The sequence below is a fragment of the Talpa europaea genome (assembly GCF_964194135.1).
Source record: "Talpa europaea genome assembly, chromosome: 10".
Taxonomy (NCBI): domain Eukaryota; kingdom Metazoa; phylum Chordata; class Mammalia; order Eulipotyphla; family Talpidae; genus Talpa; species Talpa europaea.
Genome location: NC_140077.1, coordinates 48772235 through 48916413, shown reverse-complemented (window position 1 = coordinate 48916413; position 144179 = coordinate 48772235). Strand labels below are relative to the sequence as shown.

Here is a 144179-nt window from a genome sequence, read left to right as displayed (position 1 = left end):
ATAAAATATCTAAAATAGGCAAATTCATAGTTGATACAGAAGCTGGGGCAAGAAAAATTGGAAGTTACTGCTTTTTTAATTTTTTTTTTTTATTGCTTAGAAGCAATTTTTTATTGCTTTTAACTTGGTAGAATTTCTGGTTTGGAAGAAAAACATTTTGCAAAATGAGAGTGCTATAAATGTGCGATACTCTGAGTGCAATTAATGCCACTAAAGTGTACACTAAAAAATTATTTTATGCTATATATATTTAATTACAATAAAATAAAAAATACCTAGCAACTGAACTAAGTAACACCCACAACCCATTAAAGTAAATGCGCATTTTTTTCAAGTGAAGCTGAAGAACTACCAAAACAAAACATATTGCATGCCATAAAACATCAACATAAATTACTAAACTTAATGCCACACAAAATATGGTTTCTGATCACAATGGAATTAAAACAGAACCCAGTAAAATCTCAAAAAGTCATGAACAGAAAAGTTCTTAACAATCCATGAATCAAAGAAAAACCAAAAAGGAAAGAGAAAATAGCATAAAGTTCAAAGCAAAATTGAGAAGTAGGTGCAGAGATTTCCCATATACTCCACAAGCTCTAAAAATGTATAATGCCCCTCATATCAATATTCTCAACAATTTCTTACTACTGATGACCTACATCACCACTTCACAGTCACCCAAAGTTTATAATTTATATTACTGTTCACTCCTGGTATACATTCTATGGTTTGAACTGTATCCAATATTAATATAACATACAGAGTATTTTTGCTGCCCTAGAAATTCTCTGCATTCTTTTTTTTTTTTTTTAAAGATTTATTTTTTTTATTTATTTATACAAGCACTGGGTACAGTCAGAAGCGCGGGAGGGTGAGAGAATTCACCAGAGGCAGAGCGGGGAGCAGAACAGGCAGAAGGACCGAAGGACACTGCTGAGGGGAGCAGCGGGCGGCAGGAGAGGTCTGCGCGCCATGTGGGACCCTCCTCCGGTGGCCGGGGAGCAGCCGGGGATCGAACTGGCTCTGCAGAGGCTGCGGGCAGCTTCGCAACCCAGTGCTCAACCGCTGTGCCACCGGGGAGGCCCTCTCTGCATTCTTTTAATTCATCACTCCCAAATACTGACTGACCTTTCTGTATGTATACTTTTGCCTATTCTAATAGGCCATATGGTTGAATTCATACTATACATACCCTTTTCAGATTGGTTTCTTTCACAGGTATACATTTAAGTTCCCTCCATGTCTTTTTTTTTTTTTTTTTTTAAATAGAGGCATGCTTTATTTATTTATTTATTTGTTTGTTTGTTTGCACATGCACTGGGTACAGTCAGAAGCATGGGAGGGTGAGAGAATTCACCAGAGCCAGAGTAGGGAGCAGAGCAGGCAGAAGGACCGAAGTACACTGCTGAGGGGAGCAGCGGGCGGCAGGAGAGGTCTGCACACCATGTGGGACCCTCCTCCAGTGGCCGGGGAGCAGCCGGGAATCGAACCAGCGCCTCGGGCGCAGGCAGCTTCACAACCCAGCGTTCAACCGCTGCGCCACCGGGGAGGCCCACCCTCCATGTCTTTTCATGACTGGACAACACATTTCTTTTTAGCACTGAGTAACATTCCATTGTCAAGAAAATTATTCTGAAATGTAAACACAACACAACAAAACCAGTAAACAGCAACTGAAGCAGTATTTAGAACGGAAATTTACACCACTAACTACATACAGAAAAAGGAAACATCATAAACCCGTGACCTTGGCTTCTACCTTTCAAAATAATAATGAAACAGTAGAATATCAATGAAACTACAAGTTGGTACCTGAGGTTAATTAAAGTGATAAAGCTATAACAGACTAATCAGGAAAAAGTGAGAAAACACTCAAATTATCAACATTAGGAATGAATCACTACAGATTCTACAGCTATTAAGTAAAAAGAAAGAATATTATGGTCAATTTTATGACCAAAAAAAACAACAACTAGGATGAAAAGGACAGATTCCTTAAATGACACAAACATCAAAACCCATTTAAAGGGGAAAAATGTAAGTAGCATTAGATTTATTAAAGCAGAATATATTTTAAAGCATCAATACATTAGAGTTAATCAGGTCAGCAATAACTTCTATTCTTAAAATTACATGAAAGGGTAAATCACAGATTGAAAGTAATTGCAAAATACATTCTTATTACAGAAATGTAAAGTCTCAAAATACAGTAAGAAAACTAATAAAAATGGGTAAAGCAGGCATCCCTGGTGACGAAAGGAGTTAAGTCTCAGCACTATGAAGCAATCTGCAGTCACAGCAGCATGAATTCAATCACAACTAACAAGTTGGCCCACATGGTGCAGCAGACCTCTCCTCTCTCACCTGCTGCTCCCCTCAGCAGTGTACTTCAGTAGATCTGCCTGCTCTGCTCCCCACTCTGTCTCTGGTGATTCCCTCTCACCTCCCCACCCCCCACGCCTCTGGCCTGCATCCCAGATCTTGTTTGCATAAATAAATCTTTTTTTAAAAATGTGTAAAGCTTTGACTAGACACTAACCTCCCTCCCCCCCCAAAAAAAAAAAAAAATCCCAAAAAACTACACATACAAATGGCAACTGAGCACATGAAAAGATGTCAGGTATCATTTATCAACAAGGGAAGTGTAAATTAAAATTTCAGAAAAGAATTCTGGGAAAACATCACAGCATGAAACTTTGGGAGTCTGTCTCCCTACATGAACAAATGAATGGGCAGAATTTGTCTGATGTAACTGGAACTGTGGAGTCCTATCAAGGCTTGCAACATACAGGGATGACTATACAATTTCCACCAATTTTGCTTTTACCACAGTAACAGCTACCTATGTATACATCCTCTGAAGCAACCTGCACACAGACTGCGAGAAGTAGGGAAGATTGCACCACAAAGATGGGAAACCTATGTTCTGATAACAGATTAATGCTTCTGAATGATCACACAGATGCAGAAAAAGAGGCAGACAACCACCAATACACTGTGGCAACATTCTACATCCCCATACTACGAAAGTGACCTCCTGGGTATTTGAAAGACAGTGCTTTATTCCATTCCTTCAACTCCCAGCATTTTTCTTTCCCTCTTTTGGGAGCCAGATTAAGACTAGGACAGGAGTCATAGAGCAAGATGGCAGCAGACTGAAGAAGCTGAATTTTCGTACTCCACATTTTCACAACCAAATCCCAGCAAAAGAGAGTCAGCAACCCTTAAAACATAAAAGCATGACTATCCCATATGTCAGGAGCAACAGTACAACAGGAAAGGCTAGGAAAAATTATAATTATACTGTGTTTAGAGTAATAAGGGCAGTACACCAATATAAATTACTATGTTTATACAATAAGAGGGGAGGAAAGCTGCTATCCAGACCCCCCCCCTTTGTTAACTCAAAGGTACACATCCACATGAGGCACTTTAAAAAAATAGGCACTATACTAGAGAAGAACTAGCATGCAAGACAGAGGATGCACAATGGAAAGGTGCTGTAGTGAGCTTACAGTGATAACTGCCTTGAGCCTTAAGTATGTAAACAACTGTTGCAACCTGAATCAGCAGAGACCAGCCAGATGAGATCACATGTGTCTCCTCATAGAAGAGGCCATTATTTTGAGGCTATGATACCTACAAAATTGCCTTACTCCCACCCCTGGCTAAAACTGAAACAACGAATCTTAACACTAACAAAAGATTAAACACCAGCATTTTAGTAACAAGAAGATGCACCCAAGGGTAAGACTCCATTCTCAAAAAAGAACAATCCCTCCCTTGTGGCCTTGTCTCAACAGTAGTCCAGCACACAGAGCTAATTACATAGCTCAACCATCACTTACAAGTTAAAGCACAAAACTATATGAGACATTTTTGCTGAGGAGTTGGTCTAGAGGAACATATTACTGGGGACCCCCATCATACACTGTGGGAAGCTCTAACACTTGATGCTCAGTACCCTTTTGGTGCACAATGCCAGTAATCTTTTCACGCCAAACTGCCCAGGATTCATACTACCTGTTATCCCTTGTAGCTCTAGTGCCTTGGTCATCTGAACAGGTTTAAAAACATTGGCCTGGGCCTCCCTGGTGGCGCAAGGGGTTAAGATGCAGCACTGTGAAGCTATCCACAGCAACTACAGCACAAGTTCAATCCCCAGCCAGGGAGGTGACCCACATGACGCAGCAGATCTCTCCTGACTCGCCTGCTGCTCCCCTCAGCAGTGTATTTCAATCGCCTGTTCTGTTCCCCAGCCTGTCTCCAGTGAATCCTCTCATTTCCCAGACCTCTGGCCTGTACCCTAGTTCTTGTATGCATAAATAATTAAATCTTTAAAAAAAAAATAAAGACATTGGTCTGTGAAGCAAAAGACATCTACAAATTCGGGGGTGGGAGGAAACAGATTATACCCAGTTTCTTATAGGAGAGATAAGATGCCAATTTATTAAGGAAACTTACTACAATCCATAAAAACTAAAAATGAAGAGACAGAACATACTAAAAATGCTGGCAGAAAAAAAAACAACCTGAGAGAAGATTCAACAGAGTTTCACAATATGCCTGATGTTGAATTTAAGGTAGAATCATAAACATCTTTGCCGGATATAAACAATGGATGATGAAAAACAAGAACAAAATAAATTGAGAAAATATGAGGCAGTGACAATTAGAACTAATGGGTTTAAACAACACTATGAGCAAATTAAAAAAAAAAAAAAAAGAGGGCCTGAACAGTAAACAAATACAAGTAATGGAAAGAATAACCTTGAAAGCACAATGGCAAAGAATACACAAATAGAACAGCAAAAAGGAAAAAGAATTTTTAAAAAATGAAAACAGCATAAGAGCTTTTTGGGATCACCAAAAGAGAAATAACATACATATTATGGCGGTCCCAACAGAGAATGAAAAGAGAAAGACATAGAAACTTTAAAGAAATAAATGTTCAGAATCATCTCAACATGAATTTAAAAAAAAAAAAAAAAAACAGATATGCCAACCCAAGAGGCCTAATGAGTTCCAAACAAAATAATACCGGACATACTTCAAGACACATAATTAAACTGTTGAAAGCCAAGGACAAGGAAAAAATAGTAAAAGCATCAACAGAAAGGAGAATTACCTACAATGGAACACCTATTAGACTACCTGCAGACTATTAAGTAGAAACCTTACAAGCAAATATACAACAACATGGTCAGAAATGGTAATGCTGAGTGAAATCAGTCAAAAGAGAAAACATTGTGAATTGTTTCACAGATTTGTAGAACACAGAGAAACAAAACAAAACTAAACCAAGAACAAACCTGTCATATATCACTGCAAAACTGAGGCAACCAAAAGGAGATGGTAACAGAATGGGAGTAAATCAGTCAAGGGTTCCATGGTGGAATTATTGGGGCTTTGGTGGTGGGAATGGTATGGAAACATACGTTAGCAGAGGTTTGCCCCTACAACTCCCCCTAAAATAAATGCAATGATGTAAACCAACTTTACATAACTAAACATAATGGGCGGTGGGAGGGAGAGAAACCTTACAGCCAAGACGAAAATGGCAAAAAAACTTAAAGTGGGACTCCCTGGTGGCGCAGCGGTTGAGCGCTGGGTTGCGAAGCTGCCCACAGCCTCTGCAGCGCCGGTTCGATCCCTGGCTGCTCCCTGGCCATTGGAGGAGGATCCCACATGGAGCGCAGACCTCTCCTGCCGCCCGCTGCTTCCCTCAGCAGTGTACTTCAGTCCTTCTGCCTGCTCTGCCCCCCACTCTGGCTTTGGCGAATTCTCTCACCCTCCGGCGCTTCTGACTGTACCCAGTGCTTGTATGTATGTATCAATCAATCAATAAATCAATAAATCTTAAAAAAAAAAAGCTTAAAGTACTCAAAGAAAAAGATTTCTAGACTAGAATACTTTATTCTTAATGATTATCATTCAAAACAGTAAAGAGCGTCACTGAAAAGCAAATATTAAAAGAAAATATCAACACCACCAAGCCAGATGAGGCTACTATAGAACAATCTATTTTACAAAGATTTATTTATTTACGCATACAAGAACTGGGAGTATAGGCCAGAGGTGCAGAGGGAAGGGGAGTTTGAGAGGATTCACCACAGACAAAGTGGAGAGCAGAACAGGCAGATCTACTGAAATACACTGCTGAGGGGAATAACAGGCAAGACAGGAGAGGTCCTGCTACACCATGTGGGTTAGCATCCCGGTCAGCCGGGGATTGAACTCGTGCTGGTGATAGCGTGACAGTGCTTTATCTTTAATACCCTGTGCCACCAGGGAGGCCCCTAGAAAAATTAAAAAACAAACAAATATGGAGGCAACAGACACGTGAATTATACCACGTGGAAGAAAAGTAAAGCAAAAATAGCTCATCAGAATGAGTTTCAGATCAGACCATCCAACGGTCCACAAAAATAGTTCATTACACACTAACAATAGAACAGCAGAACAGAAGAGATATGTAAGACAACAGGATAGAAATTAAAACAATAATAATGCTATTATTAATTTGACATATTAATGACATCTTTCCTGAAATTTTTTAGGACGTCAGATATTTACATTATATATGCTTTAACTTTTCAAAACTTCAGTATACACCTGAGCAAAATAAAGCAGCCTATCATCCTTCTTAAAAAAAAATCACACTGCAGTTATTCAGAATCAGTATTTAAAAAATCTGATATCTTAACATCAATTAGGCAAGACTCTAGGAGCAAATGCCATATTTCATATGCTTTCAAAAAAATGGAGTGAAATAAAACCACGTATATTAGTTAAGATGCTTTTGGTTCCAAAAAAAGAAAAACCAATAAAAACAGGCAAAGCAAATTTATTCTTCTATAATGAAAATTCCTGTATGTCAAAACCACAGTGTTATTTAGGATTCAGAAAACAATCTTAAACATTTCTTCTGCTGCCTTTTTCAACTCTGTTTTTACTTTAAAGCAGGAAAATGGCTGTAGCAATTCCAGAGTCACAGTACTATCCTTGGTTTCATTCTGACCAGACTTATTTAGGGTATGCAAACCTCAGTGTGGGAAGAAGGGTTCAATTTCCTGATTAGCTTAGGAAAACCATGGCCCACGATTTGTCAACCACACAATGGATAATAGGAAAGTAACCAATAAAGTACACACAATGTAGCAAAAGGGGGAAAAAAAAAGGATATGAAATTAAGAGTAAATAGTAATCAATAACTGAGATATTATGGAATGAAATATTCAAGAAATTTATGATTCAGCATATTCATTTTATTGCTAGCTAGTGAAACACCTGCAAAAATACTTGTTGCTGTACTAAAAAAAGTAAAAGGGAAAGAAAATGAGTATGGGCTTGAGAGTTAAAAACATTCTTTGCACGTAACAAAATTGCCATGGTAAAATTTTTTTAGTCCAGTTACCCTAATGAAAAAAGTCTCCATCTTAAATTAATGAAATAAGTATGTGCCACAATGTACATGTGACAAGTGGGGGGGGGGGAGAGAGAACTACCTCCTTTACTTAATTTTACACAGAAACATAAAATTCCTATCACTGACTGGGTGATTACTTTCTTTTAAATTCAGCTAATGGTTACAACTGCACAAGTTATATGAAACTATAGCTAAAAAATTACTCATTTTTCTGTACCTAAAACTTGAGGAACAATAACTAATTAAAAAAAGGACAGAAAAGCGTTTTCAAATCAGACGTAAAAGTCTTGCTACCTAGCAGCTAACATATTTTTCCCTATGGTTAACTTAACCAGGTCATAGATAGCATGAAGTAACTCATTCATTCATTAAACATTTTGTGAACAGACCAGGCATTACCTTTATTAATACTGCAAGACCATGAAAAAAAAAATTGGACTTATTTAAAAAACTACCTAACAAAACTCATAAGGGAATCAAACGTAACCAAGTCCATATGAAATTAAAATGAAACATCTGAGCAGAAATGTATAGAACTAAAAAAGGAAAAAGGCTTCCCTATAGACGAATCAATCACAAATCACTTTAAATTTTCCAAACATGTTTAACAGGGGTCAGATTTGCAAAATAACTTTTATCCTCAGAAGCTTATTTTAGAAGAGTTTAAAATCTGCATGGGGGCCTCCCCCGTGGCGCAGCAGTTAAGCACTGGGTTGCGAAGCTGCCGGGGGCCTCTGCGGCACCGGTTCAATCCCCAGCAGCTCCCCGGCCACTGGAGGAGGGTCCCACGTGGCGCGCAGACCTCTCCTGCAGCCCGCTGCTCCCCTCAGCAGTGTACTTCGGTCCTTCTGCCTGCTCTGCTCCCCGCTCTGGCTCTGGTGAATTCTCTCTCTCACCCTCCCGCGCTTCTGACTGTACCCAGTGCATGTATTAAAACAAACAAACAAACAAAAAAATAAATAAATACAACATGCCTCTATAAAAAATAAATAAATAAATAAAAATAAAATCTGCATTGCTACTTCTCACTAAGCAATCACCAGAAAATGCCCCCCAAAAGAAGTGAACTTCTATGTTTGGTCTATGAAACACAATATAAATTTCTGTTCCTTTGAGACACTGAAAAAGCACTATACACTTTTAAAAACTCACACTTTAGAGGAGATCAATGTGAAACAATGATGCAGTTACCCTAAGCATCAATGGAAGGGAAAGTACTTAGGTAGATACCTGGATGGATGGATAATAACTTCGTAAGTAAATCTATGACAGGTTGTGGAAAGAAAGTGAAACAAACAAGGAGTAAATTAATTTCTGCTCTTTAAATAGCATAATATTATCCAAGGATAATCATTACCCAACAGTACTTTGCAAGTGCCATCTTTCCTTCCATACAACTATCAATTCTACAAAAGTTCCTCAGAAAGCAGGGTAGTGACAGTAGCATTGAACAACAAGACAAGCACTTCATTAGTAATGAAAAGCACAAATATTTTATGTATTTCACCTTCTTCAATACCTTTTCCTCCTGAAGAAAAAGGACTCAGATAAAGTCTGAACCCTTTGTTAATATAATTCCAATATAGATAACCAAAAAAGCTTTAGCTTTCATGTCATTTTTAAAGTCACCCACAAAATATGTGAAATTATCTAAGCATAATTTAGTAAAAATTCTACCAATTAAGTTCCATTAATTAAGAGATCAAATAGTATCACTAAACTCCTGGCCTAAAAAAATACTATTAATTTCAGCCCAAATTTGTTTATATCAAATCATACATGCTCATAGTATAAAAGAGTATTTTGCTACATGATGTGACAGAACAACGCCACTGCAAAGTGCTCAAATTCTAACCCATGAAACGTGTAACTAAGTTGCATTACATGGCAAAGGAGATGGAAGGTTCTGATGGCATTCGCAGATGTTACTTAACAGATGGGAAGATTATCCTGGATTATACGGGTGAACCCAATAAGAATACTAGAGTATTTAAAAGTGGAAGTGTGTAATTTCCATAAAAAGGGGAGGTTCCATGTTCCCTGTCCCATCTAATGAAGGGTGGAGCTGAATGTCCAGGGGAAGATAGAGAAGATTTAGGAAGAGCCATGGAGGAGACACATGGAGCAGAGAGACATGTAAAGAAAGGCTGGCTGGCTTCTCGATTTTGGACTTGCACCAGGGATTTGGAGGAAATGGAAGGAGATACGTGAAGCCAAGACATGTAGAGACACTTGGAAAAGAGGTGGATAAGAGACCTACAGGGATGTTGACAGTTGCAACTTTTAGCTTGATTTGTATTTTCATTTTGTTCCTTTCATCCCAAACTTGTCTGGCCCCTTCTGTCCCTTTCCTACTGTTCCATGCCAGAAAGTACCAAAGACTTGTGGCACACAAGTCTGGGACTCAGTGGCCCTGTTTTGGGCCAACCCTGTTTGGCTGGGCATTTACCTAGACGGGGATGGGTAACTTTGAGTGTTTTATTAGAAAACTATTACACTTTCTTCTCTTCTCTCTATATGCACACTATCCTACTAAGGTTCTTTCACACTACGTGTATACTTTGTCTCTATGCAGTAGACATCAGAACCCATTTAGTGTTCAGGATCAAGGGTCTCAGCTGACACCTCAGTCTGCCTGCTAACAGGAGAAGCAGCAAAGTCAGAGGTAGGTATGACTAGATTGGTCAGAGATACAGGGTCAGTAACTTTTAAACTGAAGGGAGGCAGCCAAGAGTCAAGGAACTTGAAGAGCTTCTAAAAAGCAGAAAAGGAGAAGAAACAGATTTCCCCTAGAGCTTAGAGAAAAGAACATAAATTTCCTACACTTCAGTTTTGCCCCCTTCCACTCAGGTTTGACTTACACGCTCCAGAAGTGTAAAGTAAACAATTTGTATGGTTAAAACCACCAAGGTTCTGTTAGTTCTACCAATGATAGAAATACTCCACAAGGCAAATCCTCGTGCATAAGACCAAAAATAAGAGTAACCAACTTTAAAGACAAAGTATTTCCTAAACTTATTTCAAGTTTTGATAGCCATCCTTCCCAATTCTGTACCATAAATATGTACAGCCAAGATTTTGAACAAATTAGCAGGTTTTATAAATGAATGTAATTTAAAATTTAAGGAAAGAAAAACTCACAAAACATCCTCTTTGTATGAAATATAATTGATCAACCTCTTTAAAATTTATCCTATAGTAACAAAAGGTCATATATGTGAAACTATAGTCTATTGATGCTATAACATTCCAGTTTAAAAAATATGGTTGCAAGAAAGTTTAGGACTAGTTCTAAATCTACAGGGCTCCAGGCTAAGAAAACAAAATCAGATTGCAAATAACAACATTAATTTTTTCAAATAAAGACTGTTAAAGGAAAGCTGTCAAAGAGTCACAATTACAGTCCAAAACAATTTTTTTCTTTTTAAAGGTAAATTTTGCATACAGTGAAACGTACAGTTGAGTGCAGAGTTCAGTTTTTACATATGTACACAATGTCCTATAACCAACTCAAGATACTCAACATTTCCATCACCTGAGAAAAAGCCTCTTTTCTTTCAATCCCTACCACCCACAATACTTTCCATTTTCTTAAGTACCCGGATTTAATATGCTCCCTTTTATAAGCATGATTATAGGTATACCCCTCCCCCTTTATATTTCTTTCTACATAGGAAAGTAAGTTTTCAATATACTAACAACCTTGACGACCTATTAACAATGATATTCATAATTTAAAATTATATTTCCTAATTCTCACAACACCCCTTGAGTGTTTTGAGGTCATTTAAAATGTCAAATTATAATCCAGCTTCCACATAAAAGCCAAGACAATTTAATTTCACAGTAAAAGAAATAAATTCAGAGTGACTTTTGCACAAAAAAGTAATTAAACTGCCATAATTTGCAAATCCATTAAGATCAGAAATGTTTTTTAATATTTTATTTTATATAATTCTTATATCATTTTTCAAGATCAGAAATGTTTTAAGATGTCTTTTCTTCAACAAGAATAACCAACTAAAATCTCCCAAATCATCTCTATCCTGCTTATTTCCTATTAGAAATGTTAGCAAAACAAGCCTATTTTGCAATATCAACTCAATATAAATATATGCAGCATGAAACCATCACTGACTACAGTAATGAAACATGTTTACAAAACAGAAACACAAACAAACATATTATAATAGTTGTGTATATCACAAATAGATATTAAAGTGAATTTGGAATTGTACACCTGGATACAGACAAAATAATCCCAAAATTGAAAAAATTAAGTCAAAAATTAAATGTTCCCAGGCAGTAGCAATAAATTTTATGGGCTATTTCTTATTAAGTCAACTTTGGGAAGTGCAGTCAGTATCTTGAGCCCACCCAGGGAACAAAACTAACAGCATATATATCCCATCTTGAAATTATGTATAGTCCTCCACTACTGAAACAACACACTGGTAGGGTAATACACAAAGGAAAGAAAACAAAAATGATAATTAAAGGTTACAGAGGGCATTTAACAATTTAATCTGCAACCGCTCTTGCTTCATTTAAAATCACATACAACCCAGGAACATCCTGATTCTAAAATACTATACACATGTCACAAAAACCCGCAAAAACTACGGGAGAGACGGGGCGGGGGGCGTCGGGGGAGTTGAGAGGGGAAGGGAGTAGAGAGAAGATGAAGTTAATTTTTATGGACCGCCACCAAAAATTTTCATTTTCATAGTTTCCGGTGTCGGAACCTGAGCACCTCCTGCAGAAAGCAGTCGACTCAGGGCTCCGCTACGCGCACGGCCTTTGCCGCTAAAACACACGCGATTCCCAGAACGGACTGAAAGAAATCAGAGGTGTCCTTCCTTCGCTCGCCGCCTTTCACCAACCGTAAGGTTAGTCTGAAGTCTGGAGCCACGGAGCCCCGAAGCCCTGAGCGAGGAAATCGGCGCGGGCCAGCAGGCCCCCGCCGCCACCAGGCGCCCGGCCCTCGCCCCCACCTGCGCGCGCGACCCGGGCTCGCAGCCCGCCTGGCAGTGGTCTCCGCGGCCGCCACGCCTCGCGGTCCGGGCTGGGGGGCGGAGGCGGGGGATCCCGCTAGGTGGCCGCCCCCGCCCGAGAAGCTACCCGCGGGGAGGCGGCGGCGGCCCGGCCGGGGAGGTGGGAAAACGCGCCGAGAGCGCGCCAGAGGGGTGTGACCGCCAGCGGGCCTGGCCGAGCCAGGTGCCCGAGGTCACCCCCCCAGGGACGGTTCCGAGAGGCGGGGGCGCGGGAGGGGCCTGGGAGGCAGGCGCGCTCGCCGTCTTACCGACAGGTCCGGGTGGCGGCTGTCCCGGTGAGACACGGCTCTGATGACCCCCGCTCTCCAGCCCCGCCGGCAGCGGCCGCTCTCCCTGCGCTCCGGGCGCGCCTCTTCGCCGACCGCCACGCACAGGAACCGCTTCCCCACCAGCTCCGGCCGCGTCTCCACCGCCAGGGCCATCACTGTCGAAGCGCCCGCGGCCCCCTCCACGGAGAGGAAACCAGCGAAGTCCCGCTCCTACCGGCCGCCCATGCTGAGGAGAACGGACCGGCGGACGGCAGCGGCCCGGGGGACGGGGGGACCCGGGGGGTGGCCGAGGCAGGGGGCGGCGAGGGGCGGGGGAGACGCGGAGAGCCAGAGGGACTCAGGGGCGCACTGGACACTCTGCCCGGGAGGGGACAACGACCTCGGGCTCTCGCGGTCCTCAACACTCCCCAGGACTCGCCGACTCGCGGTCTCAAGAGGCAACTCAGCAGCCACCCTCCGCCTCCCCCCCAAAAAAAGAAACTGACAAATGCCCACACGGCCGTCGGGAGGCCCGAGGCAGCCCCGGCCGCCGCCGCCACCGCGCCGCGGCCAGTACTACTCCGCCTCCCCATCCACCAGGCGAGGAGCGGGCCGCGCGTCTCCTTCCGCCGGCGCGGTTGGGGGGTGGAGGCGGCCGCGGGAGAGGGTCGGAGACACCACCGCAGCCGGAAAGTAGTGCCCGGCGCAGAGGCGCGGCGGCCGCCGGGGGGGCCGGGCGCGCCAAGAAGTGAGGAGATGCGCGGAGGACGCGAACGCTTCCCCTCAGCCTCGCGCCCGAGAGCGTCGGGGGTTCCCCGCGCTCCTCGGCGCTCCCTCAAAAGTGGGGGCGAGGACCCAGTGAAGTGTGCCGGCTCCGCTCGCTCGGGTGCAGGAAGTCAACGCCAGGGTCAGCGCCGCATCTCCGGAGCGACGCGTTTTCAGAACGCGCGGCGCCGCGGGACGTCCGCGTTAGCCCGAGTTTCGTCTCAGCCAACCACCCCGGGGTCCACGCAGCGAGGGAGGGCGGCGCTGCCAACGGAAAGCTGCAGCCGGTAGAATGCTGTCACCGCAGAGCGACAGCCCACGACTTTCAAGGGAAATGAAGAAAACACTCTCCTCCTTTCAGTCTTCCAGTTTGCGGCGATACTAATTACATGTTTGCTCCTCAGAGATTTATATACCTCGCTACTGCTTTGTCGTAAGAATGCCAAAATTTTGTCGGCGTCCTTAAAATTTGCAAGCCTCTCCGCCAATTTGAGTACTTTTAGTAACTAGTACATGCCCTAAAATCACTGGGGGGGGGGGGAGAAAAGGGAGGGGAAAGGCTCGGGATTCAGTTATTAGAAGATATCAGGAAAGAAATGGATTTAGCCAATCACAGTTCAGGAAAATAAATTATGTTTACTTCCCGCCCAATCACAAGAGGACCACTAGTAACCCAACACACAAAGCTCTCCCACTTGGACGGATTACTCCTTGTTAGATCCAATCATTAAATTCTTCTAAATCAAACCTCCTGATAGATCTCAGGGAATAGCTGGATTTCAAACAAATTTGTGCTTTTTTTTTTTTTAGAGGTAGTTTTTAAAATCCTGGTTGTGATTTTTTTCAGGCTCAATAAAAGCTTATTCTAAATTTCAGTTTATTAGAGATTTTCCTAACTTCTAATCAAAGAAAAGTTGAGTAAATGGAGTATGTTTAAAATAAACAAGGCTTGTATCTGCTTTCTTAAAAAAACCAAGCTGAGCTGTTCTATTGAAGAGGAAAAAACATGGCCAATATTAATATATGAAAGACCAAAATTAAAAGAAGATAGATTTTAAGCATCATCTAATTTTGCTAATCTAAAGATCAAATACGTAGCTGTAATAAACAAAGGAAAACTATGTCCAGAAATGCACATTGTCAAATTGAGAGAAAAATTTAATTTTACTAATTATTTCCAAGTTCACTCTTTACAGCATGTACTATATAATACTTAGCAAGTCATCTTGAGAACTACAGCCTAAGATTTCTAACATCTCAACTTGGAACCAGTAAAATAAGCAACATATGGAAAGGAAAAAGGGGAGCTTAGATTCAGATACCAAATTACCAATGATTTGTTTTGTGATCTTGGGCATGACACAATTACTGCACTAGAATACATGCTTGCTAATTCCAGTAATACCTATTCCAGGAGTAAATGAGAAAATACAAATGCAGATGTTCCTCAATTTACAATGAGGTTACATCCCAATAAACCAACCATTAAATTGAAAATATTAAGTCAAAATGCATTTAATACACCTAACCTACCAAATATCATGACTGAAGCTAGTCTACCTTATGCATGGTCACAACACTTAACCAAATATTAGTTGGTCAAAATCATCTAATACAAAGCCTAGTTTACAATAAAAGTGTTGTAGAGCTCATGTAGTTTATTACATACTGTACTGAAAGTGGAGAACAGAATGCTCCAATCCAAAATTCAAAGCACAGTTTCTATAGAATTCATATCACTTTCATTGTAAAGTCAACCATCCTAATTTGGGAACTATCTGTAAAGTCATTTGAGAAAAAAGTTGTAAATAAAAATATTATTACATAAATCATTCACTAAATCTTATTTTTAGATTATAGGTTGTCAGGTTGCCTTACATAAAACTGCCAGCTGATTTCAATATTGGAGGTAAAGTCCTATAAATTGGCCCCTAGGAACATTCACTACATGTTGAATGCCATCCTTTTAAGTGCTCTGCTAACCATGCAAACCCACCAACTCAATCAATCCACCAAATCATGAGCAGAAACAACATCTTTCAGAAGGCCATAGAGCCTTAAAGCATTTTCAATAATCTTATATTCTTAGTACTATATTCCAAATAGTATTGTATGAATCCCTTGATTATAGCCCAGTGCCTGAGGCTTACAAGAAAAAATATCACTAATTCAAGGACATTTTGCTTTTGGATAAACTTCAAGTACATTTTGCTGGCATTTTTTTGTTTTACTTAAGTTACAGGGAGTATTTGTATGATTTTGTTTTTGCCAAGACAATAACTATATATAATGTTGAATTGAAAGAAATTTTTTTCTTTTTATTATTTTTTTTCTTACATCAGTGTAGTCCCATAGTTCTCCCACCACCATATCACCTGTGAACTATCAACATATTCTCTTGTCTTCTTCCCTCCCCTATTTTGACGCCATTTCCTTCCCCTCCCTATGCCTCAGATCTATAGTCGGCTTGCTAGTTTTAACATTTTCTTGACCTTTTGTTTGGTTTCTCTATATTCCACATATAAGTGAGACCAGTCGATATTTATCTTTCTCCTTCTGACTTATTTTGGCTAGTATTACGTAATCCCCTCTAGTCTATCCATGTTGCAGCAAATGGCATGAGTTTGTCTTTTTTGATCGCCAAGTAATATTCCATTGTAAAAGAAATTTTAAAGTCAGACTTGAAGCCTTCAAATATTTTTGTTTAGTCAATTACTTTCCTACATCCCTTATTTTCATAAAGATCCTCAGAAATTGGTGGTATTATTGTGAAGAAAAGTTACAGTATTTTTTACTATGTAAACAAAGAGTAAAGTATTTTAAATGACTAAGATTACAGAAGTTGAAATATAAAAAATAAACACTAGATCTTTTATTTTCATCCCCACATGTAAATACATGCATCAGATATGTATTATACACATATGTCAATACAAGCAAATTTCATATAATACATCAAATATCAATCTATATAAATGATACTGGGGGAGTATTAGGTTTTTTTTTTAAGATCCAGAAAAATTTATTCATAAAAATCATTCACAAAAACATTTTTCATTTATCCATAAAAACAATTCAGTTTTATAAAACTACGTAAGTTGAGTAGTGCAGTGTTAGTGGGACTGTAAAAAACAGTATGGAGATTACTCCCAAAATTAACAATATATATACCATATAACCCAGTTATACAACTTTTTGGTTTTTACCCATAGAAAATGACAACACTAATTCAAGGAGATATGTGCATCAAGGATATAGAGCATCCCTATGTTCACTGCAGTATTAATTTTAACAGCCATCAACTTAAAAGACGTGGTAAAATATACACAATGAAATAAGTACTAAAGATTTTACTATACAATTTTGCTCACATAAGGGAGATAAATAAACATAAATTCTTAGATTAAAAGAACAAAATGGTGGTTATCAGAGAGGATAGAGGTAGGAGATGGCAGATTACATAAAGGGGATCAACTGTGTGGTGGTAGATAGAAACCAGATTTTTGGTGACAATCTATTATAGTTGCTAGAGAAACAGCTCACCCTCTGAGCCAATGGGTGATGCTCATAGCCAACGTGGAGCTTTCTCGACTTAACCCCAACTTCCTGAAAGGAAGCTTTTGGTATCTAAGGGCAGAGATGAGCCATCATGTTGACCTTGAAATGAGGAACACAGGCATGCCCCACCTTTCTGAGGTTGGCTTCCTATTCTACACTTGCCAGGTGCTATATGGGACACAGATGGCATCTTGCCACACACTGCCCAGTAAATTTTCTTTTCCTTTTTCTCTCTTACCTCTCCCTTTTTCTCACTCCCTATGAAATGAATCCTTTTGTTTTTAGTTCTCACTGTGTGTCTTGCAGTCATAAGCTTGAGTAAGAGGACTCTCTAACAAGGATATCCCCAGTCACGAAAGTTTACCCCGTTTCAGTACATACAGATGTTGAATAATAATGCTGAACACATGAACATTAAAAAAAAAAAAGTTACTTCAAAAAATAAGTTATTTTTTAAAAACCTGACTCATAAAGGAAGGAAATATATTCATTGCAATGATAAGGGATATAATTATCCACTTAATTTTCAGTGTTCAGTAGCTCATGATGTCTCAATAAGCAAATAGGTTACTAGTTTTAATTTTTAACTTGGTAATTGATGAAAGGGTCAATTATCTGCTATCATACATACTAGTATTTTGTCATCATAGAGGTCTATTTCAAATATCACAGATAAAATACAAACATTAAAAAAATTAGTGTATGTCTTTTTGCAATAATATTAGTCACCATTTTTGGGACACTTACTATGTGTCAAACTACCCTGCATTATGCTAAAATACCACTTAAAAAAAACATGAAAGTAGGTCACCAAGTCACTTCCCCCTTTTTACACAAATTATCCATAATTGATTTGTTTATTTAGCACTTAATTATATAGTCTCAAATCCTGCAAGGTTTTGGTGATAGGACGTCAGTCCTTGAGAAGCTCCCAGTCTATCTGGAAGATAGACAATAGAAATGCCTTGGTTTGTTATTTTAGGAACTATCAATAGAATGGTATACAAGATAAGTTTAATGCACCTTAACAAGGAATTTTCAAATCTATTACAACTTCTACTATCTTATTGTCAGATGTAAAAACTGGTTTGGGTGTATAAAGTCTTTATTTAAATATATCAGTATACCCAGAAACTACTGAGTCTAACATTAAAATGAAGGAAGCTATGAATTTCAACTGATTTACGCAAATAGAAGACTTAGAATGGAATACTAATCTATCATGTTTACTATTAAATCTTAACTTTTATGTAGATATTACCCTAAGCATTTTTTTTAATTTCTTTTTTTTAAAAAAGATTGATTTATTTATGCATACAAGACCTGGGCTACAGGCCAGAGATGGGGGTGGGGGTGGGGCGGTGAAAGGATTCACCAGAGACAGAGTGGGAAATAGAACAGGCAGACTGACTGAAATACACTGCTGAGGGGAGCAGTGAGCGAGCCAGGAGAGGTCTGCTTCCCCATGTGGGTTTCTCTCTGGCCAGCCACAGAGGCTACGGATTGCTTCACAGTGCAGTGCTTAACCCCTTGCGCCACCAGGGAGGTCCTCCCTAAGCATTTTTTAAAGCTGAATCCATCAATCACATTTATAATAATGATAAAGGAATTCAAATGTCACTTCCTTGAGGAAGCCATCTGATTACCAAATGAGGTCAACTCTCCAATTATGGATTTTCATAACATACCCTATTTGTCCTAGTACTTAATCACAATTGTATTTATACCAGTTATGCAATTGCTTTACACTTGTCTCCCTTGATGGAATATAAAGTTCCACAAGGCAAGACAGGGTATCTTGTTCAAAACTATACTCCCAGCATCTAAGCCTTGTGCAGAGTAGATACCCAATAAATGTCACTAAATTAGTAAATAAATGAATATTGCAAAATGTACCTTTCCCTAAATCTATTGCAACTAAGAGGAACTCAGAATCTCTCTATTAAGAGACATAAATATGAGTTCATGTTCTTCTTACAGGGTTATTCATCACCTTTAAGCCTTCATAAAACTTGAGCTTCACCAGAAAAGCAATGTTGTTCCTGGGGATAATTTCTAAAGAACAGATACAGAAAAAGAGTTATAATTCACAACAAAACATTCATTCATTACCAAACTACCAATTTAATGCAACCCAAAAATGATCCTAAGAGTGTATACACAAAACACCAGTCTAATCTTAGTATTATAAAGAGAAGAGTCTCACATAAAGTCTTTGATGGCACTAATACGCAAATTTATCTTTCAGGGTTGTCTTATGATGTCATGTAAAAGAAGCAAGAAAAAGAAGAAAGGAAGGTAGAAAAGGAGGAGGAAAAAAGCAAACTCTACTGGTTTTCCTCCTAATTGTACATTCATTTGTTACCTGGATTTCAATTTATATTCTGGCTTTTTCCTATTGCTTTTTTCTAACATTCTCAATTAAATGAGGCTTTAAATCTTCTTTTTAATGATTAAAAAAATTTTAATTTAGAAAGAATGCTTACAGCATCAAACTTCCTATGTTCTATGAGAAACTACAAGAAAAAAATATAAAGTTACCATTGAGCACAGCGCAAGGGTGTTCCCAGGGTAATCTCAGCAATTTTTGTTTGTTCATCACCCCTGTTGTAAATGCTTCAACTATTAACTACCACTAAATACATTACGTGGCAATTTGCATTTTACATCTGCGACTGTTACGTGAACTTTTTTAATGAACAGGTTAAGTTCCTAAAGGATTATGTTCTTATAAGCTTTCATTATTGCCACAATTTAGCAGCAGCAAAGCTAAAGTCTTAAAGAATGGCTCTGTTCATATCCATGGAAGTTAATTAAGGAAAAAAGACTCTCTACTTGCATTTAAAGGTATAAATGAGAACAAGTCAAAGTAAAATCTAAAAAAAAAAGTAATTCTGACTCAAAATCCCAGGATGCTAACTATACTCCACTGATGTTCTTCCCTACAGATGAAGCTAGATTCTACATAATGAAGGAACTTTATGATCAAGAACACACAGCTCTGAGGCACATTTCTCAAATTAATAGCATCTGGCTTCAAAGAAACAAAACCAAAACAAAACAAGATCTAGCTGTGAAATATGGGGAATCTTTAGTCATTCTTTTCTTTGGCACATTCTAGAAAAAAATACATGATTATGTATATAATGAAATTTGTAACACGCTACAAAACATAAACATGTAATAAAAATAAATTACCCTATATAAATGAAAGCATTGTCTTCCGGCTCCACATGGGCTTCACTATTATGGATAATTTATTTACTCAATTAAAGACAGTGTATAAAATAGTGCTCTAATTCCAAGGCCTGTATTCACGACAGCAGAGTATTCGGAGGCCCCTAGATTTTTCCTTTAAAAATCAGTTGATACAGATGAAAAATTTTGAAAATTTAAAAAGATTTTAACTACAAATTTAAAATTCAAATTAACATCCCCAAAATGCTCTGCTAGTACAGGTTACATTTTGACATTATCTAAGGTGAAATGACCAAAAAAAAAAAAATACTGAGGAGGCTCACCAACTTCACCTCTCATGAAACACACAAACACTAATGTGAGGTTGGTCAATCCCTATTCCACAGAGTTATTTACAAATGGGTGTTTTAAGAAGCATATCCCAGATTAAGGAATCACATAATGTAGTGTAATGAAAGAATGAGTCAAGAAAATCTAGAGGGCCTCCCCTGGTGGCGCAGCGCTTGAGCGCTGGACTACGAAGCTGCCTGCAACCTTTGCAGCGCCAGTTCAATCCCCGGCCACCGAGCGAGGGTCCCACATGGCGTGCAGACCTCTCCTGCTGCCTGCTGCTCCCCTCAGCAGTGTACTTCAGCAGTCTGCCTGCTCTTCTCTCCTCTCTGGCTCTGGTGAATTCTCTCACCCTCCCGCGCTTCTGACTGTACCCAGTGCTTGTATAAATAAATAAATAAATCTTTAAAAAAAAAAAAAAAGTATGCCATGAACTAGTCACATTTAAGCAAAAAATCTATATTACTTCTACCACTAACTACTAGGAGGACTAGCATTTATCTGGTTCTACACCTTCAGATTTAACTGTGGACAGAAAAGACATTGTATATTTACGTCTATAATAGCTGCTTCTGTTTCTTTCTTGTCATTATTTCCTAAGCAATACAGTCTAACAACTATTAACATAATAAATCTAAAGATGACTTAACCTGAGAAAACAGATTATAGGCAAATACTATGCTATTTTATGTAAGAGCCTTAAACATTTGAAGATTTTGGTATCTTCAGGGGCACTGGAATCAATACCCACAGGTACCAAAGGACAAAATACTACTTTACTCCTCTAAGAATCATATATAAAATATAGAGGCTGACAATCTTTACAGTTCCTGAACTGTAAGGCCTTTACAGTTCCTTCTAAGGCCTCTGAATAATTCAGCAAGAAGCAAAGTATACTCTCTTGGCACATAATAGAATCAAACCTAAAAAATATTACAGGATTAACAAAAGCATGTTAGGGAAACAAATACTTTAGCCAGAAAGATTTCAAAGTTTGTTCTATCGCAAAGGTTTCACAGAATTTATATATATACACATACATATGTGTGTATATCATTCATTAAAACATACATACTAATAATACAAAAGACTTCCCAATTAATCAATTTTAAACACCATTGTAGAATAGCTTCTTTCCTCTTATCCAAATTTGCTTATAAAACTATCATATTAAAATAAATCATCTATCAGAATCAACTTCAAGTGGAGGAATTTTTTTTTAAAGGTTGATTTATTTATTTATACATATAAGAGCTGGGGTACAGGCCAGAGATGTGGGGGATAAGAGGATCCACCAGAGACAGAGCAGGGAACAGAAAAGGTAGATTGACTGAAATACACTGCTGAGGGGAGCAGCAGGCAAGACAGGAGAGGGCTGCCTCGCCATGAGGGTTGCTCCCTGGCTGGCTGAGGATCGAACTCGTGCTGCAGAGACTGTGTGGATTGCTTCGTAGTGCAGTGCTTAACCCCTTGCGCCACCAAGGAGGCCCTCAAGCAGAGGAATTTTTGAGATACTCTGCATTACAAATAATCTTTATATTTGAAGCATTACCTTGCAAGTCTTTATATTCTTCCATCTATACATTTAAAAAATGACTTTTTTGGCTATTCTAATTATCAAAATTATTTTTAAATCAATTGTTTCTTTTGTATCTAAACATACATGGATGCTTCTTCATACTTTCTTGCAACTATTTTTTATAATCACAAGTTTTAAATTCACATACAGTCAAATATGCTACTCTCTCAATGACTCAACTTTGCCATACTTAGAAAATATGTAGATACTATTCTGTATTTTCTTCTAGCAGTTCTAGAATTCAAATTTTTTTATAAATCACTTAAAATTAGATGATAATATCTACCTCAGACAGACAAGAAATCATCCTGGCACCCAAACAATGGAGGTGTACTGAGGTGGAGGGAATGGGAGGGCTACTACTAGAAAGAGAGGGAAACAAAGCCTGTTTATTACTAACTTAGGTCACGAACAAAAGATAAGGCTCCATACCCACCATCACCAGGAAAACCAGCTCTTAGCAAAAAAGTAACAGGAGTCTGCTAATAGAAAAGGGACATAAAAGTATAGAGCCTCTCTGAAGTACAGAGGCACAAGTATAGACAAAAATGGAATAAAAACGCAATTGCGTTAAAACTTTTCAGCAAATCAAATCCACCTTTACAAAGAGGTGATGACAGAGATATTTAAAGTTGATAATGCACTAAAGGTAACCTCACACACACAAAAAACACCCTGATCAAGTCCAGGCACTGACTGATTCAACACCCAAAACTAACAGCTTAGCAGAGTAAGAGTCATGCCCTTTTCTTAGCATAAACACTACATACTGAAAGGTCTACACCAATTATGTTCTTTAGTAATTTAGTTCTTCTCTATCCAAAATTATAAGCCAAGATCTCAAGAGTGAATAAGTCACTATCAGGAGACAAAGCAATTAACAGAAGCAGATTCAGAGATAACTCAAATGTTGAAACTACTGGCCAGGGAATTTAAAATAATTATGAATAATGATGAAGTCTCAAATGGGACAGATAAGCAATGTGCATGCATATCAGATACAAATAGGATAGAAACTACAACAGTTGAAGAGAAATGCTGAAACTGAAATGCTAATAGAGAAACACAGTAACAAAAATGAAAAACCTTTGACAGGCTAATAAACAGACTTGACACACCCAAGGAAAAATTCAGTACCCTAGTTGATAGGTCAAAAGAAATTACCAAAGCTAAAACTATACAGGAAAAAAACAATGAAGAAAAAAATTTTGCAAATAGAGGGGAACAGTTTCGAACTGGTTTTCTGAGGCCAACATTTCTCTAACATCAAAATCAAACAAAGAAATTACAAGTAAACAACAGATTATTATCTTTCATAGATACAAATATCCTCAACAAAAACTTGAAAATCAAATTCAGGAACTTATAAAAAAGGATAATATACCATTACTAATAGGGGTTTATGCCAGGAATCCAAGTTGATTCATTATTAAAAGATCAGTGTAATTCTCCAGATCAACAGATTAAACAAAAAAGATATAATGGCAAAAACATGAAACAAAAAAAAAAATCAAACATTTAAGAAAATACAAACCCATTCATGATATAAATTCTCAGTGTACCAGGAACAGAAAGACAATTATACAACCTTATTGCTAATATCATATTTAATAGTAAGAGACTAAATGTCTTCCCCCAAGATTCAGAACAAGTTAATATAAATAACAACATATTTGAAATCCCAAGAAATACAGTAAGATAAGAAAAATCAAACAAAAGGCATATAGATTGAAAAGGAAGAAATAAACCTTGCCTGTTGACAAATGACATGAGTGCCCACATAGAAAATCACAAAGAATGTTAAAAGCTCCTAGAACTATTATATGAGTTTAGAAAGGTTATAGGATACAAGATGCAAACATCAATCATATCTCTATATACTGGAAATGAAAACATGGAAATCCAAATTTAAAAACAGTACCATTTATAAAAGCACCATAATATTATATATAAATGTAATAAAATATGTGTATGATTTCTATACTGAAAGCTACCAAGAACTGATGAATGAAAGAAGACTTAATAAGTAGAGAGATCATGTGCATGTATTAGAAAATGTACCTCTCCCCAAATTGATCTACAAATTCAAAATAATCTCAGGTAACCAACAAACTTTTTATAGTTGACATCAATGAGTTAATTATAAAATCAGTAAGATAAAGTAGCTGAAATAGCAAAAACAATTTTGAAAAGAAAAACTGGAAGATTTATACTATCATCTTCCAGGACTATGCTATAAAACTACATTAATCAATTCAGCATGACATTAGCAAATGAGTAAATGATGAATAGATAGATGAATAGAATATAAAGGAGAGTCCAGAAATAGACAAATACCTATACGGTCAATTGATTTTTGACAAAGGAACAAATGCAACTCCATTCAAAAAGAATAGCTTCTTTAACAGATGGTGCTGGAACAATTACATATCCTTATACCAAAAAAGGAAATTTGATCCAAACCTTACACTATATACTAAAATTAACTCAAAATGGATCATAGACCTAAATATAATAAATATAAAACTAAAAACTTTTCTGAAGAAACTAGAAAATTTTTGTGACACTGAGTTAGGTAAAGCGTTCTTAAAATCCATAAAATTAAAAATTGAACAATCTGAAATTAAAATTTCTTTTCAAAAGATTATAGACTGGGAGAAAATATTTGCAAAATATACATATGATAAAGGACTGGTACTCAGAATATTCTTTTTTGGAGGTTACATTTTAAATGGACAGGTTTATTAGGAAAAGGAGAAAGAAAAAGAGGCACTAGCATAGTCACAAGGCGGGCAGGAAAGCTGCCAGTTTTATTTCAATTTATTTTTAATTTTTTTTTATTTTTGCATACAAGAACTGGGGTGTGGGCCAGAGGTGTAGGAGGTGGTGGTGGTGAGAGGATTCACCAGAGACATAGTGGGGAGCAGAACAGGCGGATCTACTGAAACACACTGCTGAGGCGAACAGCGGGAGAGACAAGAGAAGTCTGGTGGGCCAAGTGGGTTAGCTTCCTGGCTGGAGAGAAAACTTGTGCTGCAGTGGCTGGAGACAGCTTGATAGTGCTAAGATTTAACCACTTGCAGCACCAGGAAGGCCCAAGAGCTACCAATTTTAAATTATTATTATTATACATGAATAATTATTCATCGCAGCTAGCCGGACACCTATAGGTAGTGGCACCCTTCTCATAAAATAGTACTTCTAACTGAAACATTCCCAATAACATCACTCAAGCACTGTCTCTTTTACCCCTGAGCCATCAGGAAGGTCCCTCAGATACTAAAGTAATCTCGGGGCCTCCCTGGTGGCACAAGGGGTTGGTTACGCACAGCACTATGAAGCTATCCGCAGCCACTGCAACTTTGATACCTGGCCAGGGAGCTAACCCTGACTTGCCCGCTGCTCCCCTCAGCAGTGTATTTCAGTCAGTCTGCCTGTTCTGCTCCCCACTGTCTCTGGTGAATCCTCTCACTCCCAGCACCTCTAACTCATACCCCAGTTCTTGTATGCATAAATAAATAAATGTTAGTTAAAAAATAATCTCCCTAGTTACACTTCCCTGCTCATTCCTCTGTTTCCTTCACAGCATTTAGCACAATCAATAATGACTTATTTACTAGCTAATATTTCTCATTATCAATAAAAACTTTATAAGAAAGAGACCTTTTCTTCTTTAATCAGTCACTTCCAATAAAATAGTTCAGTAAGCATTTGTTCACTATGCAAAAAAGAAATTGTTAATAACAACAGTAATAGCTAACATAGTAATAAAATAGGTAACATTTTGTTGAGTACTTATTACCTGCTAGGCATTCTACTGAGAAGTTTATAAATTGCTAGTTTACCATAAAAATAAGGAAACTGAAGCACTAACTTACTAAATCACCTTGCCCAATGGTGGGTCTCTACAGGGCAGTCCAAGAGTTAGCAGAAAGGAATTGACTCATTAGGTAGAGAAAACTGGAATAATCCTCTTCCTTAACTCTTCTGTTTTCATCTCTCTTAGCTTTCTCAACCTATTTTATTATTACAGTTCTTTTTTCATCACAACCTTTCCTTTTGCTTCTCACAATAAGTTTTAAATTATTGACCCTTTTCTCCTCTCTACTTAATCTAATTCAAAATAATTTCATGGGGTACTTTAATATTTATATGTAATATTATAAGGCAATTAGTATTCACTAAGATATGACGCAAATATGTGCAATTTTATGCTTTAATAAGGAATTTGCACAGCAGTCAGCTTCTTTGGAAGCTGTTTAGAATAAATAGAGAAGAATACAAAAAGGGGTGGTTTCCTTTTCTTCTTTCCTCTTTTTGCTTTTGGTCTCCTAAGAAGGTGGATGTGAATGTAAATACTGCCCTAGCATATCTGTACATAAAAAACTTCTTTACTATACATGAAAAGTTGCTTTGAAATATAAAATTTATTTTTTAAAAGATTTTTTATTTATACAGTAGCTGGGGTACAGGTCAGAGGTGCGGGAGGGTGAGAGGATTCACCAGAGACAGAATGGGGAACAGAACAGGCAGATGGACTGAAATCACTGCTGAGGGAAGCAGCGGGTGCGACAGGAGAGGTCTGCCGCGCCATGTGGTTATCTCTCTGGCCAGCCAGAAATCATACCTGGGTTGCAGAGGCTGCAGACAGCTTCACAGCGCTGCGCTCAACCTGCTGCGCCACCTGGGAGGCCCCTGATGTATAAAATTTAAATTTATGCCTCAGTATTATTCTTTTTACACTGTCACCACAGACTCTCATGGCTTTTCGATCCCACATCAGTTTAGAGCTACAATCTTTGTCAGGGGAAAAAAGAAGTTTTGGGCTCCAGATTCTCTCCAGACAAATAAGGCAACTTTCAGAGAGCTTTCTAAGCAGTTGAATCAGATAGCTGGCACAATACTTCCATGACAGTCCCAAGAGGAAGTTTTCTTGCCAACTACAGAAACAGTTATTTGTCACCATAAAAGAGAACTCATTCTGAACTAAAAAAGAAAAAAAAAAACAACCTAGAATTCCTTGCACTTATAGAGAGCTTTATTTATTTATTCTTGAAAGTTTATTTTTAAATAACTTACAGAGCAATCATTGCTTTCTCTTTAAAAGACACGATGAATCTCCAAATAAAAACATTTCTTCTGATACAAACTAGTAAAATTAATCATGAGAAGGTACGTTTTAATCTTACAATGAAGGTTTAAAAGATTATTTTTAAAGAAGTTAATTACTAAATAAAAATAACCATTAAAAAGGTAAGAAAAGAGAAAAACCACACAATTATATACCAAGCTCAATGTAGTAATTCCAAAATAGGGATTTAGAGAATCAAACCAATTGAAAATAATTCCAGCAAACAACCTAGCACAGTTTTGCATAAATAAACCCAGTATTAACTTGAAGTCTTCACTTTGTTTTAGCTGTGAGATTCTGACTAAAATGTGAGTCTAGATAACAGCTGCATCTTCAGAAGAAGTGTCAGCTACAAGTGTTAACTTTCTATTTAAGCAGGGGAGGATAAAGGAGACTTAAAATTCTCTCGATTTCTTTATTTCATTTTTTTCTCCTTTTTTTTACCTAATTGTTTTCCTTGTTTTTTCCAACAGCATTCATAATTCCAGAAAATTATCTGCATATAGAAAACTAAGTTATGTATTGATAGCAGAAAAATTAAAAGAGACCTAGAACAGTAGGTTTGAGGATGGGACCAACCAGATGGTCTGTATAAGAGACGGTTTATCAACATGCTGTAGTGTCACAACAGTGAACATTCCTCTGCCTTTAATTCCTCATCCTCAAAAAGCAGGAGGATTCAGATAAACTTCAAGAATTTGAAATAAATCCTTTATCTGATTAGGATTAAAATCTGGGTCGCTACATGCAAAAGAATGAAGCTTGACCACTACCTCACACCATACACAAAAATCAACTCAAAATGGATTAAAGAACTAGACATAAGACTTGAAACCATAAAATACATAGAAGGAAATATAGGCAAAACACTACATGATATGCACATCAAAACAAAGACATCTTTACAGACACATTACCCAAAGCAGTAATAGGAAGGCAAAGATAAACAGCTGGGACTACATCAAATTAAAGAGCTTCTGCACAGCAAAAGAGACAATAACAAAAACAAAGAGAAACCCCACCAACTGGGAGAACATTTTTGCACACAACACTAATGATAAAGGACTGATCACAAAAATCTGCAAAGAGCTGATGAGACAAAGAAAATAATAACAAAGAAAATAATCCAGTCAAAAAATGGGCAGAAGAGCTAAAAAGAAACTTCTCTGAAGAGGAAATGCGAATGGCCAACAGGCATATGAAAAAATGTTCAACATCACTTGCAATCAGGGAAATGCAAATCAAAACTACCATGAGATACCATCTTACACCAGTGAGAATGGCACATATTAAAAAAACTAACAACAACAAATGTTGAGGGTGTGGAGAAAAAGGAACTCTTCTGCACTGTTGGTGGGAGTGCAAACTGGTCCAACCACTATGGAGAGCTGTGTGGAGATTTCTGGACCTACTAAAAACGTAGAGCTTCCATATGATCCAGCAATTCCACTCCTAGGTATTTACCCAAAGGACACAGAAACATCAATTCCAAAGAGCACCTGCACCCCTATGTTTATAGCAGCACTGTTTACAATAGCTAAGCTTTGGAAACAACCCAAATGCCCCAAAATAGATGACTGGATCAAGAAGATGTGGTACATATATACCATGGAATATTACTCAGCATTCAAAAAAGATAAACACATGCAATTTGAAGCAACATGGATGGCGCTGGAAGGGATCATGCTCAGCGAAATAAGCCAGAAAGAAAAAGAAAAATACCGGATGGTCTCACTCATAGCAGGAATCGAGAAAACTTAAATAAGGGACCAGGAAAATGAATAACTATAAGAAAGTGAAAATCAAAATCAACAAAAAACTATGAACCAGAGACACTCTATGGGGGGTGGGGTGCAGGGAGGGGAGGGATTGGGGTCAAAATAAGGGGGTTGCAATTGTATGGGGAATATAAAAATAAAATTTATTTTAAAAAAATAAAATAAAATCTGTAAGGAGTAATCAAAGAGGTCTTCCAATTCCAAATTTTTAGTGTCAATGTAAGGAAATTTTAGCTTTCCTCAAAGAATGTAAATTTTATTTAATTTTATGTTGGCTTAATTAACCAAGGTCATCATCACTGTAAACACTGGGCAATGCCCTGGAGAATTACTGAGGTAAAAGTATGGGAAAGTTTCACTCTACACTTGTTTAGGTTCTTTGTTTTCTCCATAAATTTCCACATTCTCCCTAGCTAAAACTTCCAAATTGACATACACAAGTGAGCTTAAGCTTCTATTCTATGTTTTAACAATTGATATACCTTATAACAAAATAGAAATTCTAGATGAGTGAGACATTAACTCTGATTAAAATAAAGATTAGTATATCAAAAATATCCCTAATTAACAATTTGGGATTAGACAACTTTAAAATCTCAAGAAACTAGAATTTTATTATACATTGACATTAATTCAAAACTTGTGATTTTTCTTTTCCAAATTATGTTTACTGAAGTAAAGTAGCTTGTATTTTTCTATCTGCTACGGGAGTTATAGGTTAAAATTTCTACAAATGTATATACTTTCACACCAGGCCCACCACTAGTGCCCCAACAACCCTCCACCTCAATAAGCCATGATGTAGACCAAAAAGCTGCTCCCTGCTATAAAATTTTAAAAACCACTATCTCATCAGTTTTGACTTAAGAAAACTGTTAGAATTTCAATGACTAAAGAACTGATGTTCAAATGTAAAAAAACAACTTTACTTCCATAGTATCTTTCATTACTGCTATCGAGGCAAAAAGTAGGGGTGTTCTGCCTCCAGAGATCAAACATCACCTAAATTTCCCGGAAAGCAAATCCACTGAGAACTCTAAGTAGAATCCCAAAACACCACACAGATAATCAAGCTTCTTTATCTTAGCAGTTTTCAATGACAGTTGCATAGAAGACTACTTTATTTCTGCATTTTATCAATTGTTTCTTCTTTATATTTGTCCTTTTCCTTTCCTACTTGATGAGATTTGGTTTGTGTTCTACAATCTTTTTGTTGTCTTTGAGCAATTTTAGTTTAGTGATATCTACCTTGCTGGGGTGAATGCCTACATAAATGGTTGTGCCAATCACCTTCTTTGCTGTACTCATTCACTGCAGATGATGTATTTCTTCCTGTAACAATTGATACTTTGCCAATCTGCTGCCCTTTATAATGTCCTCAAACAACCTGAACTTCATCATCCTTCCAGGTGGGTAGAAATCAGATATGATACTTCTGACTCAACTTTTTGGAAAGAGGGGAAGACATGATGTAAGGCAACCAACCCATTCCGGGTAGGTTTATGAAGGGTTTTAGCAGCCACATGCTCTTTGCGTTGTTTGTAGTCGCTGTACTCCTCCGTACACTCCACTCCTCCACCCTCGACACCGCACCACCACCACACCGCACTCTGCTGCATCACCCTTGTAAACCAATCTCTTAGCTCAGGTGTACCCACGTACGCATGCCCACACCCTACTCCAGGTGCCCGCCATCAGGCATGCACTCAGGACCGCAAGGTTCCATCATCCATCCTAATGGCGGGAGGGCAGAAAAGCCTGATACCTTTTACCTACACTACACATGATCTTCCTATGAATGTGAAAAGGTGCATCGAAATTCCTTTGACAATTCTTGCTCCCAACAGAAATCATAGACACTGAAATTCATTTTGGCCTCTGGTGCTTCAGCAATGGCCACAAAAGGAAAGAGATTGACTCACTTGTTTTAGATGAAGCGTCATATGATGGTTCCAAATTGCTTTTACTTCTTATAGAGCTATCATTCCAATGAACTCTACTTAATGTTTAATATCTACTTTGTACTTATACCATATAAACATATTCCTGATAAGTAGATCAGCCTACAACTAGTCATATTTTAAGGATTAACTAGGGGTTAACATATATATATATATATATATATATATATATATATATATAAACTAGGGGTAAAATAACTGATAGGTCAGGCATATAATTCAAGTGTTATTCAACACTATCAATAACAAATAAATATTTAGCAATCAAAAGTAGTTTGGTAAAGAATCACCAAACACAGTTAAAATAATGCACTTTAAAAATTAATAATTTGGGACTCCCCTGGTGGCGCAGGCAGTTGAGCACTGTGCTGTGAGGCTGTCTGCAGCCTCTGTAGCACCGGTCCGATCCCAGCCAGCCGGTGAGGGTCCCACATGGCACAGCAGACCTCTCCTGTCTTGCCTGCTGCTCCCCTCAGCAGTGTATTTTGTCAGTCTGCCTGTTCTGCTCCCCGCTCTGTCTCTGGTAATTCCTCTCACCTCCCTGTACCACGGTTCTTGTGTAAATGAATAAATAAATCTTAAAAAAAATTAATAATTTTCCCCTCTCACACTGTAGAATAATAGCATATATGAGCTATTATAGCCCTAAAAGATAGATGTTATAAATACCATTTTAAGGATAAGGATGTAAAAACCCAGAAACTGAATAACTGGCCCACAATCATAGGAAATAAGATATATGGTCAGAATCTGAACACAGGTCTTCATTTCCAGACCTGCTAGAGAATGTGGCTTAATCAGGACACATAACTACCCATATTATCAGCTCACTTCAAGGCCACTTTTTGGGATGCTACCAAGTTGATAAATTCTCAGTTATAAAATCAGAAAGGTGTGAAACTAATTTGTACTTACGAAGCTTACACTAACTACAAAGGAGTTGCAGAAGACAAAGAAGTGAAATAGACTGAATCAAAGGTACTGATGTTAATTGTACTTTTATTTTAAGATTTAAAACTATTACTCCATCACATTTTTCAGCCCTTTCTTCTCTATTTACTCTTTTGGCACTAAATCTAATATTCTTGTTTTGTTTTTGTTTTTTTAAAGATTTATTTATTTATGCATACAAGAGCTGGGGTACAGGCCAGAGGTGTGGGGGGGGGGTGTGTGAGAGGATTCACCAGAGACAGAGTGGGAAACAGAACAGGCAGATTGACTGAACTACACTGCTGAGGGAAGCAACGGGCAAGTCAGGAGAGGTCTGCTGGGCCATGTGGGTAGCTCCCTGGCGGGGGATGGAACTCATGCTGCAGAGGCTGCTGACAGCTTCATAGGTTGCATCTTAACCCTTGCGCCACCAGAGAGGCCCCTAAATCTAATAATCTTTTCAAAATTATTTTACTAAGAATTGTAGTGCTACTTCTACCAGGTAATTATTAATTCTCAAGCAAAATCATTACTGAAAACAAACTGGTGATGGTATGGGGAAGAAAAGGGAGAGAAGGTGGGAAACAGGAAGGGAAAGAATTCATTTTAATATTTAAAATTTATTATTTAATAATCTTTTTTCCTAAAATTAGAAATAAGACTTCAGTATAACTTCTAAGGAAAATATTTTTCTTCCTGTGTTGAAATAATATGCCAGTGGCCAAAGAAATGTACTTTATTCATTTATGTATGTCCAATTTTACATTGACTCCAATTATAAATGTGCTGCAATTAATTAGAAGACAAGAAAGACACTTAAGTTCAGAATCATTTTTACAAATTTCCCCTATTTTCAAAATTCAGCCATCCCATCTTTTTTCTTTGACATAAGGTGACCTGTAAAATATCAGCAGCAGCTTATTATTGAGCATTAGTAACCCACTTATAATTGAAGCTGAAGCCTGTTTCTGCTCACCCTATGCTTAGTGAATGGAGAACAGCTGTTTTTTGAATAAGATGGAGGTTTTAAAAACCTGCCAATTCTTCAATTTCCCTTCCACACACTACTTCAACATAATAAATTCTTTGCTCAACTTCATCTTTCTTGGGATTCAAGAAGGCATCAATTCTTGGGAATAAAAAAAAAAAATCAAACTTTGAATCCAAAATCTACAATACAATTCCAGGAATATGTGTTGTGTAACTCTAAATAACAATAATGAAAACAGAATAATGGCTAACAATTACTGATGTCATATTATTTTCAGGCAATATGCCAAGTTCTTAAAGGCCTGTGACCTTCAAAATAACTTCCTGAAGTAGCTACTATTATAATTTCCATTTTGCAGATGAGGAAACTGAGTCTTAGAGCTAAGTGACACAAAATGAACACAGCTCTTAAATGACAGAAAGATCTGAAGTCAAAGGCCTGAGAAAATATTCAGTGGTCAAACTTCAAAAGCCCTCAAACTGAAAGTCATAGGTCATTTTTCAAATACAAAAAGTCTAAACGAAACAACCATTTAACTGCAAAATGACATACAAGGTACACGAAATTGTAGGGGCCTTTTTGTCTTATTTGAGCATATGTCAAATCAGTTGTCTGAATTTAGACAACTAACATGTTGTCTACTACATGTTATTCTATATACAACCTTGGTTAAAAGTGGGAAGGCAAATTTTTAATAAAAGTTTTGAAGAAAAGCATTTTTTGTAACATGAGATTCATAGTGGAAAAACAAATTAAGAGATCTTTTACGTGAAAACCTTGGGTGACAATGAACTAAATAACCTCAATGATCTGTGATGGATCTAGCAACATGTATTTGCCAAACAAATTTCTACCCTAGAAACATACATGTCTGCTCCATCCTCACTCCAGTCCCTCCATCCCTCTAAATCTCACACTCGTAATCCAACAGTTGCTGTTTATTATCACTGGCAGGTGTAGGAAACTTTGAGATTAGTTCTTAATAGGATGACCTAAAAACAGGCAGCTGAAGTTGACTCAACATTCATTCTTTGCTGTAAATCCTAGGCAAATCTTTCTCTCATCCTCAGCTCTAGTGAAGCTGAGATGGGAGTCACCAGGATTAGAAATGGTGGAGATAGAAAAGTGCAGACAAATTCAGAAGGTTAGGAAGTATAACTGACAGTACTTGATGGCATAGTGAATGTAACAGATGAAGGGGGTAAAAAAACAGAAATCAAGGATACCTTCTACATTTTTGAAGGACAGAGAAGGATGTTAATTTAGTGAAAACTTAGTAAGATTGGGAAGACTTTGGAAGATGTTGGTTTGGAGAGGGTAAAATCAAGAGTAGAATTTTATTGTTGGAAGAGATATTATGGGTTGTTGACTTCAACCACTTTATTCAAGAAAGTAAACAAGTGACTCAAACTTGTTAAAGCAACTTGCCAAAACTGACAAAGTATCAGGACATTCTGGAAAAGCGACTGCCTCACCAACTATTCTTAACCTTTTTTGTGCCTAATGAAACTCGGAGTCAAAATAATGTTTAAGTTTAAAAATATTTTTCTTTTAAAGCATGGGATTACCAAGGAAGTCAGCTACTATTTTGAAATAGTTATCAAAATAGTATTAAAAAGTCATTTGTAAATGTTATATATGCTTCTTTATCAACTCATCAAATAAAAAGTCCTCATAGCAAATATAACAACTACCATAATTTCTAAGGATCAGTGGTGAAAGCAGTATATTTGCAACAATTTTAACATGATATGAAAATGTTATATCTATTAACAAAATATTACAAACATTTAAAGAAATGTAAATATTACTGAGTTTGTTTCCTACTTTTAAGATATGCTAAATTTCAGGACAAGGTCAGTGGGAAAAATGTAAATTTTCACCAATTCATGGTCCCTTGAATTCTATCCAGGAACACCTAATTGATCATTCCCAGATTAAGAGCCCTTAATTAAACCTCCAAATCAATATAATAGACTTGGGACTGACCACCCTACTTCTAGCATTTCATCAAAGCCATCCTTCACTCTGATGAAAGATCATAAAGCCCAGTCTAAAGACAATTCTGCCCTGTTGAGTAAGGGCTCCTTGTGAGGGCTTCTGGTAGCCTAATGAATGATATGCCATTGGTAGACAAACTCTCCAGACTCAACTTCTCTTTTATATCTTCTCAAATGGAAGTATCTCCATTTAATTTCATCATTGCACTACATCTTCTCTCTCCTAAACCTGAGGCTCCTTGGTGCACTGCTTATGAAACCGTGCAAAGCCTGGGGGATGTCATGGTTTGTGAGTTCTCACCTGCGAATTTATAACTACAAGAAACGATTCAGGCTCAGGGTTTAACAACAATGGGATTTAGTAACAAAGGGACAATTGGAAAAAGGGAAAGAGTTTCTAAGGCCACAAATAGTCAGCTGTCCTACCCCAGATAACGTATGAAGTGTCCAGTAGTTCAAAACAAAGTATGCTGATACAAGATTGCGTTGGCCCTTCCATGAGAGCCTAGAGTTGGTGGCACACTCACAACCAGTGGACCAGGATCCAACTCATGGTGGCAATGGAGGTGATCACAGGTGGTACTGCTGAGAAGGCAGTAGGTAGCAGCACCTATCCAGAGACCAGGCCAAGCAGCTCCAGACACTGGACCAGACCAGAGCTGGAGGCAACAGCACCAGGAGGCAGTTTTGGAGGATCAAAAGTGTTGAAGAGTTTTTACAAGATATTTGGACACTAATCAGCAGTGCCAGTCAGTACCAGTCGGGAGGCCGTGGTGCCAGAGGACCAGGCACTCGTGTTACAGCTCTTAGAGATGCTGGGCATAAGCCAATGGCACACAGATCTTTTAGAGGCAGTGCCAAGGGACAGGGCACCCAGTGTACAACTCTTTCAGAGACATTGTGCACAGACAGACAACACCAATCTGCAGTTAATGTGGGAAGCAGGACCTGAGGAAGAAAGAACAGTCAGGCTGCAGTGTGAAGTGGAGATCAGATACAAAGGTATCCCAGGTCTGAGAAGGTGAATGGAGGCCTCGAAGGTCAGTGAAGGCTGAGTCTGGAGAAATCTCTCTGAAGCACTCTTAAACTTCAACTTATATCACTTCAGGGTGCCCTCCTTTCAAGCTTGATTGTTCGATTTATAACTACAGTTTCACTTTAAACATACATGAATATGTTGTCTATATGAATCCCTACATATAGACAGAACCAAAAGACCTGGGATAAATTGTTAGAAACAGGACTTAAAGGCCTGGCATTATTATACAATTTCTTCCCTAAAATTTTTATTTAGTTTTTATTCTCTCCAACAGAGATTTGGAAGTAGTCACACATCTCACAATAATAAGCAATAATTCTATTTTACACTTCTTAATTTGGCAGTAAAAAAGAAAAAAATTATGGATTTCCTTAATCAGTGTAACTGAAAATATTTTCTTAGTGTGATGAGGAAAAATTTATTAACATGTGATTGTCCAAAGACCTCCTAGCTCCATTAACTGTTCTCTTCCTAAAAAAGAATGACTTGCCTACGTCAACTCCACTGCCACCATCTCTAGGTTCTCATGGAAGGGCCAACGCCATCTTGTTTAACACAACAAAAGAAACTAGAAAGAAACATGGGGAAGGAGAGTAACCTCACTGTCTGGAATTTAAAGATTTAAAGAAGCCTTAAAAGTTTTGCTTGTGGGAAGCTCCAGGGAAGTAAGAGAAAAGGGAAGGAGAAAAGACCTTGCAAGAATTATTAATCTGGTTATGAATTAAATTCCCCTAACAATCTTAGAAGACAAATGTAATTCCTTTTTAATAAACTTGGTGTTGAACTATGCTTCTTGAATAAGTGCCAGGTCTAAGATTGGACCATGTATATCTCTGAATTAGTTTGGATTAGATTAGACTAGTACATCCAGGCCATTTTACTGGTTTTGTAAATTGTGTTAATAGTCTTTGCACAGTTTTTATAGTGAGATTTATTTTTAATTGATAACTACTTTTTAGAGCAGTTTTAGGTTCACAGAAAAACTGAGGGGAGAAAACCCATCCCATATATGTCCTGTTCTCCAACACACATACAACTTTTTCCAATTATTCACATCCCCTACCAGAGTGGTAAACTTGTTACAACTGATGATCTTAAATTGACACCTCATCATCACTTACAGACACAGATAACAATTTAGTTCACTTTTGATGTACTATGTATGGATTTGAAAAAATATATGACTTTATGTTAATGTGGTAACTAAAAGTATAGTTTTCTTTCAGTAAAATTTTTCTGTGCTCTGCTTATTCATCCCTTCCTACACCCTAACCCTTGGCAATCACAAATCTATCATCTACACAGTTTTGTCATATATGTCATATATGTCATTTCTTTAAGGCCCTAAATAATACTCCTTTACCTGGCTGTATCAAAACTTATTTCCACTCACATTTTGAAGGACATCGTGGTTGCTTCCAACTTTTGTCAACTATGAACAAGCTGCCATAATTATTCATGTACAGGTTTTGGTGTGGATGTTATATTTTCAACTTCTTTGGGAAGACATAATGTGATTGTTAGATTTATTAGACTGTATGGTAAAAATATTTAGTTTTCTAAGAAATCACTAAATGGTCTTCCAAAGTGACTGTATGAGTCTACATTCCCACCAACAATGAAAGAAAGATCCTGTTGCTCCACATCCTTGCCAGTATTTGGAGTTAATAGTTTAGATTTTGGTCACTTCAGTAAGTATGTAGTAGTATCTCATTTTAATATGCACTTGTCTAATGACGTGTGATGTTAAAAATCTTTTCATATGGTTACTTACCATATGTACAATCTTTGGTGAGGTGTCTCTTCAGCACTTTTTTACCATTTTATAGCATGGCTTTATTTTCATATTGTTGAATTTTAAGAGATCTTTGTACATTATTAAATAAGTCCTTTATCAAATGTATCTTTTGCAAGTATTTTCTCCTAGCTTTCTCATTCTCCTTCACAAAACAGAAGATTTTCATAATAATGAAGTTGAGGGGCCTCCCTGGTGGCACAGGGGGTTAAGCACTACACTGCGAAGCAATCCACAGCCTCTGCAGCACAAGTTCAATCCCCCAGGCGGCCAGGGAGCAACCCACATGGCACAGCAGACCTCTCCTGACTCACCCGCTGCTCCCCTCAGCAGTGTATTTCAGTCAGTCTGCCTGTTCTGTTCCTGCTCTGTCTCTGGTAAATCCTCTCCCACCCCCTCCACCCCCCGCATCTCTGGCCTGGACCCCAGCTCTTGTACGCATAAATAAATCTTTAAAAAAAAATGACGTTTAGTGTACCAGTTATTTATTTCATGGATAACCCCTTTGGTTTTACATCATTGCCATACCCATGGTCGCCCAGGTTTTGTCCTATGCTATCTTCTGGTTGTTTTAGGGTTTTGATTTTACATTAGATCTGTGATGCATTTTTAGTTAATCTTTGCAAAAACAATAAGGTCTATGTCAAGAATCAATCTCTGCATGTACCAGCATCATTTGTTAGCAAGATTATTTTTGTTTCAATGTACTGTCTTTGCTCCTTTGAGTCAAAGGTCAGTAGATTACATTTATGTGAATCCATTTCTGACCTCTCAATTCTATTCCACTGATCTGATTTATCTATTTTTTTTTTTAACAATACCACACTGTCTTTATTAGTGTGGCTTGTATTATAAAGTCTTGAAGTTGATGTAAGTTCTGACTTTGTTCTTTTCCTTCAATACTGAGTTGTTTTTCTTGGGTCTTTTGCCTTTGAATATAAATTTTAGGATCACTTTAACAATATCTACAAAATAACTTCATTGGGTTTTGACTGGGATCACAATGAATCTATAAGTCAAGTTGAGAAGAATTGACATTGTGAAAATATAGAGTTTTCCTATACATGAACACGGAATATCTATCCATTTATTTAGGTCTTCTTTGACACCTTTCAGTTTTTTTGTTCTTCATGTAGTTATTATACATATTTTGTTAGATTTATATACTTAAGTATTTCACTTTGGGGGGGTTACTAATATACGAGGTAATATGTTTTTAATTTCAAATTCCGTTTGTTCATTGATGGCATATAAAAACAGCTGATTTTTGTATTTCAGCCTTGTGTTCTGCACACTTGCTATAATAGAATATATATATATTCTATAAGTGATATTCTACATAATATAGAATATCACTTATATCACTTATATTCTAGGATTTTTTGATCAATTCTTTCAGATGTTCTACAGAGACAATCAAGTCATCCGTGAACAAAGAGTTTTATTTCTTGTTTCTCAATTAGTATAATTTTATTTTCTTTTTTCAGTTTTACTGTATTGGCTAGGACTTCAGTACTATGTTGAAAAGCAATGGTGGGAGGGAACATCATTGTCTTTTTCATGACATTAGTGAAAAAGCTTCCAGCTTCTCACTCTTAAGTATAGTGTCAGGTGTAGGCTTCTGTAGGTGTTTTTACCAAGTTGAGGAAGTTTTTCCCTCTATTCCTAGTTTCCTGAGAGTTCTTTTAATCATAAATGGGTGTTAGATTTTGTTAAGTGCTTTTCCTGCCTGTGATGATGTGATTTTTCTTCTTTAGTTTGTCAATGTGACAGATTACATTCACTGATCTTCTAATGCTGACCCAGGCTTGCATACCTACAATAAATCCTTCTTGATTCTGGTGTGCAATTCTTTCTAAACACTACTATATTTGACCGGCTAATATTTTGTTGAAGATTTTTTTCACCAATGTTCATAAGAGATATTAGTGTATAGTTTTCTTGTCCTCTGTTTGGCTGGTGTTGATATGAGGTAATGCTGACTTGATAGAATGAGTTAGAAGTATTCCCTCTGCTTCTATGTCTTTGAAAAGATTGCAAAGGTTTGGTATTTTATCTTCTTTAAATGTTTGGCAGAGTTCACAAATGAAACCATCTGGGCCCAATGCTTTCTATTTTGAAAGGTTATTGATTATTGATTCAATAGATATAGGGTTATTCAAATTATCTTTTTTGAGTGAGTTTTGATAGATTGTGATTTTAAAAAAATTGACCCATTTCATCTAAGTTATCAAATTGTGGTCACATGATTGTTCAAACTATTCCTTTATTAACTTTCAAATGTCCATGGAATCTGCAGTGATGTCCACTCTTTCATATTTGATAAAAACTTGTATCTTTTTTTTCCCCCATAGTTAGCCTGGCTAAAGATTTATCAACTTTACTGATCTTTTCAAAAAACCAGCTTTGGGTTTATTCATTTTTCTCTACTTACTTGATTTCCCATTTTCAATCTCACTGATTACTACTGTAATTCTTATCATTTATTTTCTTATGCATATCGTGGATTTACTGTTTTTTTCTAAGATGGAAGCTTTTCCTTCTTATAGTATACATTCAATGCTATAAATTTCCTTCTAAGCACTGCTTTCACTGAATCTCACAAAGCTGATAAACTCATTTTCATCTAGTTAAAAATATTTCCTAATTTTGGGGCCTCCCCGGTGGCGCAGCGGTTGAGCGCTGGGTTGCGAAGCTGCCCGCAGCCTCTGCAGCACTGGTTCGATCCCCGGCCACTGGGCGAGGGTCCCACATGGCGTGCAGACCTCTCCTGCCACCCGCTGCTCCCCTGAGCAGTGTACTTTGTCACTCTGCCTGTTCTACTCTCCACTCTGGCTCTGGTGAATTCTCTCACGCCCGCACCTCTGACTCTACCCATTGCTTGTATAAATAAATAAATAAATAAATCTTAAAAAAATTTCCTAATTTCTCTTGAGATTTCTTTGATCCACATTATTAAGAAATATGCTCCTTAGTCTCTATGTATTTAAGGATTTCCAACAACCTTTGTGTTATTCATTTCTAGTTTAATTCCGTTGTGGTTTAAAAGCAATACTGCATGATTACTATTCTTTTAAATTTAGTAAAGTATGTTTTATGACTCATATTCAAGTCTTTAATCCATGTTTAATTAATTTTTGTGTATAGAGTTCAGTGTGGATCTAGTTTCATTTTTATGGATGTGGCTGTCCATGTTTCCCAATACAAACCCACTGGTTAAAGAGGCTTTCCTTCTCCATTGTATGGTTGTGGCTCCTTTGTCAACGTCAAAATTAACTATTCATATTTGTGTGGCTTTATTTCTAGGCTCTCTGTTCTATTTCATTGGTCTGTGTTTCTGTTTTTATTCTAATACCATACCAATTTGATTGGTATGGTACCATAGCTGTGTAGTATAGTTTGAAGTTAGGGCATGTGATACTTCCATTTTAGAAAACTAACTTTTCATTGTTTACCCTTTTGCATTTTATTCCATGTGCTTTAGATTACCGCTAAAAAAAAAAAAATCAGTAAAAACGTTTGAAGTTCCACCTGTTAAACATGATGTAACTATCAAATACTTTCGCTTTCAATAAATTATACTATCATTCCCATACGCAGTTGAACAATACCTGAAATTATAGCTCGACTTTAAAACTAGGAATTATGATTTATTCTATTCTAATTTAAATAAATGTAAAAATGCCTTAACTATATCTTGAGATAGATGTTTCTCTGCTATTTATCATTAACATAGTCATATACAAAATAATTTTTTACCCTGAAAGGGGGAAAAAAAAAAGCTCTTCTGTCTAAATCCTTAATTTTTTTTATTTTTTTTGGTGGGACCCTCACCGGTGGCCGGGGATCAAACTGGCGCTGCAGAGGCTGCGGGAAGTCTCGCAACCCAGCACTCAACCGCTGTGCCACCAGGGGAGGCCCTAAATCCTTAATTTTCATAAGTGAAGCTACTACTGCAAATGTATAAGGATCTCATATACAGTAGATATTTCACTGTATGTACTCTCTAGGTTCAGCCATCACAGATATATTACTTTCTCTCCTGATTATTAGCTAGAATCTTTTCTATGAATATCTGTAGTCAAATACTTAAACTGGAATCCAATCTTTCTTGTCTACTGCAATCCAATTACTGGATTTTCAATATGAATTGTTCACAAATCAATTTCAATGTCAGGTGCCAAACTTGGTTCTGATATAATGATATATATCAGGGGCCTCCCAGGTGGCGCAGCGGTTGTGCACTGGGTTGCGAAGCTGCCCACAGCCTCTACAGTGCCGGTTTGATCCCCAGCTGCTCCCCGGCCATCGGAGGTGGGGTCCCACATGGCGCGCAGACCTCTCCTGCCTCCCGCTGCTCCCCTCAGCAGTGTACCTTAGTCCTTCTGCCTGGTCTGCTCCCTGCTCTGGCTCTGGTGAATTCTCTCACCCTCCCGCGCTTCTGACTGTATCCAGTGCTTGTATAAATAAATAAAAAATAAATCTTTAAAAAAAAAGATATATATCAGTATATATAGTATAAATTATATAGTATAAAGATATAGTATAAAGATATACTATAAAGCATATCTGATATAGTATAAAGATATACTATAAAGTTGACTGGCTACAATAGAATATTCATCTGGCAAAACAGAAAAAAAAGATTTCTTTTAAGTCATTCTCTTCAGAGATCCTACTTTCTTAACAACTATTAAAAGTAGACTCATTTACTAATTTTAGCCTTTCTCCAAATAAAAATATTTTCAAGCACTTGGCACTTGAGAACACTCCTCCAACAGAAGTGGGAAGGTGACCTGGTATTTAGTCTCATTAACATACTCATTAATAATTGCACAGATTAGAACCTATCTCTGAACCCTGTAATTCTGCTCTCACTACCTGCTCTTCTAGGTACTTTCCCACTCTCTTTTTTTCCTTAATAAATGAACTCCTTTAAGACACAGAAGATGTACATTCCACATATCTCCACAGAACAATGAAGATATAAAAGAAAAAGCAACATTTTTACCAAAATCTAACTACCCTTAGGTTTCAAAACCCTTTACATTTTATCATTATAATACTAACATCCCTAACATCCCCATTTAACAGGAAACACGGATTACATTGCCAAACATCACATCACTGGTCAACGAAATAGGAATGTACTTTGCCCTAAAATATGCTGCTTCCCATCAATCATGATTAAACTCAACACCAAAAATAGGTGTCTTGACAGAACACAATGAAGGCGATCACAACAAACACACACTAGTGAGATAGATAGATAGATATATGAAACAAACTAATAAGGTTTTATATTTAAAGATATAAATTTTTATCTCCTAACAAAAAATAATTTCAAGTATGCCACGTGAAACCACACTTGAAAAGCTTCTGGGCAGCAGAATATATATCCTTTTCTCTCGTTGTCTCCGGGGTCTCGCCTTATACCATAATGCACTAATCTAAGGTCACCTACTCATTTACCCAAGGTAATCTCAGTTACCCAATATGTAGAAATTAGAAATACCCATTACTGAAATCTGGATATTCTTCATGAGAGTTTAGAGACTCTTAGTTTAGACCAACAATTCTCAACTATATCAATTTCAATGTCCACTTTCCACAAAGTATTTCCCAACTTCTTTACCACTCTGATAGGAAATTAATAACAATCTTACTATAAACAAATTGAAACAAATCCATACACCCCAAATAAAACATAAATGGAAAGGGAAATGAAAATAATTTACAATAAGATAATATACATTTTAAGATGTTAATCCTTATGCAAAGCTAGAAGACACAAATGTAAAGTTGCGATGTAATTGTCAAAAGCAAAACAACTTCTGGTCAGGCTGTGATCAAAACAAATTTTCCTTTTACAAAATAGTTGCATGTGGAAAATTCAGTCTCAGTTAAAAACATGACTTATATATGTAAAATGGAACCTAGGTTCAGGCAATTAAAAACAGTATACAAATGTCAGGCAGGATATTTCAGGATATTTCAGGATAGTCCCATACACTGCAGAGTCCAACATCCCTGGCCCCCACCAGGCTGGTGGTTAGGCCCTACCATTCCATCCATTGAGCAGGGGAAAGCCCCCGAACATACCCCTAGAGGATCCACTGCCATTGACTCAATTCAGTTATGGGTTTAATATAAAGAATGTTTGGGAAGCATGGATTAGGTTTCCTGTGAGCTATGTGGTTATGGGCAGTGAGCTCTCTAAACTTATTTCCAATCTATCAAAAGGGAATAAACACAAGCCAAGGTTTTTGGGTTGTAAAGGTTGACTCAACAATATGTATGTAGCATAGGGTAGGTGGTTTCCAACATATGGTACATTGTGATGTGAAGGAGGGAGTTCCAGATTGAGAGCAGCAAAAAGTGACATGAATGTGGAGGAGGAAGAAAATATAATAAGCATATAAAGTGAAATTTAACACAGCCATCTAGGGACATTTCAGAAAGAAGCCAGCAGGCCTATATCCCTCAGCAATCCCTGAAGGAATCAATGTATAATGGTGCAGTACAATAATTCAAATTCACAATGACCCCTAAATTTAACAGGCATGAAAGACATACATCTTTTAAGAGACTTCCAATCCGCATGGATGGAATTTTGTAAAGTTTTGATTTTTTTTTAAAGATTTATTTATTTAAGCATACAAGAACGGGGGTACAGGCCAGAGGTGTGGTGGCTAAGAGGATTCACCCAGACAGAGTGGGAAGCAGAACAGGCAGACTGACTGAAATACACTGCTGAGGGGAGCAGCGGGTGAGTCAGGAGAGGTCAGCTGGGGATCAAACTCCTGCTGCATTGGCTGTGAACTGCTCCATAGTGCTGTGACTTAATCCCTTGCTCCACCAGGGAGGCCCCAAAGTTTTGATTCTTAAGATCAAAGTGACTGTATCTAACAAACATTATTGAAACTTTTGGGCAACGAACCTCTTCTAAATACTGCGAAAACACAGATAGCTAACAACACACCACACTTGTCCTCAAACATTTTACCATTCAGTAAATTAGATGTAGGTAAAACATAACCATAACTTCAGAGAATTGCACAGGCATTAAGTGGAAAATCATGTGATAAATCATGGGAGACAAGAAAAAATTATGAATTTTTTTACTGAAGAAAATCATAGGACATTGGAAAATGAGGATACTGTTAGGTAGAGTATGGCAGGCAAGTAATTAAAGGAAAAATGAAGTACAGGCAAAGGAACCGAGTATGAAAACACAGCTCTGTTCAGAGAAGAGTGGTGGGGAAAGGATACATAAGAAGCTGTGAAGGGCAGAGAAAATTAAGGCTGTGAAAACATTTCAGGATCTGTTCCTGGAGGGCACTGAATGATATTCAAATGAGTTTGTTTCATTGGGCCAAAGAGTTTTCCAGAAAACGGGTGCATATGTGACACACCTGATTCCCAATAAAGCTGCATAATGGCCACAAATCGAGATTCCAAGCAAATGAAAATTTTTATTGATGAAACTGCTGAAATTAAAATATATATTTGTATTATGAATAAGCCAAAAGAGCCTAATGCAAAAGCAGAAGCAGTTTTTAAGCTCATTTCTTAATCAAAATATTATCAAATTGGTTGACCTAGGGTATTTAAAGAACCCAGGATAACCTTACATGTCCTTGATTTTCTTTCAAGCAAGTCGGAAAACTTCCTAAACATGTATTTAGCAGTGCCTCATGTCACCCCTGGAAGGCAAAGAGGTAGGCTATGGTATTATTAGACTCCTTTTAATATGGGGAAACTGAGAAACAAAAAGAATAAATTACAGTATGGCCACAAAATAAGCTATTATGTTTTCTAGGACTTTAATTAAAAGCTCAAAGCCCCTATTTCATACTGTATTCTTTCTACCACCTGAATACTAGAATTACCTTGTACTATCATCTTAACTGGGAAAAAAGAGACAACACTAAACTTTAAGATCATTTTCTCAATTTGATACTTTCACAAAAACATTAGTGTTTTTAAATTCTGACTTTTTAAATTATGATGCCTACAAGAACTGCAAGGTGTAAGCAGTAATCACCCAAAAAATAGCTGTAAACAGCAGGCCAGATCAGGAATCCTGGGCCCAGCTTTTACTTTGTTATCAGCAAGGCTCAGGGAAATACTGGAGATGTGTATCTGTAAAACAGGCTTTGCAGATGCTGTGACACGAGGGTGACCTAAGAGGCCCAGAAAGTGGTATCACTACACCCACTGCTGCAAACATGAAATCCAATGCTTTCCTCCTCTGCCCCTCCCTGCATTGCACCACGCACCACGAGACTCCTGGCGCACACACTTGAGGCCTATGCAAGGATCCTCTCGACATTATCCTTAAATTGGGGTGCTTTGAAGATGCGCTGGGTCTTGGTCAACAGTGAGGGGGCCGGTGTGACCAACATGACTCAAAAGTTCGGCTCTTTAGAATCCCCGGCCTGAGGATTCTATCCGACACAAAGTTTTGCTATTTCAACGCTCGCATTGACATCCCCCGACCCCAAAGTCCCCTTCCACAGCCTCCCGCTCCCCACAGCCAGGTGGGCATCCCGGGGACGCAAGGAGGAAGGGTGAGGCGGCCAGAGCGCGCAGAGGTCCAGGTCCAGAAGCCACAGGGCGCGGGCCCGGGTCGCGCCCGCCCAGCCCGGGGCGCCCGGCTGCCCAGACCCGGCCTCGGCCAACGCGCCGCCGCCGCCGCCTATCAGCGGAGCGCAGGGGCGGGGCCGGCTGGCTCCGGGGCGGCTCGGCCAGCGGGCGGGGACGGGTTGGGGACCCACCGCCGCGCAGCTCAGGCCGCCGCGCGGAGACACCGGGCCCGGCTCCGGAGGGCGCCAGCGCGGCCCCGGGGCGCACGAGGAGCCGGCGAGCGCGCGGCCTGCCGTTGGCGGCCTGGTCCGCCGCGCCCGGCCGCCCGCCCACCCACCCACCCGGGTGGGGTTCAAGCCCCCGGGAAGATGGTGTCCTGGATGATCTCCAGAGCCGTAGTGTAAGTGCTGCTCACGGCGCCCCGCAGCCCGCGCAGGATTAGGGGGTGAGGGAACGAGCCAGGGCCGAGAGAATAAGGGAAAACCCGGGGCCTGGTAGGGATGGGCTGGTCCGGCCTCGGGCCTGCCCGGGGGGCTGGGGTCCCTCGGCCTCCTCACCCTGGTCCACGTCGCTGCGGGGCTCCCTGCGGCGGGCGAGGGCCGGGCGGCGGCGGCTGCGGCTGCGGTGCGGCTGCGGCGCGGCTGCGGCCTGGCTGCGCGCGGCTCGGCGGCCCTGCTCCCGCGGCGCTGGGTGGGCAGGCGCGCAGGGCTGGCGGCGCGCGCTCCCCGCTCCCGCTCCCCGCGCTGCGCGGCACCGCCCTGCGGGCCCGGGAGCGGCGCGCCTCGCGGCGTAGCCTGCGCAGGCTCCGCAGACGCCCAGCTCGGGCGGCTCAGGGATCCTCCCCGGGATGCGGCGGGAACGAGCCTTTGTGTCCCCTGGCTGGCTCGTTGCGGTGTCTCTCTTCCCAGGCTGATCGCCGCTCGGTCACGTGTGGTAGGAGGAGAGGTTTGTCTCAAAACCTGAGCCTGCTCCCAACTCAGATCCCTAGGAGGGGACTCATGTGCCCCCCTCCAGATTTACACCTTACGGAGAGAACTCTGCACTGATTGGTGACGCCCACCTGCGCGCCCAGATCCCAGAATTTGGCCCAATTGGAGCGGAAATGTTTGCTAACCGTTTGGGAGGCTGCAGGTGCCTGTTGTTGCCTTTGTTGAAATTATCGGTTTATTTCATTGTGCCCTTACCAACAAGTGTGGCAGGTCCATACGAAAAAATAATTAGTTGAGTTGAGGTGTTTACTCCGTAAAAGGCATTGGTTTGGCGTCGATGTAAACTAATTTCTACTCATTCGACCCCTCTCCCACCCCCACCCCCACCCCCAAAAAAGTCACAAAGTAAACAGCAGTGACGTAGTTCCAGCTGGCGGCCCCTGGATTCATTATTCATGAACTCCCTAAGAGAAATATTATCTCAGTACCTTTATGGAATGTTTCTGAGAGATGGCAGATTTCTCTGATTAGCTTTAGAATGTGGGTAAATCAATAACATCAGAAGATCTTTTATTTCGTTTTTCACTGGGGAAAAGGAATTAAATTTTCCTTGAGTTTTGTTTTTAATTTTGTTTGCGAGTGAACCAATCGCGTAGTGGTCCTGCTCAACGTGATTTGCATTATTCAATATTTGCCGTTTTGTAGTTTTAATGCAGTTTGTCGTTTCTCAGTACACTTTCTAGTTTTGAAGTTTCAGAGCTTCCTTTGTTCATTAGTACAAAACTGAAAATCAAGAAATAAACAACAGTTTAACAATGTCTTCTGATTGTTTTTATCCCTTGGGGCTCTCTCTGAATCTGTCATTTACGTAATACAGGCAATCCTTTCTTGAACAAGTAGATGTCTGTCAACTGTTGTCTGTTACTTTAAAATGAATTGCCCCATTAGAAGGTTTTTTTTTTTTTTTTTCAATTTGCTTGTTTCTTTTGACCAGTTTTTAATTGATAGTAAAATTTTGTAAAGCATCGATTTGGTTTGCATTACACAAATTGCATCATTAACTATGACTGCCTTTTCCAGGTGTTCTCTATAACAAAGGTTAGTGACACATAATGGTCTTAATAGAACTGACAAGTTCAGATAGTCCAATATTCACAATACAGGTTAGATGTCAAGTCTTGTAAAAGTTACACCCAGTGCTATAGGGTCTACACAAGGAAGGGATTGTAACTTGGAGAATTAAAAAAAAGGTGGGGGGGATTATATTTGAAATGGGCCTTAAAGAACTTCCCACATTTAGAGAGCCAAAAATGAAAGGTCTCCAGATAAAAAAATCACTGTGAGCCAAGGCACAGAGGAGGGAAAGTACAGATAAGTTATAATGAATTTGAGGAAATGAGAAGAGAGAAATCTGGAAAGGTAAACTAGGGCCTGTTTTAAAGGAATTTCAGGAAGAAGTGATAGCTTGCATTACACAGCAATGACTTTGCTTTGGAAGATGGTCGGCAGTAGAGACACTGAAGACAAGGGAGGCCACTAAGATAGCCCCCCCACATACTAGAGATAGGGGGATTATAAAGCCTGCGATGCCAGAAGGTAGAGTTTAATTATGAGTCAAAGGACAGGGAGCAAAAATTTCTTGGAAATGTATTTATCAAATGGCAGTTAATGTATTTCATGAGTCATCGCAGTTGTCAGGAAATAAAAATTTCATTTTATTTTGTCCCTTTGCCTCCTCAATTTCTGTCTTTAAGTTTGGAATGTTTTCTGCTCCCTTGCTCACACTATAAGAATTTATAGAATTTATCTATATTCTTTCTAACCCGCTGGGACAGGCCTACTAGTTCTGAGTCTGCATAAAAAGACAATTCCGCAGCATGAACCCTTGAAGGCATGCACACCGGAAACAAGGAACCTGCAAAACCAAAGCCCTTTTATGCTTGAGCACTTTTCCTCCAAAATATGCTGGTGTGACTCTGGGGAGAAGAACTCTGACTTTGGGCTCAGACCTGGAAGTCAGTCCAAAGCTCTGTGGTCCTGGGCAATATACTAAGGTTATATTTACCTTCTTAAAATTGTTGTAAATTTTAGTTTAAGTAAAGCACATCAGATATGGTGCCCAGGCTTTATTGTGTGTTTAAAATGTAAAAGATACAGAAATGGAATTTTTTTTGGGGGGGAGAACCTGAGGGATGGGAGAGTGTTGTAAGATGGTATAGGAAGAAATATCATTGGACTAATATCAGGAAACCTAAAATTTAGTTATTTATGTATTTATTTAATATATATTTTACATCATTATTTTTAAGAAATGTAAAATTAAGAACTAGCTTTAGTTATAGTAATTAGGTGAATGATTTTGAGGGAGCCTTTTCTGATTGTAGACTCATTTTCTTTCTCTGTAGAGGTAAAAGGATCTGATAATCTCTAAACTCTTATACAGCTCTAACATCCTCAATGTCTGAAAGGATTTTTTTAGTATTTCCCATCTGTTTAAAATCCAATTAATTTAACTTTACATGAAAGTGGAAAGGTTAGCTAGCAATTATTAAGGAATAATAATCTAAGATGTCCAATAATATTACATTTGTAGGTAATACGGTAATATACATACCTCACCTTTTGAAATATGACACCCACATGCTGAGGGAAATCGAGTTTTTTCTAGCTTTTCTAATCTGTGTGTTTGTGTGTGTGTGAGTATGTGTGAATGTTGATACTTAGACAGACAGCTAGTTAGGTAGACAGATAGCCTGAATTCAAATATCAGCTCTGCATTTATTGCCTATAACTTACCCCATATGATTAAATGCATTCTTGTACATAAAGTCCATAGTCCAGCGTATGCTAAGTATTCAGTAAGTGTTCATAGTTGCTATCATAACAAGGAACTTATTCCCCTTAGAGCTCAGTTTACCAAACATTTATACTATTTTCATTTTATATTTTCTTTCAGTCTCTTTGCATGTGATATTCTGTAATTAATGTATACTTTTTAAAGTTTTAGAATATTCTTTATTATCATAAGCATCTTCTATGTTACTCTAAAATTTTATGTCTTCTTTTTATCAGGTCAGCGTTCATAATTTTCATAGCCATTCATCTATTTTTAATTTGCTTTTAGATCATTTCTGACATTTCATTATCATAAATAATGTTACAGTCTAATTAGAGTGAATACTGGATATCATTTACATGTACTTTTTAAGAAGTATTTATTTCTGAATCAAAGACTATAAATATTTTTATGACTAATTGATGTAAATTTCCAAGTTGCTTTCCAAAAGTTTATTAATATTTTACATTACTACCAACAATATGAGTACTGTCTTTATTACAATATAGTCAGAATTGCAGGCTTTAATTTTTTTATGCTTTCCTGATAAGTAGGATTCCTAATAAATATGATTCCTACTAAGAGATTATTCATTGTTTTCTTTTGCATTTTATTTCTTACTAGAAAGTTTTAATATTTGTACTAATATTTATTAACTATATCTCCTATTGTGCAAATAGTCTGTGTACTTTCCTATTTATCTCTTGGTTTCTTGATAATTTACTTGTTTGTCTGTGCCTCTTACATAATAAAGAAATAAACCTTAAGTTATGTATGATAGAACTGTTGCTCAATCTAATTATACTTCTCTTTAGATATTTTATTTCTAGTTGTATAGTTTATCATTTTAATGCAGTTCAAATTATTTTCTTATTTGCTTATGTTCTTATTTTTTACCTCTAAATATAGAATATATTATTATTCCAGATATTTGATAAGTGCTTCTTTCTCATATACAATCAGATGAATTCGGAGACTTCCTTTTAAATTCCGATTATCTGTATTTCCCTTTTTACATTAATAGTGTAAAAATGTTTTTGTTTTGCCATTAGTTTATTATCTGGCAGTGATAGCAAAAGTCTAAATACTCTTTCTTTAATTGATCCTCACCAATTTAATGGATATCTTTAGAGTCTAAATTATATGCCTTAAAAGTCATACTCCAACAATTTCCCACCCTCTTTCCAGCATCTGTTTTCCTTCTATGCTAGATATTTCTCATCAGCTTGCAAACATGCTATTGAAAAAGCATCATTAGAAAAAGGCAGCCAACTATACTTTTCATCTTATTACCCTATTTCTTTCTCTCTCTTTAAAGCAAAAGAGAGAATTGTTTCTATATAATTTTTTGTTCTTCCTCTCCTTCCAGTCACTCTCCAATCCCAACTATTTAGACTTTGCCACTATCTCCGCCACTGACAGTGTCCTTCTTGAGGTCAGCAATGACCTCCACTTGGCCAAACTGGTGCTCATTTGACTTATCAGCAGCTCTTGATATAGTCAGTAATTCATTCTCTCCTTGAAGTTCTTTGTTTACTTGGTTTTCAAAAACCTTGCTTGTTTTTGTGTAACCCGCCAGCCACTCTTTTTGTCGTCTCCCTTGCATTGCACATTTATCCACATCCTTTGACTTTTTTTTTTTTTAATTTCTGGCAAAGCTTTAACTACATGCCCTGTCTTCTTTATCAATTATAGAATCTATACAGAGTATAGGTATTAATACAAAATACTACATGTACTAGAAGGAAATGCACATAAAAATAAGAAGGAACATTTTCATACAGTCAAAAAAGTCCACTGATGACACAATGATTACACTTCCTGATATACAGCTGAAAGAATTGAAAACAGCATCTTGAAAAGATATTTGTACACCCTTGTTTATAGTTGCATTATTCACAGTAGCCAAAATGTGGTAGCAACTCCACGCATAATGTCCACATAGAAGAATGGATAAATCTAGTGGAGTGGAATGTTACTCCGTCTTAAGAAGGGAGGAAATTCTGACAGGGATAAAACATGAATGAAGCTTGAGGGCATAATGCTACTCACACAATGCCAGTCACACAAAAGACAAATATTGTATGATTCCACTTATATGAGATATCCAGTAATCAAATTCATAGAGACAGAAAGTAAAATGTGTGGGGGTAGGGGAGAGAGAGCAAAATAGGAGATATCGTTGAATTGGTACAGAGTTTTAGTTTTCTGAGATGGACAAGAATTCTGGAAATCAATTACCTCTGCCGATATGCACCTGTCCCATTAACTCCAGAAGAGACCACCAGGCTGGCTTTCGCCTTATTTATTGGTAGAATATCCAATTTCCAAGAGAAAAGAAAACCCTTTATTTCAGTTGTGGATACAGGTGATGGTGAGTAATTTCAAGCCAGGACTGTAAATTACTGTCTCTCCACTGGATATTGAAGGATGACTGGCAGTCACCCCCTGACCTGGCCCATGTTCTCCCAAAGTAGGTATGGCTTATTTTGGGTTTTGTAAAAGCAGATACAGAGCTGCAGGGCCTTACTGATGTGGCCCTCAGAATCTGGAATCTTCTCCACAGTGACTTGGCAGGGATCCACTTAAAGAATGACTCTCAGGCTATTTATCACCTTCATCTTACATATTTTCAATTGCCTGCTTACTCTGCTTAGAGATAATCTCTGAAAGTCATCTTGAATTTAAGGTCCAAAACTGAGCTCCTGAGTTTTCTTCCCAATCTGGCTCTTCCAGCAATCTGCCCCAGCTCAGTTAAAAACTCGGGACAAAAACCTTGGGATCATCCTTGATTGCTCTTTTTCTCTCATTCCCTACATTGGATCCTACAGCAAATCTTGTTAATCCTATCTTCGAGATATATCCAGGATCCACACAGTTCTCACCACCTTTATTTACATTGTTTGTCCAAACCAGCGTCATCTCTTTTTTTTTTTTTTTTAAGAAACCATTTTTTTTAAAGATTTATTTATTTATGCATGTAAGAACTGGGGTACAGGCCAGATGCACAGGAGGGTGAGAGGATTCACCAGAGACAGAGCGTGGAACAGAACAGGCAGACTGACGAAATACACTGCTGAGCAGCAGGCGAGACAGGAGATCAAACTGTTGCTACAGTGGCTGCGGAAAGCTTCACAGCGCTGTGTTCAACCACCTGCGCCACCAGGGAGACCCCTAGCTTTCTTCTCTTAAAATGTATTGTTTTAAGAGCATCAATTTACTCTTAAAACAGTAAACAAAATGATCCTGTTGAAACCCAGGTCAAATCTTGTTGCCTCTCTGCTTACAGCCCTCAGATCACCCTACTGAAAGCTACTGAGAGCCAAGCCCTCCATAGTACCTATAAACAGGGAGCTATCTGGATTCCACTGTTCAAACCTCATCTCCCACTAGCCTTTGATTCACTGTCTTCATTCCAGCTGCTGTGGTCTTCCATCTCTTACAATGTGCCTCTTGCACGAGAGCCTGGCACTTTCCTGTGCCCTTTACACAGATACCAACCTGTACCTCACTTCCTTCAGCTGTCACATTCTCATTGAAGCCTCTTCTCACCTCTTGCTTCCTTTCTCTGATGTTTTCTGCAACATTAAGTACTTTTAAGCATGCTATGTACTTTATTTCTTACCTGTCTTCACCTCGAAAATACTCTAGGAGGGCAGGTCTTTTCTCTGATTCGTAGATTGCACACAGAAGAAGCCTAATCAATATTTGATTATAATAAAAGAATTAAAATAATATGTGAATTATACATTACATGTATTATTAGTAAGTATTGTATTCCGTGAATTCAGGGACTGTCATTTTTCTCCCTTCAACTGGATTTCTCACAGAAAGCTGTAGTGAATAAAATTATTAGGAAAAGGAGACTAAGAGGATCTCAGCATGGGGTAAAAAGATCACAGTAGAGCAGTTCTCTAGATATTCAAAATGCCAAAAAAAGATGTTTAGCATTTGTAGTGTTACCAGAAACAATTTCTTTAAGGCTTGGTAACTTAGTTTAAATTATTATGGGGATAGATAAGAAATATGATTGTATTCATACTCGTTTTTTCCTTGTATTCATACTTTAAATATAGGAAAGAAAATAAAATGACTTAATTGGAAATGAATATCATTCTTATATTCATCTTTGGTGTAATACAGCAAGAGAAGGTGGTCTTTATTTGTATTCATTAGTTGTATCTAAGAATAGAATACTTATTGAAATTGCTCTTAGATAATGAGAAAAAAGGTAAATAGATTTAATGATGTTTTCAAGAAACTTGAAAAGTTAAAATCTTTCTTTTTAAAAAATATTTATTTATTTATACAAGAGCTGGGGTACAGGCCAGAGATGCGGGGGGTGAGAGGAATCACCAGAGACAGAGTGGGGAACAGAACAGACAGACTGACTGAAATACACTGCTGAGAGGAGCAGTGGGTGAGACAGGAGAGGTCTGCTGTGCCATGTGGGTTGCTCCTTGGCTGACCGGGGATCGAACTCGTGCTGCAGAGGCTGCAGACAGCTTCGTAGTATGGTGCTTAACCCCTTGCAAGTTAAAATCTCAAAAATATAATTTGTCATGAATGCCCTATAAGAGGTCATCTTTTTTGTCTTCTTTACAATACAAAACATATCCTAAACTCTTGGGTCTTGCTTTCATTGCATAGGATTCCTTTATTAGCCTTCATTTCACAAATAATTTGCTTTGTCCCAGTTTTTGTTACTACTGCTATTTTAATTGTTTCTTTTTCCATTGGACTTTTCAACCCTTTTAAGATGAAGATTCTTTTTTATTCTTTACTTCAATGTAGATTGAAATGTTCACACAAATAGTACATTATAATAAAAATGGTATAAGTGGGGTAACTTACATATGTTAAAATATATATATTCCTGTTTTGATCATTACATGGGAAAAGATTATTGCTAAGGACATGACTTTTATGTCATTGTACATTTGCACTAAGGTATACCTAGCCTACATTTTTTGATATTGAATGAAAGATTTTTTTTTAAAGATTTATTTATTTATGCATACAAGAGGTGGGGTACAGGCCACGGATGCGGGGAGTGAGAGGATTCACCAGAGACAGAGCGGGGAACAGAACAGGCAGACTGATTGAAATACACTGCTGAAGGGAGCAGCAGGAGAGTCAGGAGAGGTCTGCTGCGCCATGTGGGTTGCTCCCTGGCCAGCTGGAGATGGAACTCAAGACTGCGGATTGCTTCATAATGCAGTGCTTAACTCCTTGCCTCCTTGCCACCACCAGGGAGGCCCTGAATGAAAGATTAAAGATAAAAACTGTTATTTTACAAATATCTTTATGTTTACCAAACACATTAAGGGTCTTTGCATACTTCCCCTATTAGTGAACTAGATGTACTAGCTTCAGTCCTGTTAAATTTACAAAGGCCACTATAACTAAAATCAGGTAAGATAGCATACTCAAGATACTGTGGGACATTGAAACTAAAATAATGTTATAGGTCAGTTTTCTCAATTAAAAATAAAAGAGACTATGAGACAGAGAAAACCGTAGCAGTCAGGATGTGATATTGAATAGTGACTAGAAATTATTTTAAGAACAGGCCAGCTAATGTTAGAATATTATACAGCTATTCACAGTGACTTTCAAAATATTTTTTCATTTCATTTTCTTTACATATGTCAGGGTTTCTTAATTTCCTACTGTACACATTTTAGACTAGATATTTCCTTCTTGTAGGGGCCTGTTTGTGCTTGTAGGATATTTAGTAGCATCCTCAGCCTCTATCCACAAGATACCAATAGCACACACACACACACATACACACACAGTACAATAGCAAAAATGTCTGCAGATATTGTCACATGTCACCTTGTGGACAGCATTGCTACTGCTTAAGAAGCTACTGTGTTTAGTGAAAAGGAAAGAAAAATGTGTATGGGGTGGAATAAACCTACAAATTGTACTGTTTAAAGTGGTAGCCACCAGTCACATATGACTGTTCACATGTAAATTATTTCTATTAACAGTTAAGTTCCTTAATCACAGTAGCCACATTTTAAGTGCTTGGTTCCAGTATGAGCTGACTGGCTACCTTATTGGGCAGCACAGAAATAGAAGGTTTCCATCATTACAGATAGTTTTTTATTGGAGGGATTCCCTACAAACTACAGTCTGTTCAGCATCCCCATCTAAAAACACATTGTTTTCTGTTTGCTGCTTCTGTGTATTTTATCAGAGAAATTATAGGCTATAATAATATTTGGAAATTAGTAAGTCTTTCAGAATATTTAAAATACTTTCAATTTTTTTTTATGTTTTTCTTGAGGGTACTTCTTTATTTCTACTTGTGAGGGAGAGTGAAAAAGCAAATAACAAATAGATCAGGTAAACATAATATGCTGGTGGTAATAAATTCTGCAGTCATAAAATAGGTAGATCACATTAGTTTTAAGTATACAAATCCTTTTTTAAAGGTAATCTAGATACCAAAATCCTAAAAAGTAATTCAAATGCTTTAAATTTATTCATTAAATTTATAATCATGTATTCTGCATATCAGCTCTTGTATTTTCTACCTTATGCACTTATAAGTGAAGTGTGCTTTATAAGTTAGTTTTCCTGGTTGTAGAAGTTGTTAGTATATCAGAATTTGAATGCAGGATTATTAGTATGCTGCTTTCCTCACTATTAACAGTGTCATCAACTCTGCAAAAGCGGAGTTAACAAGGAAACACAGAAAGCAAAAATCAAAGAAAGTTCTCAGCATAATAGGTTTACAAAGATCAGTAATTCAAAACATAATTTCAGCAAGTATTCAGACATATTATTGCTGACAGCATTAATATTTACAAGTAATAGTATGTCTATTTAGGGAAAGAATTATGTCCCCTTGTAAATAAAACCAAGCATTCTGCTTTGGAAAATTCCCTTAACCTTTTATCATGTCACATTTCTGAGGAATGTATTAGTGCAAAGTACCGCAATCTGGGTGACTTAAACAGCAGTTCCAGAAGTTAGAAGTCTTAAATGAAGGTACTGACATGGTTGGTTTCTTCTGAGAACTGAGGGAGAATCTTCATGCCTTTCTCTTAGTTTGTGGTGATATGCTGGCAGTCTTTGGCATTCCGTGGTTTCCAGATAACTCTGCCTTCACCATCTCATGGCATTCTCCTTTTGTGCACGTCTCTCTGTCCAAATTTCCCCTTTTTTTGTAAGAACACAGTCATAGCAGTTAAGGGCCCACCTTAAAAACCTCTTTTTAACTTTTTTTTTTTAAGATTTATTTATTTATTTGTTTGTTTATTTATTTGTTTATTTATTTATACAAGCACTGGGTAAAGTCAGAAGCGCAGGAGGGTGAGAGAATTCACCAGAGCCAGAGCAGGGAGCAGAGCAGGCAGAAGGACCGAAGTACACTGCTGAGGGGAACAGCAGCGGCAGGAGAGGTCTGCGCGCCATGTGGGACCCTCCTCTGGTGGCTTGGTAGCAGCTGGGGATTGAACCGGCGCCGCAGAGGCCGCGGGCAGCTTCGCAAACCAGCGCTCAACCACTGCGCCACTGGGGAGGCCCTCTTTTTAACTTTTGCAGTCAAGACCGTCTCTCCAAATATAGCCACATCCTGAGGTAGTGGAGGCTAGATCTCCAATCTTTTTTTCATGGAGGGGCACAATTCAACACCCGTAATAATCTCTTACATATTCTGAGCCAAACTATTTTATATCAAGGAGCAGTTTGGAAGGCTAAATTAGAAAAGCAGGGGGAAAGTTTAACAAAATAGCTGTCTTAATATGATTTAACAGTTGTCACGTGGTAGAGGGGGCACTGATTTTTCTATCTTATTGTTCAGTGTAAGGTTAGAGCAGTTGGGGCTGTTATAGGGAAGACAGTTTTATTCAATATATGGGGGGAAATTTTTTAATACCTAGAATTTTTGAGTGTTGAGACTGACCACCTCATGAGAGCAGTGAGTTCTCTATCCCCAGAGGCATGAACAGCAGAGTAGAACTGTAGTTGAATATCTTGGTTATATTATTTGTATACTCCCCGTGAGGAATTACAGATGTTACTTTTTCTGAAAAGCTGTGCATATTTTGGGCCTTCCCGGTGGCGCAGGGGTTGAGTGCTGGGTTGCGAAGCTGCCCGCAGCCTCCACAGCGCCAGTTTGCTCCCCAGCCGCCCGGTGAGGGTCCCACATGGTGCGCAGACCTCTCCTGCCGCCCGCTGCTCCCCTCAGCAGTGTACTTTGGTCCTTCTGCCTGCTCTGCTCCCTGCTCTGGCTCTGGTGAATTCTCTCACCCTCCCGCGCTTCTGACTGTGCCCAGTGCTTGTATAAATAAATAAATAAATCTAAAATAAATAATAAAAAAGTGCTCGTATAAATAAATAAATCTAAAATAAATAATAAAAAAAATATGCTGTCAAATATTCATATCTTTTAAAAAAAGCTGTGCATATTTTATATTAATAGAACCACTTAGATATTTAAGTAAGTGAAAAATGGCATAATTTGTCACTAAAAATAAAAAAAAAACCCTTGATTATATACAGTACTGAATAATTATATGCAAAGGATTCTTCCATTGTGATACTTTATCATCAGTCTTTAGTCACCAATCTTTTGGGCTGCTACAATTTAGAATACACATTCACCAAAGCTATGAAGTAGATAAACTGACTTTTTTTTTTTAAAGATTTATTTATGCATGCAAGAACTGGGGTACAGGCCAGAGGTGTGAGGGGGGAGGTGAGAGGATTCACCAGAGACAGAGTGGGGAACAGAACAGGTGGATGTACTGAGATACACTGCTGAGGGGAGCAACGGGTGAGATAGCAGTGGTCTGCTGTGCCATGTGGGTAGCTCCCTGGCCTTGGATCAAACTCATGCTGCAGTGGCTGTGGATAGATTCATAGTTTGTGTCTTTGCGCCACCAGGCAGGCCCTAAACTGACTTTCTTATTTAACCTAAAAGAGGCCCACAGAAACATTGAGCAGTAGGCATTCTTGAATGGTGACTTAAAGAAAGTGAAAGTATGGAATGGACTAGAACAATGTTGGTGATATTTGCTGGATGGATTTCCTTATCACTATTACAAGTTCTTCTCTGCTTTGTGCTGATAGTCTTTGTTTTTGTTTTTGTTTTTTTAAAGATTTATTTATTTATACAAGCACTGGGTACAGTCAGAAGCACGGGAGGGTGAGAGAACTCACCAGAGCCAGAGTGGGGAACAAAACAGGCAGACTGACAAAATACACTGCTGAGGGGAGCAGCGGACACTGCAGGAGAGGTCTGTGCACCATGTGGGACCCTCGCCGGTGGCCGGGGATTGAACCGGCTCTGCAGAGGCTACAGGCAGCTTCGCAGCCCAGCGCTCAACCGCCGCTCCACCAGGGGAGGCCCAGTCTTTGGGTTTTTTTTAATCGAGAATGCCAACCAATCTCATTATTGCTGATCCCATTTACTCATTTGATGTTTGTTTCTTTACATTGTATTTTATAATCATTAATTTCCATCAACCTTAGTTTTAATTTCTGATTTTCTGAAGCATGGGACCTTTCAATTTTCACTCTGTTGGCCTAGTTAATTTTGCAAATAGAAATGATAATGATGTTTAAAGTGTTTAATGGATCATTAATGGATAGGAAAAAGTATTCTTTAAAGGTACCTCTAGGGCCACAACTCAGTGGGCTTGGCACATGCACCAGGAGACATTTGCAAGAACATTTATAGGAAAGTTATTAAAGCAAAAATCTGTCAAGGATACCAGTTTATGTGGGTAAGAGAATGGGTAAATAAATGTTGGCATACTTACATAATAGAATATTATACCACAGTAAAACTGAATGAGATCCTACTTACAGCATGAACATGGTGATTGTTAGGGGAAAAAAGAAAATATATATATATATATATATATATACACACATTATATAATTTATATGCATGTGTAGATGTGTACATATACATTATAATATATTAATATATAGTGTATATGCATATATATATATACTTTTCAAACCAGTTAGGATGAAATTGAGCCTGATACCATTTTAAAGACCCCAGCATAAGTGAAACTGAACACAAACACTATATAATTTAGAGATACATGGCAAATCTGTTTTTCAAAAAAGATCAACACAAATTTTAAGATGGGGTCAGCTGAGCTAGTACCCTGGCAGAGGAAAGGGCTCTGGAATAGCGGTGTTGGTGGTATTCCACTTTGAAGTTAGAAGACAAATTCACTTTATTATGCGTCATAACTTAGATGTATGTGTCATTTATTCTTTATATCAATCATTATCCTAAAATGTTTAACACTTGCAGTAAGTGAGGACCAAGATAGCTATAATACCTAAAGGGACAAGCTAAGACAGCAGGGAGCAGATACCAGCAGAAAGAAGATGCTGCCCCTGCCCCAGCCCATATGCTTCTTGTTGGTGTAGAGGCCAGTTTTAGTGCTTAGCCAGGCCCCAGATGGAGGGAGGGAAGGGGTTGCACCTGTCATGAAGGGTATGTGAACAGAAGGCCAGAACCTCTGTGAAATCGCCGGGCAGGCTGTCTCTAGTCCCTTGTTTATCTCAAAGCTGGTATGAATCCAATGAAGAATACCAGCATTGTTATTTCCGAGATTCTGATAATAGGTACATGGAGAGCCACTCTTTTTTTTTTCTATTGTTTTTCAGATAACAATTGTTTTCTTGCCTATTTGTTTAATTTCTGGAATATTGCTATTAAAAAAAGGAACTCAGCATTTAAAAAAGTATGAATTAATGTCTCCACTAAGGTTACTTCTCTAGTAAGACAGCCCTAAGAAGTACTGTTGATGTTGAAATATAGAATAATATTATTAACACTTTCTGCTTTGTATTCTTCTTTTTTTAACGATTTATTTATTTATTTATTTATTTATTTATACAAGCACTGGGTACATTCAGAAGCGTGGGAGGGTAAGAGAATTCACCAGAGCCGGAGTGGGGAACAGAACAGTCAGACTGATGAAATACACTGCTGAGGGGAGGAGCAGGCGCAGCAAGAGAGTTCTGCGCACCATGTGGGACCCTCGCCGTTGGCCAGGGATTGAACCAGCGCTGAGAGGCTGTGGGCAGTTTTGCAGCTCAGTGCTCAACCACTGCGCCACCAGGGGAGGCACAGCTTTGTATTCTTAATGATGTTGCTTGTCCATTTTTATAGTTTAGATGTTTTAAAATGTTACATTACATGAAAATGCCTACATGGAATAACTGAACTTTCAAATTATGTGTTTCAGAGCACTTCCTGCTCTATTACAAGGTAGGTGACAGTAGTCGTAGAGCCTGGGTGAGTCTGAAGCTACCGATGGGAGATAACATAGTAGACATTTGTACTAACGTGTAGCTTTGATTCCTTATGCACAGTGAGCATCATTTCTATAAGAGGAGAAAAATGGGGACTATTACAGAGAATTATATGTTTTCCGTGGTCAGCATTGCTGTGAGGGTGATCTGTCTTAAGACAGTCTGTCACCCATTGATGCCCAGGGTTTATTTAGCGGGTTAGGCCATATCCCTTTGCTCTCTTGTCGTTGCATGAGCTGTACTCACTTGGTTAGTAAAAGAGCACATTCAAAGCCTCACAGCACCTCAGGAACATTATTGCCAGCTGGTAGATTTGCAGATCTGTCTGAAGATATTTCTAGTTGGAGAATGCAACATGAGTACCTTCATTAGATTTAACTGTAAAAGTTGCCCATACCCCTGTACAACACCAGCATTCATTCTCCCCAGAAATACCAACAGTATTGCTGAGATTAGTTTCAGTGACACTTTTTTAAAACATGAAGAATATTAGCATATTTGATTGAGGAATCCTAGAGGACTTCAAAGAATGGCTAAGGAAGAAGGAAATTATAAAATGAAATCTATAATCAGCTTTTCTAACAAAAGGAGTACTGCCAAGCCCAAGCATTGACTGGTGGGTCAAATGAAGTAGGTTTTTATGGAACATTATTAAAGATGATTGATTGGAAATTCATGAGATAAAATGAAAGTCCTGATGTTGTTTATAAAACTTTTGAAAGCTGGAATAAATAAAAAACAAAAAGAAGGGACTCCTCGGTGGCACAGTGGGTTGAATGCCATGCCTTGAAGCTGTCCACAGCCTCTGTAGCATGGGTTCAATTCTCGGCCCGCCAGGGAGAAACCCACATGATGCGGCAGACCTCTCCTGCCTCGCCCGCTGCTCCCCTCAGCAGTGTCTTTGGTCCATCTGCCTGTCCCTACTCTGTCTCTGGTGAATTCTCTCGCACTCCTGCACCTCTGACTGTACCCCAGTTCTTGTATAAATAAATAGATCTTTAAAAAAAAAAAAAAGAGTGTGAGTCTACATGGGTCACACCCTTATGTTTTACTAACAGTTAATCCCTTAAAACTTCCTCATAAATAGACAAAACTTCCTGGTTTATTCACCCTTTACAAAGGAGTTTTTTGTGATGGGGTTCTTTGAAATTACAACTTTGAACCAGAAAAGTAATTCTGTAGATCTATAAATGTTGAAAATTAATGCTGCCATTTAATTTGAAAAATATGGTTGATAGAATAACTTTCACCCCTAAAAATATTAGTAAAATTATTTTTACTATTCCTGAACATGTTTCTTTGCATTATTTATTTAGAAAGAATTCACAAAACACTAAACTATATTCAAAAGCTTTAAAGCACCTTTCCCAGACACCATTCCCAAAGATTCAGACTTAATTAATCTGGGATAGGACCTAGATATTCTCATTTTTTTTTTTTTTTAATACAAGCACTGGGTACAGTCAGAAGCCAAGAGGGTGAGAGAATTCACCAGAGCCAGAGCGGGGAACAGAACAGGCAGACTGACGAAATACACTGCTGAGGAGAGCAGCGGCCACAGCAGGAGTGGTCTGCGCGCCACATGGGGCCCTCGCTGGGAGCTGGGGATGGAATTGGCACTGCAGAAACTGCGGGCAGCTTTGCAGCCCAGCGCTCAACCCAGCCCAGAGCTCAACCGCTGTGCCACCAGGAGAGGCCTGACATTCTCATTTTTAAAAGTCCCGTGGGTGATTGGGGTGTGCAACCTGCGTACAATGTTTACAACTTACAACAGAAAATCTGGTGATTATTTCTTTTAATGAAATAATGTCCAAAAATATCACATATTTGAACTGCTGAATAATGTCGTTTTAAGATAAGAAAACAAAAATTGTAAAATATCATTAGTTTGGTTGTCAGTGTTTTGATGATAATTGAAACAAGGAAATTTGAGTACCTAGAAAATATCTGAGGCTTAGCAATAAGCAATATTAATGGTCTATAAAAAAGTAATCTTTCCAGACAAACCTGATTGGTCTTTTTAGATTGAATTACAGAAGTATTAGAAGAAGGGAATGTAGTGAATAGAATGTGTAGATTTTATTACAACATTCTCTGTAGTACCTCAATGAAATTCAACTTGGAAACGCATTTTATATTGCCAGCTAGCATGTGAACTAAGTCTAGCAAACAGCAAAATACCACTTTTGTCAGGTTGGCTAAATAATACATTTGTAACAGCACACATTTATGCTGACTTGAAAAGATCACTTACAAAGTTTGTCAATGTGGAGCTGTATGTGTAATTTTTATATATTTTTAGTTAAATTCATCAAGATCACTCCATGCCTTTGAAAGTGTCCACAGTATTAATATTATAGGTTAAAATGTGTTATATGTGTCAAAAGATAATAGAGGATAAAAATTTAGAAGGGGAGAAAAATGGGAGCAAGCATAAAGGCAAATTTTATCTTAGCAGAGAGATGCTATTCAGAGTAACAGCCTTTCACTATCTTTTCTTAAAATTAAGGCTGACTTTAGGCCCTGACATTTCTGTTTAGGTAAAATTTTATTTATTTCTTCAGATTTACTTATCATCTGCTAAATTAAAGCAAAATGTAACCAAAGTTTTTATTTTAAATACCATTTATCTTAAGTTCCCATTTTTACATACTTTTTCCATCTCTTTTCTCTACTTACAATCACAGAAAAAGATGCTTGGATGTTATTTACTATTTCTGGGCAATGGATCTGGGGGCGAGTTTTAGATTTCTACTTCGTTCTTTTTGGAAGTGTCTCTGTATAAATATGAAACATTTCTACTAAAAGTATTCTATAAACAACTAAACATATTGCTTTTTATTTTTTTTTTTTAACATATTGCTTTTTAAAATAAATATTTATATCAAATACTAGTTTTAATACATTTTCTCTCACAAAAATAATTGTCTTTCTTTTACTGTCTCAACATTTAACACCAGCCATGACTGAGATCTTAAGTTTTGATCTTAGAAGAACTACTCTGCATAGCTATTCAAAAAGGGGGCAATGCTAGCACATACATTAAAGCTTATGGCCTTTATAAAGGTGGGGATTTTGTTTTTTATTTGGTGTAGAAGATGACTGCCTCTTTTTTTTTTTTTTCCCCCAGTTAATTCTAGACTTCCCATAGAATCTTAGGGATTCTAAGCTTATTACCTCCTATGCTTAATATGTAGAACTAACTTTTCTTAAACAATCAGGTAAAAACAAAACATTGTACAAAGCAGAATAAATTTTCTTTGTATTCTCTATTAGAACAAAAAGAAATTGGTAGCATTTAAACCCCCAAATAAAAAGAACTTACTAGCTAGAAGTATAGCCACTTACCAATATATGACAAAACAGAGATTGATAATCTTTATTCTAACATAAAGTATTTTTTAAAGGTTAATAAACTCTCCATTTGTACTGGAGAAAGAATTGAGTTCAGCTTGTGGCATTTTACATGAAATTTAAGTTCTTCATGATCTCATAATAACATGTCTCAACAAGGGCTAGATGGTGTTTCCTTTTGCCAGCTAGTGGCACTGCCCTGTCTGGAGCAGCAACATAAAAACAATATTCAATTCTTTCTGTTACTCAGCTTTGAAATTTTGTTTATAAAATGTAATAACTCTGTGGATTCACAATATTTCGGTTTTGCTAAATAAAGTAAAAACCTGTCGATATTTTATGCTTTTATTTCTAATTACAGAATTTAAAGTTTCATAAAATGCACATTGTCATTATCCTTTTATTTGAGTCAGTACAAGTGACATCGCTCCATTGAATTGTGTGATCTTACTTCATTCCTGAAATGGTGATAATTATATTAATTATTTCACAGAGGATATTCTACCTGAATGTAGGATATTCAGGTAGAATAGACTTCTGTGGTCTATACTGAAATACATTATCAGTCCTTGTTCCTTTAAACAGTCCATTTGCATTACAGCAAGGCATTGATGAGTATTTCAGAATTCATCCCTTTCTCACAAATGTTTTTAGAATTACAAATGAATAAAAGATGAGAAAAAACAGACTTTTAAAGTTTTATAGTAGTTTGGCTTTGTTGTATACCATAATATTCTCCAGCATGTGGGTCTGGATTAAGGTCACTTTAACACTTTTGAGACATAATCTAATAGATTACAAATCCTAACCCATAAAAACTCAACTCTTCACTTTCATCTCTCTGGGTGCTTTCAAGGGTACAGGATGCCATGCATATAATCTGAGTCCATACCTGCAACCCTGAATCCTCCTGCTCTGGTTGTCTTTGTACCATTGATGCTGCTTTCCTATGTGCTTCATTATTCCCACAGTGCTCTCCAGCTATTCACCCAGCAGTATTGATTCGCCCTGATTTCCATGCCTTCAGGAGTCTGCTCACTACCATCAAGGCCTCCTGGAGTTCCTTGATGCTTTCAGTTATCAATTGCTGTGTAACAAACCAAACCAAAACTTAATGGCTTTAAAAAAAAAAAAAAAAACTTCATGTTTTGTCTTTTTCCTGACTAACAATGATGTAAGAAAATAAATTAATAAGTTAAAAAACGTTTATTATATTTTACCATTCTGTTCTACAGGAAAAAGAATATTGATTTTCTTTAACCTTTTAAATGTTTCGGTCACATGTAAAATGGATCAGTTTTAAAAGCTATTTCATGCATTAGGAGGATTCTGACATATTCAAGTCCTTTCCAGTATCTGTAGGTCTAAAGTCTTAAATGTAGTGTTGGAATAACAATTTTTGCAGGTGTCACCTTTAATTATTTAACTGTTTTTTCCCCTGTATGCAAACCATGCTTTTTTTCCTCTCTTTCTTTCTCATGACTGATTCAAGTTCCGGGATGGTTTGATTAAATTGACTCTATTTGGTCAATAAGAAAGTAAAGCTGTTTCTAAATGAAGAGGAAAATTGGTGATTTGTATTTTGTCAGTTCTTAGTTGATCGTGACTCATACTGCTAAAAGTAGCTTACTCTTAGCCTACTAAAAAGGTTACTTTGGTTGTTAAAGAATAAATCTCTTAGGAGAATCTTATTGAGCAGGTTTATACATCTGTGAGGGGAAAAGAAAATATTTCCTGGAGGTATGTTTTTCTGTGACAAATATCAGCAGACATAATTTATTACAGTGCTATTTCTAGCAAACAATACTTGGAGTGTTCATTTTGTGACTATAGTTTTAAGGTAAATGATATGTGTGTGTATGTGTTTTAAAAAGAAATTTGTTGGAATTTGTCCAACTTTTGTCTCTTCCCAGAGGAAAGCTAAATGGCATTTAAAGTATAGTTCACTTTGTTGCTATGGAAACTAACAATAATACTATTAATAATAATAATAAGGGAATAAATAAAAGATAAATCTTCTATGATAAACCAGGAATAAAAATATTCTGTAAAAAGGAAAAAAAATTTAAATGAAGAAAATAAATTTTAAACAAGTTGAGAATGGATGTTTTCTTAAAATAGGGATGTCAGAATTGAGGAAAATGACCATCAATCCTAATGACTATAACACTTGGTGATAGGAATCATTTTTATATGTATGTTGACATTGTGAATTCTGCTACGGAAAAAATTAGACACAGCTTTTTTATTTTGTTTTAATAAATTATTATGAGAAGATATAATTCTGTGTCGAATTAAGAATTGAAATTACCGATACATGTTTCACTAAGTGATGTTTATACTTAATATGCCAGAAAAATTACTACTGCTGTCATAATTTACTAATACTAAATGGCTTTTGTAATGTATTAGAGTCCATTAAAGAAAAGCCATAGAACTGTCAGATTGAATATTTAATACTTTGTCTAATTTTGTCACTTCATTGTACATCACTTAAGCTGTATTTCTATATTATTTTGTGTGTACACATGATTGAGTTTTATCTCTCTATGTACAATAAAGGAAAGAGATTTTTGTTCTTTGTGATATTCTTTTTGCAAACATTTATGGAGCACCTACCATGTTAGAGAGTATCCTATGCCTTGGTACAGTTGTACCAGCTGTCGTATAATTTTTGTCCTAAAGGAACATGCAGCACACAGACAGCAGATGGGAAAGTCAGTGAATATAATAATTTGGGACAGCAAAACTATCTAATATTTATGAACTGTGTACCATGTACCTGGCCTTGTTACATGATTTAACTCAATGCTCACAACAACATAGTGAACTGTTATTATTGCCTCTTTCAGAAAAGCAAACAAGCATAGAAAGGTTAAGGACTTGCCCAAAGTCATACTATTGGCAGTGTCACATCAAGTATGCACAAGATGCTCTGAGAACAGGGAAGAAGGTATTCCTCATAAGAGGAGGCAAGGATGTCTCCCAAGAGGAAAAGAGCCTTTCAGCTCCTTATTTGAAGTTGTCCTTGAGGAGAGGCCCCAATCATAGGGTGAAATATGCCAAGGCATAGAAACAAAAATAACATTACTCTCTTGGGAAATGGCAAGAGAGCATTAACCAGGCAGATCTTGGGGAGGAGTTTCCTCGGCAGAGAGCCAACCCCCAGTGCAGGCCCCAAGGTAGGGTTGTGCTCAGCACAGGAAGTCAGTGTGGTTGGGCCAAGCATTCATGTGGCCAGAGATGTAAGCCATTGTTACAGACATTGAAATTTACTTTGTGTTGAAGGGAAACCATTGGAGGATTTTGAGCACAGGAGTGACATGATTAGATTTTATTTTTTAAAAAAGACATTTATTTATGCATCCAAGAACTGCGGTGTAGGCCAGAGTATGGGGTGGAGGGCCATAAGAGGATTCACCAAAGACAGAGTGGGGAGCAGAACAGGCAGATCTACTGAAATACACTGCTGAGAGGAGCAGTGGGTGACACAGGAGAGTTCTACTGCACAATGTGCGTAGCTCCCTGGGCTGGGATTGAAATCACAGTGCAGTGGTTGCTCATAGCTTCATAGTGCTGAGACTTAACCCCTTGCACCACCAAGGAGGCCACTGGTTAGATTTTATTTTAAAAGATCTCCCAGCCTTGGAGAATAGATTGTAAAGGGTCAAGGATGGAAACTTGGAGACCGGGTATATATTTTAGTAAACCAGTGAGAGGCAGGTGATAACATGGATCAGCTTGGTAGCAATCCTCTGATTCTGGAGTTGTTATAAAGATATAACTCAGAGGATTGTTTGCCAGAATGTCTGTGGATATTCAAACTTCATTAGTTTATCTAGAGAGTTTGTATACCTAGAGAAGAAAGTTGACAAGGTATTCCTAAAATGTGTATGGCGATGCAATGGATAAGGAATAGCCAGAGTAATTTGAAATGGAAGAGCAGAGAACAAAAATAGTAGATGATATGCTTGATCAGATATTAATAGTGAGATAAGTTAATCAGATACAAGATTTATTTTAAAGCTTTTAGTAATTAAGACAATGTATAGGGGCAATGGTAGACAAATAGACCAATGAGAGTGTGTAGGGTTTACAAAAAATTCCGTACATATGTGGATACCTGTTTTATGACACAGGTAGCATTACAGAGCAGTCAGGAAAGGTAGTTATTTAGTACTTTGTCCAGTGTCAGCTAGACATCTATAAACCCATACAGGCAGACCATATACAGAAAATCTATTCCAATCTGATTGAGATACAAAGTTAAACAATAAGGTTTCTGAAAGATAATATAGAAAAGTATCTTTATGACTCTGGAATAAGGAAGAATATTCTTCAGCAGAGCACAGAAAAGCATTAGTCCTAAGAAAAGACAGCTGATGATAAACTGAAATAGACCAAAATTAAACACTTCTCTTCATCAAAAGAAACCATTAAGAAAGTAAAAAAAATATATATTTGTAATATAAGAAGTCAACAAATGGCTCATACTCACTATATTTTAAAAAATGAACAAGAGGACTTCACACAACAAGGGGGAGAGGGACACACGTACATAGCCAAGACATAGGGAAAGGTGCTCTCATTTCTCTGTTTGGAGTGGTTGGGGCATTATGTAATGCTGAATCACAAGTTCATCTCTTTATCTTTGGGCAAAGAACTATACCGTTCTTTGTATTACTACATCTATAAGGTTAAGTGGAAATTTAATCTAAAATTAGAAATGACTATATTTAAAGAAAATAAAAACCTATTCTTTGATTTGAGATTACTATTTTACAAAAAGCTCTCTATCATAGGCATCCATAAACATAAGCATAAATAATGTTAGTCACACTCATATATATCATCTTGATTAAGAATTTGATTCTTTGGCAACTGCTGCTAAAACTGTATATGAGAAATGAAGTCAGAAAAATACCAACAAAACTGACATTTCATATCTTAAACATGATCACTGTGAAAGAAGAATGCAGGGCCTCCCTGGTGGCGCAAGGGGTTAAGACGCAACCTATGAAGCTATCCATTGCCTCTGCAGCACCCGTTTGATCCCTGGCCGGGGAGCTACCACATAGTGCAGCAGACCTCTCTTGTCTCGCCTGCTGCTCCCCTGAGCAGTGTATTTCAGTCAATCTGCCTGTTCTGTACCCTACTCCATCTCTGGTGAATCCTCTCACCTCCCGTACCTCTGGTCTGTACCTCAGTTCTTGTATGCATAAATTAATAAATCTGTAAAAAAAAAAAAAAAAAAAAAGAAGAAGAAGAAGAAGAATGCAGAGATTGTTCTAGATACAAGATATGTCTTTTTTTTTTTTTTTACAATATTTCAACATTTGTTTTGTGTATTTTTCCAAAGATAAAACCTAAAGGTAGGGGCTGCCCTGAGTCACGGTTATTGATTGTCGTAGCAGGAAGGTTTCCATAGGATGGCACTGGGACCCAAGGTAACCAGCGGGTGTTTAGCAGAGAACTAGAAATGATAAGGATAGAAAAGCATCTGTGTTTAGAATGCTCCAGTGAGCAATCAGCTCTCTCCTGAGATGACCCTTTACTGTTGCTAGGCACTCATTTCTGTTACTGGAGTGGGTGGCAGTATTATGTAATGCTGAACCACATTTCTGTCCTCTTTTTTTGTTTGTTTTATTTACATTTACATCTTCCTTATATCTTTAGAGGGGGAAATAGGACTTCCTAGTTTTGTATTTTATACTATTAAATTTTTATGATTGAATACAAATTGAAATTATTCAAATTTGGCCTAAAAATTGAGTGGTTGTGCATTTTTAAAAAAGTCAATTCCTGAACATGAGATCACTATTTTAAGAAAAGTTCTTTTAGCATTACTGTTAAATAATGTTAGGAAGTGTCAGGTATAAGCACTAGTTTAGACAAGGAATTAATATAAACCACATTATATATAGGGAGTTCCCATGTCCCAGCTTATGTTCTCCCACCCCAGAAGTGCCTGAAAAGAGATGGATTTCCTTTCTCTTATGCAGTGTTCTGATTATTCTTTCAGTACAAAGCTTCTGAATATTTAAATATAAAGAGCAATGTAGAGTTTCACTGCCAACAACCTGGTGAACAAAAATGTAACTATGAAGGCTCCTTCCCATTTAAAACAAGAAAAAATGCCAGATAAAATATGTAATTACATTTTTAAAATTGTACCAGTGGTGAAAGCAATTATGACCTTGAGTATTATTTTTTTTTAGGATTTATTTTTTATTTGTTTATGCATACAAGAACTGGGGTGTAGGCTAAAGGTGTGGGAGGTGAAAGGATTCACCAGAGACAGTATGGGAAGCAGAACAGGCAGATACACGGAAATACACTGCTGAAGGGAGCAGCTGGCAAGACAGGAAAGGTTCTGCTGTGCCACATGGCCTAGCTCCTTGACCAGGGCTCAAACTCATGCCATAGCGATGATAGCTTCATTGCACTGAGACCTTAACTCCTGCGCCACCAGGGGGGCCCCCAACCTTGAGTATTCTTATAAACAAAACAAAAATAAAATCTGGGGTAGCAGCACGATCATTCAAAAATTTTACAACGAATGAATATTATATAAAGAAAACTAATATTGTTGTTTGTAATGACTGGAAATTAGAAATGTCTGATGATATCTCCTTCCTTCAACACTCAAATGGCTTTCAGGTTATTTTTCAAAAATTCACCAATAAGCTAAGAAAATAACTCAAAGGTTAAAAGCCCACCAATATAAAGAGAGTACTAATGCTACATTTCACTTAAGGGTATCTCCAGATACCTTTTGATCTTCAGATTTTGGTTTTCATGTTCTCCTGGGGCATTTTGGGTAAGCCAGCAGACAAGAAACAACAACAAGGGTCCAATCAATATAGGCAGTCTGGTACCACTAAGCTAGAAATCAAAAAACTAAAGAACTTAGTGTCATTAGTTCCAAGAAGTAGCAAGAGAGATAGAGTGGGAGAAAGACAGTGAAAAAGAAAGGAAGATGAAACAGGTAGACAAATAAAAAGTACAGAATAAGATGTTAGATTTAAACCTAACTAAGAACTACAGTAAATGTCAATGGACTAACAATTCTAGTTAAAAGAAGGGTTTTAGAGAGCATAACAACAAATCTAGTTGCATATTTATGAGAAGATGCATTTGAACAAAAATTAACTGATCTGCAAGAAGTAGATAAAAACACAGTCATGATAGGAATCTTTTAATACAAAATATTTTTAATACTTTTGTCTTTAGTTGCTACTATTCCTCTCACATTTTTTTCTTTAGGAATATGGCGATCTTTTAATCTAGTTAGATGATCCTATTTTCTAAATAATTACAATGTTTTATGTAAGTAAAAATCCTTTGAGAAACAAAGAATTTAAAATTATGAAAATACTTCTAAAATAGTTTATTCTTTCCTACTGTCTTTTTAAAAGTATTTCACCACTTTCTGTTGAAAACCATTAAAGCTACAGAAATTTTGAGAGTACAGTGATCACCCTTGCAAGCAATTTACCCTTGCAAGCAATTTGTCACCATTGGTTTATGATCCCCTCCCCTGTTTGTGTGTATATTTTACAACAGTAGCAACTTTCTGTTACTCTTAATTTTACTGAAGCATTTCAGAGTAAGTTTTTTAAACAAATATTACTGTCCTAAATAGATGTCTGTGCAAAAAAAAAAAAAAAAAAAAAGCTTAACAGGTACCTTAAACCTTTCACAAAATCACCTCAACAGGGATCATAGACCTAGATGTAAATTGCAACACTATAAAACTTCTGGAAGAAAGCACAGGAAAAAGCCTCGTTGGCCTTGGGTTTGGTGATGAATTTTTAGATACGACATTAGAAACATGATTTATGAAAGAAAACACTTGATTTGGTCAAAAAAAATCTGCTCTATGAGGGATACCCTTAAAAATATAAAAAGACAAGCCACAGACTGAGAGAAAATATATGCAAAGAACGTGTGAAAATTCAACAAAAAGAAAGCAAACAACCCAATTTAGAAACAGACAAAAGATACCTTACCCAATACAGATTGCAGCTGTGAAGAGATACACCACATCAGATGCCATTAAGGGAGTTCACATTAAAACAACAGTGAACCACCACAGGACACCTATTAGGATATCTAAAATCATAAAATTTGAGGATACCAATTGCTGACAAAGATGCAAAACAAGAACTTTCATTGCTGATAGGAATGCACACTGGTATGGCCATGTTGGAAGACAGTTTGCCTGTTAAAAAAGCAGAATGTAATTTTACCATAAGATCTAGCAGTCATTGGGCCTCCCTGGTGGTGCAAGGGGTTAACATGCAACCTATGAAGCTGTCCTCAGCCACTGCAGCACGAGTTTGATCCCTGGCCAGGGAGCTACCCACATGGTGCAGCAGACTCTCCTGACTTGCCAGCTGCTCCCCTCAGCAATGTATTTCAGTCAATCTGCCTGTTCTGTTCCCCACTCTGTCTCTGGTGAATCCTCTCACCTCCCCCCTCACACCTCTGGCCTGTACCCCAGTTTTTATATGCATAAATAAGTAACTCTTTTTTTAAAAAGTCTAGCAGTCATGCTCCTACATATTTATCCAACTGAGTGAAAACTTAAGTTCAGACAAAAACCTACGTGCAAATGTTCATTGAAGCTTTATTCATATCAAACAAATCCTTGAAGCAACCCAAATGCTGTTTAGTAGGTAAATGGATAAATAAGATTGTAATCCCTACAGTGGAACATGATGCATTGCCCAAAAGAAATGAGATATCAGACTGCAGAAAGACATTGTTTAGATGGGTCTAAAACAACTACATACTGTGTGATTCCTTTTTTTTTTACATTCTGGAAAAGCCAAAACTACAGAGATTTTAGATAGCAGTAGTTGTCAGAGGTTGGGTGGGATGTGAAATCAGTGAATCACAGGGGTTTCTATAGGACAATAAAACTATTTTGTATGCTACTGTAATGGTGGATATATATGTCAAACCCACACAACTTTGCAACCAAAAGAGTGAACATTAATATATGCAAAGTTTTAAGTCATTTAGGAGATTGAGGGATGCACAATTTGACAAAAGAATCTAATTGTATTACAAATATATTGAACTTTCTTGAAGGGAGTGGAGTAAAAAGATACTGATCTAAGTAACCTTGGAAAACCCTCAGTCTATAAAACTTAAGTAAAATAGTATTGCACATAGCACTATACTCTAGTTGATGAAGTTGTACCCATGAAGGTGTGAGTTAGTAATTCTGAAACCACTGTATGTGTATACTAGAACTGAACAATAACAATCGTCTTGCTTTTGGAATGAGAGTTACAGACGAGCATGTGGAGGAAGCTAAAAGCATGAAGAGAGAGAAAGGCATTTTCGGCAAGAAGAATTCATTGTAAGATTGAAATAGAAATGTAAAAGGCATATTGAGAAAACCAGGTTGAAACAGATGGTTTAGAGCCTCCCTGGTGGCGCAAGGGGTTAAGCACTGCACTATGAAGCAATCCACAGCCTCTGTAGCAAGAGTTCGATCCCCGGCCGGCCAGAGAAAAACCCACAGGGCAAAGCAGACCTCTCCTGTCTTGCCAGCTGCTCCCCTCAGCAGTGTATTTCAGTCATTCTGTCTGTTCTGTTCCCTATTCTGTCTCTAGTGAATCCTCTCACCCTCCGCATCTCTGCCCTGTACCCCAGCTCTTGTATGCATAAATAAATATTTTTTAAAAAACAGATGGTTTATAGAAGGCAGTGGTTCTCAGGTTATGTTCTGATCAGTTCCCTATAGGAACTGGTCATTGTGAGGGGTGAGGAGGCAGCTATTGAAGTCTCTAAGCAAGCCAGTGCTGCAGCTTGATCAGAAGGTTACTGTGAAAGAAGAACCAGAGGCATGTATTTAGAAACTTTTCAATAAGTGAACTGAACTGGCTTGAGTATAAATGTATCATGGCCACTGATTTGAAAATAGAAGTGGATGGGTATTTTGACTCTCACAAGGAAAAACCAATGGCCTGAGCTACAGATTGGAGGCAGCAGGGGAAAGAGGAGTCAAAGATCCATCCAGTGATAGAAATGAAGAATCTTGTGTTGAATGTAAATCCAGTGGTACAATATTATATGAGCACATGGAAGATTATACATTGATTGTATCCTAATTCTAAAGGGAAATACATGGATTGAAATTATAATATGTAAATTACAAATCCGATGAGATTGTATCTTGTCTTCTTGTTTACACCTCCATTCTTAAGATTATTAGTTGCTTTTTTAGAAGTCATTAAGTTATAAAGTCTCTGTGTTTGTAAGGAGCCCTTGTGTTAAATTGAAAATTCCAAGACTGGCACAACTAAAAAGCTAATGTTCTGAGTCTGAGGATTTGCTGCTAGTGAAGTATTGAGGTAGTACTGTTAGGTAAAACAGGGATTGTTAATGATGTGACATTCATTTGTTAAGGATAAAATCCTCAGCAGAAGACTTGGTATTCCCCTGACCTGGTGACATTAGCCCCAAACCCAAGGTTCAGGGATAGGGAGTTTGGGGAGTGTTCAGTAACTTTATGTGACAACTACTTTGAGGAGCCTAGAGAGACAGGATGATTAAATGTCATGTGGTTAGTGGAGTGGTGTCCCAGATGCTCTAACAGACACCTATGTTCTGTCTCTGGAACAGCTATATCTAAAAACTAAGCAATTCTGAATACAATATGTACTTTTAATTAATTGATACTAATGTATCATTAATTGACTCATTAACTGTGCAAATGTGCACATAGCAATAAATAATTTTGATGATAGGGAAATTGGGTATATGGTGAAAGAGAACTATGTGTACTGTGTTGGCAAATTTTCTATAAATCTAAAGTTTAAAGTAAAATTAATTATAAATTGGCTTTAAAAAATTATGTTGAAGACCTGACATTTCAGTCCTATTTGATATGTCACCTAAACAAAGACATTCTTTTATATAACTACAAGGCTAACATCACTTAAAAAAAATTGATGCCATGTTAACACCTAATATACAGTTCATGTACAAATTTCCCAAGTTGTCCTACTGCCTTATGTGACTGCATATTGTTTTTAATACAGAATCCAATTAATGATCACACATTGCATTTAATTATCAATTGTTTTAGTCTTTATAACAACATTTCCCTCCTGATAAGTAATTTTAACATCCCTTTCTTTTCAATGGATAGATCAACTCCTTTTGTATAATCATTTTTAAATATTTTTAGGAAGGAAAACAATCTTTATTGGCAGAGACTGTATAATTTCTTAGGAACAGGATTGGGTCATCCAGAACTGCCTTTCATGAAACAATGAGTGATGTATCCTAAGAGGCAGAGACTTGGTAGTGCCGACCAACCAGCATGTTGTAATTACTGATGTCAGACTTAGATTAGGTGGCTTTCTTTTTCTGTTGGTGAGTTGTCCAAGATAGTAAAAATTTCCACCTCTCTGATTCTCTTATACAGAGAAAGTGCTCAGACATTCTCTAATCATTGACTATCTCAAGAGAAGTGAACATAGAAAATATTTTTAAATGCGTTTACAATATTTAACTTTTATGTTTTGGGTTGTTTTTGTAATTTAATTTGTTATTATTTGTTTGCTGTATAAGGACAGCAGACTTTCTTTCAGCCTCTTTAATGAAGGACAATAATTTGCAGGGTGCCTATGAAAAGAGGGATTTTAGTTCTTCACATAAAGAGGGAGATTGGGGCCTCCCTGGTGGTGCAAGGGGTTAATATGCAAACTATGAAGCTCTCACAGCCTCTGCAGCACGAGTTCGATCCCCTGCCTGGCTAGGGAGCAACCCACATGGCGCAGCAGACCTCTCCTGACTCGCCTGCTGCTCCCCTCAGCAGTGTATTTCGTCAGTCTGCCTGTTCTGTTCCCCACTCTGTCTCTGTTGAATCCTCTTACCCCCCCCCCACCCCTCTGGCCTGTACCCCAGCTCTTGCATGCATAAATAAATAAATCTTTTAAAAAAAAAGGGGGAGATTGTTCTAGCTCTAGGGACTGGCATGATAATAAATTTACTGAGATGGAGATACTTGGAGGTACTAGAAAGATTTGAACAAACAAAGCAAAGGAAATAACTTAAGAAATATGAAAATTAAAAAGCAATGGTGGGCCTTCCTGGTGGCGCAAGGGGTTAAGACGCAACCTATGAAACTATCCGCAGCCACTGCAGCACGATTTTGATCCCCGGCCAGGATGCTGCCCACATGGCACAGCAGACCTCCCCTGACTCACCCACTGCTCCCCTCAGCAGTGTATTTCAGTCAATCTGCCTGTTCTTTTCCCCACTCTCTCTCTGGTGAGTCCTCTCACCACCACCACCACCCCACACCTCTGGCCTGTACCCTAGTTCTTGTATGCATAAATAAATAAATCTTTTAAAAAAAAAACAGCCATGGTGAGTTCACTGTTGTATCCCTAGTGCCAGAAGACATAGCACTTGGCACTAGTATGTCATCAAGTGATACCTATTTTTGTGTAATGGAGAGTAACTAAAAGAGTACTTGAAAGCAAAAACAATAAATCAGATTTGATTAGGTCCTGGTAGAGTTGGACTCATTTGTATGTGGCTGTAGCTAATTGTTTCTTGGGTGGTATGATAGGGATAAGGATGAATGTGCTATGGACGACTAGGCAACAGGTTTAGATCTGAATTTAAATCAGCAGAGTTTACTTCACGGTCATATTTCAGTAAATAAAATGTACCAAACAGGGTAAAATCCTTGTTTAAGACTGTTACTGCTGATTATTTTTATCTGTATAGAGGCATGTACTCTAAGAGGAAATTTTCTCAACATTTTCAAAAAGGTTTTATGTGTGATTTCTTTCACCAGGTCATTCTTTTTTAAACCTTAGATTACAACTGAACTCTTTAACGTTGAGGGGATCTAAAGGTAAATTTGGATTTTCAAAGATCCTGTGTTTAGAGGGCTAATTCAATTCCTGTGAGCTGAGAGTTCCTCAGGTGACAGGGTTTAGCCAGATAATATGTGAAATTCTTAATTCTGTCAAGTATAGCCATCTAACCAGTTTGATAGGCATTGAAGAGCATGTGAATGTTGATTGAAGATCAACATTCCCTCTAGAGTTTGTCCATAATCAGAAAATGGGTCTCAGATATCTTTATATATGACAGTAGTATGTTGGTAGATCACAATTACAACTACTTAGGTACCTTCTGAATGTTAAATTCACTCAACTGCTAGTACTGGGGATCTGTTTACTATGAGTTATGTATTATATGAAGTAAAAAAAAAATGTTGGTGTAGGGGAAAGAGCACAGATCTTGAAATTAGAAGTTCTATGTTTAAGTTCTAGCTTTGACACTCAATGGGTACATAATTCATAAGAGGTTGAATCTCTCTGCACCTTACTTTTTGGAAATAGAAAAATAAACCAACCCCATCTACACATTTCTTATTTGTAGTGACAATCAGAATGGAAAAATTACATATGGTAAACTTGGGGATGCTGTAGTTTGTAGGAGCCATCAGCTTTTAGCTGTGTCAGCCATTCTGTGGAATTCTGCCCACAGTATGCTGAGTTACTTGAGTGCTTCAACTGTTTACAACCTGTGGTTCTATCATATATTCTTTTTATAAGGATTTTCTTTTGGTTTGGGTCTACCACATAGTAGGCCCTGGTGGGAGTGTGGGGAGCAAAGAGTGAGGGATGATGAAACATAAGTCTGATTTGCTGACCCTGACTTTATCTTAAGCTTTTCTTTTAAAGTAGAAATTACAAGTTCTGGAATAAGAAGTTTAGCTCTTAGAACATGAAAATTCCAAGCTTTGTAGTTCTTGATGACTGTAATTAAAACGTATAAAATCATTCAAAGGAATTTTTATTGTCATTTTCTTTCCTTGGCAATTTTAAAAATTTATCTTTGGTTATAATAGTCAGGACTTGGGTTTTTCCCATGAGTTTGACTTTTTCTTTCTGCATGTGATTTTTTAAGTTTTTCTTTCTGGCGGCCACTTAACTGCTGTTTTACCAAATGGGGATTCTCTGCTAGGAGGGATTCTTGGCAAGAAACCTCTTTTTCTTGATATTTGTGTCAGACAAAAGATACATATTATTTTGGCAGTGTTCATGCATTAATTTTTGCTACATGATAGCTACTTAAGCGGTAGCATAATGACTCATGAATATACACAGATGCATTGGTTATCTCCAGACCTTGCAATATTGTAATCATTCGGTTTTAAACAGGCACAAATTTATTATTTTCAAAGATGTATTAAATTGTGTCACTTTATGTAACTCTCTTTCCCTTGTGATCTCTTAGATTTATTTTACTTTCTAAGTAGACTTTGGCAAAAGTCAACATAACCTATAGTCAGTTTCACATTACTGTAAAAATCTTGTTAGACTGACGCCAACTTACCATTCTGGCAACACGGAGTTTAATTATAATCAGGTGGGTTTTTTTTTTTTTTTTTAGTTTTTATTTTTTTAGAAGTGGGGTACAGGCCAGAGTCACAGGGGGTGAGAAGATTCACCAGAGAGAGCCGGGAGCAGAACAGGCAGGTGTACCAAAATACACTGCTGAGGGGAGCAGTGGGCAAGACAGGAGAGGTCTGCCGCACTTTATGGGTTGCTCCCGGCAGGCTGGGGATCAAACTTGCACCACAAAGGCTGCGGACAGCTTCACAGAACACTGCACTCAACCCCCTGTACCACCAGGGAGGCCCCAATTATAATCAGTTTTAATCCAAAACCAAACTAAGCATAATATTGTCACATCTTAGTTTGTTGAAGATGCAGAATTTAGGAATTCAAAATTCTCATTCCCAATTGCTTCTTACATAAAGACAGATTTGGTAGCTACTGAGTACTTAGTAGAAGATGCTTTGTAATTCTCAGGCTTAGGATTCCTCTGAGGATTCTACCATCAAGAAAATTAAATTGTCTGATGACAAGTCAGTTATATTCATTTCTTATTTATTGAGACTCCTAAGAAAGATTTCCTCTGAAGGAAAAATACTGCTTTGAAAAAAGTCAGAAAGGGCCTCCCTGGTGGCACAAGGGGTTAAGACGCAGCACTATGAAGCAATCCGCAGCCTCTGCGGCATGTGTTCGATCCCCGGCCAGCCAGGGAGCATCGCACATGGTGCAGCAGACCTCTCCTGTCTCGCCTGCTGCTCCCCTCAGTAGTGTATTTCCGTCAGTCTGCCTGTTCTGTTCCCCACTCCGTCTGGTGAATCTTCACACACACACACACACACACACACACACACACACACACACCCTCCTCCGCATCTCTGACCTGTACCCCAGCTCTTGTATGCATAAATAAATCAATCTTTTTTTAAAAAAAAAAAAGGTCTTCCCTGGTGGCGCAGTGGTTGAGCACTGGGCTGCGAAGCTGTCCGCAGCCTCTGCAGCGCCGGTTCGTTCCCTGGCCGCCCGCGAGGGTCCCACATGGCGCGCAGACCTCTCCTGCCGCCCGCTGCTCCCCTCAGCAGTGTGTTTCCTCAGTCTGCCTTTTCTGTTCCCCACTCTGGCTCTGATGAATTCTCTCACCCTCCCACGCTTCTGACTGTACCCAGTGCTTGTATAAATAAATAAATCTTTTTATATATTTTTTTTATTTATTTTTATTTATACAAGCACTGGGTACAGTCACAAGCGCGGGAGGGTGAGAGGATTCACCAGAGCCAGAGCGGGGAGCAGAGCAGGCAGAAGGACCGAAGTACACTGCTGAGGGGAGCAGCGGGTGGCAGGAGAGGTTTGTGCGCCATGTGGGACCCTCCTCCAGTGGCCGGGGAGCAGCCGGGGATCGAACCAGCGCTGCAGAGGCTGCGGGCAACTTCACAACCCAGCGCTCAACTGCTGCGCCACCGGGGAGGCCCTAAATAAATAAATCTTTAAAAAAAGAAAAAGAAAAAAGTCCGAAAGCTAATCTTAAGACACTCTAGAATTCCTTATTAAGATTCTAATTATATTTTTATGATTCACTGGAGTCTGTATATTACACACCTTATATTCCAATAGAATTGAAGTATGATAAAGAACAAAAAACTTGCCCTGGTTCTCCTTTTATCTTGCATGAAGCCCTTTATAAAAATTTTAGTTGTCATTAAGGGCCTGCTTTTTTGTTTTCACTAAATTCTGTAAATTCCTTCTACCTATAGTATTTCATTGTCCTTCCAATAGAAATATACTATTGATTTCCTTGGCGAAAACACATATCAGCAGTAGTGTGCTGGTAATGCTTAATGACTGAAGAGAGGGGACTGATTTATATCATTTGCTGATGTCCATGATGTCAGTAGTTGCTATAATAATAGCTTATTTCAGGCAACCAATGTGATGACACTGAATGTGGAGTTGGATCACACACTTAGTTTTTCCAATGTACAAATAGAATACATGTAAATAACCTCAAAAGCATAGTAAAATGTAATAAATTAGAAAGTGATGAGTTTTGAGTATTCTGTGCTTTTGTTTCTAATGTATTTTCTTTACAAGTTATTCAATATTTTATTGTTGAATACCCAAGAAACTGTTTCCATGCTTCTCTTTGGGAAAACAGTGTTTCACAATGAGAAAAGACTTTTACTTTGCAGTTTCTTTCTTACTCTGTTAATTACCTGTGTTAACTTTATGAAAAACAACAAGTCACACTGAAGAAAAAATTCTCCAGGTGACTTTTATGTGTGGCTAGATTGAGGAATCACTCACAGCTACCTAAACAAGGAAAGATTTCTTGGTTCTCTGACACTGTAAAAGTTTGTGTTTATTGCATATGACTGCTACATTTTTACTATTTATACTTTTGTACTGTGGTTTGTTCTTACTAGTTGTACTCTGTTGTGTTCTTTCAAATGATTTGATAAATCTTTTGCCAAATTCATGTTAAAAATATAAAGAAAATAAGAAAATTAACAACAGAAAAAAGCAATGAAAATACAAAATAAAAATGTGATAAATAGGGATATAAATATGTCAATTCTAAGCCCCACTATAGTTAATGAAGTTGAAAAACAAATTTGACCTGGACAATTCATAGGGGAAAGAAAAAGGAGTAATGTAACTCTTTTTAGTTAAAAGGAAGGACATAATTTTTACATAGAAAACCAAGCATTGCATTGTACTGAATTCCAGAGTAAATCTCACACGTGAAATATCACTTATCAGGATATTGACTAATATAGTAGATGTTACCCTTAACACTGTTTTTTAAATATTTATAGCTGTGATTTTCATATGGCAGTTTTTATTATATACTTCAAGAAAAATAAGAATGTAATACTAAATACTAAACAGCAATTCTATTAAAGTGATTTCCTCCCAAAGGAAATAGGTATAGTAGTTTAGGAATAAAACCTGGTACTCAAGCTTGATTGAAATTTAGAATGACATATGGTTTTTTTAAAAGGGGCAAAGATGTCTACCCAGTGCCTGTCCTTTGCTCATGTGATATGGTGTTATGTTGACAATGATTCCCGGAATAGAGTCAGAATAAAAGACTGCAGTGAATGACTAGCAATGACTAATGCCTGACTAGTATGCTGGTCACAGGAATGGGGTAGCATCAGAGAAACCTCTGTATGTTTGACAAACTTATCCTAGTCTATTTTACTGGAATTCAACTCATTTCAAAATAGTTTTTTGTGTAAATTGGATTACAGAAAAATGTTTGGTTATACCGTTTAGAAAGGGCCTGATATGTTGTATTCTTTGTTGCTCCTTGAAGGATACTGTATTTGTACTAACTAATCCTAACAAGCCTGGTACCTCTGTCTTTCATCGTTCTGATTTTTTATCCCATAGCTTATTTTGTTGGTTTAATATTAGCTATCCCATTTTAGTTAATTTCTAGACTCATTGCTTTTGTCCTTTCATCTAAAAGAATACCAGTTTTTTTCAAATGATGCTGATAACCTTTATGCTTTGATGATATTCTGGTAGTGAGAGCACTCTTCCTAGTAGCTTCTGAGACTTTTCTTGGAATACACTTTAATTCTCTAAAATTTTTTTATAAAGGATGGATTGTTTCTGAACATATATGCAGAAAAATGGCCATTTTATGTATTTCCTAGATATAAAAAATGACACTGACACCATTGCACCCTCTGTAGTCCCATAAATCTTATTTCCTTCTTAAAATAGTATAAAATTTTCAACATAGCCTGTGTTCATATAGGCAAATTTACCTTTGTGGGGGGTAAATTGGGAAGGCTATTGTGAGTGTTTTGGCAAAGTTCTCCCTCTTTGGGAGGAAATAAGACTTAAAGGAAATTAGTAACTATTTCTTACTGCCGCTAACTGAAACTATATTCAAATTTATAGGTGAATTTTATTTGTAACAAATACTCCCTTTATAAGCCCTGAGTTTATCTTGTAGGTGGCCTTCTAAAGTTAACTTTATTTAATTTTTCACTATTCTCATTCTTTGGCTGTATGCCTGACCTCCCAAGTTGCCAACATCTACAGTAACACCTAAAATTTTTTAAAAATCCAAAAAAAGAGGAAAATATTACATATGTTAGTAATAAAATATTCAGTTATACTCACATTGGAGCAATAATAAAATGTAATATTAATAATGGTGTTCCTTAATAATTGTCCCAGTATTCACTAAGACCTTTAATCTATCCCATGTCCAAATGTAATAAGTTAATTATTTTCTACTTGTACAAGAGTTAGGTGTTAGAGATACTGTGTTTGTTTGACTGCTTCTATTCAATGTAAAGATTAGAAAGTAAATGCAAAGCACCGATCTGTATAACATTAATTAGCATCAAATCCTTACTATATGTGAGAAAGTTACCTATTTTCGAAGTCAGTTACATACATTAAAAGTTGCACCAGGGCCTCCCTGGTGGCACAGCGGTTGAGTGCTGGGCTGAGAAGCTGCCCGCAGCCTCTGCAGCTCCGGTTCGATCTCCGGCCACCGGTGAGGGCCCCACATGGTGCGCAGACCTCTCCTGCTGCCCGCTCCTCCCCTCAGCAGTGTATTTCATCAGTCTGTCTGTTCTGCTCCCCGCTCTGACTCTGGTGAATTCTCTCACCCTCCCTTGTTTCTGACTGTACCCAGTGCTTGTATAAATAAAAGAATAAATCTTAAAAAAAAAAAAAAAAAAGTTAGGGCCTCCCCGGTGGCGCAGCGGTTGAGCACTGGGTTGCGAAGCTGCCCGCAGTCTCTGCAGTGCCAGTTCGATCCCCAGCTGCTCCCAGACCACCGGAGGAGGGTCCCACATGGCGCGCAGACCTCTCCTGCCACAAGCTGCTCCCCTCAGCAGTGTACTTCGGTCCTTCTGCCTGCTCTGCTCCCCGCTCTGGCTCTGGTGAATTCTCTCACCCTCCCGCGCTTCTGACTGTACCCAGTGCTTGTATAAATAAATAAATCTTTAAAAAAAAAAAGTTGCATCAAACAGCCAAGGGGTCTCCCTGGTGGCGTAGGGGCTAACTCTCAGCTCTACCAAGCTATTACCAGCCACTGCACTATCAAGTTAGTGCCTGCCACTGCGGCATTAGTTTGATCCCCTGCCAGGTAGGTGGCCCACTTGGTGCAGCAAACCTTTCCTGTCTCACCCACTGCTCCCCTCAACAGTGTATTTCAGAAGATCCACCTCTTCTGCTCTCCATTCTGTCTCTGGTGAATCCTCTTATGCCCCACACCTCTGGCCCATATCCCAGTTCTTGTATGCATAAATAAATAAAAGATAAATCTTTTTTAAAAATTACATCAAACATTCTAAAATAGAATATGCTAAAGGCAAATGACTAATCCTGCCAAATTCTTCTAAATTCAAAATAAAAGTGATTTTGAAGTCTGCTGAAGATTGGAACTTGAAGAAAAACATGAACTAATTAAACAAGAAAAAATGGAAGAACAGAAAGGAGAGGTGGAAAGAAATGAAGGAAGGCAGCATTGTAGGCAAGACACATACACTCCAGAGTTAAGTAGAAATAGAAGATGGCGTATGAGGAAGCCATGTTGAAACAAATCGTTATAGAAGGCAGTGGTTTTCGAGTTATTTTGTTGTTATGAGCCCCTTTAAGGACTGGTCCAAGAGGAGGCCATCTGCTGAACTCGTTAAGGAAGGCAGTGAAGCAGACAAATTTCAAAATAAGGTCCTCTTACAATATGCTTGATCAATACTCCTCAGAACTGTCAAGGTCATTTCCCAAGGAAAGTATGAGAAACTGTTATGGCCAAGAGGAGCTAAGGAAGTAAGACAGCTGAATATAATTTGCTATCCTGGGATAAAAAAAAAGGATCCTAGATAAAAACTAAAAGAAAATCTGAATAAAGCATGGACTTTAATTAATAAATAGTATATTAATATGGACTTATTAATTGTGACAAATGTACCATTTTAATGCATGATATCAATGGTAGGGGTATTGGGTTTATGGGAGCTATCTGTATACTATCTTCCCAATTTTTCTTTAAAACTGAATCTATCTAAAAAAATATTAAGATATTAGACCCCCGGGCCTCCCCGGTGGCACAGCGGTTGAGCGCTGGGTTGCGAAGCTGCACGCGGCCTCTGCGGCTCCAGTTCGATCCCCGGCCGCTCCCCGGCCTCCGGGGGAGGGTCCCACATGGCGGGCAGACCTCTCCTGCCGCCCACTGCTCCCCTCAGCAGTGCACCTCCGGTCCTTCTGCCTGCTCTGCTCCCCGCTCTGGCTCTGGTGAATTCTCTCACCCTCCCGCGCTTCTGACTGTACCCAGTGCATGTATAAACAAAACAAACAAACAAACAAATAAATAAATAAACATGCCTCTATTTAAATAAATAAATAAATAAATAAATAAAAATAAAACTTTGTCTCCCACTTTAAAAAAAAAAAAAGATATTAGACCCCCTTCTTACAGCTCAACAACTATATATATATATATATATATATATATATAAAACCAATTTAAAAAATGAACAGAGGATACGTATTTCATCAAAGACAATATGCAGGGCCTCCCTGGTGGTGCATGGGGTTAAGCACCTCACTATGAAGCAATCCACAGCCTCTGCAGCACAAGTTCAATCTCCAGTTGGCCAGGGAGCTACCCACATGGCACAGCAGACCTCTCCTGCCTCACCGGCTGTTTCTCTCAGCAGTGTATTTCAGTCAGTCTGCCTGTTCTGTTCCCTACTCTGTCTCTGGTAAATCCTCTCATCCCCCACATCTCTGGCCTTACCCCAGTTCTTGTATGCATAAATAAATAAATCTTTAAAAAAATTAAAACTAGAACTACCATATGATTCAGTAATCCCACTTCTAGGCATTTACATGAAGAAAATAAAAAGGCTAACTCAAAAATATATAATCACCTCTGTGTTCACTGAAGCATTATTCACAGCCTCCCTGATATAGAAGCAACCCAAGAGCCCAATGTGATGGGCGAATGGATTAAGAAGATGTCATACATAAACGCAGTGAAACACTACTTAGCTATAAAAAGAAAAAATGAAATCTTGGCATTTGTGACAACAAGGATGAACCTTGAGGGGATGATGCTAAGTGAAGTAAGTCAGAAAGAAAAAGACAGATACAGTAAAATTTCACTTGTTTGTGGAATATAGAAGAAAAAGCAAAGCAAACAAACAAAACAAAAACAAACCCTTAGACTCTGTCAACAGAATGGTGGGTGCCAGAGGCACGTGAGGGTGGGAGGGGATGAGTAGAAAGGGCCAACTGGTAGGTGGTGGGTGGTGACTATTTGGTGGTAGACATCATTGGATTGACAGTTGCAGGCTCAGTTGCTGAGTGGGAAAATGTACTCCTGGAACCTGTACAGTGCTGTAAACGAATGTTACTTCAATGAAAGGAAAACAGAAAAATAGACCTCCCAACCCCAATAAAGAAAAGTCAACAAAAGCATATATATATATCTCATGTATCAAAAGGCCAGTAAAAAATTCATCCTTAATGTTGTTCAGAAATACACACATTAAAACATCTATGAGATTATTGTTTTTCTCCTGTTTAGCTGACAAACACTTTTTTTTTAAGTGATTATCATGATTAGCAATTATAGGAATATAAAATAGAACTTACTTTTGGAGGACATATTGGTAATAAAGAAAAATGTGTACTTTTTGAAGCAGTACCTTCACAACCAGAAAGCTAATATCAGTGTACACAAAATGTTTCACAGAGTAGTATGTTTGATAACAGAAACCTGGAAATTAGCCAAAAGCCTATGCATACCAGATTGTTTAAATGAACCGTGGGAATCTCAACATGGCATGTAATGAAGACATTAAGAAAAGTGCTGTAAAATAATATATAAGGACAAAAATATTACATGATGTAGCACATATCTGTGTCATGCCTTTTCTATATTTAATGATTTATGCACGCACGCTACATATGTATACACACACATATATCTTCAATCTGGGATTTGGTGAAGTAATCTTAAAATATGGCATTAGGTTAAATTCTGTTAGTGATTTGGTCATTTTATAAATGCTTAAAGAGAATCTTTTTTTTTTTTTAAGATTTATTTATTTATTTATACAAGCACTGGGTACAGTCAGAAGCACGGGAGGGTGAGAGAATTCAACAGAGCCGTAGCTGGGAGCAGAACAGGCAGACTGACGAAGTACACTGCTGAGGGGAACAGCGGGTGCTGCAGGAGAGGTCTGCACACCGGTGGCCGGGGATCGAACGGGCGCTGCAGAGGCTACAGGCAGTTTCGCAGCCCAGCGCTCAACCACTGCGCCACCGGAGAGGCCTTCAAAGAGAGTTATTTTAATATATTTTGTAATAAAAATATCAAGTGCTATTTGACAGCTCTATCATTAGCATTAAAAGCCAGTGCTTCTTAAACTAATAAAGGACCACTTTTTCATTATCACAAATTGTGTGTCTTGTGTTATATATATGGTTTAGGTATACTACACATGGATAAGGAATGGGATTCATATACAATAAATGTTGTCCATGATTATCTTTGATTGGTAGAGTTAGAAACAATTTTTATTTTATTTTTGGCTATTTTTACATTACCCAATTTTTTAAAAGAAATACAGAATAGCATTTGTGGCAATTAAAAAAAAGTTTAAAATAGCAATTTTTCAATAATATTGTTCTATAAAACTTGAAAATTTTAAAATCATCCTTTTGTAAAGAATGCTTCCTTTTTTTTTTTTTTTAAGAAACAGAACCCAGGATATTGGGTTATTAGAAATATTAACTGAGTTCTTTTTTTTTTTTTTAATTTTTTTTAAAGATTTTTTTATTCATTTATACAAGCACTGGGTACAGTCAGAAGCACGGGAGGGTGAGAGAATTCACCAGAGCCAGAGCCGGGAGCAGGGAAGGCAGACTGATGAAATACACTGCTAAGGGGAGCAGCGGCAGGAGAGGTCTGTGCGCTATGTGGAACCCTGGCCATCGGCCGGGGATCAAACCAGCGCTCAACCGCTGCGCCACCAGGGGAGGCCCGAATGCTTTTTTTTTTTTTTTAAAGATTTATTTATTTAGGCATACAAGAGCTGGGTACAGGCCAGAGATGCAAGGGGGTGAAAAGATTCACCAGAGACAGAGTGGGGAACAGAACAGGCAGATTGACTGAAATTCACTGCTGAGGGGAGTAGCGGGCTAGACAGGAGAGGTCTGCTAAGCCCTGTGGGTTGCTCCCTGGCCGGCCAGAGATGGAACTCGTTCTGCAAAGGCTGCAGATTGCTTCATAGTGCGGTGCTTAACCCCTTACACCACCAGGGAGGCCCTAAAGAATGTATTGTACTTTGTTCTTCTGGATGGATTTAGTTTATACACACATTTTCACTCTTACAAATTTAACACTGAAATTTTCATGAATTGTTAATAGCATCGTGTTTGATGAGTCTTCTCATACTCTTTACTTTCAGGTTGGTGTTTGGAATGCTTTATCCTGCCTATTATTCCTACAAAGCTGTGAAAACAAAAAACGTGAAGGAATATGTAAGTATAGTTTTAGAACCGTCTAGAATAATGTGTTGGTTTTAAAATGTAATAGATGTGTGAAGTAATAAAATTAATCTTTTTGTTAAACTAATTTAGTGCAATTCCAAAGTGAAGTTCCAAATATCAGTCACTTGGTCAGTTGGCATTTAAATAAGTGCATGAGTAATTGGCTGTTATTCTTTTAGTCTATAATTTCTAATATAATATGAAGTTGGAGGATTGTCTCTATCTTTTCTGCTTATTTGCCTTATAAGTTTATGGGCATATTGAGAAAATATCTGTCTAGCCTCAAAACTTTCCTTCCTTCCATAGGTGTTTTGTCATTTTCAAATTAATTTAAACATGCAGATACTCCCTCACAACTGACAACTATAATCTTTTTTCTTCTTTAATTAGACTATATTTATAATGATTGCCTCTTCAGTACTCATTGCTTCTTCTCTCAGTTTTCTCTTCTGCATTCCCTTTTATTTCACATCCACTAAATTTTTATTTTACTCGTTACTGTAAGTTTTTCTCATTTCCAACTTTACCCCAACTGTCTTATATTAAATGGCCTTCCCCATCTGTAAATGCTAGCATAATTTAGGATGGAGTGAGTGAGTTAGAAAGTAGCAAGATCATAGCTTACTTGTGATTAATCAACTGGTAAGCAGTCAGTACTCAAATAACTGCACACCGATAACCATGGATCTTTTTTTAGAGGTGAGTTACATAACATAAAACTAACCATTTCAAAGGCCTTCCCTGGTGGCGCAGCGGTTGAGCGCTGGGCTGCGAAGCTGCCAGCAGCCTCTGCAGCTCCGGTTAGATCCCCGGCCACCAGCTAGGGTCCCACATAGCGCGCAGACCTCTCCTGCTGTGCCCGCTGCTCCCCTCAGCAGTGTATTTCGGTCCATCTGCCTGTTCTGTTCCCTGCTCTGGCTCTGGTGAGTTCTCTCGCCCTCCAGCGCTTCTGACTGTACCCAGTGCTTGTATAAATAAATAAATCTTTAAAAAAAAATTAACCATTTCAAGGTGAACAAGTCAGTGTCATTTAGTATATTACAGTACTGTGCAAATACACTTTACTCACCATAACACTTTACTCCCCAGGCAACCTTCCCCCCAGCCCCTGGAAACTTCTAGTCTGCTATCTAAATGGATTTACCTAATTTAGATATTTCATATAAATAAAGCCATTTATAATGCTTCCTTTTGTGTCTTGCTTGTTTCACTTAGCATGTTTTCAAGATTACATTATAGCATTGTATCAGTATTTCATTCCCTTTTGTGATCAAGTAATATTCCTCTTTGTGGATGGATATACATTTTGTTTATTCCTTCTTCCACTGATGGGCATTTGGATGGTTTCTCCCCCTTGGCTATTATGAAGTGTGCTGCTATAAATATTATGTGCAAGATTTGTTTGAGTACCTCTTTTCAATTCTTCTAGGCATATTGGCATGTTTCTTTGTAAGGGGTATTCAGAGATAGTCTTGTTATCCATTTTATGAAATGATCAGAGATCTATGATAATTTTTAATTTTGATTTGTTTTATCTTTTTGGAGGCTGGGTGGAGGTTATGATACCTTACCTATTCTATTGAACTTTTAAAATCACCATTTTACTCTTTTAATAAAACTAATTTTTGAAGTAAATACAAATCCATTACAAGATGGCATATATTGAGTGGAAATAGAAAAGTTACTTAGTTGAGCTTTGAAATTTTCCTATCCATTTACTATACATCTTGGATCTAGGATTGGTGAAATAGTCTTAAGTGATGGAATCACTTTGTCTTAGTCTTAGTTATTTAAAGTCATTTTAAAAGTTACTTGAAGTGACATATTTTAACATGTGTTGTAATAAATCCTTCAGTTATTGTTTCATAGTATTGGCATATATTAATTTTTAGAATTAACTTTTATCTTCCATGAACAGTGATTCCCAGGGTACCTGCAGTAAATGACCATTTTTGTTTTGCTTTTTTAATTTCCAATAAGTCACAGACCAATAATTTTATGAAACAAAGTAAAAACTATCATTAGAATGGCTAGATGAAAACCCAAAACATGAAACTGCATCCCCAGTTTCTTTATTGCTAAATTCAGTAAGACATGAGATTACTGTCAAATTTTACACTTAGACCATGCAACGTGTAAAACTTCATAGCCCTTGCTTCAGTCCAGAGGCAACACTTTGCCCTACTGTACAATATTTTATTGGAATTCTCTTTTAAAAGATAGCCATATTTTCAAAAACCATGAAAATATGAGCCGGGGCATATACTATGGGCCATTGTATACCCCCTTATGTTGAATGTTTGTGAGACAGTTATTATGAGATTTTTTTTCCTGAATTGAATTAACTGTACAATTGAAGTACAGGGTGATATATTTCTCAAATCTGAACCCACCATTAGGCATTATATACTCAGGATACATAATAACTGGTGCACTGCTGTGTGTCTTTGTGTATATATTTGTGTTTGAAGTTGAAACTTATATGAGACACTAATAATACGATATTATCAGAAGGCACAAAAATACCATTCCCTAAAATAAAAGGTAAGGCCATAACAGTAAGAAACAAAAAGATCTTCAATTATAATAAAAAGAAATAAACCTGTAATGTTTAAAAAGATGGTAACATTTAGGGGTTGACCTAAGTACTATTGTAAAAATATTCTATTCCTTAATGTGAGTCAATTTAACTTTGTTAATCTTGAAAACTTAACATGAATTTGTGTTTTATTTCCTTAGTACACTTAAATTTTTATTACTGCATTAATTTTATAAATTTGGGTTTAATAAGTATGACCTAGCCCTGACATTTGAATTCTAAATCATAAATTAAGATACTTTCATCTATGGGAAAAAGAATCTATTAGCTTTCTTAATCAGACCAGTGAGAAAAACTCTAAAACAATGATGTTTTAGCATATTATACTTAGCATATTTTACAGTTGTTTTAAGAGAATTGTTCATTATCAACAAAGTGGAAATTACCTTTACATAATTTTGCTGTGGTAATATGACTCTGAAAAAGTTCTTTACCATCTCTTTGAGAGAAACAGAATAATGTTAATTAAGAGAAACTAAAGAAGTAGAAAGACTGGTGGCTGGAAATGGTTTGATAATTACATGGTAATCAACTCTGCTTCACAAATAAAAGAAGAACTCAGAGCAAAATGGTTAGGCACTGAAACCGGAAACGGAGGACATCTGCCTTTGAGAAGAAAATATGATACAGCTCTGAAGATCTCCTGGTTGTCATGTTATCTGCCATCAAGTCTGCTAAAGACTAATCTGAGCTATCTTATCTTGTTGGATAAATAATAGCATCTTATATAATTTCCTACCAATTTTAAAATATTTTTGCATTTTTTTCCAATTGTTGTTGTAACAAATTACCACACATTTATTGGCTAAGAATTATATGAATTTTTATTCTCTTACAATCCTCAAGGTCAGAAATATGAATTGGACCCACGGGGCTCCATTCCTTCTGGAGACTGGGATAAAATCTGTTTCCTTTACTAGTTTGTACAAGGTGCGCACATTCATGGGCTTATGGCTCTGTTTCTCCATCTTTAAAATCAACTGTGTTGGCCAGAGACCATCTCACGCAGCTATCTCTCTAAGCCTACCTCTTCAGTCTCCCTCTTCTACTTACATTGACCCCTGTGATCACAGTGTGGCCATTGATGAAACTCAAATCCTCTTTCAATCAGAAAAGTCAGCTGATGAGCAATGTGAATTCCATCTGCAACCTGATTTCTCCCTTACCACGTAACCTAACGTATTCACAGGTTCATAGGGATAGTCTTGGGTTCATAATAGACATCTTTGGGGAAAAGAGACTTTATTTTGCACACCACAATAATTTACTGGTCCTCATTACAAGTCTGTAAAGTATGCAGGGCAAATATGTCAATACTGCAGACTCAGAGACGTGAATTAACTTCTCCAGTGACACATGGATAATAAAAGCATAATTGGTACCACACTGGATATCTTTGGTTTCTAATATTTTATTCTCTCTTCTACCATGCTATAGAAAAAATAGTTGAGAATCCTAACTTCACTGTATGTGCGCGCGCGCACACACACACACACACACACATATACACATGTAAACAGCTTTCACAACTAACCAGCCAGTGTGTTTCTGATTAACCTTCCAGTGCCCACAATTTATGGATGTGTTCCAGTTAGGGCAGTGAGGCAGCTTAACCAGTGTTAGGGCAGGACACATAAGCAATCTAAATCAACTGTGATCAGATGGTTAAGGATGAAATTAGAAGTTTTGAAAGTGCTATAAATTCTTGGCAGTTTTTAAGTATTTTCAAACTAAACTTATTCCTGACCAAAAAAAAAAAAAAAAAATGTCAATAGTGTCTTCTTATTGAGTCCCCACTAAACCACCCAGCTTACCTCTGATTATAAGATTTATCAGAACTCTCTCCTTATAAATTTTCCTTATGTGGTAATCCCATCCAAATTTAATTTGTTTTGCCTGAGTTTCTTAGCAAAATTAACCTTCTGAAAATTTCCTTGTTATATTTTTATAGCCATTTTACTGCTTGATATTATTTTACTATTCATATGTGTCTTTTCCCCACCAAAATAAGCTCCAAAGAGTTTTGTTGTTTTGTTAATTGTATATTCCCATACCTACAACAGTACTTGGTATATAGTAGTTACTCAGTGTTTTATGAAAGAATGAGAAAATAAGAAAAGATTTGAATTTTATGTATATATAAAATATTGAATTGTGTTTACAAGAGCATTGTACATCTCTTAAATATTGGTCTAGTTATTTAACTTTGATTTGATTCTGCTAGTAGTCTGACCACTAATCCAAAATGCAGTTTGTTTGTTTGTTTGTTTGTTTGTTTGTTTTTTGTGGTATTTGGTTATTACCTAAATTTCACTGGTATCTACTTCAAAATTTTTTTCAGAAAGTAAACATTTTTGGTTAATTTACTTCTTTCCCCCCTAACTACTACCATTCCCTTTAAGCCTGCAAATAGTAGATTGCACCTGATAAAACAGATGCTGTGTTCAAATCAAAACAAATGGAAAGTGCTGTGTATTTTGGCAACCTTCCTTTCTTCCTTTGCCTATTTTTAAAGCAGAGCTTTCCTAGGATATAATTTCCTGTATAGTGTGGCTGATATGGCCTACTTAAAGTCTTTCAGTCTTGCAATAATTGAAATGTAAACTTACTGATGAATTAGCATGGTTGTGCAAATTTTTTCAGGCTTATACCATCTCATGACTTGAAAATAGAGTGTTTACTCCTAAGCCTTGTGTAATTACTGTAGCTTTTCTAGGAAACCAGTGTTTTTATTCTAAGAATGTTGAAGAAAATGACAATAAAAAAATTGCCTGAAAGCCCTTAAAGAATCAAAATCAGACATGTGGTCCTGAGATGTACTGTGCAAGAACAAAGATCAGGAAGACTGAGCGATTCCTCTTTAAACATCTGGTAATCGTTCTTTAAAACCCTACTGATTTGGTTCTTGAAAGAGACTTAATTGTTGACTGAATATTTGAGAGATATAAAAATGAACAAATATACCAAATACAGTTCTACAATTATTGTCAATTGGTAAAATCTGAAGTTATCTATTAGTTTTAGGGTCAAGAAAAAGGGGATAAACATACTATATAACTTTTCCTTATTGTCAAGAAGTGTCTCCCAGGCATTTTTTCTTTTAAGATTTATTTATTCATGCATACAAAAGCTGGGGTACAGACCAGAGATGCAGGGGGTGAGAGGATTCACCAGAGACAGAGAGGGAAACAGAACAGGCAGACTAACCAAAATACACTACTGAGGGGAGCAGCGGGCGAGACAGGAGAGGTCTGTTGTGCCATATGGGTTGCTCCCTGGCTGGCCGGGGGATCGAACTCGTGCTGCAGAGGCTACAGACAGTTTCATAGGTTGCATCTTAACCCTTTGCGCCACCAGGAGGCCCCCTCCTTAAGCCTTTTAATATTTATTTCCATACTTTAAGTAACATGCTTATATTGCTATTTCTTAATTTTTCAGATAGATATCATCAGTTAGGTTTCTCCTATTAAAGATGAATTAGTAATTACCCAGAGACACCATACATTTGCATATTTCCCTGCCCTTATAACTCCCATTGTCATTACAGTATAATTTGGTTGGATCAATATTCAGTATTTATATTATTTAGGCAAATCAGAAAGAAGCAGTAGATTACAGAGATAAAGAACACAGAATCTAGGGCCTCCCTGGTGACGCAAGGGGTTAAGATGCAACCTATGAAGCTGTCTGCAGCCTCTGCAGCATGAGTTCGATCCCCCAGCCAGGGAGCAACACACATGGTGCAGCAGACTTCTCCTGACTCGCCCACTGCTCCCTTCAGCAGTGTACTTCGGTCAATCTGCCTGTTCTGTTCCCCACTGTCTCTGATGAATCTTCTTACCCCCCGCACCTCTGGCCTGTACCCCAGCTCTTGTGTGCATAAATAAATAAATCTTAAAAAAAGAAAGAAAGAAAGAAAGAACACAGAGTCTAAAACCAGACTGCCTGGTTATCGCTGTGTACCTATTTTTAGCTTTATCTTTGAGCAAATTATTTGGCCTTTCTATGCCTCAGTTTCCCTATTTACAAAATGAAAACAGTCATACTTTCCTTCTCAAGTGGTTGTAAGAATTAATGAGTTAATGGACATAACATATTTAAATCAGTACTTAATACAGAACCACTAAGTACTATTTGCATTGTTCTCTACAGTATCCTACCATTATACCACACCTTTCTTGTATAATAGTTTGTTTTCCTTGTCATTATACATTGTTTTGGCTCTTTCTTTATGGATTTGATATTCTCCGTTCTTATAGCAAATTTAGACCCAAACTCTACCATTGTTTTGTGAATTTCTTCTCAGTGAATTCTCAACCATTAGATATTCTGGACTGGCTCTTGTTTGGATACTTGGATTTCTTTTTCTTTTTCTTTTTTTTTTGGTTAAAGATTTATTTATTTATGCATGTAAGAACAGCGGTAAAGGCCAGAGATGCGGGGAGGAGTGAGAAGATTCACCAGAGACAAAGTGGGGAGCAGAACAGGCAGACTAACCGAGCACACTGCTGAGGGGAGCAGCAGGCGCAACAGGAAAGATCTGCTGCGCCATGTGGGTTGCTCCCTGGCCGGGTAGGAATTGAACTCATGCTGCAGAGGCTGCAGATTGCATCACAGTGCTGTGCTTAACCCTGTGTGCTACCAGGGAGGCTCCGATACTTGGATTTCTTAATCTCCTGTCCTCTTTCACATTTTTGCTTCATTTTGATGAAATGCAAGCTTCCTCAGATAGAAGATTGGAAATCACTTTCCATTCAAATTTGAAGGCATTCTCCATTGTTTTGCAGCTTCTAGTTTCACTATAGAGAAGCCCAAAGCCACTGATTCATACTTGGCTATGGGATCTTTTCTGTGTCCCTATTGTTTTAAAATTTTATGATGATGTGCCTTGGTACGAATGGATTGTACTTGATTTGCTATTCTCAGTAGCCCCCTTTTTTTTTCTTTTTTTTTCTTTTTTTTTCTTTTTTTTTTCTTTATTTTTTTATTTTTTAAATAATAAATTTTATTTTTATATTCCCCATACAATTGCAACCCCCCCCCATCAGTAGCCCCTTTTAATTTGGAAATCCTTTGTCTTTCAGCTCTAGGTATCTGCAATGATTTTTCTCCACCCATTTTTCCTATTTGTTTTATCTGGAATTTCTTTTATTTAATTAAGTCACTTGGACTAATTCTCTCATTTTCTGATCTTTTCTCTTTCCCATTCTTCTTGCTCTATTTTATGATAGAGTTCCTCAATTTTATCTGCTAACATCTAATTACTTTCAAATAATCTTTTAATATCTGCTTTTCTGTTTTTAATTCCTAGGGGCTCTTTATTTTCTGAATATATACAATTTTTAAAACCACTTTATGGTTTTAATAAAATTTGTGATTTGTGGTGTGAATGCAGTTTAAAAAAGTATATTCAGGGCCTCCCTGGTGGCACAAGGGGTTGAGCACCACACTATAAAGCAATCCGCAGCCTCTGCAGCATGATTTCGATCCCCGGCCAGCCAGGGAGCTACCCACATGGCGCAGCAGAACTCTCCTGCCTCACCCGCTGCTCCCCTCAGCAGTGTGTTTCAGTCAGTCTGCCTGTTCTGTTCCCCACTCTGTCTCTAGTGAATCCTCTCACCCCCCACACCTCTGGCCTGTACCCCAGTTCTTACATGTGCATAAATAAAAAATTCTTTTAAAAAAAAAAAGTATATTCAGTCTACTAGTTTTCCCCAGACTTCCAAATTGACTTTATAAGTGGGATACTTGTGTTAGAATTATACTGTGACTGGGCCTCTCTGGTGGCACAAGGGGTCAAGCACCGCACTATGAAACAATCCAAAGCCTCTGCAGCATGAGTTCCATCCCCGGCCCACCAGGGAACAACCCACATGGCGAAGCTGAAGCAGACCTCTCCTGTCTCGCCCACTGCTTCCTTCAGCAGTGTATTTCAGTTAGTCTGCCTGTTCTGTTCCCCACTCTGTCTCTGGTAAATCCTCTCACCCCCCACATCTCTAGCCTGTACCCCAGCTCTTATATGCATAAATAAATAAATCTTTAAAAAATAAAAAGGATTATACTGTGACATCAAATAAGAATTATCATTAACATTGATTTCTGAATGTGTTCACATAGGACATAGGTTTAAAATTGTAAGACATATCATTTTCTCAATCTTTAACAATAGTTTTAAATTTAAATGTTAGCTAACAGACAGTGATATATGTATATCTTGTTTTGAGTTACAGTTTTTGTGAATCAAGATATGATAAGTAAAATCACAATTTAAATGCACTATCCTTAATAGTCAGCTTAATAGCTATTCAGTTCACTCTCCTTTAATGAACTAAATCTTACATTTACTTAATGTAGGTGGTGACTATTTGTAAGCCTAATTTTTTACTGTGTCAGGTTTACTTATATAAGTATTATGTTTATATATATATTCAATATATATCAGTATATAATTTCACTGCTGAAGTAATTGATGCTATCATAATTATCAAGTGACTTATAGTCTTCCTTGTATCAATTCCTTATATCAATTATATCAGTCATTTCAGGATCATTACAATGGATCCACTTTAGAAAACAAGTGTTAAATTTGAATTAGATTATATAATTCACGGGGTTTTAAATGAATACCTAACACAATCACTTCTAAATGTTTAGACTTTGAGGGGCCTCCCCGGTGGCGCAGTAGTTGAGTGCTGGGTTGCGAAGCAGCCCGCAGCCTCTGCAGCCCCGGTTCGATCCCCGGCTGCTCCCCGGCCACCGGAGGAGGGTCCCACATGGCGCGCAGACCTCTCCTGCCGCCCGCTGCTCCCCTCAGCAGTGTACTTCGGTCCTTCTGCCTGCTCTGCTCCCCGCTCTGGTTCTGGTGAATTCTGTCACCCTCCCGCGCCTCTGACTGTACCCAGTGCTTGTATAAATAAATAAATAAATCTAAAAAAATAAATAAATGTTTAGACTTTGAATCAGAGTACCCTTAACCTTTATGAAGTAAATTGAATTCCCACAATTTTCCACTAAGATGTAAGCTAAAATGCAGCTAGCCAACTACAGCTGTCTTTTGTAGCTTTACATGCAAATGCTTTGGAAAACATAAAGAAAAAAAATTCTTGCAGTAACATTTAAACGTAGAGGCTAAGTCAGACTCTTGCTAATATCTGGGAAGAATTTCACCAACTGTAGTGCCAATAGAAATGGTTTTTAAAAACAGGGACAGAAACCACTGTTTCTATTAAAGGAAATGTTAAGTCGTAAATTGGAGGGAGGCCTAACCACCTCCACCCTAATCCCTGGTGATGGAACAGCTTAAAATCATAAAGCTACAGCAACCAAGAAACAACAGCCACCACCCTCTCTGCGGGAGAACTGTGTTCCGAGGCAGCCAGCCTTCTGTCGCCTCTTTCTCTGTTCAGGAACCATAACCTCTCTAATTTGGAGAAAACCCTCCAACAAGTTAAAAAATGGAGAGATAATAATTAACTTCAAGAGAAAATCAAAAGTGGAGTTTAGACAGATTCAGAAATCAACATTACGTTAATACCTATCAATTCATTTTCTTGAATAATCTTAAAAGCCTTTTTTTGAAAATGAAGAAAAATGAAACACTCAACACACAAAGCAAGAAAAATAACAATTAAAAGGCTGTAAAGAAAGTAGGATGAATTTTAAAAAGGAAACAAAAATAGCAACAAATTTAAGGAATATCTAAGAATTGTCCCTTTGAATAAATCTACTACAAACACTGGAAATAGTTAAGGTAGGGGGAAAGAAGTGTGTAAAAAGGGCTGACAAAAGAGAAATGTTTAAGCATGCAATGCTAGCTAGCTTTAAGTTACAATGAAAACATTAAATATCTAAAGCTTATATTTAAAATGGAATGTTTGTAGAAATAAAAGATATACCTGATCCTTTTCATTTTTAGCTATAGGTTATATTATTTATGCAGAGAAATTTTCCCTTTTCCAGGATATAACCTTGGAATGCTCAGATAAGTACATCACCTTTCTAGTATGTAATTTCTGAAATAGAATGCTTTACCAACTACAGCTGTAATAATCAGATTGTCATCCAGATTGCCATCACACTGTCAAAGGTCCTCCTAAAAATATAAGAGCTGGAGTAGTTCCTGAGGATTTTAGCTAAGTAAAAAAAAACAAAATCTTTCCCCAAAACTTCATGTAATTTTAAAAGCTTAAGAGAAATGTTACTTCAGAAATGTAATGGAAATGATAAAAGAGTACATTCTTTAGAAAACTGTAAAAAATTCAAAATATATTAAAATTTGCAAATCCATCTTACACTTTTTCTGTCTCAACTATCGAAATAACTGTAGACTGATTCCTTTTTCTTTTCTTTTCTTTTTTAAAAAGATTTATTTATTTATTTATTTATTTATTTATTTATGCACACAAGAGCTGGGGTACAGGCCAGAGGTGTGGGGTGGGGGGGAGGAGGGTGAGAGGATTTACCAGAGACAGAGTCAGGAACAGAACAGGCAGATTTACTGAAAAGCACTGCTGAGGGTAGCAGTGAGTCAGGAGAGGTCTGCTGCACCATGTGGGTTGGGGATCGAACTCATGCTGCAGAGGCTGTGGATTGCTTCATAGTGCTGTACTTAACCCCTTGTGACACCAGGGAGGTCCCCCTTTTTCTTTAAATACCACAGATCCAAACTCTGCAGGTAAATGGGAAAAAAATCTTCCAAAGGTCTTAAAAAGTCACAGAAATATTAATAGTAACTTCTAAAGGTCTCCAACAGGTAACTTAAATGAACACCTAACACTTCAGTTTTATTATGTCATATCCTTATTAACAAGATTGACAAAATAAATTATTGGAGACAATTGTGAGTTTTTTGGTTTTTTTTTTTTTTTTTTTTTTTTTTTTTTTTTTTAACCATTGACATGATGTTTGAATGTAATGTAAATTTAGAGTTACTCTCAGGGAGGAGACTCTAAGAGCACTTTTTCCTTCAGAAGGGAGTCTCCATTGAGTGGTCAGTGTTCAGGTAACTCTGGGTTCTTAGAATGGGTTGATAAAAGGAACCTCCCTCCGGAAACTCTGAAGTAGAAGAGCCTTTAGCTCACCCTTCCCTGGGTAGTTGGCCCCTGACTTCTGTCTGTTCAATTGATAGACATGAGTAGTACCTTTCATAGGTGGGCTAAAGCTTTTTAGTTTGTTTTTAATTGATGTATAATTGACATACAATGTTATACTAGTTTCAAGTGTGCAAGATAGTGATTCAAAATATGTTGATTATATCCAGTCTTATGCATTGTATTTATGTTTTTTTATGACAATGTGCCTAGGGTTATGAAAACAAGGGTGCATTTTAACTATTTACATTCAGCAACTTATTACATAAAACTGAGTTCATCAGCTGTTCTCCAAACCCAACGCTTTTCTTACATTCTCCTCATTAATGATATCACCTTCCTCTAGCTAATACTGTCAGAACATACACAGAACAGCCTTACTCAGCATTTCTTGCAAATCCACATGGGGCCTTGAAGTACCCATTCGGATTTAGTAGGTGTGCCCTGTACTTGAGTTTCTGTATTTCCAACAGGCTCCCAGGTGAAGCCACAAGAATGTCGTGCATGTTCTCAACTCATGTCACCTGTCAGAAATACTCGTGGAGTTTGCCTTTGAAACAACTGACTGCCCTCTCTCAGCTCATTGTGATAAGGCAGCCTAAGTGTCCCTATTTTTATTTTTAATCTGCAAGTGATTTTTATTTATAGTAAATTCAAAATTATCGATGACAAGTTATTTTATTATGACACATTGTACTTTTTAATATAAAGGTATACAAATGGCACTAAATAACAATTTTTAAAAAACATTTGTATGTATATAGACTGATGGACAAATTTAAATGTAGAAAAATATATTAGCAAAATTAATCATATAATACAGTTGGGGTTGGGGGTAAGGATATTGAGTAGGACTTTCTCCTAGTTACCATGTGGTCAGACTGTCCATACACAGTTTGTCTATATCACTAAGTTTTCCCTACACAATTATTTTCCTTTTCTCTTCTTTTTTCCCCTTCCTTTCTTCCCTTCCTCTTTCCCGCTCTCCTTTCTTTTCATCCTTCCTTCCTTCCTTTCTGCTGTCCTTCACTGTGGCATTCACCCAGCCCATCCTTACCCTAGCATTCCTGTGCTGTATTATTTGGTTCTCTCTACTCTTCCTAAATGTGAACCTCAGTCCTCATGAGGTTGACTTGCACATGCTTTTGCAGAAAAGTAATTTCTCAAAAATAACAGAGGTTCATTTATGGTCATGACAGAAATTTATTCTCCTGGAATTTTTTGCTACCAGTCTTTGCTTCTCAAGAAGATTATGTTTTTCCATGTGGTATAAATGCTGCTGAGCCTTTACTATAAAACTCCCAGTTTCTATGTTCTTACTAAAGAGCTTAGCTGTTAGTGACTAGGTTATTTCACTTGCAGAAATAGCAACAAAATTTCACTATGTGAAAATAGATGAGGAACTACCGGACCTAGGTGGCTGAGAAGCAGTGCCAGCCTTTGGGAATGCCTCAAGTAAACAATATAATAGATCAGTTCTTTGGAAACACTAAGGGAAAGAAGGAAGCATGACAATTTAGCATGGAAACTTGGTCAATAGAATGGCCATTTAGCCCAGTTTACCCTCTCTGAGTGGACTCTTCCCCGTGCTCAAATCCTGAAAAATTCAGTGTGATGCATTAAAAGGAAACTGTGTCTCTTACAAATGCTCACTACCCAAAATTAATCAATGGGGACTTTAACCAAATGTAAAAAGTGAAGTGTGAATTCTCAATCAATGTGTATGAAGAGAATTATTTTTGGGACTTAGAGATCATTCTTTCCTGAATTTTCCACCTGGAAATAGTTCCTATAAGCATTTTGGGATTTTCACACCTTCTTTCAGCTCTCCTTTTAAATTAATTGTCATCTAGTTTTTAAACATCTTGCATTTTTCTTGCTCTAAACTTCTGTGATTTAATAACAATGAACAAGTCCAAGGCCACATTGTGGCAGAGGTATCTATTTTTAATTATAATATGCCCCAATTAATTTATTTTAACACCTGATATGTATATCTTATGTGAGACTTTTCTCCTTCAAAATAACAGGATATTCTGTGAGGTCTTTAGAAGTGTTACCCACCAACTACAATGATCATGTTACTGAGAGTTCAGTATCCTAAAGTGTGACTCCCAAACATTTGAGTCCTGGCGAATTGTAGAAAGTTATGACATCCTCAAAAGGGGCAAAGAAGTGTAGAGAAAACTACCTCAAATTTGAGGAAACATGTCTTCCTGGTGGCACAAGGGGCTAAGTACAGCACTATATAGCTATTCACAACCTCTGCAGCATAAATTCAATCCCTAGCAGGCCAGGGACCTGTGCACATAGCACAGTAGACCTCTCCTATCTCACCAGCTGCTCCCGTCAGCAGTGTATTTCAGTCAGTCTGTCTGTTCTGTTCTTGGCTATGTCTGTGGTGAATCCTCTCACCACTACCACCACCACCACTCCCTCCACCCCGCACCTCTGGCCTGTACCCTGGTTCTTGTATGCATAAATAAATAAATCTTTAAAAAAAACTTTTGAGGAAACCCAAATCAGACTTACCTATGTAGTCTGCCTCAATACATGTCCCATCTTTTTTTTTAAAAAAAATTATTTTCAACCATGGTCTTTATTCACTTTGGATTAAACTTCAACTAACTTATTTTCAAGCATGCTTCTAACTTGGCACAGCTTTGGGGAAAAAAATCCCAGCGCTGAGCCATCTGGGTTGGGTAAAAGAGGGAGTTTTTCTATTGATTTCTCACATTTTATTCCTCTTTGTTTTTAATGGAGAAAAGTCATTATGAAGTAACCAAATTATTGCATAATGTAAATGAAACAAATCTTTTCAGCTCTATACTGTTTCTAAAGAATTCTATATTAGAAGGTCCCTGAAATATGTTGTAGAATGAATTGTTGAATGAGTTGACGAATGAATACCTAATAGTGGTCAGAAAATAAAGTTCTCTTTGGGTGGTCTAAAATTTAGCAGTGTTTATTTCTTCTCAGACTCAGCAAAGAATTTTTTTTTTCCCAGTGAAGCATATTTTAGCATTTTGTGCTCCGGATTTACTTAATGTGGTTATAATAGAAATCATTAGGCATATGTAATTTTTCTTTTTTTCTTAAAGACCAGCATTAATTACTTTATGATTCAAAGACTGAAATTAAGAGACATTGGAAACTTGTTTAATCTCTGATGGCTTTGAAAACAACTTTAACAAAATAAATTATTGATATTCTCTATGTTATTAAGTACTGTGTATAGTCCAAAGTTACTTGTTTGAGTTATCTGCATTGACAGAGACCTTCAAATATAAGAAACACTTAAGTAAAAGCTTTTCTTTGTGCTTGTTTTCCCAGGCACAGGGTGCTAGGACCTGGGATTGTAATGACGAATAAGACAATTTTGATTCCAATGAGTTGTCATAGTCAAACAGACATGCAGCTGTACAAACCATTACATGGACTTACTCTGAAGGAAAAGTACAGTGCACAAACATTACACATGACCTTTGGAGGGGGTAGGAGCCATTAAGGAAGAATTTCATTTGGAAGTAAAGCTATATCATTCATACAATGCAAATGAATAATGTATAATAAAATATTTGTTACATGCTAGGTCAAATAAAACCATAGTTGTGCTGGTAATCACCTGTTCTTATCTTTTTTTTAAGATTTATTTATTTATGCATACAAGAGCTGGGGTACAGGGCAGAAGTGTGGGGGTGGGGTTGAGAGGATTCACCAGATACAGAGTAGGGAGCAGAACAGGCGGATTGACTGAAATACACTGCTGAGGGGAGCAGTGGGTGAGTCAGAAGAGGTCTGCTGTGCCATGTGGGTTGTTCCCTGGCCAGCTAGGGAATCGAACTCATGCTGCAGTGGCTGTGGACAGTTTCATAGGTTGCATCTTAACCTCTGCGACACCAGGGAGACCCTGTTCTTATCTTTTTATATGTCATCTTTTACTAGTCCCTCCCTTTAAAACCTGTTGGGGATAAAAATACTTTGACATCAGGGTTTGTGACTATTTCATGTCAAAAACCTTTGTATATATGGGCCTCCCCAGTGGCACAGTGGTTGAGTGAGTGCTGGACTGCGAAGCTGCCCGCAGCCTCTGCAGCACCGGTTCGATCCCCGGCCAATGGTGAGGGTCCCACATGGCGCACAGACCTCTCCTGCCATGCCCGCTGCTCCCCTCAGCAGTGTATTTCGGTCCATCTGCTTGTTCTGTTCCCTGCTCTGGCTCTGGCGCTTCTGACTGTACCCAGTGCTTGTATAAATAAATAAATAAATCTTTAAAAAAAAAAAAAACTTTGTATATAATAGTCAATAATTAGTGCTTCCTTAGTGGTGCATGTGGTTCAGACGCAACCTATGAAGCTATCCGCAGCCACTGCAGCATGAGTTCAATCCCAAGCCAGGAAGCTACCCACATGGCACAGCAAACCTCACCTGACTTGCCTGCTGCTCCCCTCAGCAGTGTATTTCCGTCAATCTGCCTGTTCTGTTCTCTACTCTGTCTCTGGTGAATCCTCTCACCACCCCCCACCTCTGGCCTGTACCCCAGTTCCTGTATGCATAAATAAATAAATCTTTAAAAATATATATTAAAAAGCCACTAAGTAATATTTATTAAATTTATATACCACATTAGTTTTCTTTTCATCATGCAACCTGCCATTGTTAGCACCCTTGCTATTATAATATCATACTGATTATAGCATAGCAAGGATGAGTTACACACAATCTTTAAAAGCATTTTTACTTAATTTGCCATAACTAATACTAATCTATAACTTTTGTAAATCTGCTAGGATATGAAATCCCCTACATGTTTGGGGCTTGTACATTGCTCTCAACCTGTGTGACAGATACCATGAGGATTATTTTATAGTTGCATTTAGTCTTTTGTTTGCTTTATTTGTTTGACCTTGATCCTACCTCTAAATTTCATAATTATCTAAGAATATACATTATAAAATCTTATTTTGCTGCAAAATGTTATAAGATTATAAAATGAGGGCTACTTTTTGTCATCAGGGATAGGTAAATGTATACCTATTAAATGGAGTATGGTCTTTTGATAATAAATTTAGCCTATGGGTATGTTCATTTTACAGTATTCACTCAGGCTTAAAATATCCTCTAATTCCTTTGAGAGAGTAAAGCTAAGAACACCATCACATGACTGTCTGGGTTTTTCTGAAATGCTAAGACTTTATAAAAGCCTCATGGATTTTGAGTAATAATAAAGCAAGTGCTGGCATGTTAAGTAGGATAATCTGATCCATGCACTATATAAACCAGAATGTAATTTTAGACACTATGGTTTTATATCACAGATGACTCCATAATCTTCAAAGGAACTTGCTTGTATAGGAGTGTGTTTTCTTGGAAAATGCATTCGTTTTTATATTAAAATGATTTCAAGCTTCCATTTGAAGATTTTATTTATAAATATTTTATTTTAATTTAAAATATTCATCACATTATTCATGAAAAATATAAGGAGTAAAATGATCCAAGATTGAAGATTGATTGCCATTTCATTGTGACCACTTTCAAAAGAATATTAGTAAATGATAATTAGGAAAGATGGAAATTATAGTCATGTTTGCAGTCCAGTTTATTAATTCTTTAAGAAATACTGTTGAGGGCCTCCCTGGTGACCCAGCGGTTTGAGTGCAGCGCTGTGAAGCTGTCCGCAGCCTCTGCAGTGAGGATTCAATTCCTGTCAGGCCAGGGAGAGTCCCACATGGCACGGCAGACCTCTCCTGTCTCACCTGCTGCTCCCTCAGCAGTGCTTTCGGTCTGTCTGCCTGATCTGCTCCCCACTATGTCTCTGGCGAATCCTCTCACCCTCCTGCACCTCTGGCTTATACCCCAGCTATTTTATAAATAAAAAATAAATCTTAAAAAAAAGTACTTTTGAGGGGCCTCCCTGGTGGCGTAAGGGGCAAACTATCTGCAGCCACTGTGGCACAGGTTCATTCCCAACCAGGGAGTTAACCACGTGGTGCAGCAGACCTCTCCTGTCTTGCCTGCTGCCCCCCCCCCCCAGCATGTATTTCAGTTGATCTGCCTGTTCTGCTCCCCACTCTGTCTCTGGCAAATCCTCTCACCCCCTGCACCTCTGGCAGAGTGTGGCACCCCAGCTCTTGCATGCAGAAATAAATAAATCTTAAAAAAAATACTTTTGAACCCCTATTTTGTACCAGCTATCATATTAGTCACTTAGGTATTCTCTTGGGAAAGAAAACAAAGCAAAGTAAGTAAAATAGAACTTTTTTCATATAATCTTCCCACTGACTTATGCACTTTATTCTTTGGATATTTTGGCACCTCCCACTCAGAATATATTTAAACTATATGCATTTTTCTAACTATCTTATTTATCTGATTTCTTGGCATATTCAAAGCAGAAGGGACTAAAGTCATGTATACTAACAGTGCAGATGATAATTAACAAATTTACGCAGATAGGCATCATACTTAAAAAGGCTAACAAAGTAATTTAAAATGGTATTTCTCTGCCTCTTCCCAAAATGCTGCGTGAGAGCATCACTCCTTCCTGTCCTCCTATTGCTTCTCAAACACTTTGAGAGTCCACTAAGGGTATCTCAACCAGAGTTTCTTGAGATGATAGTCTTCTTCTCTGTTTCCAAATCATTATGCTGATAGCACACCACCAACCAGGGCATTAGCCAAGCCACAGACAGCAGCCAGTAACACTGTAACTGGTGCCTACCTCATTCTGCTACTGGTACTATCACCTTGCTTCCCCCTTTTCTACGGAGATCAGAGTATAATCTTTCATATTAGGGTTGGCTAAGTGACTCTAATTATAATAGATAACAAAAATGTAATGGCTGATGAAATACAGAATGTATTTCTCTCTCACGTAACAGTCCAGGTTAGTATTCATTTCAGCAGGAAATTGTCCTCATGCAGTCAGTTGTTGAAGAACTGGGGCTCTGCCCATCTTCAACACATACTTTTCAGCATCACTCTGTTCCCGGCCCTGCCAGCCGACAGGAAGAGAAAAGAACCTGTGGAGACATACACATACTCTGTTGGTGGGAACTGAACACTTGGCCCCACTTAACTTTAGAGCATGGCAGAGAGACTTTGGCCCGGACCCTGGCTGGGTCGCTTCCCTGCCACAACTCTACTGTGCCTTTTGTGGACAGCAAGCTGCAACTCTCTCCTCCACTTATTTCACTGTCCTAGTGAAACAGGACAGTATCTTTCATTATCTCCCCCAGCTCTGACACCCACAGCAACTGAAGGCATCATTGGTCACATAAATTATTCCATATCTACCCAAGGCAGCTCTCTTTCCCATTCATGTAAACAACTTTTTTCTTAATGATTTATTTATTTATGCATACAAGAACTGGGGTACAGGCCAGAGGTATTGGAGGAGTATGAGGAATTCACCAGACATAGTGGGAAGCAGAACATGTATTTCAGATTGACTGAAATACACTGCTGATGGGAGGAGCGGGCGAGACAGGAGAGGTCTGCTGCTCCATGTGGGTCATGTGGGTCCCCTGCCCAGGGATGGAATTGGTGCTGCCGTGGCTACAGATTTCTTCACAGTGCTAACGCTTAATCCCTTGCGCTACCAAGGAGGCCCCTAAACAACTTTTCTAAACCTTTACTGCTCTTCTTAAATTCACACTTCTTCCCACCCATTCCCAGCCTGAAAAGATGACCTGCCCTCTTTCTGCAGTGTGAAGCTATCAGTACTCAGTGGTGAGCCACTCTAACCTGCTGTCCAGCACTGATCCTCTTTACTTCCTTTCCTTCTATCCCAGAGGAAGATGCATCCCTGCTTCTCTCTTGAGCCCAGTCTTTCTAATTTTATTCTTGTCTGTCTTATCTGGGATCTTGTTCCATCAAGTATTCCTGCTTTCCCATGATATGAATTTCACGACCCTCCTGGTGAAATGTTCAATCCTTGAGGATGTTAACATGCTTTTCATTTTGCTTTTTTTTTTTTTTGCCTTTTATTTGCCACCCTCCTTTTTTCCTTTTAAAATCAGCTCTCTTTACTTTCGGTCTGTCTGCCTGTTCTACTCCCCACTCTATCTATGGTGAATCCTCTCACCCTCCTGCACCTCTGGCCTGTACTCCAGCTATTGTATAAAATAAAATAAAATCTTTTTTAAAATAAAAAATAAAACCAGCTCTCTTGGTCGAGTAGTTTATATTTACCCATCATGTCTTTACCTCATGACTACTGTCTAGCCTTTTGCAGTCCTTACTAAAAGCTATATACAACCCCATGTCTGTTCACATTTGTTGAGCACATTCTGTGCCAGGCTTAGGGGGCTCAGCAGTGAATAAAATGGGTCTTTGTCTTGTGGAGTTTACATTATAGTAGGAAGTATATATAGAGAAGGATGGCAGCAAGAAGTATTTGTTAGAGTATCTGTCAGATGTGATATGTGCAAAAGAAAAAAATAAAACAAGATACATGAGTTAAGAGATTAATGTTGTTAACAAGGTAGTTGGGGAAAACCTCTGTGCAGAGTTCAGAAGCCAGTAAGAAAGCAATCAAATGGATAACTTGGGAAAGAGCATTTCAGGCAAGGAACAACATGCACAGTGGTCCTGAGCAGGAACTTATCAACACACACAGGGATAGTAAGAGTACAAGTGTAACTGGAGCAGAAGTGGGAAAGGAAGAAAAATAGCAGACAAGGCAGAGTGACCAATTAGGATGCAACTGGAATAATCCACAAGGAGATGATGCTCATTTGGGCTGGGGAGGTATCTGTGAAAGTGATGAGAAATGGTTTTGATCCTGGTTATATTTAAAAGAATTGACAGGCTGAGTAGTGCTGGTACATTTGCCCTATGAATGAAGTTTTCCCTTCTCTTTCTGTATTTCTCTGTCTTGCTTATAGCCAAGAGACTGATTCATATAGACTGCATACTCTCTGGCTTCTTTTTGGGTTCGGCCCATGAGAAGCTTTTGCAGGAAACCATAACGCAAGACGAGCATGAAGCTACAGTAAGTTCTCTGCCTCTGCTCCCTGCTACCACCACTGGTTGTCCACCTGAGGCTATGCCTTTCATTTCCAGTTACCTTCTCCAGATTCCAGGAAACCTTTTCCTCTCCTTCCTCCTTTGTACCTTGTAATACCAGTTCCTGATGTTGCTTACTCAAGTGTGTACTACTCTCCTTTATTGGTTTTCCTGAGCCTTGTTCACAGCTTTATAAATAGTCTCTTTGGTAAGCTTTCCTCACATTCTTGTGATCTTGACTCATGCTAAGAGCTAGGCTATCTACTGTAGGAAAAAAACTGCACACTTTTTGTCACAGTTATTTACTCATTTTTCTTCCAGTAAAATGTTAAATCCTTGGGAGTAGAAAATGTCATATTCTTGTTTCTATTCCCATGACATGAAATAGGGTTGGGCACAGTTATAACAATGAATGTTACATGTAATGATGCTGCTTGAGTTCTTAGTAGTTATCTAAATTATGTTTGATATGAAATATTGGTTAAAAGTAGGGTGTGTAGGGTCTCCCTGGTGGTGTAGGGCCTAAGTCTCAGTGCTGTCACCGCTAAGGCCTCAGTTCGTTCCTGGCCAGAGAGCTACCCACATGGAGCGGCAGACCTCTCCTGTCTCACCTGCTGCTCCCCTCAGCAGTGTATTTCAGTAAGTCTGCCTGTTTTGCTCCCCACTCTGTCTCTGGTGAATCCTCTCATCCCCTTCACCTCCACCCCTGACCCCGCCCCTCTGGCCTAAATCCCAGATCTTCTACACAAAAAAATTTTAAAAAATAAAAAAAGTAGGGTGTATATCTGTACATCCATCTTAGTGTTTATAAGTTTCACTTTGGGTAATTCAATTCCATGGGGTCAAAGAGACATAAGAAAAAGTTGTGTACAGCTTTCTTGTTACTCATTGTTCTGAAAATATTTTTTTAATTAATAAATTTTATTTTTATATTCCCCATACAATTGCAATCCCCCCATTCTGACCCCAATCCCTCCCCTCCCGCCCCCCACCCCCCAAAAAGTGTCTCTGGTTCATAGTTTTTGTTGATTTTGATTTTCACTTTCTTATAGTTATTCATTTTCCTTGTCCCTTATTTAAGTTTTCTAGATTCCTGCTATGAGTGAGACCATCCGGTATTTTTCTTTTTCTTTTTGGCTTATTTCACTGAGCATGATCCCTTCCAGCGCCATCCATGTTGCTGCAAATTGCATGTGTTTATCTTTTTTGAATGCTGAGTAATATTCCATGGTATATATGTACCACATCTTCTTGATCCAGTCATCTATTTTTGGGCATTTGGGCTGTTTCCAAAGCTTAGCTATTGTAAATAGTGCTGCTATAAACATAGGGGTGCAGGTGTTCTTTGGAGTTGATGTTTCATATGTTCTGAAAATATTTAAACAACAGTTTGTTGATGATACCAATTGTTTCTTAACTGGAAAAAAATGCTATTTGTTTACATTTGTAACTGTTTGTAAACTACAATTTATTTAAAAACTAATTTTTATTGGCCTCCCTGATTGTGCAAGGGGTTAGGACGCAGCCTATGAGGCTGTCTGCAGCCACTGCAGCAGGAGTTTGATCCCTGGCCAGAGAGATACCTACATGACACAGCAGACCTCTCCTGGCTTCCACACTGCTCCCCTCAGCATGTATTTCAGTATTTCAGTCAATCTGTTCTGTTCCCCTCTCTGTCTCTGGCCTATACCCCAGTTCTTGTATGCATAAATAAATAAATCCTTAAAAAATGAATTTTTATCAACAAAGATGATGCTAGTAACCTTTCCCCCCTGTTTGTTAAAAGGTGGATTGTAATTGATTAAAGTTACCTGCTAAGTTACTGGTTTTTATTTATGTAACATTAATAGCAATTATTTCTATTATATTTGGTTAAATACATTCATTAGAATATCAATGTGAATGTTGTCTTCTGATCTCTGGATTTTAGTGGTGTATTTTGTTATTAATGTTTTCTTGTTTCTTCTATAAAGAATATTTTATCAAATGAAAAAGAATACTTTATCTTCACACGTTTATAATTTGTGACCTGTTCTTTTCTTTTTTTTTTTAACCTTGATCTCTATTTCCTTTGGGTAAAACCTTAAACAGTAGACCGAGCAGCTCTGAGGTGTAGTTTCAATAAAAGCTTTGCTGAGCAATCATTTAGTATAAAAGCCCAACTAAATCCATTACCAGAAAAAAGAAAGCAATATCTTTTCAAGGTTGTCTTTCTTTATGGTTGCTCCCATGAAGAACACACACTCACTGAATTTGTTTAGTTATTGCCCGGATTCAATAATATTTCAGGTCATATTTCTTTTTTTTTTTTTTTTAAGATTTATTTATTTATTTATACAAGCACTGGGTACATACAGAAGCGCGGGAGGGTGAAAGAATTCAGCAGAGCCAGAGCGGGGAACAGAACAAGCAGAGTTCGGAGGGGAGCAGCGGGCGGCAGGAGAGGTCTGCACGCCATGTGGGACCCTTGCCAGTGGCCAGGGATCAAATCCGTGCTGCAGAGGCTGCGGGCGCAGCCCAGCGCTCAACCACTGTGCCACCAGGGGAGGCCCAAGGTCATATTTCTCCTTATTAGAGTACAAAAAAAAAATCCATAAGTTTAGGAGAACAGATTGTTAAGAATTTATTCATTGAAAACATGCATAAATTTTGCTTATATAAAATTATACCCAAGGAATATGTCCAGAAGATTGGATAGTTTGTTGTTCTTGAACAAAAAAAGGCATGGAACACCTTCTTTTTTTCCTTTTTTATATTTGACTTTATTGGATATTCTAACTACCTAGATAAATGCTTTATTTTTTAGAAATAGACATTATACATTTTAAAGCACTTATTTATTGTGCTTTTTTAAACTAATGTGATAGTGTCGTTTGAAAATTGAGTAATTACATGATTTTACCAAGGCAAAGGTGTGTTTGAAATCTGTGGGACATGCAGCAGCTCTGATTCACTTGTGAACTGGTTATTTTGGGAGTATCATTGTGTAGTTACTATTTGTACAGTCCTTTCCACCTCCACCTGACTATTGACAGGTACATTGAAACTATTTGTGGAATATTTAGTTATCCATGTGAAAGATCACAATCATAAACAGGTTATAAAATAGTGAAATAATGAAAAATAAAGAGCTTTGGGTTAAATCTTATTTTTCTGAATATTTCCTAAACTCTCTATGAGAGAGACAATGTAATTTAAGCATCCACTTCCCTGGGGAAAAAAGATTATGTTTTCACTGAAATCCCTGTGCTGAGTAGTGGAGAGGGAGAGAACCAGGAAATCCTGGAGAACTGAAAAGACTGGTCTGATGACATCCTTTGTTAGAAAAGCTGCCTTATTTATGCTTCAAAGTGGACTGTGCCTCCTTCAGCCATCCCCCACCAGCTCAGCAACCTTCCAAACTTATTTACTTTGGCCTTCAATAAAATAAGAGTTTATCATACTTGGTTTTGTTTTTGGTTTTTTAAATCTCTGCCGCATGGAGCACTGGGGTTTCTTGAAGTCTCCTCAAGAGTCCTTCTGTGGGGGGTAGAATGGGAGAAACAATCAGAGCAGTTTTCTCTTGTTATAGTTTTACAGTTGTTGTTTTTTGTTTTTTTTTTTTCTTTCAGTAAAGATATATAATTCAAAAAAGCTTCTGAGACCCCATTTAGCTCTAGAAAAGTGAATCGTTCTGTTGCAGTCTTTTTTCTTCATTTTTTTGCAAAGGATAACCTTCCAAACATAGTGTAATGGTAAAAGTACTGAATTAGTACTTTAGATTTGAAAATACTAAGTGAATGAACTCATATGAGAGCATTATGTTGCTGTGGAAAGAAAGGAACAGGGAGAAAACACATAGGATCTTAGCCCTGGAAGAAAATCCCCATATTGGGACAAAAGCTTGAAATTGACAGAAGTGAAGGATTTAAGAGAATTCATGAAAGTAAAAAGCGAAAAAGAGCATCTGATCTAACTTTTTTCCTTTCACGAGGTAATAATCTTTTAATCAATTTCCTCATATTTCAGATATAGGTAAAGAATGCTGTCATTTACTTTCAACAACTTTTTTAAGCTTTCGGGAGTCTCTGTAAATCAGAATGAATTGGTATTGTTCATATTTTAAAATACACTGCTTCAAGTTTTTTATGACTAATTTTAATTTATTTGTCCATGTAAAGGGAAAACTTTAAAAACGACTTGGGTTATAGTTTTATTTTGTCTAGGGAATACCCAAACAAGCATCTGTATTAAAACTAAATATTTAGGGCCTCCCTGATGGCGCAGTGGTTGAGCGCTGGGTTGCGAAGCTGCCCGCAGCCTCTGCAGCACCGGTTCAATCCCCGGCTGCTCCCCGGCCACCAGAGGAGGGTCCCACATGGCGCACAGACCTCTCCTGCTCCCCTCGGCAGTGTACTTCGTCACTCTGCCTGTTCTGCTTTCGTTCTGGCTCTGGTGAATTCTCTCACCCTCCCGTGCTTCTGACTGTACCCAGTGCTTGTATAAATAAATAAATAAATCTTTAAAAAAAAAAAAAAAACCAAAACAATTTAAAAAAAAAAAAAAAACTAAATATTTAGACCAGTTTTATAATTACTTATAAAGACATAATTTTTTCATCATCTCATATTTTCTTACACTCGGTGATATAATTGGTTAATAGCACTAATTTCAAAGCTGTGCATCCTGAATTCAAATTCTGGTTAAATGACCTTGATCAAGTCATTTTACTTCTCTGTGCCACCATTTCCTTATTTACACTGGAAATAATGCATGTTTTCTACCTCGTAAAGTTGTGAGAAGTATGTGGATTAATAAATGTGATGACTCCATGCCGACAGAGCTCTCGCAAGCATGGTGAACATTCCTAAAACCCGCCAGACCTTCTGTAAGAAGTGTGGCAAGCATCAGCCCCACAAAGTGACACAGTACAAGAAGGGCAAGGATTCTCTCTATACCCAGGGAAAGCGGTGGTATGACAGGAAGCAGAGTGGCTATGGTGGACTATGGTGGACAGACTAAGCCAATTTTCTGTAAAAGGCTGAAACTACAAAGATTGTGCTGAGACTTGAATGTGTTGAGCCCTACTGCAGATCTAAAAGAATGTTGGCTATTAAGAGATTTTAGAACTGGGAGTAGATAAGAGAAAGGGCCAGGTGATCCAGTTCTAAGCTTCATCTTCTATTATGAGATAATAAAATCTTGAGAATTATGTTTACTTCCAAATAAATAAATAAATAAACAAACAAATAAATAAATAAATGTGATGAGCTTAGTAGTCACTAGCCAGTGGTTGTCGTGGTTTTGTGCATTAGCCATTATAATATTGAACAAAAGAGCAAAAATCCAACCTACTTGAGAAATAACAGAGTCTATGTACTCAGGTAGGTAGAAAGGTATAAATTGGGGGAGGGGGATGCGTTCTAGGAAAATTAACATGGTCGAGTTCTATAACAAGGATTGGTACAAAGGATATCAGAGTCTTAGGGATCTATTTGGATGCCCTTTTCCTTGCAGGTGGTAAAAATGTCCTGAACTTCTGTCTTAATCCATTTGGGCAACTCTAACAAAAATGCTTTCTTTTGTGTGATTTATACACAAGAGAAACTTATCTCTCATGGTTGTAGAGACTGGAAGCCCAAGAACAAGGTATGGGAAGATTCAGTGTCTGGTGAGGACTCACTTCCAGGTTCATAGATGACCATCTTCTGTGTCCTCACATGGTGGGAAGGGAGAAAAAGTACTTTTAAGACATTAATCCTTATGAGCTGACCACTTCATGAAGGCTCCTGATACACATTTGGGGTTAGGATTTCAACATATAAATTGAGAGTAACATAAACATTCGGTCTGTTGCAACTACCATGTGGTATTGGAGTAGAAAAAGGCAGATATGTGAGAGGTTATAGGTTTATATTTAGGGGAGCAAGAAGAAAACATTAACCTAGACTTTCAAACCAGGTGACTGGTATCATGGATATATCAGTGATTGTTCAGGATTGTTCTTTGGTTTGTGAAGTTGCTGTGTATTGAGAAATAAGGAATGCAAAATTTAATGGTTAATGTGGCCATATGTTATATCATTAAATATATCTCATTAGGAGGGTCCCACATGGCGCGCAGACCTCTCCTGCCACCCGCTGCTCCCCTCAGCAGTGTACTTCGGTCCTTCTGCCTGCTCTGCTCCCCGCTCTGGCTCTGGTGAATTCTCTCACCCTCCCACGCTTCTGACTGTACCCAGTGCTTGTATAAATAAATAAATATTTTTTAAATAAATAAATAAAAAATAATTATACAGCTAATAGTTTTCATTAAAAAGCATGTCAATAATAGTAAGATCTTTTCCAGTTTAGGAAAATGTATCCTTTTTTTTTCCAATTCTTTCATTTAGATTTCTATGTTATATTGCCCCAGGTCCAGAGATTTGTTATTCTTTGATTCTTATATCCCAAGACTGGTAATATAGTAATGTGAGAGCTCAGATATAGAACCTTTTGAGAATTAAACCATCACTTTCAACATTTGCAACATACTATATGTCTAGAAGTAGATATTATATATATATTTCATATATATGTAATCATTCAGAGTTGCAAGTAATTTTAGTCTTTTTTCATAAGTATTTTTGTTCTTCCTAGGTTCGATGGATGATGTACTGGATTGTTTTTGCTCTCTATACTGTGATTGAAACAATAACAGATCAAACAGTTGCTTGGTAAGTTCTAGTATTGAGAAAGGGTCAGACAATAGACTCAGCATCAGGTGTTCTGAGTTCTCTCCCTGTGCTTGCTATTAACTAACAAATTTGATCAAGTTATCCAGCCATTGTCTCATTTTCTTCACCTAGTTTCTCCCTAAGAACATTACTTTCCTTATAGTCTGCCTCAAATAAAGACAGCTCATTCTTCTTCCCATGTGCCACTCCCTGCCCACCTCCCACATACCTCCCAGTATCTTAGAATAGAGAAATTGGTAGTCATTATTCCTTTTTCCCACTGATGATTTCAGACTATTTTTCTTTATGACTTCCTAAACAACTCCTCTTTTGAAGCCCACAGCAGCTGGTTTTAACACTCCCTTCCCATCCTTAAAACTCTTATCTATAAACTTTCAAACTGGATGACGTCAACAACCATATGCACTCCCACTCAGCACCAGCTCCTGGTCTGCTTTATTGCAGATAGCATGGGGCAAAATTAAAGCATGATTTTAACCTCAGGCATTTAACATTTTACTGAAAAGAAAAGCTAATTGAACACCTTGAATCTCCTTTCGTGGAATCTCAGCAGTACATTTCCATCCAAACCTCGTCATTACTTGGGAAGTCATTCTTTCAAATTCTTTAAACTTACTACCTTGCAACTATCTTCCCGTATCCTTGCTGCACAAGCCTGCAGCCTAAATTAGCCCAGCAATTGCTCATCTTTATTTGTTTTCCCAGGCTAACAAATGAGCCCAATTTGAACATCACTATTCCTTTTACTTGCTTTTAATCCTTCATTTTGCTTTTTTCCTGTATCTATTTGCTTCAGACATTTACTGTTCTCCTTAAGTTGTCATTCTAACTTTTTTATTTTCATTGTATTCTTGTAACACATTAGGTCACATTGGATTACTAGAAAAAAAATAGAAATCACCAGACTTAAATGCTCTTAACCTACCTTCATTCATAAACTTCTCTGTACGAGATTCCATCTTTTTCTTCCTTGTTTTGGCCCAGAGCTCACTTATTTACCTGTTAAATTTTTGGTGTAGGGCTTTAGAGGAGTATTATTTCTTTGCTTCCATGTTTTAAAGTGGCAGAACACAGAGCCCAAACCATACCAGGTCTCTTAATTCTAAAGTTCTCTTTTGAAAGACTTCTCTTTTGAAAAGCATATTTTCATTGTTAAAAAGTGAGCAGAGTAGAAAGTTTACCATGAGTAATCAAAGTACACTGTAATTGCACCATGGCAAAAACCCTTTGTTCACTACACAGTAGTCATTCCTCACATTTCCATGTCCTCATCAGAAGAGTTCACATTTATTCAGTTATCATGTAGCATAGTACTTCATGAACCATAAGATTATGGTTCCTCGTGTTGTTATTATTGTTAATTTTTGCTGTGGCAACAAACAACTCTAAAAGCACAATGATTAAAATACATTTATTTCTTGCTCACACTGCATGTGTACAAATGGTCAACTGCAGCTTTGCCGGGCTTTATTCAGTTTTCAGTGTCTTCTCGTTTGGGGGACCAAAGCTGAAGAAGCAGCTGTTCTTTTGGCAGAAAGCAAACATTTAAAGCATAGGTTGGGAATGTTGAGGTGAGGGAATCAAAGGACATTTAAAAACTTCTGCTTGCATGTGACATACATCATCACTCACATTCTGTTGACTAAAGCAGCTCACGTTCTTAACCCCCTAGTGGATACTTATGGCAGCCTACAGGGAAGTCACTGCAAAGTCACATGGAAAAGGGCCTGGACACATAAACTTACCACCACGGTCATTCCAGTCCCCTTGCAAATGAGTGATGTAGGTCTACAAAGTGCTGCAATTCTGGCCAAATGAGATTGGGGGGGAGGGTGCAGTTTCTGGGCATTTGGAGAAAGGAGATGTATGATGGGAAAACATTGTGCACTTGGGGTGTATGGAGTTGAGTCTTGATGCCCAGATGTATGTGAGGCACTGCCATGGCATTTGGTCTCTGCAGACAGGGTGGTGCATCTTTTTGCCCATGCTCAAAGCTATTAGTGCCCTCTCTGAGCTGCCACATTCAGATTCGAAGCTGACTGTAGTTGCTTCAAGAGAAGAATTTTGTACTAGAAGGTGTGAGTCTCTGCAGGGTCCAGGTCATACTTTTGTAAACTGGTGTTTAGTTAACTAATTAGTTCATGGCTTCAAACTCATGACTGAACTTTTTCTAAAAATGTTCTTGTGATATCTCATTGCTTATAGTTTATTTTCACCAGTGTTTCTTTCCAATTTTTTCTCTTGTTAGGTTTCCCCTGTACTATGAGATTAAGATTGCTTTTGTCATATGGCTGCTCTCTCCCTATACCAAAGGAGCAAGTTTAATATATAGAAAATTTCTTCATCCACTTCTTTCTTCAAAGGAAAGGGTAAGACATACAAACTATTTCTACAAATCATTTGTTGGAAATGCACATCGTATTTTGTGCTATAAAATTAGTGAGTCTTATATTATGAGGGAATATCCTAATATTTGGCTTCTTGACACTATTTTTATATAAAATTAATATCTTTGCATTTTTTTTTTTTATTTTTTGCTTCCAGGAAATTGATGATTATATTGTGCAAGCAAAGGAACGGGGCTATGAGACCATGGTGAACTTTGGGCGCCAAGGTTTAAACTTAGCCGCTACTGCTGCTGTCACTGCAGCAGTGAAGGTAATTTTGTATTTACATTTTTTAATCCAATGTCATGTTAACTCAGCAGGCAAAATTGCGTGACTTTTTATTTCAAAACATTTTTAAATTTTGGCAAAATTTAACTTTGTTGATAATAATGGAAAGAAATAGAAAATAATTTTAAACATGTTTTAACATATTTTCTTTAACACTCATTAATTTGAAACTCTGAATTGACCACAAAATGAGAACTAGTTAATAAATAAGATATACTTGAAAGTGTCATTTTATCATAATTTTCCTACTTTGTAATCTTAATAGTAAAATTGTTTGAGTAAATTACTGGTAGTAAGATGACCATTCTTTCTTTGTCTTTGGTGTGTTTCTTTCTCTCTCTCTCTTTCTCTCTCTCTCTCTGTCTCTCAATACCTTGGTAGGACTTCTGGCTTACTTCTGCACCCCTCCTTCAACCAATTTGAGGTAAATGATTATTCAAAATAAGGCATGAAAAAATTCTGTTTTTGAAACTTGAGATTTTACTTAGCCAATTACATTAATGTCATGTGTTGTGTTTTGCAAGCCAAGTTACTGAGTGAATGCCTTCTGTGAACATTTGCATTATAGCTTTTGGATTTCTTTGCATGTAGTAATTAGTGTGGTTTATTTTAAATACCATGGTATAATTGATTTTGGTGTATACTATATGGAAAGAAAACAGGCTTTTAGATCCAGAAAATGTTGAGTGTGACTTTCTAAATAACCATTAGCAATTTACTTAATGTCTGTGTTCTTTAGTTACTTTGTGTATAATATGGGGATGATATACCTATCTCTCTGAGCATATATAAAAATATGATTCTTGCCAAATTATGGTAAGAGCCCAAGAAACATGAATATCTCTACCTCAGTTCAAGGGGAAATTTGAGTTTATTGAACAGCAATGATAAAGGAATATAAAAGATCAAATGAAATTCCCAAAATGACCCTTTATTTTTCATGGTGATCTCTGGATAAAGTATCACCATATTGATCACAATTAATATGATCAATAAGGAAAAAATTCAAATTGTATATTAAAAGTGTTGTATTGAAGATTAAGTAGACACTTATTAGCTACAACACTGTATGCATAAATATATTATTAATGATTATTAATTATTTGTACTTTAGTATAGTTTGCCTTGGCCACTATTAAATGTTATTTCCTTTATTAGTATAGATAAATACTAGGATGGCAAAATTTTCTGCTTACTTAAGTACTATTTTCCATTTTATAAGAAGTTCACTTGCTTTCTGTTTCTTGTTCAATGAAACTACATTACTGATTGCCATATCTACTAAAAAAGATAACCCAGGAGGTCCAAAATCCAACAACTAAGAATTCTACCAAGAAAGAATGGGTATAATTTTTGAATAAAATTTCTAAGAAAATAATATTTGTCAGAATTGAAGGACATAAGCAAGGCCCACAAAGTACCCAGCACAGTGAATGAAGAAGACACATTGAATATTCAATGGTCAAGCAAGGTCTCTGAATATTCCAAAACACCAGAGATAAGGAGAGACTTCTTATAGATTTTAAATACAGAAAGTGTCACACTGAAATGATTAAGTATCAGAATGTCATTAAATTTAATCTTCTATATAGTGACAGTGGAAATTTAAAGACAGCAAGAGAGTACCATCCATGATACCATAATGATTTTTACCCTCATATTTTATAACAATTGAGCTTTCAGTCATGTGTGAGCTTAGAATAATTTTTTAGGCATGCATAAGTCACAAAATTTACCTTCTATATATCCTTTGTCAGGGTAGATATGTTCTGCCAGAACTAGGGAATTTTATGGATTCATGAAAAAAAAAGACCCACAGGATATGGGAAGCAAGATATCCAGTACAGAAGGGAGGTGACAGGAACTCTGAGGAGGAATACTACACAGCAAGTATAGAGTATGACCTGCCAAAATTGCATGGGATTGGAAAGGTACCAGGAAAGGTGTCTCCAGGAAAATATCTAATGGATGTTTTCCAAGGGGCAATATCTAATGGATTTAATCCTGTACTGGGATGATGTGCTGGGCTAATCCTTAAATCCAGCGTGTGCTGTGACCAGACACTGGGTACAGACAGCAGATCTACGGTACAGCTAGAGGCAATGTGAAGTGGGAGAATGTAGGACCACTGCGCAAATGATTTTTTTTTTTAAAGGGATAATTGTTAACTCTGGAAGAAAACCAAAAGTTATATAAGAAAGGGAGTGAAATAATGGAGCATGACTTGGCTCAGTAGTGAACAGCATTTATATTACAATCAATAAAACACAGACTGAATTGAACAACTGTGATTTTGCTCTATTGGGAGGATGGAGGAAGGGAGAAAATAAGTGAAAGAGAACTAAAATCCTCAGCTGCCATTAAGGAAAGTAGAGAGTTTCCTGTCGGGGGATGGAAAGGAGACCAAGGGTGTTTTACTTATATTTGTTACAAAATTTAGCATTATTTAACTTTAGATGTATTTCTCTGCAAGGAAGCTGCTTTCTGAATTTTCCATATTTAAAAACACCATTCAACGTGATTCTATAGCAAAAACCTAAAATTATATTTCAACTTGAAATATTACTCAGAAAATATAGACATTCTAGAACATTGGTATAAGAAACAGAAGCATACAAATGCCATGTTTCCTTCTCACTTTAACACTTAAATGTAGTTTACAATTATACTCTGTGAGATACCTTCCTATGTATTATCATGATTTCAAGGCATATTCATTTTATTTTCACTTATTTTTACTACTTCTGAACTCTCTAAGTGGAGAGTCAGAAATCCCAAATCACTGTAAAATTTTGATTCAGTCCTCATTTATTTTTATTTTATAGTTTGCTGCCATCAATATTTTACATCCTACATTTTTATTTAAATGAATATTATTAATAACTACTATAAGTAGTTATTAATAAAGTGGAACTAGTAGTTACTAATAACTACTAATAGTAGTAGTTAAATAAAATAATAAATAAAATAAAATAATCCCTACTATATTGTTGGTGCCGAGAGTCAACAATGAACAATAGTCTCTACCCTCATAGGCTATGAATGTCTGTATTCACTAACTGAAAATTTTGTCTCATCTTTCATTGCTAAGAGCCTCCCCCTTGCCCTCCATATTAAAATAAAGATCATCTAACAGAAGTGGGTTTTTTCTGTTGAAAGACTATAAAAGTAATCCTATATCTCCTTTTCCCTGGTTTTCTTCTTTGTGATTCATTGTTTTTATTTATTTATTTAACAGTTTAAAACCACCTTCCCACTTCAAAGGCAGGAAACAAAAAACACAAAAATTATCTAACTTAACCACTGCAAAACAAACACACACATATCCTGTAATTTTAATTTATTTTGGAGCTTTCCTTTCTTGTTTGTGATGTCGTGAGCCTTTCGCCAACAAGATCACACTCTCTGGGTATGAAGTTTCCCTCACTATTCTCAGCGTGAGCACAGAAATGTTGGCTTCAGTCATCTTGGATTTTATTCACTAGAAATAATCATTAAATATGCTGAGCATAGCATAATGTTAACACTGTTTGCGTCAAGTTGTCCTGTGCCTTATTTCGAGAAGTTAAAATAAGTTCCATCTTGGAGATGTCAAAGTAAGGCACTGTGATGGAAGAATCACTGATCCAGACATTTCCATACAAAAGAATAAATTGAAAACTGAAATAGGAAAATAGGTCAAGTTTAAGGAGAAACTGCCAGAAAGCCAATGGTAGGACTTGAGAATTATTTTAAATTTTTATAATACATAGTTTTTAAAAATATCTTTCAAGATAAAAATGGCAGGACTTGTGTGACCTTTAAAGATCTGTAATACCCCTGACTAGGTTTCCCTGGTTGAACCACCTGAGCATGTTAGAGATGAAAATAGAAATCTAATCACAACATTTATTACACCATAAAGCAATTTTCCGAAAATGTTACTCAGCTCTGTGACCTCATTACCAGGCATCTGTTCACAAGGTCAATGTAGAGTTTATTTTGGCTGAGCAAAGCATAAACGTATGAAGGACCTTCAAGGATTTTGCTGAGGATGTTCATAGCTTTTTTCACTTGAGAAATGTGGGTAACTTTTGTCTAGATGAGCAAGATACTGCCAAGTGGAGGACAGTTGAAGAAAAGTACTATTTGTCATATTAACCTTCTCTTCGAATTTTCCCTGGTAGCCTTTTCACAGTAAATTCTTTAGCAAACATTGTCTTAAAAAAAAGCAATCATCACAGAAATTAGAACCTTACAAGTGAAAATGTTGAAATCTAATTGACTTTAAATAATCATGATCTGGTAAGAAGTCCTGATATCTGACTCTCTGTTTGTGAAAGGATTTGAGGGTATTCAGCAGTTCATCCATTCAAAAAGGAGATCATTTTTTCCAGACAATGGAAAAGAAGAATCACACTATTTTCCTTACAAGAAGCAGAATGTTAAAATTAGCATTGAGTTCTGTAGCACTGAAATTATCTGCATATCTTTAGCTTTGATTCCGCCACTAATTAATTATAAACTTTTGGGCAAATATCTGCACTGATCTCTTTTAAGTATAAATTTTCTTGCTTGTAAAATGAAGGGATGAAACCTGACTTCAAAAGCCCCTTATATATCAAAAATGATGGTTCTTAACTAAGGGCACATTTGCCCCTGCTGCCCCCTCTAAGGGAAATTAGCAATGTCTGGAGACACTTTGGGTTGTCACAACTGAGGAAGGGGTGTGTTGCTACTGGCATCTAGGGGGTAGAAACCAGGGATGCCCCTTAATATCTTAGGATGTGTAGAACAGCTTCCTCACAATAAAAAATGATCCAGTTCTAAATAACAATAGTGCTGGGGATGAGAAGTTCTACTCTAAAAGTATGAGAAGTCACATAAAGCTAAAGGGATATAAAACTATGTGTAGATAGTTTGGGTTAGCAAATAACTTTTATTTTAATGTTTTTCTCTTACAAATGTTCTTTGATAAATATTATTAATTTAATATTAAAATCACTATATTATTCACTTAATGTAAGTGAAGTCAGTTCTTGGGGCCTCCCTGGTGACATAGGGGTTAAATCTCAGCACTATCAAACTATCACTTCTGTGGCCTGAGTTCTATTCCACCCAGGGAACTAACCCACATGGTACAGCAGATCTCTCCTGTCCCACCGGCTGCTCCCCTCAGCACTGTATTTCAGTACATGCACCTTTTCTTCTCCCCACTCTGTCTCTGGTGAATCCTCTCACCCCCTGCACCTCTGGCCTGCACCCCAGTTCTTCTATGCATAAATAAATAAAAATAAATCTTTAAAAAATGAATTCAGTTCTAGCCTAGACTTGAACAGATTAATTGTTGAATGTCCGTAAGGAAAAGAGATTTCCCTAAAAGTAGGGAAGTAACCTTATCTGCAATTATAATGTAATATGTGAAGGGTCAATAAGAAATAGAGCTTAATGGCTATTTGTTATTGAACAGTATAGTAAGAATTATTCAGTTACAGATTGAATGCTAGTAAAATTACAACTCAGAGTAGCTGAATCAAGACTCATGAATCATCAGTGCAATCCCTATGAAAATCCCAATGTCATTCTTCACAGAAATAGAACAAAAATCATGAAATTAATTTGGATTACAAAAGACCCAGAATAGTAAAAAAACACTTTTGAGAAAAAGAACAAAAATGGAGGTATCATGCTCTCCTACTTCAAATAGTACTACAAAGCAATAATAATTAATATAGCTTGGTATTGGCATGGGAAGCAGACACACAGATCAGTGGAACAGACTTGAGAACTCAGAAGTAAAATCGCATGCAAGGACAACTTACAACAAAGGAGCCAAAAGCTTACAATGGAACACAGAAAGTATCTTTAATAAATGGTGTTGGGGGCCTCCCTGGTGGTGCAAGTGGTTGGTTAAGTCTCAGCAGTATGAAGCTATCCGAAGCCACTGCAGCATGAGTTCAATCCCTAGCCAGAGAGCTGACCCATGTGGCACAGCGAACCTCTCCTGTCTCGCCCGTTGCTCCCCTCAGCAGTGTATTTCAGGAGATCCACCTGTTCTGTCCCCCACTCTTGTCTCTGGTGAATCCTCTCACTCCTCCACCTCTGGCCTGTACCCCAGTTCTTGTATGCATAAATAAATAAAAATAAGCCTTTAATAAAATAAAATAAATGGTGTTGGGAAAACTGAGCAGACAAGAGAAAAGTAATTAAACTAAACCATCAACACCATACCCAAGAATTGACTCAAAATGGATGAAAGACTTGGATGTAAGATCTGAAACCATAAAATACATAGAAAACCATAGGTGATACACTCCTTGACATCAGCCTTAGAGTTGTTTTTAAGGATTCAACCTCAACAGCAAGGGAAACAAAAGCAAAAATAAGTGGGACTACATCAAAGAAAAAGCTTCTGAACAGCATAAGAAATGTGCATCAAAATGAACAGACATCCTACTGAATGCGAGAAGATATTGCACATCATATGCCTAACAAAGGGCTAATGTCCCAAATATAAAAACACATAAAACTCAAAAACAAAAACCATTTAAGAAATGGGCAGGGCCTCCCCGGTGGCGCAGCAGGTTGAGCACAGTGCTGTGAAGCTGTCCACAGCCTCTGCAGTGTGGGTTTGATCCCGGCCGGCCGGCCAGCGAGATTCCCACATGGCACAGCAGACCTCTCCTGTCACGCCCGCTGCTCCGCTCAGCGGTGTATTTCCGTCATCTGCTTGTTCTGCTCCCCACTCTGTCTCTGGTGAATCCTCTCACCCTCCCGTGCCTCTGGCCTGTACCCCAGCTCTTGCATAAAAATAAATATTTTAAAAAAAGAAAGAAAAGAAATGGGCAGATAATCTGAATGGACACTTCTCCATGGAAGACATACAGAGGGCCCACAAGCACCTGAAAAAGTGCTCATGATCACTTATTATTAGGGAAAATGACACCAAAACCATAATGAGCTATCACCTCACACCTGTGAGAATGGCTGTTATCCAAAATACAAAATAAGTGTTGGCGAGGATGTGGAGAGCAGGTAACTCTTATATACTGTTGGTCATAATGTAAATTTGTGCAGCCATTATGGAAAGAAAGTAGTATGTAGTATGTAGATTCCTCAAAAAAAAAATGAAGTTCATAAGATCCAGTAATCTCACTTTTTGGCATTTACTCAAAAAATACAAAATGCTATGTATTGCATTTTGTAAAAAAACATATTGCAAAAAACATATGTATTGCTGCATTATTTACAATAGTCAAAAACTGAAAATAACCTAACTGCCCATCCACAGATGACTAAATAAAGATGTAATATGTATACACAATAGAAAGCTACCACTCCGCCATAATAAAAAGATGAAATTCTGCCATTTGGTACATGAATGGACCCAGAGGACATTAGACATAATGAAATAAGTCAGATTTAGGAAGACCTGCACTCTGTGATTTCACTCATGTGGTATGCAGAAAGAAACAAACAGATGAGCTAAATAAAACAAATTTAAACATTTGGACTATAAGACCAATTAGTGGTTACCAGAATGGAAGGGGAAATGAGGACAGGTAAATCAGGACAAAGACGACATCCTATGGTAAAGGACAGATTTGGACTTTCAGTGATGACCTTAATGTAGTATATATACATGTTGATTTTCAGCAATGCACACCTGAAACTTAGTTACTGGTATAATGCAATGTTATTCAAATTTTTAAAAAAAATTTAAGACTTATGCATCAAGACCTTTCTCTTCAAAATAAAATTCATGTTAGAAGTAACATTTGAATGTTTTTAAGTGCTTTAGTTCTTGAAATTGAGAAATGAACCATTATGGATGAGTTTCTACAGTAATTTAACTAGAAGCAATCATAAATTCACAAGTGTTAGGAGAAATTAAGTATAAGAAACCTTTAGAAGAATATTTTTAATTCAGCTATAAATAAGAAATGAGTCATCTATATGCTATGCAAATTTTCTAAGTGAATACGTTTAGAAATTATCTTTTCACAAAGCTTAGACTTTGGGAAATGTAGTTATGTCTGAAAAGGGAAGAAATGTACCTTTCTGAGCTGTACAGTGTTAGAAATCATTGAACTGTCTACTGTGATGGAAATGCCTTGTGTTGCACTGTTTTATACAATAGCCACTAACCACAGATGTCTATTGAATATTTGAAATGTGGCTAGTGCAATTGAAGGGCTGAAATTTTAAGTGTATTTAATTTTGGTTATCTTAAATTTAAATTCCCACATGTAACTAGTGTCTACCATGTTAAAGTTAAATTATGTAGGGCCTCCCCGGTGGCTCAGCGGTTGAGTGCTGGGTTGCGAAGCTGCCCGCGGCCTCTGTGGCGCCGGTTCAATCCCCGGCTGCTCCCCAGCCACCGGAGGAGGGTCCCGCATGGCGCGCAGACCTCTCCTGCCGCCCGCTGCTCCCCTCAGCAGTGTACTTCGGTCCTTCTGCCTGCTCTGCTCCCCGCTCTGGCTCTGGTGAATTCTCTCACCCTCCCGCGCTTCTGACTGTACCCAGTGCATGCATAAACAAAACAAACAAACAAATAAATAAAACATGCCTCTATTAAAAAAAATAAATAAATAAAATAAAATAAAGTTAAATTATGTAGTAGTAATAGTAATAATATGCCTTGCCAGATAATGAATTCATTAACTGAGTCTCATTTCATATCCAAGATTCTTTGGCTCTTAATATTTTTTTCCCTTCTTCTAAAAATATATTACCACTCCTGACTTAACCTTAGCTTTAAAATAGTGTCTCTTTTACTTTAAAACAGTAAATCGTAAACTTAAATCCCAAAATGCTGGTTTAAGAGAAAGCAAAATTATAAATGCTATTTACTCAGAGGGTGAACTTGTCAATAGAGATTCTTACATTTTAAAATGAAAAATCTGAAATGTTTGTGGAATGAAATGTTCTAATGTCTGCAGCTTTGAAACACATTAGAAAGTGAACTCATGGATGGGTAGAGGGTAGATGTGTAATAAAGCAAATATACCAAAATGTAAATGATATATGGGAATCCACTGTACAGTTCTTTCAACTTTAATGAAAATATCATTTTCAAATGAATAAGTTTCATAATAAATACTTGGGGAGAGGTAAATATGAGCATGTTAAATGTCTTAAAATGTATTTTTTTTTCCTCGGATCTATCACTTTTAACTAGAGCCAAGGAGCAATAACTGAACGTTTACGAAGTTTTAGTATGCATGATCTAACCGCTATCCAGGGTGAGGAGCCTGTGGAACAGAGACCATACCAACCTTTACCTGGGATAAAAAAGAAAAGTAAACCAACATCCAGTGAATCAGCAGGTGCGTTTGTTTGTTTTATTGTATCTTTAAGAGTCTGGATTTTGAGTCAAGATGGCCACAAAATAATACCCAGTAACTAGCTGAATTTGGGTAGACAAAATTTCCTTTTTTTTTTTAAAGTTTATCCATCTATGCATACAACAGCTGGGGTACAGACCAGAAATGTGTGGGGTGCGAGGATTCACCAGAAACAGAGTGGGGAACAGAACAGGCAGACTGAAATACACTGCTGAGGGGAGCAGTGGGCAAGACCGGAGAGGTCTGCTGCACCATGTGGGTTGTTCCCTGGCAGGCCAGGGATTGAATTTGTGCTGCAGAGGCTGCGAACTGCTTCATAGTGTGGTGCTTAACCCTTTGTGCCATCAGGGAGGCCCTAACAAAATTTATTTTTAAGCATATATATGAATGTATGTATATGTATATTTGTATGTAACCACACATTTTCCCACCTCCTGTATTCCCTCGTTCAATCTTGGCTGCCACAAGCAGATAGACAGAAACTGAGAAACTGAAGATTTTTTTTTTTCTTGCATCTGTAGTGGAATCCTTGGCAATAGCCAGTAGCTGTTCTAGGTCTGTCAAAAGATGCATTTAAGCTTATATTTTTTAGTTTTACACCTAACTGTAGCTCTCTTTCTCAATTTTTTTTTTCTAACTAAGGTTAGTGCTTGCCTTTTGTTGACTCTGGAGATAATCCAGCCAAGTAGCAGTAGAGGCGGGGGTGTGGCTACCATCACCTCCTCACCACCAACACTAGTCCTGACCTGTGATCGATGCTCTTGCTACTCAAACTATGTGGTGACATCTAAGTTTTATAGTTAAACACTTTTTATGGAAATGCATTGAACAAATAAGAATATTGACTCACAAGATAGTTTTAAGCCAGTAACAAAAGATGACTCAGTTTGAAAATGGGATTACTCCAATGGAAAATGTGTTGAAATTACATATTCTAAATCAAGAACTAACTTGCAGATATATTCTAATGTAAATTACGGGCATGTCGTAGTTGATATTCTAAAACTTTTAATACACTGTAATCTTATAAACACACATAAATAAAAAGACATTTCTTAGTTATTTTATCACATGTTAGAAAGTTTTAGGTCAAGGCTCAAATGAGAAGTAAGATCATCAGGAAATTTCTTATTAACATATCATTAGTCCATAAGGTAAATGGCTGTTTGATTTTTTTTTATTAAATAGAAATTTTCTCTTAAAGATATTAAAAATCACCCTTTTAATGTTATTTTTATTGCAATAACAGCATTGCATATACATTAGGGGTATAGGTTCACAGCTCCTCAGCTGTCTAACACCAGCCCCACCACCAAAACACCCAAAATCCTCTTATATAGTCCATTGTGTCCTCCCTTTATTCCTCCCCCACATTTCCCTCTGGTAGCTTCAGTTCTACAGTTAGATTTCTGCAGTTTATTTGGGTTTTGTGAAACTTATCCTTTATAATTAAAACCAATTTGTTTTTTTGGTTGGTGCTTTTATTTTTTTAATTAATTAATTTATTTATACAAACAGGGGTACAGTCAGAAGCACGGGAGGGTGAGAGAATTCACCAGAGCCAGAGTGGGAACAGGACAGACTGACGAAATACACTGCTGAGGGGAGCAGCGGGCGCAGCAGGAGAGGTCTGCGCGCCATGTGAGACCCTCGCCCGGTGACCGGGGATCAAACTGGCGCTGCAGAGGCTGTGGGCAGCTTCGCAACCCAGCGCTCAACCGCTGCGCCACCAGGGAGGCCCTAGTTGGTAGCTTTTTATTGAATTTTTTTTTATTCAAGTAACATTAGTTTCCAATAATTAAGGTATTCATTTTTTAAGTATCATTCCCTATTTTCCTTTTATTTACTCACTCATTTACTTCCAAAATTCCTCAAAAATGAAATTGGTAAGTTTTTCAGTGTGGGAGTTACATTCGCGTTGCTCTCTGTCTACTGGCACATGTAATCAATGCAGTTACCTCAGAATCTCTGATTGTTCACATACACAAGTTCAGATATCTGGAAAAGTATGGCCCTCTTAATGTGTCCTGCTCTGAGCATTTTGAGGTTAGCTTATCAAGAGGTGTTCTGCTTTGCACTATTTACAATAGCTAAGATATGGAAACAACCCAAATGCCCAAAAATAGATGACTGGATCAAGATGTGGGACATATACACAATGGAATATTACTCAGCAATCAAAAAAGATAAACACATGCAGTTTGCAGCAACATGGATGGAGCTAGAAGGGATCGTGATCAGCGAAATAAGCCAGAAAGAAAAAGAAAAATACCAGATGGTCTCACTCATGGCAGGAATTTAGAAAACCTAAATAAGAGACCAGGAAAAAGACTAATCAATGCAAAGTAATAATCAAAATCAACAAGCAACTATAAACCAGAGACACACAATTGGGGGGGGGGGATTAGGGAGAGGTGGGAGAGGAAAAACTAGAGTCAAAATAAGGGGGGAGGATGCAATTGTAGGGATATAACCAAAATGAAAATGCATACATTGTACAAAGATGAAAAATGATGTAGGAATTATATAAAATAATTTTTTTTAAAAAAAGAACAAGGAGTTCTGCTTTGATGAACTCATTCAAATCTGCTTATTGTCACGATGGGAAAAACAGCTTCTTCCCAATGTTTTTTTGTGTGAAAGTGGACACCTTGAACATGATGTTCCTTTGAACATGATGTTCACTTCCTTTGAAGGAAACATTAGATAAGTGGAAATATTTTCTTCAAGGAACCTGACACTACCCTATTAGTAAAAAATGACCCAATACTCAATTTCAATACCAGCACATAAAGAGATTTTATTTTTGCTTATTTTTTTAGATGTTTTATATATTTATTTAATACTTAACATGACTAGGCAGCTTAAATATTTTTATCCTTATTTGTTGTTGTATAAACTAAAACTTGAGTTTAAAATTACTTGTCAAAGGCTGTGTACTCAATCACAGAAATGAGGTATTCGAGATTCCTAAACCAATTTTTTTTACAGTTGTTCTGTCATCGTAAATTCAAATAATTTGAGCAGAAGTGACTTTAGGGATGTTTTATTCAAAGATAGCAACTAGGTGACATGCCCATGGCTCCCATTTGCTAATGCACTGTGGCACTTTCCTACACTGGCTTAGAATGCCACTCAGCATACTGCCCCAGACACCTCATCTGGCTAGTGGGACTTATAAAGAAAACCTATTCATCATCACCCATCTATCTTACCACCATACCAGATAAGAAGTCTCAGGTCCAGAGTACTCAGTCAGGGTCTCACAGCTAATAAATAGCAAGATAATCCTGACACTGGTCTAGGGCTCCTTCCACCACAGTAGCTAATGATGCTTCCATGTCAACCTTTCTCTGATTCTGCACTCAAATTAATATGTGGAAACTACATAGAACAGTGCCTGGTACATGCTTAAGTATGAAATCAAAATTGACTTATTATAAGAAAGGGAAACATAAAATATATCGATTTAAAGTATATGAGATAAGTAAAACCAGACTAGTATGCAAAAACATCTACTATTATAGTTTCCTAAAATGGTAACAAAGCCCTAAGCTGATGTGTCTCAAAGAGTTGTAGTCTTAGGACCTATGGCCCTAGCAACACAGATTCCTCAGTTTAGGGCTCCCCAGTGACTGCTTCTGAGGAAAGTGCAAAGAAGGCACTGTCGTGAGGACAGTACCACATTGCCCCAGCCTGGCAGTCCCAGAAGCCATTCAACCAGCTTACTGCGTGCCTGCTCTGATAAAACACTCAGATTTAGTTTCTTTCATCATTTCCAGTCTCCCTCTTCTCCAAAGTCTTTTAATTCCTCAGACAACTTCAACTAACATTATTTCTACCACTCAGAGCAGAATTTTCATTGATACTCATTTCCAGTTTCTTAGAGAAAATGCATATTTTAGAGGATTTTTTATTTTACTCTTTTTTTTGATGCATCGTTTTGTTTAGTAAGAAGTTGAACTTGTCAGTTTCATGTGATGGATCCCATTGGCTACCTTCTCTGTCCTTGCTGTGAACTCTCATATCTGGCCCACCTTAGTCCCAGTAGTCTCCTGTTTCCAATTTCATCCACTTCTGATTCATTCTACACAGTGCAAGAAGAGTTTTATAAAGAACCCAAGTCTAATCACATCACCCTTCTGGTTAAAATGTTTCAATGGCCCTCCATTGCTCTCTGATGAAATCCAAGCTCAGTAGTATGTAATTTATTAGCACCCCAACCTGTTCTCCCACTATGTCACTTACTAGCTATATAGAATGACCTCGACCTTTCAGAATTCATCTTAGTCACTCTCTCCAAAAGAGGTCTTCCTTCCCTACTCACATCCTCCACCCCCAGGCTGAGTTCACTCTCTTATTGTGTGCTATCATAGCTCCTTATCTTCTGTTTATAGTATTTATTATTGTTATGCCCATTACAGTCTTTTCCTCCCTATTAGGCTGTAAGTTCTTAGGGTGGGAAAGGACAGATGTGTCTTTTCTGTCATTATATCCTCATAATTTAGCATGGCTTCATACATAGAATTTTCAAAATACACAATGAGGAATAATGAATCAAATCCATCACTTTTCCTGAAACTAATTTAAAAGCTAGTATAATTTTTTAGTATAATTTTTTTAACTGAAATTAGGAAACAAAAATAGAGCAAGTTATTTATATATTTGTATTTATGTAATCACTTTACATAAAATTCTAATTCCTAATTGTTTAAAATAAGAAGCAATTGAATTAGCTCACTCTGTTTGTTGAACTATAGTACTGTGCTTCACCTCCGGCCTTAGAAAATATTCTGATCAGTTGCTTCCTTTCTACTCTTTAATTGATAGAAATAGAGAAAAATCTAGAAATAACAATCTCAAAATAATTTTTTTCTAGCTGACTTGCCCCGGTTATAGAGGTAATGAAATTTTTTAAATAAAAACTTTACAAACTTGAAAGATGAAGAAACTTAAAAATACCTAAAAGCCCGCTTTCAAGAGATGTAGTGGCTTCATTTTTATGGGTTTTTTTTTTCTTTCTTTTTATATGTATTTTTTTCCACTTGATACAGCACCAAGAGCATTTCCTGAGCTCTGTTGACCCCATTCCCTCCCTTGGCCACACAGATCACCTTGCAGTTCTCACAGGCAGGCAGCCATGCTCTCCCCTGCCTTAAGCCTCTGTATGTGCCGTCCCTTCTACCTAAAACGGTGTCCTTGGAGCGCTGGAGGAAACAAAGGCTCTTGGCCTAAATAATAACTTATTCTACTTATGAATCTTCCCTAATTTCTAGCCCAGAAGTCTGGCAGCATCAAATGGTACCAAATGATTATCTTATTATGAAACTGAGGCTTATTAATAACTTTGTGGTTTGTTTCAAGTTGTAAAGTGTGTCTCAAGTTGTTATGTCTTTGGATATTTTTTTTTCATGTACGGGAAGTCCATCCTTTGCTCCCTTCTGAGGTTGGGGCAAAAAAAAAAAAAAAAAAAGCAATTTTTTTCTCACCCAAAGATTTAGATATTAATGCTCCTTATCTTTATTAAAGGAGAATTTGAAACATTACAGGGCCTTGTAACCTCATCCCTCTCTTTATAATCAACTTAGTGTTCTGGTTGCTTAAAACCTGAATACTCTCTTGCTCTCTCCAGGGAATGGTTCTCTAAATGTGGACCCTGGACCAGCAGCATAACCTGGGAACTCGTTAGAAATTAGATTCTCAGCCCTATCTTAGGCCCATCAATCCATGTATTAACAAGTTCTCCAGGTGACTCTAATACGTGCTAACGTTTGAGGACCAGTGCTTTGGAAATGGAGTGTTCTTGTCCCTGAATCTCAGCCTCAAGATGCTCTCAGACTTCTGGACAATAACCAGCCAGACCCCCTGGATGCTTTCGTATTACCCAGTGTTAGTAAGTCTTTGTAGCTACACACAGCAGCCTGTTAGCACACCCACACCATCTCTTTCTGACCTTCCTGATGCTGTTTTTTTTATGACTTACATCTGTCATTGTAGCCTGCAGCATTTCTAATTACCGTTGTCTGTCTGACTGGGTTTTAGCTCAGCAGCTGCAACCATGTTGGCTTAACAGTTCCATTATCTGCCCCTGGTGAACTTACCTTGTTGCGAGTTCTAGTCTCTTCTGGTCTTTTCTGACTCCTTAAATTCACCCTACCTTTCCCAGTCTTTTTTTTTTTTTTTAAGATTTATTTATTTGTTTGTTTGTTTGTTTGTTTATTTATGCAAGCACTGGGGTACAGGCCAGAGGCACGGGAGTGTGAGAGAATCCACCAGAGACAGAGCAGTAGAACAGGTAGAAGAACCGAAATACACTGCTGAGGGGAGCAGTGCGCGCCATGTGGGAATCTCCCCTGGCCAGCCGGGAATCAAACAGGCACCACGAAGGCAGCGGACAGCTTCACAGCACTGCGCTCAACCCGCTGCCACCAGGGAGGCCCCTTTCCCAGTCTTGACAAAGGGTTTGACACAAGATGGAGAGAAGCAGATCCTTAATTCCCAATTAAAACCGAAAGTACAAGTGATAGACTAAAACACACAATTGCTTTGGTTGTTTAGAATTCATGAAAAGGAGAAGGGGCAGCAGGAAACTTCTTACTACCTACATATTCTTTGATTTTTTACTCAAGGTAAATGTGTTACTCAAAAATAGATTATTCTTATTCTGAAAAAAATGCATAGTAAAAACAAGAATGGTCAGGGAACCTTTGGGAAGAAATATGAGCTTCATCTAGAATAGCACAAGGGGCAAAGACTAATGATGAAGTGGATATTCCAGATGAGAAAGGGAGAGGAGTGACTGGGCAAATGCAAACCATACAGGCCAGGGGGAACGGGCAGTGCTGACCGGTATCCTTTTACCAAAACATGCTGGTTTTGGCAACTTGTTTAGGTTATGGAATTCCACTGAAAGATGGAGATGAGAAAACAGATGAAGAAGGGGAAGGAATGTATTCAGATGATGAGATGTTAACACACAAAGGGCTTCGAAGAACACAAAGCATGAAATCTGTGAAAACCATCAAAGGCCGCAAAGAGGTCAGTCAAGTAGATTTGTTTTCCTAATGATTTAGTATGAAGGGATTTCTTTACTGCATTATCATTAAGGATATTAATGATCCATAAATGAAGGATTAGAATAGTGGCACAGCAGTTATATTTAAAATTCTTTATTCCAATCAGATACATTAGGATCTCTGAAAATTTGGAAAATGGTAACTTTCTAGTCTTCCATTATAAGTACAATACACAGAAGTAGAATGATATACAAACATGGTGACTCATGGTTGTTCTGAGTGCCCAGTGCCAGCCCTACACATAAGGACAGCAATGAACAGAATTATGTGCATGATTTTACCTTGAACCAACAACCCACATAAGGATCAAATAGTAAAAGTTTGTCCATAATAATACAATGTCTTTGTGTCCAGAAAGCAATGAAGGATTCCAGGGAATGGCACATTGTTAGCAATGTACATAGACATTGTCTGAAGTAAATCATAAATAATGAGTTCATGTTTTTATTTATTAGAGACTATTTATTAGAGACCAACATATTCAGCATAATTCCAGCTACATTTTTGAGTATATAAATAGTAATGTCATCTGACTATACCTTTATAGGATAACTGATTCTATCAGAAAAGTTAAAATCTTGTTACTGTGATTATGAACTATTAAGTCTCATCTAATTTCAAAAAGTAATCATCTAATTTGTATAACACATTTCTCTCTTCAGGTGCGGTATGGGTCACTCAAATATAAAGTAAAGAAGAGACCACAGGTGTATTTTTAGTCATGGACACTTCAAGTAGCCCAAGACAAATTTTGCTAATACATCGACTTTTTTTCCAACATTATATATTCACAATGTATTCACATTAAATAATTCTTTAAATTGTGGCGGTGGTAGGGTTTACTTTCATCAATTTAAATAGTTTTATTTAACAATTACATCCAAATCTTGACTGCGAAGGGTAGTTATGCAAAACTTACTTATATATGAAATAATAGAGAATTGTGTTGTTTTCAAATTACTCAGCAACATTGAGTGGGGATATAAATTGATATCCCAACTAATGTATAATGATACATTTATACTAATATATAAAATGATACAAACCCACAGTATACTTGTATCATAAAATGATACAAACCCACAGTATACTTGAAAAGAGTCTTCTTATGGTTCAAGATACATCAGCCATTGTGGTATTGTATTGTGTTTACCTCCATTTACACTTATCTGTCACGTGGGGATAGTAATTAAAGAAGCCTCTAATGCAGCAGTGACAGATAAGATAAAATAAGTTTTATGTACTCTTTAAATTTTAACTTTTTTTAATGTTTTCTATTATTTCCACCCTCAACTGAAAGTTTTCTAAACAAAGATTTGAAAACCAGGTATCCACATAGCACTTTTATTCCTTACTAGTTTTGCACACTTGAAAATTGTTTACTTATTTTACAACTGTACATTTTAGTTGTATTGTCACTATTGTTATTTGTCATATTCTGACATATCAAATTCATGCCTTGAATTACATCATCTCTGTTGCTGTGGGTTTCATTTGTTAAATTCATTTGATTTTCATAATATAAAAATATAATTAACTGCTCAATTTTAACTATTTAGAATTATCTTCTTTACAGATAAGTTATATTAAATATTAACCAGTTTTTCATTTTTTGCTCTACCTTAGAGTTGAACTTAGCATGTTTTTGTTAACACTGGTTATACTTTTAACTTTAAAAAGTTGTAGATTTTATTAAATAGAGTCAGAGACCAGTATAGTGCTTAGGTCTTTTCTAATTCATGAAATAACCCAACAGTCAGTCTATTCACAGGCTTGGCACTCATATTTGCTGCTGATTTATAAATTTCATACTAACTAGAAACATTTGAATCTCTTTCTCTTCTGGCTAATTTCCTGCAGATGCAAAATACAGAGGTTGTTAGTCTTACATCTTAAAAGCTATTAGAATAGATATTAGAAAAATACCATGTTTTTATCCAAGAGATTTTGAGGTATTCATATTTGAGACTTTTTTAGGTTGCATTGGTAACTATGCATTATGAACTCCAGTATATTTCTGGTGATGGTTTTAGTGATCAGGAATCGTATTAATATACTTACTCTTGTCAGATAATTTTTGCTTGACTATTCTACTTGTTTGTTCAGAAGAAAATACAATGAGAGATTTGTGAGCTCTTTGACCTTTTTACCTTTTAAGAAACAAAGCCAGCTGGCAATGTATATTCAGGACCTCCTCAGAGTGTTGGCAGAGAACAGTGTGTTTACTCAGGAGTGCCTTAGTATAATTCATATGTTTCTTTTAATACAAGCCTTAAAACATTTTCTAGATTATCTCACATTCTTGACATATAGCAACTTGTAAAAATTTGTTCAGCTTCTTTTCTCCCAAAGTTTCATTCTATGAATGTATTTATTACTTTATCTTGACTAATTTTTAGCTCCTTAGTTTCAGGAACTAAGGATCTTTAATTTGTGATCATATTTTCTATGTATTCTGATTATAAATTCTTGGAAGAGAGTTTTATTTATATTGACGAGTGCTAGATTTATCATTGTAAATGCTATACCATGCTTGTCTTTCCTTACAATAGCAATGTCATCTCAAATTGCCTGATAAGGTCACTCATTTAAGTTACTTTAGATCAAAAAGCATTATCTGTGAGGGCTGTTTTTGCATCACTTTATATTTTCAAGTCTATTCTCAGCATTAAACTTACAATTTAATAATACTAATACCATTCTAAATGGAGAAATTATTTAGCACTCTACACTTCTAGAATCAAAAAGTTTAGTCAAAGGCATCACCAATATTAGAGTTAATGCACGTCCTTCTGTTTAATTATGTTTCACGTCATATAATACACTTATAAATTTTTGTTTCTTTTAAGGTGAAGCAAGTCACTATCTCTCTGCTTTTAGTCTACTGCTTTTAAAAGAGATCAATTTATCCCTAGACCACAGTGCCTTATTTTCCCCACTACCATCACCTGGTGAATGAGCATCAGATGCTGCACAAGCCTATTTAGGATACTATTTTGGTGACTTTTAAGGTTTATATAGAAATTGTAAATGGTATATTATTTTACTATATATTCATTCAACATGTTTGTTAACTTTCTACAATTTGTTTGGAAGTAAGAATTGATCTATTCTTTTTGCCATATTTTTTCCTGGCATAAAAATGAGCCAGAATAAGCCTATTGCTGAGTTTTTAATTATGTAATCCCACCTAGGTACTGTGTTAAGATTCCCTCCACACACTCCATTATATGTATGTGGATTTGGCTAGAAAATGATACTGCCAGCATTACTAATTTTAAATACTTGACTACACAGATTGATAGAACAAAATTATTAACGTATCTTCAGGGAACTTAATCCATATGTCACCACCAAAGATTTCTACAGTGTTATAAAGTATGTAAATATTCTAAATTTCTGTAAAACATTGGTTAGATAAACATTTTCTATCCCCTTTTTTGAAATAGCACATTTTGTGCTTTTGCAATGCTTGAACATTTGGGTTGTTAAAAATAATACAATATTATATTAAATAATGATTTGTATTTTTATTGGAATGAGCTAAATTTTTATTTTGATTCTCTTTTCATCAGGAAAATTAAGGAGATAATATCTATTGAAAAGCAACTTTATATGTTTTAGCTTATGTAGGTTGATCATTTGTAAAGCAATTAGGTACATTTTGAGAAGATCATTGTTACTGTGATATGCAGTGTATAGTTCTTAGTAAGCAATAAAAGTAAAACTTAGGAAGAAAAGTACAGCTTTATCCCCTAAATGTTTTTTAAGAGTTTACCTTCTAGTAGTTGCCTATGGATTTAATGTATATTAACTCTCTTAACATTGACCCTGAATTAACATTTTCTCTAACTCCTTTTAAATCTATATACTTTAATAGTTAAAACAATTTTTAAATAACTTTGTAAAGACTATCTTTAAGCTAGTTTGGGAGTAATTTTACAAATGTGTTTTTTTGAAACTTTAATATAAAATAAACTCATTTTATTAGTGAAAACTTGTATTTTTTTCCCCCTTGTGTCACAGTATTTATTTTGGGTTCCATGAATTGATACATATTATGATTGTGTCTTGATTAATGACATAATATAATAATAGACAGCATATGCACATACTTAAAATTACAAATTATAGAGCAAATTACAAGAATCATATACAATCTGGAATGCTCGTCCATAGGATTACAAAAGAAACATTAAATTGTTGGATTTGGATATTAGAAGGGGAAGATGGGAGGTGGGATATTAGAAGGGGAAGTGCAAAAACCCTCGCCATCAATTTGTATTGGTAATGTCTCAGGCATAAAATATAACAGAAAATTCAGTTTTATGTATCCTGAAAATGTTCTGGGGTTCCATCTGTTTTAAAGTCAGACGTCTGTCTGCCTCACATTTAAACTTCAGAGAGAAATCCAAGAGTTAATCTTGTTATATCATTATGATATATACTCCATATTAAAGTTTCCAGACCTCATTTAAAAGTTTTATTTTTATTAGGAAGTAAGTATATTCTTGTGATGATGGAAAGAAGCTATAAGTTTCAATAAAAATTCAAAAGTACACAATGAGTATATGAACTATAGCCATTTTTTTTTCCCAGTATTTCATTATCACTTTAAGAGGTTCACTGTTCTGGAGGTATTCATGGAACAAAAATTATGTCAGACTGATTCATTGCTCCCTGGAAAATATTTTGCCCTTTTACTTACCCATCAATATTTTAGCTTTGAAACAGTCTCCTTATGGTATGGTTTTAGTAATTTTTTTAATTGCTTTTTATAAGACAACACATTAAATTGAAAATTAAAAGCATAAGGTAGATAATTATAAGTGTAGTATACTAAAAGATATACTACTGTTACAGGGCAGGGAGAGGGGCAGCCCAGACCCCGCAAACCTTCCTGCTCTAAATAGGTTCTGCCATCCGCCGCATCAACACAAAACGTATGAGACTTTAATGGGAAGGAACTTTAATACAATTAGGAAACAATACAGGAAAGGCAAAGAATATAGTTTCTAAATCAAGCACCCAAAGTTACGCGTCCCCTCATGGGTTAAAGTCCATCCAAATGGGAGTGGCCCGGAGCAAGGCCCAAAGCCTGCCACAAGTCTAAAGCATCTTCCAGTGGGGACCCACAGAAAAGGATCAGAAACAACCAGACAAGTCTGGAGGGAAAAGAGCAAATCAAAGTCAAGACAAAAAACACCATTGTCTCCTCCCCACGGTCTCTCACCCACATCTGTTTCAACGAGTCCACGACCAAAAGGCAAGCGCAGTTTCTTCACATGTCTCTCTGCTCCATGTGCCTCCTCCAGGTCTCCTTCTGGCTCTCCATCCTGCTTCCTTCCTTAGTCTCCTCTGCAGCTTCTTCTCTCCCTGCTCAGCTCCACCCTCCCTTGGGTGGGGCAGGAAACCTGGAACCTCCCCCTTTCCTGGGGACCACCCTGTTACACTACAACAAAAGCAAATCAAGAAAGCAAGAAAATGCCATGTTTATTCTTAATTTATCTTACATTCCCACATTTAGGACAAAGGGGAGGAGAAAGAAAAGAGAAATTATGGCATTTTGGATTATGTGCAAATCAAATTAACAATCTTTTAAATTCAAAAATATTCCTTGAATTCCTTGGTTTTATGCTTGTAGGGTAAGTGATTATTAGGCTTTTCTGCCCTCTGGCCATTAGCATTAATGATGGATCCTGTGGTTCTGAATGCATGCCTGATGGCAGGCACCTGGAGTGGGGTGTGGGTCTACATAGGTAGGCATGTATGCAGGGCTGAGACTGGGCTTATAAGGGTGGCAACATGAAGAACCAGAACAACACCAGTAGAGTAGAAGAGAAAGAGAAAGAAGAACGGGAAGAGAGCAGGGAGAGCGCCAGAGAAGCCAGAAAAAAATGAAGACTGGGGGCCCGGAAGTCTGCCAACCTCCTGGCCCCCCATCGCCACCCCCCTGCCTGCCATGTACCTGGTAAAAGCTCAATAAAAGCCTAAAAAGCCACTGAGGGCTCCAGGACCCTCCTTTACCCCTCAGCTTGGGTCACAGAGATCCTGCTCTTTTCCCTTCCTGCCCCTATAATGCTCAATGCCTATATCTAAGTATGCTAGTGTAGCTTTTAATTTAAGGGAAATAATTTTTGCTTTAATAAAAACAAAACTACTATTACCAAATACTTGAATCATTTCAGTATTATTTATACAAGGATTTCTTCTAGGGTATTGAATAATTTTATTTCCTCTCAGTAGTTTTTTTTTTTTTTTTAAGATTTTTTCCTCCCCCCTTTTTTTTTTTTTAAGATTTATTTATTTATGCATACAAGAACTGGGGTACAGGCCAGAGGTGTGGGAGGTAAGAAGATTCACCAGAGACAGTGGGGAACAGAACAGGCAGACTGACTGAAATACACTGCTGAGGGGAGTAGAGGGCAAGTCAGGAGAGGTTGGCTGTGCCATGTGGGTATCTCCCTGGCTGGGGATCAAACTCGTGCTGCAGTGGCTAGCTTCATAGGTTGTGTCTTAACCTCTTGCACCACCAGGGAGGCCTTCAGGAGGTTTTGTTGTTGTTGTTGATGCTGCTGTTTTATATCCTTGATTCTCTTCTTTCCCTTACCTATTATGGCTAATATGTCAGTAAGTCCTTTTGGCTGTCTCTGTAGGGTAAGGTAAAAGGTATCAGGCTTTTCTGCCCTTCCGCCATCAGGATAGATGAGGGAGCTCTGTGATCCTGGGTGCATGCCTGATGGCGGGCACCTGAAGTGAGTACACCTGAGCTAAGAGACTGATTTATAAGGGTGGTGCAGCAGAGTGTGGTGTGGTGGTAGTGCGGTGTTAAGGGTGGAGGAGTGGAGTGTACCTAGGAGTGCGGCGACTACAAACAATGGCGAAGAGCATGTGGCTGCTAGAACCGTTCATAAACCTGCTCGGAATGGGTTGGTTGCTTTACAGTCTCCTAAATAGATCCTGAGTTTCTCCCTTAAACTAGCCTACTCTCCAACTTCCCTAGTTTAAACCATCATCATCTCTCACCTTGAATACTCAGGACTTAATGTTTATTTAAGGCAGAATTTCTTGAGACCTTATTACATTTTTAGTGACCTTGCAAATTTTTCAAGGTGACTTTTAATCTTGAGACCCATAGGTCTGTTACAGTTTGTTATCTTTTCAACTGTCATCTTTGGGAAATACTTCAAAAAGGGAGAAGTTTGTGAAGAGAGAAGGAAACTTTTCTTCCTAGGATTTAATGCTGAAATTTGGAAAAGATGAGTGAGGAGAACTGGTGAAGCCAGTTTAGAGTAGTTAGCTAAGTGTGAGGTGTTTTAACATGATGCTATTTGTAGGGTAAGTAAAGTATCAGGCTTTTCCATCCTCCCGCTGTTAGGGGGAAAAGGATGTCCTAAAGCTAATTCCATACAGGCTTTGTGGACTCCACCCCCACCCCAGGCCAAAGCCAAAGACACTGGGAACTCCAAATCCCATCACCACCAAAAGGAAGGTGGCTGGGACCTGAGGGTGGGGTTAAGCAGCCAAGCTGGTATAAAGGCAGACACGTGGGCCTTGGAGGGGTCCCCCATTTTGGCTCTCCACCAGCTAGCAGCGTCCGGCCAGCTCTGAGAGTGACTTTGGGTTTCCAGGTTGGCGGATCGGGTAGGACGCATTAAAGACTTTATTTCCCTATTTTCTCCCTGAGTTGTACATTTTCCTTATTTCCTTTTCCCTTGTAAATAAACCTTTTATTAACCTTTTGTGTGTGCCTGTAGTGGAGTATTAATAAGTCCCTTTTAAGTGCGTGGGTGAGGACCCACAGCCAGGCAACCCGTTCAATATCGGGGCTGCCCTATAACACCACCATTAAGATTGATGATGGATCCTTGCGGTCCTGAATGCATGCCTGATGGCGGGCACCTGGAGTAGGGTGTGGGCATGCGTAAGTGGGTACACCTGGGCTGAGAGACTGAGCTTATAAGGGCGGCGTCAGGGAGACGTCAGCAGAACCAGAGAACGAACGGAAGAGCAGAGAAGCAGAGGCAGAAGCAGAACCAGAACCACAAGCACAAGAGAAGTAGAACACGAGAAAAGGCCAGAGAGCCCAGAAAGAATGAAGACTTGCTGGGGGAGGCCTTCAGCCTCCCAGCCCCTTGGCATCCCTTGCCAGCCGTGTACCTGGTAAATACCAACAAAAGCCTCAAGCCACTGAGGGCTCCAGGACTCCTTTACCCATCTGCTCAAATCATAGAGATCCTGCCCTGTGTCATTCCTGCCGCTACACTAGTGTTTTTTTGGAGTCTGTGGGTTTGGAGTGCGGGGTCCTTGTGTTCACTCTGGGAAAGGTTCCACCAGAGCTCCCGTTTCAGCAACATGGGGCGAGTATCCCAGGCTAGTTTCTCCAGAGACAGAGACGGTAGATATATTTAAAGGGCAGGTTTGTTAGGGAAGGGATCAAACAGTTAAAAATACTTGCATAGACACAAGCAGGCAGGAAGAGCTGCCTCAGAAGGGACGGGTTTGCTAAGAGAGGCCTGCACAGTTACAGGCTGGCGGCTGGCCTTGACAGGTCGCTGGCAGGTAGGAAGCTGCTGCCCTGCAGAGGGAGAGAGTGGGTGAAGAGGCATCTACAGGTGGGCAGTGGGAGTGCTTCCCGGAGCCTGTGCAGGGACTGCACTGATAAAGTCTTCTGTTTGGGAGGGGCTTACTACTTGTGAGTTGTCAGTTGGTTGCTAATTTTGGGTAACTATGTAGACTTTGAAAGGGACCAGAGATTTTACAGTGGGCTCAATCTCCATATCTTTACCTTTGGATGCGCCCTCAGATAACTGCTTGGATGTTATGCTTTGTAATCGAGGCATCTGTGCCTAAGGATACTAGTTTCTACAACTGTGTGGTCTGCGCCTAAGGATCTTGGTTTCCTGAGCTGTGTCAAAGGCTGTGCTAATCTCTTCTACCCCCACCTCCTTGTATGAGCCAGGTTTCTGGT

General features: G+C 37.7%; 1 protein-coding gene and 1 pseudogene across 2 annotated transcripts; both read left to right on the top strand.

The window, feature by feature from the left end:
• Window positions 1-46412: 46412 nt before the first annotated feature.
• REEP3 (receptor accessory protein 3) lies at window positions 46413-135927 on the top strand (the record flags this gene model as incomplete). The annotated part of the gene is made up of 8 exons (XM_084245895.1): window positions 46413-46778; window positions 88635-88707; window positions 116034-116110; window positions 118380-118500; window positions 118676-118789; window positions 127967-128114; window positions 135025-135170; window positions 135871-135927. Exons 1-8 carry the CDS (start codon window positions 46747-46749, stop codon window positions 135925-135927), a joined length of 768 nt encoding a protein of 255 aa, XP_084102021.1. The 5' UTR covers window positions 46413-46746.
• Window positions 113800-114566, top strand: LOC311179037 (large ribosomal subunit protein eL42-like; annotated as a pseudogene). Its single transcript has one exon. The product of its transcript is annotated as a large ribosomal subunit protein eL42-like (transcript).
• Window positions 135928-144179: the final 8252 nt, after the last annotated feature.